The 144,179-nt window shown below is 39.2% G+C and overlaps 1 protein-coding gene across 9 annotated transcripts; it reads right to left on the bottom strand.

Moving 5' to 3' along the window:
* Positions 1 to 46,641: 46,641 nt before the first annotated feature.
* On the bottom strand, positions 46,642 to 94,785 carry LOC124555448 (coiled-coil domain-containing protein 28B). 9 transcript variants are annotated; one of them, XM_047129363.1, is made up of 7 exons: positions 94,196 to 94,415; positions 94,067 to 94,160; positions 88,180 to 88,339; positions 82,022 to 82,118; positions 78,970 to 79,134; positions 68,100 to 68,225; positions 46,642 to 47,040 (listed from the first exon to the last, which is right to left on the bottom strand). In XM_047129363.1, exons 3-7 carry the CDS (start codon positions 88,333 to 88,335, stop codon positions 46,799 to 46,801), a joined length of 786 nt encoding a protein of 261 aa, XP_046985319.1. In that variant the 5' UTR covers positions 88,336 to 88,339; positions 94,067 to 94,160; positions 94,196 to 94,415; the 3' UTR covers positions 46,642 to 46,798. The 9 variants fall into 9 exon arrangements, with proteins under 9 accessions (XP_046985319.1, XP_046985321.1, XP_046985316.1 ...); XM_047129367.1 differs by lacking the exons at positions 94,067 to 94,160; positions 94,196 to 94,415 and adding exons at positions 64,819 to 64,910; positions 93,516 to 94,059 and having other exon boundaries at positions 46,872 to 47,040; XM_047129365.1 differs by lacking the exons at positions 94,067 to 94,160; positions 94,196 to 94,415 and adding an exon at positions 94,682 to 94,785.
* Between the last annotated feature and the right edge of the window lie 49,394 nt (positions 94,786 to 144,179).

Genomic DNA, 144,179 nt, shown 5'->3' with positions numbered 1-144,179 from the left:
TGTGTAGAGGAGTCAAAATAGTTTTTTTTTTTTTTTTTAAATCCAGTTTCACTTTTAAGTAAAACTCATCATTTATTTCTTTTAAAACTATGAAAAGGCAGGTGGTCAACGTGGAAAAAAAAAAAAAGAAATTGTTTTGATCTTTGTACCCGAGGACAAGAAAAATTTGGTGATCTTAAAGGGCTTGATGACACAGGTACAACCATGGAATGTATATGGCTCTCGAGGTAGGAAGAACTTTGTGAGAGTTCCAGATCTAGTTCTTTTGAATGATTATGATGTCAATCTCCACTTGAGAAACAATATAATCAAACCCCAGTCACTAGTACATAAACTGTTCTCTTTACTAATGTTTAACAGTGTACTGAAATATGTTTGGTAAAAATCAGAATATTCAGAGGGTGACCCATGAAAATTGGAAATCCTGCAGAATTTTGTTTTATATCATGGTCTCTGCCATAATATTACGTGAAGAAATTTCATTCATTTTATATGCGTGGTGTACGAAAACATTATTTTTTTAAAGTGTGTATTTACAGATTATCATTATTGTAATGATTTTGTACCATAAAAATGAGTTACTTACCTTTTTGGGCACAAACAAAAAAGTATGCTTTGATTATTTTGTCCCCTCTACACACCCAACAAGATCATTACTGAGATTTGGGAAAGTTCCCTTGTGAGATAGTTCTGTTTGCTGTTGATTCGAATATTGTAATCAAGTATAAAGGAAAACTTCAACATCTGAAAAGGTAAATAAAATGTTCTTCAAAATTGTTAACTGGTTCTCTGCATATGGATTATCACTGAACTTAGGTAAAACACAATGTATATGCAATACAGTACTGCACAAAGATTGACTACAGAATTTATACATAAGTACCCTTTTGTAATTTATTTCCTTGCTTCAAGAGAAGGCTTGCGTTGTAAATCCTTAAGTGTCAAAGAGATTAATTATTATTACCATATAAACTCTGCAACTTGGGCATCAACAATAATAGCTGACAAAAATGTCAAGAAGCTTGGTTACTTTCCTGATCTTCACTTACTACTGTCTTATGGCATGATACTCTGGGATAAGCCTCCATTGACTAAGAAAACATGTGTTGCACGAAAGTGTGTAATGAGGACAATGTGTGATGTCCACTTTAGAATCTCTTGTAGATGGCTCTTTAAGTTGTGCAAACTGATAACAAGCTCACAGCACATTTACTGTTTTACAAAGTTTGTTGTCAACAGTCAGTACCAACTGGAACAGTAACAGTCACAAATATTATACTAGAAGGAAAAGTGAGTTACACTACTACTCGTTCATCCTTAATGAAGCACTAAAAGGGATGAAGTATTCAGTCACAAAAATCTTTGATAATCTACCCAGTAATGTGAAGAATTTTTATAGGTAAAAAAAATTAACTTCAAATACAAACTGAAAGCATATTTTTGTGTCAACTCCTCCTACTCCATAGAAGAATATCTGATTATGTAATACTATAAGGTGTATGAGACTTCCATCTCTTATGGGCTTAATGATTCTGTTGCCATTCACTTAAAAACACACTGAAACAGCTGATCAAAACATACCAATACCTTTCACTAAGCATTGAGAACTAAACACACTAGTTAAGGTTAGTCAACACCTACACCAAAACCCTGGGTAGAAGAGAGCTCTGATAAACATTTTCTAGTGCACTCAGTACTAAAGTATCTTACATAACAACCATCCTTTTCTTTTCTTTACTTTTTTTTCAAAAATATGGTTGCAGAAGAAGCTGAATACCACCGTCAACATGGTGTAGTGGTTATGATACTAGACTGTTGCATGGAGGGTCATGAGTTCAAAACTCACCTGGGCTGTAAAATATTCGGTTCGAGTACATTCTAGAAGTATCCACAAATGTGAAAAATCATTTTACTGGAATGTTCTGTAACTGTATGTGTTCTGGCTGGAGGCAGTTTGCCCCGTGCTCTTGTATGTTCAAGTGCTGAATAAAGCTTCGTTAAGTGAAGTTAATGGTGGAAGCACCAGGTATTGGAACTTGTGATAGCGCACGTTATCGACGACACAGTGGCCCCCAACAGGCCATGACAGAGCCGCTGTTTATGTGGTGAGAAACCCGAGTTTGAGCCACAGTCAACAGATCGCAATCTATCAGAGACAGAAGAAGAAGAGGACATTATGATGACACCAACTGTGTGACACCACATGTGACATCCTTATGGGTTCTCTGGTGATGATGGCCAAGATCCAAACAAGTGGCTCAAGGTATATGACTGTATAAAAAAATTTAACAAATGGGATGACACCGTGTGTTTGGCTAACATATTTTTCTACTTGCAGGACACTGCCAAGCGATGTATGAGAACAATGAAGAGAAGTTCACAAGCTGGGAAGTATTCCAGGCGGAACTGTGCAAGTATTTCGGCGACACACAATGACAGAAGTGCAAGGCTGAAGATAAAGTAAAGAGCAGGGCACAGCGACCAGGAGAAACTACAGCATCCTACATTCAAGATGTCTTGGAGCTGTGTAAAATAGTGGTTCTGGAATCTGGTTTCACAGGATAGAGTGGATCAGGTTATGGTTGTGGAAGGGGCCATAATCAGTTACTGTTAGTTGCACAAAACACACTAACTTTTATTTTCCTAGAAACCACTTATTGCACATTGCCTTAAAAGGATTAAATTAAAACAATACAGCTGAAGGCCTAGTTAAGAAAACTTGCGATACCTCCTGGGCTGAAGGCCCAAAACCACATCAAAAATAAGAACGGCTGAAGGCCTGAATACAAGTTATAAAAAAATTGCTTTAAAGAATACACACGGCTGGAGGCCTTATTTTCAAAAAAATATTTCATGTAAATACTCGGCTGAAGGCCACACTCAAGACATTGAACAACTCGGGGTATAGGGCCTCGATAACAAGGATTTCAGCTAGAGCAAATTTAAAAAAAAATTAGTTTTAAAGAAATCAATTTTCAAAATTTTAATTTAAGTCAGCTGAAGGCCTTATCTTAAAAGCATTTCACGTAATGGCTTGGTTGAAGGCCACACACGGGACATTGAACAACTCAGTACTTAGGGCCTGGATAACAGGAATTTCAGATAGAACAAAATTTCGAAATTTTAGTTATTAAACAAATCAATCTTCAAATTTTTAATTTAAGTCAGCTGAAGGCCTTATTTAAAATGAAAACAAACTAAATTAATTGATGTCTGAAGGCCTCACACAGTACATCAGACTAAAATGAAAATCACAATCTAAAATCAACAGAACAGTGGTGCTCAGAAATGTTTCGAGGGTCGGCCTGAGGAGGTGGCTGTAACGTAAGGTGGGGTGAGACAGGCAGCCAAGAGTAAGGTTAAATAATCAGATGGCAACCCGACCCAGGGACGGCTGAAGGACCGACCAACAACCTAATCAATTCCCTTCCGCCCGACCAATGGTACGACAACAGAAAATATGAGACGAGGACAAAGATACCAGCAGCTCCACATCTTCCAATTGGCGTCTAAGAACAGCCAAGGCACAATAACCACTCTTAAGAAAAAAATTTGAACAAACAACTAAAAGGCTGTCGAACTACACGCCATGGCGGACAGCATCAACACAGCGAGGAAAACACACTGCCAGAAAACTACTGTAACAACCAGGGCAGGGAACTGGGGCGTTAATGGCCACATGGCAGAAAATACTGCTGTTGCACTTCACTGATAAGTAACAACCAATTTAATAGTTAAAGACCATACAGGAAGACGGCCGCAAAATTTCGCCAACTCCAACACACCATACATTGGTGCTAGCCGGAACAGCCCAGGAAGCAACAACCGGCAACAAACAGAGAGATGTCACAGAAGTTGAGGTTTCATAACAGGTTAACTGATCACTCAACTTCAGTGTCCAGGTTCGGTGGGCAACAAATCTTGTAGCCCTCGCAGCTAGCGCCTCACAATCCGAACGCGTGTGCATGCGGCCAGCGGTCCCGGCCTGACCTCACGCCACAGAGACTTCCTCGCTGCTCTGTCCCAACCAACCGACTGCCTGCAGCATGCAGACAGCATTAAAATAGCTGCTCAGTCAAAACCACACAAGCTACACATGGTTCCACAAAAACACTTCTACAAACAACTCAAATAATACTAAAACCAGTGACTGTGGAACAACAAGGACGAACCACAAGTCAACAACACACACGGAGATCCCAGAAGCGGTCGGCGACCAAATACACATCGTCTGATGAGATGAACGACCGAAAGACCAACCAAGGTCATCCCCCACTCAAGTCGTGTGTCGGCAACACTCGGGGGAGTCATGGCTGTCCAGACCTCATGGCTGCTCTGTCCCGACTGAACTCCCGACACACGACAACCTGTAAATACTAGCGATCGCTCAAAAAATAGTACGACAGTGCTCTGATCGATAAGCAATGCTGCTGCCACTCACGGGCAGGCAAGCCAGCAACTTAGCGACACCAGTAAATCGAATAAGAAATGGGATGGCAGTACTGCAAATACAAGATGTCAAGTAATAAATAGCATGAACACGAGCCGCACATGTCACAGGATCCTAGAATGGAAGAGAAAGATAAGGTTGCACATCTCATTAAGGGTGTTGCTGAGGACATGCACCAAGTCGTACTCCTGAAGGAGGTTTCGACAGCAGACGACTTCATAAAATGGTGCCAGTACATCGAGATACTGCATCAAAAATTACATGCAAGAAGTTTTAATGGCTTCCAAACGTCATATTGATGTCTGTGATGGAGGAAGGAACTGATTTCACAAGAGTTTTACATCAGATAGTGAGAGAGGAAGTTCATAAGGCACTTGGATTGCACGGCAAGCAAAAAACCAAGATGCTTCAAGAGGTCATAAGGGTGGAAGTGGAACAGACATTGAATGCAATCTCTTGTCCTTCATTTCCCTTTCAAACGGTGAAAAAGTTGAGACCCAGGAAAAGTTACATTCCTACAATGCCGCAGGAGGGACCTGTTTGGGCACCAAGTAAGACTGACGTCTGGACAACCCAGGATAACCAACCAGTATGTTTCCACTGCAAGCAACCGGAACATGTGGTGCACTACTGTCAAGAAAGGTAGTGGATATTTGATGACGCCCGTGCCAGAACACAGCAGACCAATCTTAGCCAACGCCAACTCTGGGACGACAAAGATGAACAAGAAGATGTGGGTGCAGGACGAAGTCACCCACCATCGCCGCAAGCTAGCCGCTGGAGAGGACGCTCCCCAACACACCGATCAAAGTCTCCATCACTGTTTAGAAGCTCCAGCCGATCACCTAGCCGTCGCAACCTGGAAAACTAAAGGGTGCGACCTTCCTTGGAGGTGAGGTCGCCGAAGAGAAAAATCCTCTGCCGTCAATCACTACAAAAATGATATCCTCATGGAAGGCCGACCAGCCCAAGCTCTTGTGGAGTCTGGAGCATCATATTCAGTCATTTCAAAGAAGCACCATCACCAGTTGCAGAAAATCATATTCGTCGACAACAAAATATCTCTGTTGAAGGTGGCTAATCGGAAATATGTAAAACCCACAGGAAGACATGTCATTCGTGTAGGTATAAGTGGCCATACACAGCCCTTAGAATTCATCGTCTTACAAGAGTGTAGTCATGACGTTATTCTCAGATGGGACTTTTTGAAAGCTTCTCAGGCAATTATAGATTGTGGTCACTCGAAGATTATGCTAGACGAGATGAGATACTGTGGACAGGGAGATGCGCATCCGAGTGTGTGGATGAATTGATCATTCCTGCAGTCATTGCTAGAAAGGTAACTGTCATGTGTCATGCCATGCATTAACCCATGGATCTTGTAGTGGAATGTAAGAGAAGCATACCACTGAAGAATAACTTGGTCATCCCACCCTCTGTTGTCTCATTTAAGAACAGATTCTGTGAATTGTAGATAGTTAACTGTCGCCGATAATCACAGTTCCTTTCAAGACGCACGTACATAACAGATGCTGAGCCGTTAATTGCCAAACAGCTGAGTGTCATAGAAACCTCCCATGCCGAGTCTGTGGGCGAAATTGGCGCTACCACTACGAGACAAGATCTTCTAGCTTGACAATCACCAGATCTCACTAACAGAAAAAGCTACTTGCCATTCTTCAAGAGTTCTCTGAATGCTTCAAGCCACAGGTGAAGACCAAATTAGACAAATCGACAGTGAAGCACCTGATTAGCACTGGAGACTATCAACCAATAAGCCAGAGAGCATACCGTGTGTCAGCAATAGAACGTCGAATAATTTGTGATGAGGTAGAGAAAATGATGATGAATGACATCATTCAGCCTGCGCAGAGCCCATGGTCGTCACCAGTGGTTCTCGTCAGGAAGACAGATGGCAGTTGGTGCTTTTGTGTTGATTACAGGAAGCTTAATAAGATAACTAAAAAGGACGTTTACCCTCTTCCACGAATTGACGATACACTAGATTGTCTGAAGGGGGCTAAGTTTTTCTCAACAATGGACATGTACTCGGGATATTGGCAAATTGAAGTAGATGAGGCTGATCGTGAGAAAACTGCATTCATCACCCCTGAGGGCCTATACGAGTTTAAGGTAATGCTGTTTGTATTGTGTAATGCACCAGCAATTTTTGAATGGGTGATGGATAATCTTCTAAGTCACTTGAAGTGGACGATGTGTCTTTGTTATTTAGATGACATTATAGTGTTCTCAGAGACATTTAATGAATACGTAAAAAGACAGAGGGCCATTCTTAAGTGTCTTTCTGGAGCAAAAGAAATCAAAATACATGGACACCTTGTGTCAAATGAAGGGGTGTGGCCAGACCCAGAAAAGGTGAGACCTGTAACGGAATTTCCTATTCCTAAAAGTTTTAGAGATGTCAGAAGCTTCCTTGGATCATGTTGTTATTACTGTCATTTTACCAACGACTTTTGTACCTGGGGTGGTGCTCAACAAGATTCTTTCAATGTTCTGCGAAAAGCTCTGATGACTGACCCTGTACTTGGTCTGTATGATGACAGAGCACCTACAGAACTACACACAGATGCCAGTGGGTATGGGATCGGTGCTGTTCTGGTGCAAATATCAGATGGAAAAGAGAAGGTTATAGCTTTTTTTTTTGTTTTAGAGTGCAAAACATCTAAAGTCATAAGTACCCAGTATAGAACCGTAGAATGCGAGCGTAAAAAACCATTTCGAGGTCCAATACAGAAAGGAAGAAGAAACAAATCTAAGAAGTCAATACGTTAGGGAAGAGTACCTAAAAGACATTGACAAGACACCAGAGTCACCAGGTAGAAATCAAATCTCTTTTTTCATATTGCTGCTTTTTAAAAAACTTAAAACGCGACCACAGCTCGTATGTCATCTGCTAAAATGTCTGGCAAAGTGGGTGACAGCCTGACCCTGATACGTAAGTGGCTAAAATAGGGGCAGATGATCAGGAAAGAAGGTTATTATAGCCTAAGCTTCTAGGACACTTACAAAAGCCGAGAGAAGTTACTCAACTACAGAAAGAGAATGTCTTGCTGTGACCTGGGCCATGTGCAAATTTCTACAGTATCTCTACGGAAGGCCATTCACAGTTGTTACAGACCATCATTCACTTTGTTGGTTGACAGGTCTTCAGGACCCAACAGCACAACTCGCCAGATGGGCACTATGTCTTCAAGAGTATGGCATTACCATAGTGTACAAAAGTGGAAGAAAACACCAAGATGCTGACTGTCTCTCAAGAAACCCTCTGCGAGACCATCAAGACTTCGATGAAGATAGTGACTGTCTTGCTGCACCCCAGGATCTCTCTGTTGAGCAGAAGAAGGATGTCAAGATATCTCAAATCATGCTTGCCTTAGTCGTTTAGAGGATGTGAAAGGACAATTTAAGGTAGTTAATGGATTACTTTGCAAGAAAAACTTTGATCCCTTTAGGAAGAGGTGGCTACCAGTGATCCCTAACCACACGTGCTTAGATTTTCTACAGTAATACTGTGACACACCTGAGGCCGGACATTTAGGATTTATGAAGACATACGATAGGATCTGCAAGAGATTTTTCTGCCGAGGTTTATTTAGGAGTGTCGGCCACTATGTGTCACACTGTCGAGAGTGCGGAGGAGAAAGGCAGTTCCTGAGAAACCACCTGGCCAACTCATACCAATTCCACCAGCTGAAATGCTTTTTTAGCGTGCTGGGATTGACCTCCTCAGACAATTTCCAATGTATGCTAGTGGCAATAGGTGGATTATTGTTTGCACTGATTATCTATGCCATTACAAAATCCGTGAAAACAGCCAAAGCATTTGAGGTAGGCAAATTCATCGTGGGAGACATTGTATTAAAACACGGTGCCACAAGGTCATTAATTACGGATAAAGGAAAAGTTTTTCAATCGAATCTTGTGACAGAGATAAACTGTCAGTGCAACATTACTCATCACACGACGACTACCTACCATCCGCAAACTAATGGGCTTACTGATCACCTTAATAAGATCTTGGCTGACATGTTATCAATGCTCATCAGTGTTGAGCAGAGCAATGGGGATGAGGTGTTACCTTTTGTGATGCTTGTCTACAACACCGCCAAACAAGACACCACAGGATTTACACCATTTTTACTGGTGCATGGGCGTGAGGTGACTATGACGATGGACACTGTGTTTCCGTTACACCCTGATGACGTGGACGATGATTACATTGGCCAGATGTTAACCAGAGCTGAGGAAGCTTGGCAGTTAGCTTGACTCCGCACATTGCAGGCTCAAGAAAACGATTGCCAAAGGTATGACGCGACCCACTGCCCTGTTGTCTACCAGCCTGGTGACCTCATCTGGATCTTCACTCCTGTTCGGAAGGTTAGTCTCTCTGAGAAGCTCCTCAGGCGCTACTTCGGATCTTATAAGGTTGTAAAACAGTTGTCTGATGTTACTTATGACATTGAAGATTTCAACCCCAACACAAGACAACGAAAGATCAGAGATATGGTCCACATCCTTCGAATGAAGCTCTGTAAGGATCCTGCAACCCAGGGTAAATTCGAAGCTCCAGCGACAGGTAACAAGCGGAAAGGTGACGAAGAGCATAACGATTCTAAGAAGATCACTGCCAGGGCAAACATTAGCCATCGGGAGTCGGAGTATGCAGGACTGATGACTCGTTCCTGGACTAGGAGGACGTAACACCAAGATGCTGTTTTCTTAAGGAGGGAGCAATGTTGCAGAAGAAGCTAAGTAGAACAGTCACCGTGGTGTAGTGGTTATGATACTAGACTTGCATGGAGGATCGTGAGTTCAAAACTAAACTCAACTGTAAAATTTTAATTTCTATATTCAGTTCGAGCACATTCTAGAAGTATTCACAAATGTAAAAAATCATTGTACTGGAATGATCTGTAACTGTATACAAACTTTATGTGTTCTGGCCGGAGGCAGTTTGCTCCTTGCTCTTGTATGTGTAAGTGCTGAATAAACCCTCGTTAAGTGAAGTTAGTGTTCGTCATTCATCTAATTACACCTTCTTCTACGTGACAATATACAACACAGAATTATTATATTGTGATTAAAAGCTTCACGGGCTTGATATTAGCACAAAAAGGAATCTAGAACATGGACACACATGTATTCAACTTTCTGTTGTATCATTGTGGAAGTCTTAATAAATACATAGTTTCAAAGTGAATGAATAGGTGTTCAGTTGCTTTATTCTTTTTACTCCATTCAAGAGTACCTTCGATATATGGTTGAAATCAATATTTTGTTGTAATTCACATGAGAACTGTATTATTTTATGAATAATTAATTCCAGCATCTTGCAATTCAATAAAATGCAAATTTTTTGACTTTTTCCACGGCCCATGCAGTCCTTTCACTGGGATCTATGGTATTTCATGTAACATATTTAATTTAACAATGTAAAAACTAGATGCAAAACTACATATTGATGCAGAATAGAAGAAGAATGACAAAGGTCACTTACCAAATCTGAAGACTTACTTCCAGTAATTTAATGAAGAACAATTAGGTCACCTATCAAGTCAAAGACTTACTTTCAATTATTTAATTAACAACATTTTGCAACTTTATATTTTCAAGTTACAGATTTATACTGATGAATAATCTTATGGTGGTGTAAACGGATCTCAACTGCTATGGCCCCATGCAAAACAATGTGTGATATGTTGCCAACAACAGATCAGGTTGAAACTTCCTGGCAGATTAAAACTGTGTGCCCGACCGAGACTTAGGTCCCGAGTTTGAGTCTCGGTCGGGCACACAGTTTTAATCTGCCAGGAAGTTTCATATCAGCGCACACTCCGCTGCAGAGTGAAAATCTCATTCTTCAACAGATCAGGTTATCTTGGCATCTTCCAGAATGTGCTGTTGAAAGGGGGGGGGGGGGGGGGGTTCTGTGGGAGGGGGGGGACACAAACAGACAAGACAAAAATCTTTAATCACTGGAGTCAGAAAGACTCATTTTTTAGGTTAGAATCAGGTCACAGACAGATGGACTTGACACAAGGTAGAACAAAACAGGACCATACTATATCTAACAGTTTCCAGAAAAGTAAAATTAGTATGTTTCACTGGAATGTTAGGGGGCTGAAAAACATGGTAGATGAGCATTATGCCTAGATGATGTAAAAAAATTCGGAAGTGATACAAGTTCTTTGTCTTTCTGAACACTGTATGACCACAGGAATAGAAAAGTTAAATACAAGGGATTATAAACTAGCATCATTTTTGTGTAGAGTGAATATGGGAAAAGGAGGAATTGCAACATATGTAAAAGTTGCACACAGAGTCAAAAATAAAAATCAAGCATTTTTTCTGTAGATCAGAACCTAGGGGCATGTACTTTTGAGTTGTTACTGTAGAATACTTCTCTTGTAATTGTAGGAGTCAACAGATCCCCTCCAAGAACCTTTGAGGTATTTAAGAGAAATTTAGATGTGTTATTGAGCTACCTGTCAGAGAAGAAAACTGTCTGTAGTTTCTGAAGATTCCTATGTAGATTTCTTAAATGATATTTGTTGTAGGAAAGTTCTTGTGGAATGTAAACACTTCAGGATTAAAGGAGACCACTCATTGAAAAGCAGATGTGTCAAGTCGTCGATAGGTACACACAAAAGAAGAAAGCTTTCAAAGTTATCCTCTGGTAAGCTGGAGTAAAATAAAATACACAAACACATGGCTGCTTTTACAGGTGGCCCTGCCCATCAGAGGCACCGACATCACATACTAACTCTGCTGCAGATACTGCACAGCCTTTATGATGGTATGACTGCCAACCAGCTGTCCAAGAGGATGAATGGCCACTGCCAAACTGTTGTCAAGAACAAAGTTGACAATACAGTGGCACAACAGGCAGCTGAGCACAAGATGCTCAATTTCCATAGCTGCTTCACAACCCATGCCATCCAGATACTTATGTCCACCAGCTTCTCTGAATTTGGCACTGTTATTAGAGCCGGCACCATGTAGGGGTACAGTGTGTGTGTGTGTGTGTGTGTGTGTGTGTGTGAATTTTATTCTTCTTTAGCTCATCAAATGACAACTGCGAAAGCTAGAAAGTTTTCTTTCTTTTGTGCACATCTACCGGTGAGTTATCTCCTTTAGTAATAAAGTATTAATTATTATTTGGGTATTTCAATCTAATTTCAGTGGACAATTTTCCAACTTGTGTGCATCATGATAATAGGACCCAGATTGATAACATTTTTATAGACAACTCGCAGGTTGAAACAATGTGTACCCAGTAGTTAATGGACTATCTGATAATATATACAACTAATCAAAATAAACAATACACTTTTCACCCCTGAGGGAGGTTTATACAAAGCCATGAAACTTATTAATGAGAACAGAATAAAATGTTTTCAGAGTAGGTTAAAAAGGGTGGTACAGGATGAAATACACATAGGGAGAGATGCTAATGTCAAATTCAGTTTATTCCATAGTAAATTTGTATTGTCATTTGACTGTAACTTTCCTAAAAAGTTACCCAGAAAATCAGTTAAAAAACAAGTAAGCGATGTACAGTAAAACTTGCTCGAAACTGAATCACCTAGGACTACAATAATTTTCCAGATTGGACAAGGTTCCAGATTACACAAAACTCACTGGGCTACGTAAAATTTGTCAGGTACCATGCACTAAAGTACAGTAAAAATATTTAATTATGCATATACTGTATTTACATACCTTCAATCCAGCACAGTAGATGTTCATTTACTGTAAACTGGACAAAAGAACACTGGACTATTACACTAATTTATAAATAACGTGGCATTTCTATATTTTTACTCGAGCTTTAAATTCGTTTATTATGGTATGTACATAAATATTATTCCCACGTTTATTTGCTTTACTTTTTTGCCACATAGCAAGGAGGGAAACTTGTTTAAATTTCCTATTCCAAATTGTTTTTTCTAGGCTTTTTTTGTGCCATACAATAGTTCCAACACGTTGGGAGAATTTGTATGTACTGAAAATTGCATAACATCATTTATGCATGCAATGGCTTCTTCGGGTGTATTACTTCTTCTAGGGACATCATTTTGCTCCTCTTCTTCTTCCTTTGTTTTTTCTTCATCATCCTGTGTGTTGCGGATTTCTATTAAATATGTTGTTGAAGTGAAAGTGGAGTGAGCTGATAAAGTCATCTGCACTACATGAAATGTTACGCATTTTCATTAATTCAGCAATTGCAGCTGAATTTTCTTGAACTTTGATGGCCACAGAAACGTCTTGTTCTTGACCCCCAAAACCCCACTTTGTTGAAGCACTTTGTGACTGTTTCAGGTTTTAATTCCTTTACTGCCAAGCGAATCCAATTTACTGCATCCAGGACAGAAACTGACCACGCAAGAGCAAACACACTTTTGGCTTCTTCAACACTAAGAATAAGAGATTGCATCAGTAATCGCCTATAATGACACTTGAATGTGTAAATAAGCCCCTGGTCCATGGCTTGTGTGAGGCTGGTTGAACCTAGAGGGAACCAAGCCGATTTCACGTTTGATAACATTCCTTTCGGGTGGCAGGTTGCATCGTCCAGGAGAAGGAGAACTTGGAGATTTCCTTTTTTCATTTTAGCTTTGAAAGAGCCCACCCATTCTTCCACAAGACCACTCACCATCCACACTTTTTTATTGATTCACCATGTGACTGGAAGCTTACTGATGTCTAAGCCTTCCAAGCAATGTGGTCTGGCCACCTTTCCAGTCACCAGTGGCTTCTCCATTTCACCCAACATGTTTCCACAAAGTAGTACAGTGAGTCTTTTCTTGGACATTTTTCCACCAGTGCACTTTTCACCTCAAATTGCTAGAAGGCAGCGCATGATAAAACAGTCCCATTTCATCAGCACTGAACATGTCTTTCGGGTCATAATTCACAATTAAGTTGGACAGTGTTGTCTTCCATTCTGTTGCTACACTTTCCTGCACAACGATAGCTTCCCCACACACTTCATTCCACACTATGTGTGCCTAGCTATGAAACTGTCCAGCCATCCTGTGGATGCTTTAAATTCCATAATTCCAAGCCCTTTAGCAACTTTCAGAGCATCACTCTGCAACACGGGTCTAGATAAAGGTAAGTTTTTTCCCGTGCACTTACTCCACTGGGGGCCAAACCGCACAACAACCCTGGGTTCAGTGTGGGGTGGCGGTGGAATGAGTGGACTGCTGTAGCTTGTCGTGGGGTTGTGTACCACTGAGGGCTATGGTGGGGGACGAAGCCTCTCCACCGTTTTTAGGTCTCCAGTTCCATACAATACAACACAATAGAAATTTTAGATCCTGTATGCTAGGTGCTCGAGGGCCGATTAAATGAAAAATTCATTTGCCTAAAGGTTAAACAGAGGCTGAAAACTGCAACAGAAGGAGGCTTTGATAAAGAAGTTAAACTTTTTATGGAGGAATCTACGTTGCTATATCGGTCACACCATGAATATTTAAACGATGGCTCTGTGTTTGACGACTTTTTCCGTTTCAAATGGATCTCTCTTGAAAAAGATGTTAACTACAGTGATATTGAAAAAAACCTTTTGTATTTGCAATTTAAATGTAAAGCTTTTGTAGCCGAAGATGTAAAATGTTTTGACTAATTTTGTAATTTTAGGCAATTTCTGAAACAGAATAGTAATGACCATGAATTTAGTGGGTCATCTTGTAGCAAAATAGCACCAAGTATTTTTGTGAAAGTAAGTCTGTTGATTGCCATTCATAATTGTTAAAACTTGTCAAATACTTCTTCAGTATATCAGAGCACATTTCACTCATTACAACACAGTAGACTGATGACAGAAATGGGTTGAACCTCCAGTCTGTTAAAGTTATGTTGATGGTGCAGTACAATTTAAAAGAATTTTCCTGTGTATCTTTTTCATAACTATCTGCTAAGCAAGCTTACACTTCTACAGAAAATTTGATCTTCAGAGAAGTACCTATAAAAGTTAAGGAATGTATGTTAAGTCTACTAATTAATCAATTTATTAAATTTGAACATGTTTCCATGTGCCCTGTTTTTTCTAACACTGTCCTATTTTTTATACATTTGCATCTGGTCACCCCTTCATGTAAGAGAAAGAGTGAAATTTATATAAAGGCCAAGTACTACACATTATTCTAAGGAAAGACATTAAAATACCACGTAGTATGCCCATCCGGACAGAAAATAATGCAGATAATGAGATTAAAACTGTATGGGATATTGTCAAACAGAAGACAGGACCAGTCAGTGAATAAAATGCCATAACAATTTAGCTAAATAACATTGTTGAGACTAATAATTAATTCAAAAGTTGCCAGAGCTTTTAACAATCACTTTCTAAATGTTCCAGCAAAAGTAGGATTATTGGTTCACTTGGAGTTACTGGTGAATATACTAAAAAGTCATTCCACAAAACTTTGTTTTCCATGAATCATTTGCAGGATTAATTTTAATGATATGGAACAGGACTTTTACATTTATTTTAAATATATTGCGAATATGCTTACAAGCTGATCATTTACATACAGATGTGAGTTATTAATTCCCACCCACCACCTTCTACACATTACAGTAATATGAATTATTCTACAATGGAACAGAAGGAGCAACTAGAAGTAACACCAGCATCCTTCACTGAAATTAACAGAATTCTAAAAAAACAAAGTCTCATATGGGGTTGATGTCATTTCAAACAGAATTCTGAAAAGTTGTTCTAACTCGGTAAGTAATGTCAGTAATATTTGTAATGCATCACTGGCACAAGGAATTTTTCCAGACAAGTTAAAATATGCAATTGTTAATCCTATTTATAAGAAAAGTGACAAGCCAGACTTAAATAATAATTGTTCCAGTTCCTTACTGGTATTTTTTACAAAATATTCAAAAAAGTTATGTACTCAAGAGTAGTCACACATTTTAGTGGAAACAGTTTATTTAGTACATCACAGTTTGGATTTCAGAAGGGTTGCGTAAGTAAGAATGGTATTTACACATTCATCCAACAAATATTACAAGCCTTAAATAATAAAAGATCACCAGCTGGTATTTTTTGCTGTCTTTGCAAGGTGTCTGTGTACACCATTTTACACTCTTACAAAAACTCTACTTTTATAGAACTGATGGCTTTACAAACAGATTGCACAAAGTTGTACTGAATAGCCCTATGCATCCCCCCACAACCACCTACTCCAGCCCCACTACTGGTAAAACACACACAATTCATAGCAGGGCCACATATGAAACAACAGACATCATTTATCAGCTGACATGCCTGCACTGCACAGCCTTTTACATTGGTACGACGCTAACTAAACTGGCTGAGCGCATGAACGGGCACAGACAAACTGTCCACCTAGGAGATGTTCAATACCCAGTAGCAGAGCATGCCCTCCGGGAACTTGCACTCCAACACATCCTTTCATCCCGCCATCCCCCTGAACTGAACCTACGTTAACCAACCTCACTCCCATTTACTCTTCAGTCTTCTCCTCTTTCCCTTTCCTCTCTAGCCATTCACGCATCTTTTCATCCTACATAGTTGTGTTTATCTTTATACTATATACCCCTTTACTTCTGTATGCATCCTCTTTGATTTGAAGCTGGCACAGTACCTACAGTAGAATATATTTGGCTTCCCTCTGACACCCGTGCCTCCATCTTTGCTGCCCTCCCTGTTTACCTTTCCCCTATTGGTTCATAACCTGGGTTGTGAGTAACTGAATCCACTTTCCCTTCTCCCCCTTTCCTCCCCCCCCCCTCTCCTCCCTGATGAAGGAACAAAGTTCCGAAAGCTAGGATACGTAAATTTTCTGTTCTGTTTTGTGTATCTATCGTCTATACTAAGCTGAGGTAAGTACTGGCCAGCCCCTCTGTCTCTTTGTTAGTATTTGTTTCACAACTGAATACTCTAGTTCAGACAATACTGGAAAAGTAGAAAACGTTACTGACTAGGGAGATATCACAAATCCCTTAACATCCAAAAAGCAGATTGGTACTTTTTGCAGAGAATACTAGTGTTATAATAAATCCCATCCCATTAGAAAGCATGCAATAAAAGGGATTGTTAATGATATTTTATAAAGAATTATTAACTGGTTCTCTGAAAATGAAAACTCCCTAAATTTTGAGTGAAGAGGACTGTACTTTTCTTCGGTCCACAACCTTTGGCTGTCAGTCCTTGTCTTGAGAGGGGTGACACCTTGACAGGTGATGTCATCCCTCATGCCAGAGGATGACTAACCTTGACAGGTGATGTCATCCCTGAAGCCAGAGGATGACTAGGCATCTCTGGAAACACCAATGGTGTGGTAATAACCAATGCTGTAGTTGTAGGGGATTAGGGAGCTGACATTCCCTTGCCAAACAGTAGGGCAGGCCCTAGAATACAACCAGGGCCTGGAGGTGTCACGCGAGACATTGTCATCACGTGAGGTGTAGACTGTGACATGACAGTCACAAAATTGGAAATCACATTAGTCGGATAAAGTCTCTCAAACTATTTCTTGGGTGTTGGTAATCCAGACAGTCAAGCATTTTATACTCTTGAATTGTCTTCTCCCTCTTGAACACTGAACACTGAGCATTGTGGTGAATGATAAGGGTGCAGTTCCAGACAGTTGACACATTGAGGGGGTTGGTCACAAGAGCTGCCCTCATGGGATGTCCATCCACATGCCCTACAGAGAGCCTCATTAGAACAGCATGGCATGTGTCTGAACCTTTGGCACCTAAAACATCTCATCGGAGGAGGAAAGTAACGCCCGACATCACACCTATAAAACATGACCTTAATCCTTCTCACGCCAAAATGTTGCCATCGAAGGCTAGGATAAAAGCCCCAGTATCTACTCTATTATCCCTGTATCCCTTTGGGTGAGGCGAACAAAATGGACTCCGTGCCACGCCAGATTATTACACAGCTCTCCATCAGTTTGTAGCATCAGGTCCCAATGGAAGATAACACCCTGAATTCCATTCAGGTTGTGAGGAGAAATGGTAACCGGTATACCTCCTAACTTGACACACAGCTGAAATACCTGTGATCAGACGGCGTGCGAAGTCTTAACTAGCAAAGATCCATTTCTCATCTTCTCTATGGCCGTAATCTCCCAAACCGATCTTCAATATTTTCAAAGATAAAACATTGGGCACCATCAAGTCTGATCCATTTCATTACGAATAATCTGCCCCGATACCACTCACTCCGATAGGAGGCTGCTCCTGTGGGCATCACCCTGCCAAGGCAAAGGCCACCTGGCACAGTAGCCATTGCCTGGAGTCTAGGTAGCCCGAAGTGGACAGGCACCTACTGCTTGGCCAACATGGGGAGCTTACACATCAGGCATCAGCAATGTGATCCCTGTGTTGTCAGGGGGCTACCACCAAGAGTATACACGACAACCATACCATGACATACTGGTTACTGAGCTGAATATCAGATGAAGAGGTAGATCCACTTCATTGGTAGGTGCAAAAGGTAACAGAGCACAGCAGAGAGTTAATGCACCACAGTAAGGCATGTAAAATTTGAGAAGTGAAAGTCAAACCCAAAATGGCGACCAGAATTAAAAAAAAACCTGAAAAGGGGAGGGAAAAAGCATTAAAAAGACGAAAAGGGAAAACCCTTCAGATGTCCAAACAATGGTCAAAATATCAAGGTAATAACGTGATAAAATAAAAATGAATCCTGTTAGTCGCCTCTTACAACAGGCACGGAAGGACCGTGGGTCTGTTCTAGCCCCCGACACCACAGAGGAAAATTGTGATATCCATACATATAACACTACAGGAACAAATTACTTTTATTACCAACAATTAAAGCTGTCAGAAAGGAATTCAATATGAAGTAACAAAAATTTTTGATTATTTGCCCAACACCATAAAATATCTGACAGATGGCAAAGTGTGTTTTAAATATAGCCTAAAATAATTTTTCCTGTACAATTCCTATCCCAGGGACAAATTTATATTTAAACATTGCCCTGTAAAAAAAAAATGGTTTTGATGATGATGATTGGTTTGTGTGGGCTCAACTGCGCAGTCGTCAGCGCATATACGAAATCACAATTTTTACACAGACCAATCTAGCCACTGTCATGAATGATGATGATGATGATGATGATGATGATATCACCACACACACACACCTAGTCCCCGCGCAGAGCAAAATACCCAACCTGGCCAGGAATTGAGGCGGGACCCTGTGATCCAAAAAAAAGTTCACAAACATTAACATTAATCATGTATACCTGTAAACTGACTCATTCCACATCATTTCAATAAAAGAATGATTCACATCATCTGGTGAAACATGTAACTAACTAAGTAAATAATATTTTTTTTAAGTCGCACTAGGATGTTGAACTATGAATATAATCTCTCTCTTGGTTAGCCTTGTCTTTGCATGTGGCACCTACTTCCAACAGCAATATTCTAGTCACTTAATTTTTGCAAAGTTCATCTTTGTTCATTTTCACACATTTATCAGCATATTATAACTACTATGGTTCTCAAATAGCTCATTAACATATTTCCACACGAGTGGCCAAAAGTATTTTTTCACTCATCATCTGCCATGAATAGTTTGTTGATTCTGTTTTTGTAGTTTGCCATACATTGTTTCCTGGACAATTAAGTGACCTTCAGAATCTCAAATTCTAGCAAGTAGTATTTATGAAAATGGTCAGTGTATTAGTTCTTATTCAGACTGACCCAGTATAAACATAAGTCTGTGAAACATAGTTTTATGACAGACAGTTAAACCCCTTCCCTGTTCTCTGTTTATGTATCCATTCTGAATCTGCACAAATCCTGTGTTAATTATTTATGTATCCAGGGTACTGCAGACGCTATGAATTCTGAAAATAATTGCACCATGTCTCCACCACAGCTGCATAGCTTTATTTACACTCCATGACTATTCACAAGCCAGGGAAAAATAAATGAAGAGCCGGTGTAGCTAAAGTTGAACCATGTGTTTTCATTTCTACAACATATACATGGTGAGGCATGTAAGAGAGGCTACTGAAATCTATCCAGTATGAATGAACATACTGGAGTGGAGTTTCACTAGTTATAACAGACAATGTGATAAATTTTGTGACAAAGAGAATCAATTTTAACATTTATAGCTGCTGAATTATGGTCTATACCTTTTTAATGGAACTTATACATCTTTTCCATGGCAAAGGGAAGAACCTTTGAAGAGGAGTTCAACAACGTGTGACACGTAATCAAATCAGACAGTTAGTTTGTGAAGGTATCCACTAACTGTGTATACAACAATAAAAAAGTGTATACAGTTTTCATTTATGACGAATGGTACCAAACTGTTAGAAAAGCAGTGTGGTCGTATGCTGGAATATATCCTGAACATGCCAAGCCCTCACAATTTGACACTACAAAAATTGCAAAAGATTAAGAAATTCTAAGTGCAAAGATTTTTAAAGAGATGAGCAACTGATGAGATAAATGAAACTAACATTTTAACATCATAAATCCAGATGTTACTATGGCACAGCTTGACAGTGTGAATGGGATCAGGCAAAGGATTGTTCTGTTAACATTAGAATCTCATATATTTCATCTTTTCCACTTTTCACTCCGTCAACAGCACCAGAGCAGTCCCTTCCGAAATCAGTTACGGTCTACAAAAAATATACGGAGATGCAGTGTTTCTATGCAAGGCTTGGTTTACAGATGAAGTATCATTTACAAAGCAATCTTCACAATATGCAATACCAGTCAGTTGCAAATCCGTGCTGGCTGAGGGAAGTCGATAAACATTCTTCGTGTGTCAACATGTGGTGAGGGTTTTTAGGGTATCGCATCACTGGTCCCTGATGAGACTTAGCTGCAAGTATCTGCAGTTCCTAATACACTGCCCTACAAGAAAGTGAAGCACCTGCAAGGGGAGGGAGAAACAAATTGAAACTTCACAGGTTGAAAAGGTATGTGATTTACTTAAGTGCTTAAAAAATACAGTCAAAATTACAATAAACTTGACAGTATAAGCGCAGTTATAGTATGATCTTGCAAACCCTCTAGCTTGGATGCAAGCACCGATTCCATACGGAAGGTTATCATAAAGCCATTGTATCCTCTCCTGAGACAAACTAACTCACAAATGGTGTAAATGATCGTTGATATCCTAAATACTGGCACTGGGACGGACTTTACATGTGAGCTGGTCCCACATGTTACATCAAGCACAGATCTAGGTACTTTGCTGGCTGTGGGAATACCTCAACACTATGCAAATAGTTTGTAGCAACATGTGCTCTGTGTGGATGAGCATTGATTGTTGAAAAATGGCACCTCAATATTGTCACACGATAGGTAACACAAAAATATGCAGGATGTCCATGGTGTACCATTGTGCCATCAGAATTCCCTCAATCCCTACCCGCTCTGACCTGAAGTCATGCTCAATAGCTTCCCACACCATGGTGCTAGAAGTAACACTGCTGTTCTTCTCCAAAATATGGAAAGAACTGGACCTCTACCAAGGTGGCCATCATACTCACCAATTACAGTAATCCAGAATTGTGCAGAACTGCAATTCACTACTAACACAACACGACACCATTCTTCAGTAGTGCATGCTTTCCTGCCATGACACCACTCCGAATACATTCATTGATGTTTTGGTGTTAATGGCAGTCTACACATGGGATGGTAATTCCATATTCTGGCTGCGGGTAGTCTACGGCCAATGGTGCAGGATGACGCAGAATACTGTAAGGAGTCCATTACTTGTTCTCAGAGGACAGACACATGTGAAGGGGTTACAATGAGCTTGATGAATGATGCAGTTATTCTCCCTTGAGGCAGTCAGACGTGGTTGACCAGAATAATGAGTGTCTCTGTCCTCACATCCCCAAGCAATCCAATACTCCAAAAATCTGAATACTGCATGATTCGACCAGCTGGTCAAATGGTGACCAACACTGAAACCTCTTTGCAACTCTTATCAGGTGCTGGTAATGCTGTCTCATACATGTACACAGCACCTCTGTGTCCTTAACAGTGATCATTCAACATCTGATGTTCATGCCTTCCTATATCCTGCCACACCTAGCAACAATACTAAACATCAACAACACAAATGAACTCTGGTGGGCATTCTACTAGTCACAGACAACTGAAATTCTAATCCTTTATATAATCACCAGTGATGTGCACATGTACAAAATTACATTGACATCTGACTGTGTCTTCTTGGTACTTCACTACTTTTATCCGGCAGTGTATATATGCCAACACAGTTATTAGAAGACATCCCACTGGACATAAGGCAGTCCATGTGGTACTAACATGATACTTACTACATCTGGAGATTCTTGGATTAGTCATTTGGAAACACAAAATGGTCAGAATGCTCACTAGATTTAACAACTTACGACTTCTTGAATGGCAAACTTTAAAATAAGAGGACTGTAAGAAAACCCTGACCACTCTGTAACACATGAAATGCCATATAACATCAGCTTATGCTGCATTAAGTCCAGATGAAATTTGTTTATGACAAATAGTGCATCACATGCCTGCTGTAACTTAGCAAAAGCTACAACTAGATATTTCTTCTGAACTGTTTCACCATGTACATGTTGCAAGAGTGAACTTCACTGGACTGTCACTATGAATGTAACATAAATATTTTTTTTATGTAAATGCATGTGACATGAATACACAATGTGGCAATCTATGCAGTTGGCAGTGGATTAATAGCTGCATTGATACAATTCGTAAGACAACAGAAGCAACTTTTGAAACAAGGCAAAAAAATCACTGACTGCTGAATTCCTTTGTAAAATGTGTGACAATGAAATGAGAATACTAAATATTTGGAGAGGAAAACCCCTTATTACTCTGAGAACAACATTTTGGGGCATTGTTCTGTACTGTAGTGCAGAATAAGATTTATTGTTAGCACCACAAGAAAAGAAACAAAAGATTATGAATTACTGGTGTCTAACTGTGTGTGGTACTAACTTTTCAATTGTATCACACATAAAAGAATTTCTAAATGAGTCTCTTTTTGTTTTATTGTACAGTTCTATATTAATACACAGGTATAGAAGTGAAGATCCTGAGCATTACTTAAGTGCTAAGGGGCAGCATATGTAATCAGCACTGCTGACAATCTCATGAAATGTGTTCAAGAACAACAAGTTGTCAATGAGAATTCAGCAATGATATGATTAACTGTAAACCAAGAGAACACACAAGGAATATGGTATTAGTCTATAGTTTCAACTGGCATGCAACACCTGCCATGGAAGCATAAAAGACTGTAAGAGAATGATACAACATCAAAATCCTAACAGTACTAGTGAAAAGTGTGACGGTGTCACAGGAGGCAGATTCAGTACAAAAAAGTAAAGCTAACAAAATAATTGAGAATGCAATGTAAACAACAGTAAGATTAGAGAATGAATTTTTAACACCCCACCCCCCCTTTTTTTTTTGTTACTTGAAACGTGTAAGCTGAATAAACACACTGCGTAAAATTCTTAATACTACAAACACTGAGGTTAAATTATTTTGATCTTTGAAAAGGAATTAGTATTCCTAAGGTAACTTAATCTTTTGATCATAAATTATGGATCATGTTAAACATAAATGAATGGTTTTATAATGAATAGTTTAGTTGTTCTTTATTTCATCCACACAAAACATCTATAAAGAAGCTACATAAACCTTGGGTGCCTAATAATTGACCTATATTTTACCTCTGATGCTTTTTGGCAATAGACAATGTGACTAGCAAGGGAACATTCCCAAATGTCAACAAACAATCTTTGTGGAACTTGGCGCATGTGTAGAGGGGTCATACATATTCTCTCATTTGTGTAAAATTTCACTTTTAAGGGATAAAACATGCCCCAAAAGGTAATTTGGCAAATTAGGTTTGGAGGGAATATCTTCAACATGATCATATATAAAAAATGTTTCTCATATAGAAGTTGATAAGTAATTAACATTCTTAACAGTGTATTGTCCAATTTCATATTAATATGACATTCTGCACAAATTAATTTTGAAACATGAAAACTTTTGTGACGATATAAATTAAAGAAGTTCTAAAGCTGAGTACATCCGTGTGTAATGTAATAAAGGTGGTCTCTGGAATACCATTTTTGGAAAATAAGCTGTACACAATGTGCTGTCTGAGTATTTTTAACACAAGAAATTAAAATATCAAAATATTCATTATTAGTCAAGCTATTTATTTTACTTATATTTGTTTTATGTTTTAACTGTTATTTTACATTCTCCTTTTTTGTTTTTTAAAATACTGGTTCACATATGTGTACTTTGTTAATTGAAAATAATACACCACTCATTATTATGATTGAAAGTAAATACAAGAAAATGCTGAGAACAAAATTTCTTCACATAATATATAAAACGGAGAAGACAATACAAAACAAAATTCAGCAGGATTTCAAATTATCACGGGTGACCCTCTAAATATCCTGATTTGTAACAAGCATATTTCAGTACATCTGTAATTCTTGGCGAAGAGAATTGATTATGCATTAATGACTGCAGCTTGATTATATTGTCTCTCAAGTGGCAATTGACATCATAATCAACCAACAGAACTAGATCTGGAAACCTTCAAACAAAGTTCTTCCTACCCCAAAAGCCATATACGTTCCACGGCTGTGCTTGTTCCATAGAGTCCTTTGACATCACCAGATGTTTCTTGTCCTGGAGTACAACGCTCAAAACATTAAAAAAAAAAATTTTCCACACTGACCACCGCATTTTCATAGTTTTAAAATAAACAAAGGGTGAGCTTGCACCAAAAATTCAAGAATCTCTTTTTAAAGTACCAAATATCCTTGTGACAGCATCGAAATCTGGTAAACAAATGTCTGACCAGATCAAAAGATATCTGAAAGATGTTTTCTTTCCCAGTGAGGGGAAATTATCTCTATTATTGTTAGATTCACAAGCTGCGACATGGTCGCGAATAAAACAGTGACCCGAATATAAAACAAATTTCCTTTGCTTCACGTCTATGGTCACAAATTTTTTGTCATCAGACTACTGGTTCCTGTCTCTAATGACAGTCTTCAAATCTTTTTTATACAAACATGTCATAATATACTGGAGCCATAATGGCATTGTCAAATGTGCTGCTGACCAGATGACTCTTGCATATGCTGTTGTTTACATATATTTGATGATGCTGGTGCCGATTTTGATGATGCCGCTATCGCTCCAGTATACCGTATTTACTTGAATCTAACCCGCACTTTTTTTCCGTTTTTTGTAATCCAAAAAACCGCCTGCGGCTTAGAATCGAGTGCAAAGTAAGCGGAAGTGCTGAAAAACGTTCGTAGGTGCCGCCACAACTAACTTCTGTCGTCGAATATAAGTAGCGCTACGCAGGCATGCTTCACAGGCACAAAGACAAATACTGGCACCAAAACCTCTGCGTCAGTAAATAAATAAAAAAAAAAGGTGGAAGACGAGTTTTTTTTTTTTTCTCCGCCCCCAGTTTCGACCACTGCATTTTCATACATTGTCCAATGAAGTAGATACAAATTCCGTATTGTTCCTCTTCGAACGTAGCAGCATTTCAATGTACTACGAAAATCCGACTGGCAAGACTGTTTGGGATATTTGTCAATATGGCCAACTCTACTTTCTGAATTTTTTCCTAACTGTGAGAAGAAATGGTTGCTAATACGAACTTTTATGAATTGTGAATCACATGCAGTATTCTCTTCACCATAAGAATAATACGAATATAAACATTTTGCCATGTATTCTTTCGTATTTGCTGCTATCTCATTTAAATCCTGTCTGCCTAATAAACTACGAAACTAGAGTGAGACAACAGCAGATGCGAAAGAATATACATACCATGTCATGTTTATATTCGTATTATTCTTATGCCTAATAGTGATACAGTCAGAAATGAAGCACGGCAATTGACTAGATTTTTAAATCTAAGATGACTCTAATTTCTGTGCATAATGTAATGTACTAAAGATGAGTCAGCAAAAATTTTCAAACGGAAAAAATTTTCGCTAAATTCTCGTTCAGAACATCTTCTATCATACGCAGTCTATTATTTGGATCTTGTTGATCATTATCAAAGAAAGCAGCAGTGTAAGTAGAACGAATAGCAGTCTCTTTCCATTGTTTCGCTAATGAGATGATTTCTCTCTTTGTTTTTTTTTTAAATTGTAAGCGGCGGTAGCGTGCACAAAAGCAAGCCATGCCGTAAGCGGCGACAAGCCGTAAACCCTCATTTTCAGAATGCGACCAACAATGCATGACACAGTACAGTAATGCATTTTCAGCTTTGAGTGACGGAAACACCTATAACAAAGAGAACTGCACTTGTCAGATCAAAGAAAAATAAGCAATCAATTCAAACCAGACGAAGCATGTGAAAAAGGAAGGGTACCTGTATAAATACGGACGGAGCGCCTGACGCATAACAACGGCTACTTGGTAAAGCTTAACTGCTAAGACTGCTACGACCCGAACCAAACTACTACAGCTGTATCGTCGTTCATTCAACCTAAATTGTGTCTCATATTACAATGGACCAACTTTGTTTCAATTTGGAAGTGCGGCCTAAAACTTTTCTCTCCGCTTGAATTTCGAGTCTCAGATTTCAGGTGCGGCTTAGATTCAGGAAAATTTTTTTTCCTCGATTTCGAATCTAATTTTTCAGGTGCGGCTTAGATTCGAGTGCGGCTTAAATTCGAGTAAATACGGTAGTTAGGATATGTTTTTATAAAACAGATCTGAAGACGGTCATTATAGACCAAAACTGGTAGTCTGATGACAAAGAATTTGTGACCATAGACGTGAAGTAAAGGAAATTTATTTGTTAGATTCTTGCAGTGGTCAGAGTGAAAGAATCGTTTAGATCACCATACCTGATGACAAGGAACTGTTCATCTGCTGATCTCAAAGGGCTTGACAGCACAGGTACAGCCATGGGGTGTAAACAACTTTCGATGTTGGTAGAACTTTGTGAGAAGATTTTCAGATGTAGTTGTGTTGAATGATTATGATGTCAGTCTCCATGTGAGAAACTGTATAATCAAGCTACAGTCACTAGTATGTAATCAGTTCTCTTTGTCAAGAATTACCAATGTACTGAAATACCCTGATACAAATCAAGATATTTAGAGGGTCACTCATGATAATTTGAAATCCTGCTGAATTTTGTTTTATATTGTGTGTATATTAGACGAAGAAATTTTGTTCATTTTATGTGCAGGGTGTAAGAAAAGTTAAGTTCTTTCCTAACAGATTCATTATTGTAATTACTTTATGTCATAAATAGTTACTTATTATTATCCATTAACAAAATAAGCATATGTGAATCAGCAATCTAAAAAATATTCAAATGTGTGTGAAATCTTACGGGACTTAACTTCTAAGGTCATCAGTCCCTAAGCTTACACACTACTTAACCTAAATTATCCTAAGGACAAACACACACACCCATGCCCGAGGGAGGACTCGAACCCCCGCCGGGATCAGCCGCACAGTCCACGACTGCAGTGCCTTAGACTGCTCGGCTAATCCCACGCGGCCAGCAATTTAAAAAACAAAAACCCCATGAATGTAAAATAATAATTTAAAACATACAACAAATATAAATAAAATAAATAACTATAAGAATAATGAATGTTTAGATATTTTAATTAGTTATTTGGAAAATAGTCAAGCTGTATGTTGTGTACAGCTTATTTTCCAAAAATGGTATTCCAGAAACCAGCTTTGTTACCCATGGATGTATGTAGCTTTAGAGCTTCTTTGATTTGTTGTAACAAAAGTTTTCATTTTTCAAAATTAATTAATGGTGGTAGAGTATTTTGCAAAATTTCTGATCATAACAAAATTCAACTTTACACTTTTCAAGAATGTTAATTACATATCAACTTTTATATGAGAAATATTTTTTATATCTCATAGTATTGAAGATATTCCCTCCAAACCTAACCTGTCAAATTACACTTTGAGTGTGTTTTCAAGGTGTATACGTAAACGAGGAAAAAAAATTCCTGGATTTTTCCCGGAATTCCTGGTTAAAAGTACACTTCCTCCCGGGTGAAAATACACTTTTTCCATGTTAAGTGAGAGTATACTTTTCCTCGGAACTGTAAAAGTTATGAATGATTATGGTTTTATACACCGGCGTAGAATTTCCCAGCACTTTAGCAAAAGAAACTCAGGTAACACAACACATTTTGGGAAGATGTCCGACGTGCAGCAACATGCCCACTGTATTTTTGTATTACGAAAGTATAAATTCGATTTCGACCAAAAACCGCATGTTACTTTCCGGAGCATTGAAATCGAGATTGCGATGCGCTTTCGTAAGCTAGTCATAGCTCACGTCACGTGATCTCGCCAGCCAATAACAGCGGATATTCAGAACATAGGACATCATTTCAAATAAATTGGCTGGCTCAGTGGAAAAAATTAATTAAAGCCAAATTTCTTTAGCAAATTGACAAAAATAACTTCATTGCTCTGCCAGGCGATTAATGCTTGACCGTCAGAAAGGGGACATAAAATAAAATCTGAAACTAATAATGTATTTTAGCCTTCTGTAATCATGTAAATGTATTTTAATTGACTTGATAGCTTCCGGCCACAGAAATCCGTTTTGTTTTCATTTTATGTGAGAGCAATAAACGAAAAGGAAACAGCAAACTCATTAGACGTAAACACAGGTCACATGAGACTACCTACCTCCCCATTACAACACTGCTCTGCGGATCAGCCCCGGATCTACAGTATTTCCGAACCAGGGCAATACTAGTACCACTGTTTTGGCACAAATGGTCATTTTTATAACACGACAGAGTATAATCACTAAGTACCAATATCAAATGCCTAAGAGGCCTACTAAGAGCAAAAAGTTTAATGTTAGAAAATAGTTTCACATTTCATTCATACGCTCTAGCTTCTGAAGCATGAGATCGAGAAGTAGTAGTACAAATTTTTTATATAAATTTGGAATCGTCGTATTCTTCCATAATTTGTGTGATGTCCCCATTTCTTCTCCTTCCTCATGCTAACAAACTATCTTGTCATCACTAATTCTCTAGCTATTCCTGCCAGGGTTAAAACTTATTCTCCGGTTAACTTGACTAACCCTGCCACAATCACCGGTTTAGTTATCCAGCGTTTATTCTCTGGTTAGGAGTTATTACGTGTTCGTACAACGTGTTTTCCGTGCTACTCCCAGAATAGAACTTTAGCGGCTGCTAGCCGGAAACTGTACAACTGGCCCTTACCAGTGTAGCGTTCTGGCAAAAAAATTTCTGACAAAATTTCATTTTCTTGGTTACACAGAGAACATAATATGTAATCTTTCTTACCTGTTATTCAACAGGGATGAGTTTCAAAATCATAAGAATAATCGATAGACCGCCGTGCACTGGACACTAGGCGCTTTGTGAAACAAGGTCTTTCCTCCCACCCCACCACCGTCACCCTGCCCTGCCCCCAACAGAAATTGCCGCCCGGGGCAGATATCCCAGTTTGTCCCCTGACCCCTATATCCAGGCCTGTTGCATATGCGTGAATCTGACAGCTTAGGCGCACCAGTAAAATTTATTTTCCAGGTAGCACCTGGCTGCTTGCCGCTGTTGCTTATACAGCTACCTGCCACACTTCTGTAGCTAGAAGCGGGAGAAGGTACAACTCATACGCAACTCAACTGCGCATGCGCTCGCTCGCAACTGCTCAAACGAATCTAATGTAAACAGTTGTGACGTCACGCTCATCGGAGGCAATTTGTTGTTATGAAGCATTGTGTAGTCTTCCTAAAGCTGTTGACACATTTTGCTGTTGGCAGACGCTTGTGTGAGCACTTTGTTTTGTTGCTGTAGGTATATGGCGCATTTCCTTGGCAACTTAGTTTTATTTTCTTTTTTTTCTCATTCATTTTTTATTACTGCAGTATTATTCTGCACAAGCAAGATAAAGTAATATTCTTTGTTAGAGTATTGGTTCTTACCAGTCAATGTTACAAAAATTTAACTGAAAACTAAAACAATGAAAAATTCCCTGAATTCTAAAAACTTCCCGGGCTTTTCCCGGTTTTCTCCAGGATGAAAACATTCCCAGTTTTTTCCCGGATCTCTCGGTTGTCCCGGGTCATATGAGGCACTGAGAGCACAAGCGGACTAACCCACACGTTTTGTGAATTTGAGGTATTGACATGTTGTGATAACAGTATACGAGTATTATGCAATGCATGTTGATCTGTTTGTTTATCTGAAGGTTTGTCTAATGTAGCAACGTAAACATTGCTGTTGCACTCAACCGCCGATAGATACCGTTGAGAGCAGGAGTGGACTATGCGTCATAGTCCATTTGTGCTCTATGCTCTCCGTCCACTGCCATTGCGCGTGACGCCGGCGAACGAAAGACTTGTGTATTTAGTGTGGAACAACGTATTGGACCAGTGACCACGTGGACGTGTATTTCAGTTGATCAGCATGGCAGCCCCTGCGAAAAGCGTGGAGGAGCAATTGGAAGGTTAGTTTGTATTGTGTTCCATTCCTTTTTTGCGGATAACATTGTCGATTGTACACTAACGCGTTCATATGCAAACACGTCTAGATGTACCGTATCTCGAATGGTGACTTTGTTCAGAAAATGCAGGTTGTTTTCCATACGAAAACAGAATGACATACAAACAATACTTTATGTATTGCTATTTTGTGTAATCAAGTAACGATCACTTGTAATGTTATGTGTACAACAATGTTTTACCGCCCGCCGAGTTGTGTTGAGCAATTGCTTCCCCTGTGGATACCAATGCACACGTTGACCATTACTGTAGTGTAGTTAATATTACATTGAGGGATGGATATTGTTATTACAGAGATGTTTGCGTCCGATGGGGAAGTGCCGGGAGACGCGAGAGCGAGCACGGCTGCAGCAACAACTGTTCCAGAGGACGTGCCAGAGACGAACGACGATGCCGTGGTACGGAGCCGAGGAAAGAAGCGCCTTAGAAACGAAGATAAATGGCTTCGTAACGTTAGGAAAGAACGGAGAGCTCTAGGTCAAGAGTATGTAAACCGTAAGGGTAACCTTGTACCTCGAAAGGAATTGCGGAAAATCAGTGAGTGTACGTGCCGGTATGAGTGCCACAAACACATCAACGAAGAACAGCAGGAACAAGTGTTCAATGAGTTTTATAATTTAGGCAGCCACGATCTGCAGTCGGCTTTCCTGTTTACCATGATTAAAGTCGTTGATAAAGCACGGTCTTACGTAGGTCAGCAACATTCACGTAGGGAGAAGACGAGATTGTATTACTTGCTCAATTCAAATGGGTCTGAAACGAGGGTGTGCAAAAGATTCTTTCAGAATACTTTAGCCGTATCTGCTGGAAGAATCGATAGGGTACTCAAGAATAAAGGGGAAAAAGCCACCCCTCCTCGTGATGGTAGAGGTAAAGGTGAACCTGGTAATAAAACACCTCGCCACAAAGTTGATGTAGTAAAACGTTTCATAGAAAAATTCCCGGCGTATGAAAGCCATTATGCGTATCATAAAAATAACGGTAGAAAGTATTTAGGACCAGATTTAAATTTATCAGTCATGTATTCACTGTACTGTGCAGAGGAGCAAATGCCCGTTTCTCATTTTATTTTCCGCAAAATTTTTTACGAAAACTTCAATTTGTCATTTCATCCACCAGTGTCCGACTCTTGTCGAACATGTGATGCTTTGCAGGTAAAAATAACAGCTGCCGATAATGATAAGGAGAGGACGGAGTTAATTGCAGAACGTGAATTCCATCAGCAAAAAGCTGAGTATGCACGGGCAGGTTTACATAGTGATACATTGCTTAGCAAATCAGATGGTAACGTTACAGTGATAACATTTGATTTGATGAAAACTTTGCCTACACCGATCATCTCAACTGGAGTTTGCTATTACAAACGTCAGTTGTGGACATATTGCTTTGGCATCCACAATATGCACAATGATGATGTATACATGTTTCTGTGGCATGAATCCATTGCGTCGAGAGGGCCACAAGAAATTGGTTCTTGTTTGCTGTACTTCATACGCAATTTTGTCAGGACTGAAAAACTAATTATGTACTCTGATCAGTGCGGAGGCCAGAATAGAAACATAAAGGTTGCTGTACTGTGCCAATACATTGTCAACAGCTCAGAGTTCTCTGTGAAGGAAATAGACCATAAATTTTTAGTTAGCGGACACTCGTACCTGCCCTGTGATCAGGATTTTGGCTTAGTTCAGAAACGAAAAAAGTATTTTCCTAATATTTACCGTCCTAAACACTGGAATGATGTGGTAGTGAGTGCCAGAAAAAGGAATCCATTCAAGGTAATTAATATGAATGCGGAATGTTTCTTTTCAACAAAACAACTCGAAAGAAACATCACGAATCGAAAAATGTCTTCTGGCAATTGTAAAGTACAATGGTTGAACATACAGTGGCTGCAGTATGAAGCAACCAACAGATTCAAAATATTGTATAAATACTCGAACCAAAACCAAGAGCCATTTCAGGAAATTGATGTGGCCAAACGAACATCCACATGCATCAGCAATCTCGAACTGCTTTATCCTAATGGAAATGTAATTACAGAGGCAAAAAAGAAGGATCTGCTAAGTTTGCTTCCGTATGTACCTCCACTTCATCATGATTTCTACAAAACTTTACAAACGTCATCAAATGCTGTAGAAACATTGCCTGTGGATGATTTTGAAATGTAACACAATGCGTAACATTACAGAAACCAATGTAAAATGGTACATGTAATGTGTACAATGTATACTAGTAATGAATACTATTGTCACATGCATCAGCGTACTAACGGACCTGTCATTGAGAATGTTCAACTACTTGGAGCGAAAATGGACTAAGCCACAACAAAACTGCTAATATTCTACTATATAGTACTTTTGTAATTTATCTATGTCAAAATATTGTTCAATAAAACCACAGTTACATCATATGCATGTTACAAGGCTGCAATGTATCACAAACATACATTATTTGTGGGCCCGTATTATGAGACCTGTTTCCTCCATATTGACTTCTCCGGGGTTAGTCCGCTTGTGCTCTCAGTGCCTCATATACACCATGGTTTTACACCTTAAAAATGAAACAGGGCACAAAAAAAATGTATTGCATTATTTTGCCCCCTGTATACACCCACCAAGTTTCATCAGGATCGTCTGTTGACGCAGGAATGTTCGCCTTGTCAGGAGTGGGTAGTTCAGATAAAGTACAGCTACGTAATTTTCTTCCTCTCTTTTGGGAACGACAAAATTTCTTGCACTATGATAGTGTTGCAAGGACATTTTAATTTCCGCTGTCCTGAATATAGTTTGATGGCATCCAGTATACACGTTTCAATTCCACAGATCGAAATACAGTGACGTGCGATAGAAGAAGGCTGTGTGAAGAGGTGTTGTAACGACAACTGTACATACAATAATTTTTTTTCTTTATGAATTTAGATAAATTAATGTAAGCAATGTTTTGAACTTTTTTTTCGGTTCGTATCGTTATGTCAAAGAGACTGTGAGCAACTTTTGAAATGAATATTATTATTTATGTTAGATTTCAAATAATGTGGTAATCAAAGGAAAGTGTATTTAATGTTAAAACTATTGTAAGATGTGAAAATTGTAATTTATACACTTGGTCCATACGTAGGTAATGCATTAGGATATGTGTAGTAGAAAACCTGTGGTGAATACCCTACCTGTAGGAGAGCGGGAAAAGGTGGAGACAGGCGAGGCGGGAAAACGTACACTGGCGCGGTTCGGCACAACGGGCACAGTATTACAGTCGGAGGCGAGCAACAGTCGGAAGTACACGTACTGTACCGAGGAGGCAACCCAGGAAAAGTGGATTCCATTGAGCCTCGGATGAACCGATTCCGACGACTACTTGGCATGGCTATATTCTGAGGCACAAAATTGGAAAGATTACGACGCTAAGAAGATGGAAAGTGCCGATGTTGTGTGAGCCTTAGCCGGGCTTGTATGTGTGCCGTGCTGCCCGCTATCTCGCTGCCCGCCAACCGTCGCACCGACTTGCACAGGTCAAACATTTATTTCATCTTTAGAAGTGTATCTGTGTGGACCAGTGTCGAAAATGTTTCTGACTGTTCAATAATAACGTGACTTTTACCAGAATTGCCTTAGCCATTACTGATCCTGATCACTGACCTAGACAGGATCCTTACCTCGTATTGTGCAACCCGAGTATCCTAAACTGAAAGTTTAAAATTAGTATTAACGAGAATTATCAGCAGACAAACCTATGCTATAAAGAAGTTTAAAGTTCTGTGTGTTATTGCAAATGTTGGTAAAGAACAAAAGTATGACTAAGTTGAAAGAGAGTTTTTTTTTAATTGAGTTAGCGATGTTATTTAATTAATTTGAGACAGAAATAATGACAGTTAAATTATTCAGAAGTAAGACAAAAGAGTAGTTATCCATAGATTGATAATTGTGAGTGTTAATTTGCCTTCAGTACTTAATAGTTTCAGTATAACGACCATAACAGTTTCAGGGTCCCCCCTTTTTTCTTGTCCATTCTTTCAAACCTTGATGTGTACTGACCAGATTTGACCTGTAAAGCTAAGTTCTATATTAAACCCAAGTGTATTAGTGTTTTTCCATCCTTAATAGTGACATAGTGTGTGTATTTTCGAGATTGCTAATGCTAGGGCAATCTATGCCCGATTTCAGTCTGATCAATATACAAAATGTAGTTCGTAGTAATCATTGCTGTGTGGTGTTGTGTAAATGTAGTTCATCCAAATTAGTACAAAGGGAGAAAACTTTAGTTCAGTGGATTTTTCCGGTTTCAAACTTTGCCATATAACGCAACGTTACTACGTGTTACTACGCTTGTACATGCACCCACTTGTACAAGGAAAAACTCACTCATTGCCTAAGTAGGCTGGCGACCGAATTATTAATTATAGGTAGCATCTACTGTGTGTACTTCTTGTCCATGCGAAAGAGTGATTATACTTTGCTTTTGCTTGATACGTCACTGTAGTTATTGACTGAGTACAAGTCCGATCTTGCTTCTATTAGGTACACACGGTCAACTTATGTACTAAAATCTTTGTTTGTAAGGTGAAGCCCGTGAACTTATTGCAGTACAGGCTTTATAGAGCTGACGTCCGTCCGTTTTAGAGCGGAAGCGTTACAAGTGGCTTCCCGGTGACAGAACATCCAGTTGTTGTCAGTTACAAATTAATGTAAAGATCGAACAGTGGATGTTCAATGGCACGAATAGCAATAAAGTTCAGTAAAATAAACTGCAGTGTGAGTCAAGTATAATAGTGTGGTATAGTTGGCATTCAATATGGACAGGAACGTAGGCAGGGTAGATGCGCCAAGTGAAATGGAGAATGCGGCTGGCAGTAGCCGGAGTTTACGCGGCCAGATAACAGATGGCGTTAGCGAAAGACAGTTGGCGTACATACAATACCACGAACATGTCAATGAACAGATTGAAAGGTTGAGATCGCCTCGAAGACAGCAAGGAATAAAACAGGAAGTAGAGGGTGACTTTGTAGATGATAGTGGGTGTGTGAATGAATCCACTGACATGTTTGATTCTCCACAGATAAAGAAAGAACCGAAAGAAACTTTTGAAGTAGGGTCGGAACACACCGATTCCGTAGAACAAAACAGTGTGAAAATTTTAAACATGAACGATTTATTTGAACAATTAACCAAACAAATTGCAGGACAGAGTGAGCAGCTTAAAACGCACGTTGGTGAGCAGCTCAAAATACAGAATGAGCAACTTCAAAAACAAGTCGGCAATCAGGTTAATCAGCTCAAAACACACGTTGACGAGCAACTCAAAACACAGATGGATCAAATTAAAGCACAGATCGAAGGACAGGGAATTAAAATTAGTAAACAAATAGAACAGGTAGAACAAAAAGTGGGTAATATAAGTTCTGTGGTAAATACACTGAAACTTGAAATTGATACCATTAACAAAAATATGGATACTATGCAGGAGGAAACTGGAAACATTAATAGTAGATTCGATGTTGAAATTTTCAACATCCAAGAGAAAGTAGAACCTCTGGTTGAAACTAAGGCAGGCGAAAAAGTTTTCGGTCTTAAAACTGAGATCGTAAACGAATGTCAACACGGGATATCACAATTGAAAAAGGTAGTTTTAGACACTGAAAGGGATTTAAGTAAAAAAGTAACCAGATGTGTTCAAAATTGTGAACAAAATACTACGAAAATTCAAGGCAGAATTTTCGATCTGGAGAGCAAAATTAAAGATAGGCCTGGTGTCGTCTGTAATGGCACACCAATTACGAAGCTGTTAGAAGGCGAGGAACGCTTCGATCCAGCCAAGAAACATAACGGGTGGCATCCGTTAGATTTTATTAAAAATTGCGAGAGAGTATTTCCTGAGCACTTGTCTGATCAGGAAAAGATAAACATTGTAATTAGCGTCTTAGCGGGTGATGCTAAGCGCTGGGGAATAAATTTAAATACCGAACGAATGGCGTTCGAAGAATTTAGGCAAAGATTTACGGAAGAATATTGGTCTGAACAAAAGCAGGACCATTTATGGCGGGAGTTCATCATGGCCAAACAGCATGATAACAGGGGCAGGAATTCTTTGAAAGATTTCTGCGAGCATTGGTACCGGAAATTGACGCATTTAAAAGGCCGAAGATCAGATTCAGAAATTATCTGGGAGTTATATAAAAAGCTTCCAGAAGATTCAAAGAGGTATGTAGGAAGCAATCATCGCAGCTTCCAAGCATTTCTCGAAAGAGTCGAAGACGAAGATCATTGGCGCGAAAGTCGTGCCAATTATCAAAATTTTGGTAACCGTAATAACCGACACAATGACGAACGAAATGACGGCGATAGATTTCGCGTCAATGTAATACAGAGAGGAAGAGGCAGAGGAAGAGGCAGAGGAAATTATCCAGGTCGCGGTCGAGAGTATACCGCGCAAAATAATGACGACGCGGGAAACTATTTACCGCGAACGTTGCGGGCCAAACGGAAGCGGACAACACATACAGGCCCCGATTTAAGAAAAGATACCGGACCGACTGTAATGTAATGAGACAGGCTAGGGTCGGACATGGAACGCCGCAAAGTGTTGTGGCGAAACAAGCATCAGGTGCGAGCCAGAATGAGTCATCTCTGCCGCACAGAGCGCTACATGTTAACAGGCGAGTGGAGCATCAGAGGGCAACGGCCCAGCCTAGCAGAACATCTGTTCGGAAAGAAGCCGCTAGCAATACGTCAGCAGTAGGTACGAACGTAGCCGTAAGAGCTGAGGAAAATTTTACGAGTGATAATTCCATGGCAAAGGAAACAATAAATGAAACTGTGAATACAGAGAGAGGTGCGGTTAGCAGTGTTTGCAATGAGATAAAAGGCGAGGATGAATTAGCAGAAGTAACTGATTGGCGTGTGCAGATCGATGATCTGTACAAAGGCCTAAAGCAATGTGAGTGGGAGGATTTTAAAAGGGAGTACGAGGCGAAGAAATTAGTTGGTGGAAAGAGAGATAGTAGGGACGTCCATAAAGTGACATGGCCCAAATTTGAAGAGGGGAGAATAAATAGCGCCGCGCAAAGTACGCGTGCTGCCGATAGGAGGAAGGTTAATGATAGGAAGGATTTGGAGGATGAAATCTGCCGCATTGACGAAGAAATAACTTCTGCTAACAGTCCGCCAATAGTACAAGCTGCTACCGAGAGGCACTGTGGAGAAGGGGTAGATGATTACCTGAAAGTAATTAAAGTCCACGAGGATTACACTAAATATGAAGTCACAGTAGATGTAAATAAAGCTGATGATGAGGCCGTGTTGCCAAAAGAGGAGATTGAGTTAAAATCCAAGCCTGACGACAATACAGAGGAAGAACTTAGTGCCTGTCTCAGAAAAGCTTTTATGTTAGAACCTGAAAGCGATCCGGAATGGTTGGATTCCGACGATAGTTCAGATGATGAAAGGTACGCAAATACAAACAAAATTGAATATTCTAACTTCACCTATTGTGCAAAAGTAGCGTACTTAAGTGAATCTGATGTTGAGGAAGAGAGTAGTGGTGATTCTAGTGAAGATGAATTTTCAGGTGTAAAGGAAACTGAATATAATTTTACTGAAAGAGGGTATGAGAAAATCAGTGAAAATAAAGGGGATGCAGTTAATTGCGATATTGTACCTAACGATGACGACGTATCAAAACAAAATCCAGATGTTGAGACTGAACAAAGAAAGAAAGAGCCGCCGGACGACTCAATGTTTATTTTGCAACGAGTTCAAGTAAGCAAAGACTTTGAACTCCAGAAACCGAAAAAGCCGCCAGATATAATTGGTTCACAGGGCAGGAACGTATCTTGTGGAAAAGACAGGAAGGGGCATGATTTAGAGTCTGGGGCAGATTTATATCGGATTTTGAGAATGTCATGAACACATTACATCATGAAACTACAGGATTTCCACCAGAAGAAATTTTGTTAGGCAGCAGTAGTAAAAGTTTAATTGAAGAAAAACTAGAGTTTCCACCTTGTACAAGTTTGGGATTGGATTAAAAGAAAGAATTGGTGATAAAAAGGGCAAAGCAAAAAGCTGAATCTAGATCTAAAAGACACAATAAAATTTTAAAAGTTTCAAAATTTAAAATTGGAGATTATGTTCTTTTAAAAACCCATGAAAAGTCTAGTGAACTAAACCATGAAATTTCAAAATTTAAATATATTTATAATGGACCATATATAATACAGAATATTCCACACGACAATGCTTACTACCAGATCTACCCAAAATCCAAAAGACCTTTAGGTGTAAGAAATATTGTGGACCTGAAACTGTATGTTCCTAGGAACGAGTAAATGTGCTGTATCTTATGCTGGACCCAAGTTATTCTAAATGTATCTAATCTTTGTAAATGTCTGTATACCCTTGAAAGTGTGCTAATGTAGTTATGCGAGTTTCAGATTACCAATTGTACTGTAACTGTAAAAATGTATGGAGAAAAGGACTGAAAAGAAAGGATAAATGCTATCAGCCAGATAAAAGATGGGACTGTCAAAAATGAAAATGGGCAGTGTATGAACCATAATATGAAGGACTGCCAAATACCAATGAGGGCAGATAAATAATCGATGGAAAATTGTAAATGTGATCCAGGAGATGTGACAATATGAAGTGAAAAGGACTGCCCAAATCCGCATAATAGGCAGCAAATATGTGTAGTTAATTTTCTGAATATATGTGTGTGTTTTGTTTAGTAAGTAAGAAAATGGACTGCTATTCAAAGCAAGCAGCGACAAATTATCTTATAGTGTATACAAAATATGCAATTGTTTTTGTAGTTAAGTGTTTGTATTCCAGAATTTTAAATTATTTCTTTGAGAAATTTAGAAAAAATGATCAAATTGCTATTTTAGTGATGTTATGATGGAAAGTTGGACTGTACAAAAGGCACTTGAGTAAATGACAAGTAATTATTCTTGATGTGTTAAAAAAGTGTAAACCTATATACAGTGAGTAAAAGGAAATATGTAGTGTAAATCTTTTTGGACAATTAAGTAAAGATTCGGAACCACTGTATAATTGTAAGATTTAGTGTTCCCATAAAATTTGAACTTAAGAAAATTTTCTGGAAACAGGGGCATGTGTAACGACAACTGTACATATAATAATTTTTTTTCTTTATGAATTTAGATAAATTAATGTAAGTAATGTTTTGAACTTTTTTTTTTCGGTTCGTATCGTTATGTTAAAGAGACTGTGAGCAACTTTTGAAATGAATATTATTATTTATGTTAGATTTCAAATAATGTGGTAATCAAAGGAAAGTGTATTTAATGTTAAAACTATTGTAAGATGTGAAAATTGTAATTTATACACTTGGTCCATACGCAGGTAATGCATTAGGATATGTGTAGTAGAAAACCTGTGGTGAATACCCTACCTGTAGGGGAGCGGGAAAAGGTGGAGGCAGGCGAGGCGGGAAAACGTACACTGGCGCGGTTCGGCACAATGGGCACAGTATTACAGTCGGAGGCGAGCAACAGTCGGAAGTACACGTACTGTACCGAGGAGGCTACCCAGGAAAAGTGATTTCCATTGAGCCTCGGATGAACCGATTCCGACGACTACTTGGCATGGCTATATTCTGAGGCACAAAATTGGAAAGATTACGACGCTAAGAAGATGGAAAGTGCCGATGTTGTGTGAGCCTTAGCCGGGCTTGTATGTGTGCCGTGCTGCCCGCTATCTCGCTGCCCGCCAACCGTCGCACCGACTTGCACAGGTCAAACATTTATTTCATCTTTAGAAGTGTATCTGTGTGGACCAGTGTCGAAAATGTTTCTGACTGTTCAATAATAACGTGACTTTTACCAGAATTGCCTTAGCCATTACTGATCCTGATCACTGACCTAGACAGGATCCTTACCTCGTATTGTGCAACCCGAGTATCCTAAACTGAAAGTTTAAAATTAGTATTAACGAGAATTATCAGCAGACAAACCTATGCTATAAAGAAGTTTAAAGTTCTGTGTGTTATTGCAAATGTTGGTAAAGAACAAAAGTATGACTAAGTTGAAAGAGAGTTTTTTTTTAATTGAGTTAGCGATGTTATTTAATTAATTTGAGACAGAAATAATGACAGTTAAATTATTCAGAAGTAAGACAAAAGAGTAGTTATCCATAGATTGATAATTGTGAGTGTTAATTTGCCTTCAGTACTTAATAGTTTCAGTATAACGACCATAACAGTTTCAGGGTCCCCCCTTTTTTCTTGTCCATTCTTTCAAACCTTGATGTGTACTGACCAGATTTGACCTGTAAAGCTAAGTTCTATATTAAACCCAAGTGTATTAGTGTTTTTCCATCCTTAATAGTGACATAGTGTGTGTATTTTCGAGATTGCTAATGCTAGGGCAATCTATGCCCGATTTCAGTCTGATCAATATACAAAATGTAGTTCGTAGTAATCATTGCTGTGTGGTGTTGTGTAAATGTAGTTCATCCAAATTAGTACAAAGGGAGAAAACTTTAGTTCAGTGGATTTTTCCGGTTTCAAACTTTGCCATATAACGCAACGTTACTACGTGTTACTACGCTTGTACATGCACCCACTTGTACAAGGAAAAACTCACTCATTGCCTAAGTAGGCTGGCGACCGAATTATTAATTATAGGTAGCATCTACTGTGTGTACTTCTTGTCCATGCGAAAGAGTGATTATACTTTGCTTTTGCTTGATACATCACTGTAGTTATTGACTGAGTACAAGTCCGATCTTGCTTCTAAGGTACACGCGGTCAACTTATGTACTAAAATCCTTGTTTGTAAGGTGAAGCCCGTGAACTTATTGCAGTACAGGCTTTATAGAGCTGACGTACGTCCGTTTTAGAGCGGAAGCGTTACAGTGTGGCGCTGCACTTTGGCACACTTAAGATCAGATAATATGTCTTACAATTCCTCGGACATGTATGTTGATTGTATCAGAGTCTTCAGAAAGATGTGCGCTACAAAATGAACGTATTTTTGAAAATTCGATTTTTAAAATTTTTGACGTCCTATCTCAAACGCTTGAGGGACGCCACTATCTACTATTGCCCCAGTTCGGAAATATCGTAGATACAGGTTTGATGCGCAGAGCAGTCCGAGTTATAATAGGGAAGCGAGTAGTCTCCATGTGACCCGTGTTTACATTTAGTGATTTTGCTGTTTCCTCTTTGTCTACTGCACTCATGTCAAATGAAAACAAAATTGATTTCTTTGGCCGGGAGCTGTCATGTGAATTAAAATACAGTCACATAATTACGGAAGGCTAAAACACATTATTAGTTTCAGATTTTATTTTATTTCCACCTTTCTGACAGTCCAGCATTAATTGCCATGCAGAACAATGAAGTTATTTTTATTGGTTTGCTGAAGAAATTTTCTTTTATTAATCTTTTCTGCTGAGGCAGTCAATATATTTCAAACAAAGGGTATAATTTCAAACTACTGGCTAGTTTCAACTGTTTGGTGCATTTCAAGTGTACGTTTTCATCTTCTAGCATGTATGGCATTATGCCATAACAAAGAACCAGACATGAGATAACAAAGTACTGGTACCCAAGGAAATTTACATCGCGAAACAACATTGAAAAGCTTAATATCAGGTCGATGCGTACTTCACTGGGAATCTGGGACTCATTTAAAAATCAGCTCTTTGATGACGAGCCACTAAGAAGAATTTATAGCCCAGAAGATCACACTTTTATGTCGTTATTAAAAAAATTTCCTGGCACATTTGTGTGATACATCTCAAAATGTAATACGTGCATAAAAGACCAACATTATATGTGAAAGCTTAGCTTCTCTTGCAGCGTATTGGCCTTAGAGACCAATATTATATGTGAAAGCTTTGTTTTCCTTGTAGTAACATTATATATATATATATAATTAATTTTATCAATATAATGGAAGGAAACATTCCACGTGGGAAAAATTATATATAAAAAACAAAGATGAGGTGACTTACCGAACAAAAGCGCTGGCAGGTCGATAGACACACAAACAAACACAAACATACACACAAAATTCAAGCTTTCGCAACAAACTGTTGCCTCATCAGGAAAGAGGGAAGGAGAGGGGAAGACGAAAGGAAGTGGGTTTTAAGGGAGAGGGTAAGGAGTCATTCCAATCCCGGGAGCGGAAAGACTTACCTTAGGGGGAAAAAAGGACAGGTATACACTCGCACACACGCACATATCCATCCACACATACAGACACAAGCAGACATATTTTCAATGTCTGCTTGTGTCTGTATGTGTGGATGGATATGTGCGTGTGTGTGAGTGTATACCTGTCCTTTTTTCCCCCTAAGGTAAGTCTTTCCGCTCCCGGGATTGGAATGACTCCTTACCCTCTCCCTTAAAACCCACTTCCTTTCGTCTTCCCCTCTCCTTCCCTCTTTCCTGATGAGGCAACAGTTTGTTGCGAAAGCTTGAATTTTGTGTGTATGTTTGTGTTTGTTTGTGTGTCTATCGACCTGCCAGCGCTTTTTTTCGGTAAGTCACCTCATCTTTGTTTTTTATATATATAATTAATTTAAACCATTAACTTTTCCTGTTCATGTGTTTGTGCAACTGAACAGTGATGTTGCTATTGGCTGACTACACCACGTGTCCGAAGCTCTGAATATCCACTGTCATTGGCTGGCGAGATCACGTGACATGAGCTATGACTGGCTTACAAATACACATCGCAATCTCGATTTCAATGCTTCGGAAAGTAACATGCGGTGTTTGGTGGAATTCGAATTTATACTTTCATAATACGAAAATATGCAGCATACATGTTACTGTACATCTTTCTAAAAGGTGTTTCGTTTTCTAAATCGCCGGGAAATTCTATGCCCATGTATAAAACCATAACCATTCAAAGGATTGATAAGTTATACAGTTCCAAGAGACAATATACTGTCAATTAACAGGGAAAAACTATGTTTCCACCCGGGAGAAAGTGTATTTTTAACCGGGAAATCCAGGAATTTTTTTTCCTTGTTCACGTATACACCCTGCACTGACTGCACAGCTTGGAAAGAGAGTCAGAGTACACACAACATTCACATAAGTGTTTTACGCCTCCAGTTTCGTTCCCTGATGCTGATGTGTGAAAAAGACAAGTAATTTATTTTACTACAACAAAAATATTTAAAAATGTAGCTCAAATATCACTGAAATCATCATCATGCTATAAAGTTTTCAGGAAATAGTAGGCAAGGGAGGTAGAGGCGGCCATTCTAAATATCTGTAACAATTTTTGTGAGTTTAACTTCAGTCATTTAGGAGAAAAATGTACCTGAATGATGAAAATTCAAGTGTTTGCTAAATCGCAGCAGAAGATTTATAGATGTATTAACTTATCACTATGCTTGTTTAGAACATTCCAGCGCATACTCCGGCTGTCCTCCTGTGTCCTTATCCTCCATACTCTCTCCCTTCATTCGCTTCTTTATCCTTGACTACTTGGTAGCAGCTTCTGCAGCTCTGGCTGCTTCAGTTAACCGCCACTTATCAATAGCAGTTAAAGCTGAAGCCCTATTCCTTCCCGTCCGGATGTTCAGTTTCTTCATAACATTGATCCTTGAAATTGCACCATCATTGAATGTTGTTATTGCAATCGTTACACCAATCTTCAGCACTGTCAGCCCAAGAAATACAGTTTTGGGTATTCTCTCCTATATACAGCTGTTGAAGCTTTCAGTTGTGTTCTGACCATGCATACATTTCCTAAGTAGATTTTTATTTGCCAGATGCCTATATATAGGACTAATTGCTTCCATTACAACAAGTGGTAAGGAATGCTTGTGGGTATACTGTACACCTGTAGCATTGCTCAACCAGTACTTGCACCACCAATCTTCCTATTTTGGACACAAACCATGCTGTGGGGTTTCATCTGTTGACACTCTGTGAAACCATGTTGCCCAAACAGCTCATGTCATGTTCTCCAAATCTCATACATTTCTCCTTATTGTTAGTCAATAATAATGAGCCAAAGAATCAGTTTCACTTTTTGTAAGACGACCTGGATCACCTATGTGTTTTCCGTCTGACAGTTTTTTTCCACTGCAGTGTTTACATAATTTTCTCAGCTGAGCTCCCATTCTTTTTTGTACATACCCAACACATTCAAGCTTTTCTATCAGTGTGTCCCCATATGGCCTGTCATTAACAACACCAGTGTGTCAGTTACAGCCTCCATCCCCAAGGTAGCCTACACACTCACACCACAACTGAGCTCTGACCATCTAGAAATATTTAGAACTCTTTTCATTTCCATGTTTCCATTTGGGCCATCAAAGTTCTTTACACATACATGGCTGCACATAAATTTACTTGAACAACCCCGGCACTGCTTTGTTAGACATTCATAATCTAGTATCTTACCAGTTTCAATAAATGTGGCAGTTACAATCCCATTCAGGAAAATGTGACTTCTCTTCTGCCAAGATCCATCAAATGCTGCTACAATGTCTGCATTCTCAGACAAGGCTACTGCTTCTTCTGCTGCTCTTTTCATTGAATGTTCACTTACACCACACAAAGCATTGCGTATTAATTTATTGTATCTGTCAAACCTCAGTGGAGGTGGAGGCAAATCCATCACTGCACAAAAAGTCTGGGCAGCTCTCGTCCCCCTTCCAATAAATCATACTGCATAAGCAAGTTGAATATTTACACTGTAATGTCAACTATCAGTTACTGGCAAGGTCATAATATCACTGTGCATCTTACACGAGTTACAGGCAAACACTAACGGACTTTAAAGACCTCTCCTTGCAGAAATGTTCTCAGAAACGTCAATACTATCTTCACAATTGCAGTCCTTACATTTCACAGCACTTTTCAAAAGTTTTGATAACATATTTAGGTTCACACTAACATTTCCGTCATTATTGCTGCTCACAATACGACTAGGCTTCTTGTTCTTACACTCAGAATGCGAAAGTTTACATCTAGAAGCACTGCCTGTAGAAGAAGTTTCTGCGGGCGACTTTTTGAAGCAACTGATGTGTATTATTTGGCCGTGTTTGGAACTGGTTGCTGCGAAACTTAAGTTTAGGGCTAAATTTCTTTACCCTTGGCATTTGAAGCATAGGAAACATACACACAGAAACAAAACAACACACAATAACTACAAAACTATATGCATATGAAATTCCAAAATCATATATTCTCAGATCTTTGTTTACATTCGAACCATAGCCTTCTAGATATGCCTGTACTTTGGTTCCGGGAGTCAGTGCCCTCTAGAATACACCTGTGTTAATGATCCGTAACTAATGACAGAAAAAACGAAAGAACAAAATAATGCATCACGTATTCTGACGCACTTCAAACTGCCAGATGGGCGTGGACCCTGTGCAACGTTACATTCAACCTCAATTTCAGAACAAACGGAAAATTATACTGCCCATAAACTACACATTTTTAAAATCAGCATTAAATGCTCTTTTCTATAGGCCAAGAAATTTTTTTTCTTCAAATTTTTGGTCATTTTCACGAGCATGTTCCCTTAACAGAGGTTCAATTTAAGACAACAAAACTGGACAACTACACCCAAAAGCAGAGAAATAAATTATGCAGTACGCGGAAAAAAAAAACCCCAATGCCACCCACAAAACAAAAAAGGTAAAAAAAAGTATAAGGAAGAACACATACACGAAGTCCAATAAAAAGGAAACATTACAGGAAATAGTAGTAATTAAATAATATACAAATAATTGAATTAAATACTGTCCTGTACCAGTTAAATAGGAAAGTATGACCACAACACAAATTTACAGGATTAGAGTAAGACAGTAATGGCATAAATAGCAAAACGAATTCTGACCAAAACGAAAAGATCAGACATGCTACTCAGTAACAAATGTAGGTGGAAACAAACATAGAGACTAGCACACTTAGAGTAAATTACAAGTAAGAGTATTCATTCGACAGCTGCTGAGATGTGACCTACAGATACATCCATACTCACACTAATTTCAAAGTAACAAAGCAAAGTCTGTTGAAATACTGACCAACATATTTTGATCACATTTCCTGCCAAATATGTAAAATAATTATAATGACCTTTGGATTAAAGGAGACTGAAAAGCATAAGTGTTGAGTCATCAATACACTTTGGTTAAAGTTTTAAAATAGATTTGAAATATTTTTAATGATCTTGAAATGTGTAAAAACAGTTCTCTGCTGTTACCCTGTCTGTGCAGAGTGAATGCAAAGTACATCAACCACGCTAAAATTGGAACAGGAATAACAGGGCTGAAAATAATTACCAAACAGAGGATGGTGGTGGTGGTGGTGGTGGTTAGTGTTTAACGTTCCGTCGACAACGAGGTCATTAGAGACGGAGCGCAAGCTCGGGTTAGGGAAGGATTGGGAAGGAAATCGGCCGTGCCCTTTCAAAGAAACCATCTCGGCATTCGCCTGAAACGATTTAGGGAAATCACGGAAAACCTAAATCAGGATGGCCGGAGACGGGATTGAACCGTCGTCCTCCCGAATGCGAGTCCAGTGTGCTAACCACTGCGCCACCTCGCTCGGTCCAAACAGAGGATTTATACATCTCACTGTCAGTTTCTTTCATACACAAACAATAACAAAGTAAACAGAATTATTTACAAAATACTTTTCCATCAAATTATGCATGGAAATCAAAATGATCAGCCAAAGATAATGGTGCACACAATTGCATAGACAGTTCTTACTGTATGTTAATCCTGTAACAAACAGCTATCATGGCTGTCACTAGAAAACGAATGTAGCCTCTCAATTGAAATGCTAAGCTGCTCTAGTCTGTCCATAAGACGTTGCATATTTTCCTGTCCAGCGCGTAGTCCCTCATCACTTAGTGGTTGGAAAAGTTCTTGCTGTGCACCTAAATCAAAATGTAAACGGGCAAGATGTTCCTGTTGTTCCCTGATGCCTGTCATCTGCTCCATGCTACAGTCCTTTCCTATAACAAAAAATAACAACAATAAGACTATAAGCTCATTCAGATCAATACAGTTACTGAATTTATACTATGAATCTGCTTATTCTAAACACAGATTATTTTAATGAGGCTGAAAACTGCTGAATAAATTTCAAACAAACCTTTAGTGAGGAAAAGAAAATCATTTTCTATGAACAGTAAGAACACAAACCATCATTTATGTTCATTAAAGGCAGATCTATCTATGCTTTATTTTATTTGATTCAAAGCAATTATTCTGTCGCCATTCACACTGAAAAACAGTGTATACATTACTACATCTTAATTTTGTCAAGAAGACTGTTTTTCCACTATAAGTTTATATTTGTATTTCATGAACTACGCTGGAAACGAATTTCACTACTTCAGATTGCCAACTTTGCAGATAGTAATCAACATTTCAAATCAATCATGAAAACCTCAAAAGGACTAAAAACAACAAACCCTCTTTATCACTCTGAAAACACAAAGAGAAAAAAATTCCACACATGAACCTACGATCATGTTTGTGCTATTTCTTCCAGTTTCTCTGTAAATCACACCTTTAAGTAATTTAATTCCAGTACAGAAGATTAATTTCATTTAGACAGTAAGATCAATATAACTACTATGAAATAAGAGGCAGAAGGGAAGTTTCATAATCTTTCCTCTCCCTTCCACTGACAAGAGCTTTCATCACAATCAGTTTGCAAATTGCGACTCAATACAGACACCCACCATTACAATTGATGTGAAATAATTATATTCAGTAAAAAGACTGCTGTCTATTAAACAAGAAACATTATTACAGGATATGAATCAAGACATCGTCAGACTGCATACATATCAGCAAACAACACACACTATGCAATTCACAATGAGGAGATGCTACCAGTAGCAAAACTAGTTCGTATATAGCCTGGTAGGAATTGTGAATAGATGTTTCACATTGTTTGCCAATAGCACAGTTGCAAACATGCACACTTAATTAGAAAATTGATTTTCAACATAACCAAATGTAATTTACTGTAATGATCACAAATAAATTAAACTTTGTTTTATTGCAGCATCTGTAATCAAACAACTTAAATTGGAAAGAACACACAGAAAATGTTGTGGGGAAGGCTAACCAAAGGCTGTGTTTTATTGGCAGGACAGACCTACTAAGGAGAATGCCTACACTACGCTTGTCCATCCTCTTTTAGAATACTGCTGCGCGGTGTGAGATCCTTACCAGGTAGCACTGATGGAGTACATCGAAAAAGTTCAAAGAAAGGTAGCACATTTTGTATTATTGCGAAATATGGGAGAGAGTGTCACCGAAATGATGCAGGATTTGGGCTGGAAATCATTAAAAGAATGGTGCTTTTCATTGTGACGGAATCTTCTCACGAAATTCCAATCACCAACTTTCTCCTCTGAATGCGAAAATATTTTGTTGACACCGACCTACATAGTGCGGAACAATCACCATGATAAAATAAGGGAAATCAGAGTTCGTATGGATAGATATAGGTGTTCATTCTTTCCGCGCACTATAAGAGATTGGAATAATAGAGAATTGTGAAGGTGGTTCGATGAACCCTCTGCCAGGCACTTAAATGTGATTTGCAGAGTATCCATGTAGATGTAGATGTAATCAATTCATAAAGGAAAGCACTCACAAAGCTCATCTGGTTGATTCTCTAATAGCGTTTACCAGTGACAGACCCTACAAAGTTGCCTCAATATAAGAAATAAATGTGTGACATCTTCCAGCACATCTATATCATTATGTATAATTACTATTCATCATCATTAATTTTATTTAGATTTAGTGTCCTGATTTGCCTTATTCCAATTACAGCTTCAACTTCACCATATTATGTCCTCTTTAACCTCTTCACTGCCACCTTCATCTCACATGCTGCAGCTTTAACAATGTTAGAGTCTTTAGATTGAGAAATGAAGGCTTCTAAAAACTGAACAATGTTTCCTACACTTTTAGTTCAGGTGAACTAAAAATTATTCACGGCATTTAACAACTTCTATTACAAGTTTATAGGAGTTGTAGAGTGAACTTAGTAGATAAGGTTTTGATGAAGAATCTATGTGCAGAAATTTACTGTTTCCATGGGAAATAATTTTGAAGTTCGAATTACTTTCACATCTCTTGGTTCACGGTGCACACACAGCAGAGACAGTGAGCTCCGACATGAGGGCTTTACAGGAGCTGCACCATGTGGCAACCCTCCTATTCATAGCACAATGTGTTTCTGCAAGCATGATTTCATACACACGGTCCACAAACCTTCACGTGCATTTGTGGAGCACCACAGTCAACCCTCCTATTTGCGAACGTACCAGTTTCTTGCAGCCACTGTTGTAGTCAGATGAAAACGGTATATGGCGGACTCAGGCAATCAACAAAATGTTCTCGATACATGCATTGTGCAGCTTCACCATTACTTACTGTACCACGAAATAGAAAAATTTGAAAGTGATACGAACTTCCAACTTATTTTCGTACTTATCAAAACTTTAATACAAGTCTGATCTACAACCCCTAGAAGGCTGTAAAAGAAATTTTGGAACACACTGTATGTATCACCAAAATCTTTCTAGTTATAACCACTAATCCGTGGCTTATGACTGGAACAATGGAGGTGGAGCAGAAAACATACTCCTTACACTATATGAAATGTAGTTTCCAACAATTCTAAAGAATGCAGAGTATAAAACATCGTTCTGATAACCACTTAGCTGAATAAAGAGAACCGACAGCATCTCACCGGTTTTCGAACTAAAGCACAGCTGGGGAAAAAAAAGGAGAAAGGATAAAAAAAGCTCACACAACTCTCTCAGGTCTAGTGGGAGTCATTGCTAGTGCTACTTCCACAGTTCGTGGAAGATGCAAGTGCTGCATCTCCAAGTAGTATTACAAGCCTCCTTATGAAACAAGCAACTGAGATGCCATTCACACTGGGAAGTCTTGTCTCAGATAATTCCAATGTGATTAGGTTATATACATTGGATATTTGTAATGCCTGTAGCGGAAAAGGTCACCGATTTTTCCTATCTGTTCAGTGCCAGTAAACGAATATATCAGTCAAGAATTTTTTCCTCTGTAGTAACACTGAAACATGTAAATGGCACATTCCTTTACTGGTTCCAAAAGGAGAGCCGTATTATCTCACTCTACATGCAACGATAATGTTCCATCATATTAAGTTTTATTTTGCCTTTGAGAAGTAGGTCTCTTACTTGAGAAGAGAATAAGTACCAAGACACCGCATTTAATTCTCTCTCTCTCTCTCTCTCTCTCTCTCTCTCTCTCACACACACACACACACACACACACACACAAACACGTTCATTTGAACTGAAAATTGGCCAGAAACATTTGATTATATTGACTGAGATGATAATACCAACAAACAAAACATGTTCAACAACATGCTTAGGATTTCTCAGTATTTACCACACTGACCACTTTAACCCTTGTCCACTATGTGTAATTACTTGTCTTAATGAAGTGTATTTAACAGATGCTCTATTGGTGTTCATGGTCTGAAGTATCTTCTTGTCTGCTTTGCAGCATTGTTTCCATTCATTGCTCTGCTACCACCATAAATTTGGAACAGAAACTGGTCAGTGAAATGTAAACCTTTTGTTGAGCAAATGCTTGTAACAAAAGTTACATAGTGGGGGGACTGATGTACCTTCACTCACGACGTGTGTGATTTCAGACTTCATCCATACAGTTCACAGGGCAATTATAGAGGCAACCTTGATCAGTCCCTTTGCATGCTCTGGTGAGCCACCAAAGAAACAGTACTCTTTTAGCAATCACAAATAAGTGCTTGGTCTATTCTGTAACCTGTGTTACTGTTGTCCACTCAAGGTGTTCAGTGCTGCCCACAAACTGTACTTGACTGCATCTTACATGTTTCTTTATAAAGTACTACATTCCGTAAATCATGTTTGTTCCTGCTGTAGCAAACTTGGTGACAAGTGAGGGTTATGTTTTCTATGCATTTTAGTCTCAGTGCTAAGTCACCTGACAAACATCTCGATGGAAGAAATACTTCAATGTATCAATGCCCAGCAGCAAGCTTTCGAGGAACAGCAGCAGGCCCTCGCCACCACTCTAAATCAAGTGGCATCTGTGTGTTCGTGGCAAGTTACTCTCCTGTCAGTGCAACCGCTGCGCTTTTCAGCATTCTATGAATAGGCTGAAGATTGGAAATCCTACGAAACACGGTTACGCCAACATTTCCAGGTTTTTCGTGTGGATGATGCAAATCCGTGAAGGGCTTTCTTTCTTTCCTGGCTTTTGCTGTGCATTTATCGTTTGTGCCAACTTGTGCCTTTGAAGAACCAGCCAGCTTATCATTTGATGAAATCTGCAAGCATCTGTCAACCTATTACTGTGACAGAACACATCATTGTGACACATGTAGAATTTTACTGTTTCATATTTCATATTTATTTACCTGTAGACAACTGTTGTGTTGTATAGGCATCGTCAGATGGTTATACAAATGATTATACATAAGGTCAGTAGTTACATAGTTATACAGAATGTGGTACAAATGATTACACAAAAGTTAACATATGGTATATGATTATACAAAAGGTCAGTATGGTTGTATGACATAAATTACAGTTTCTTTGATCACAATCACATTTATAATAATAGAGAATCATATTTTTTCATTATGTAGGAATTCATTTATGCTATAAAATGCTCTATCTTTCAACCATGTCTCTACCAACATCTTAAATCTATTCTCATGCAACTCCCTCGTTCCATGTGATGTATTGTTGTAAAATGTTTTGCCAGCATGTAAAAAATTATTTTGGATTTTACTCAAACGTGTCAAAAGAATGTCTAATAAGTTCCTATTTCTGGTTTCATACGATTGCACATCTGACCTGCTTTCATACATGTGGGCATTCTCTTTGGCATGCATAAGTGCTTTAAGTATGTATAGACTGGGAACTGTAAGAATTTTGTGCTCAATGAAGTACTGTCTGCAAGAAGTTAAATTGCTCACACCAAAACTACATCTAATGGCTTTCTTCTGCCAGAGGAAAACATCTTTTGCCCCAGCAGAGTTTCCCCAAAGTAGTATTCCCTAATGCAGATGAGTATGAAAAAAGGCACGGTATGTCATAAGTATGCACTCCTTGTTGTCAGAAATGCCCAAACCAATCTTACAACATCTGGGCTGCAGACTTACACAGGTTGAAGCATCATCATAAATTTGTCACTAGTACCCACCACGAATCCTACACTGATCACATGGTGCATGATGATATTATTTGTCTGGTCCTGGATAGGGAAGTCCATGAAAAAGCACTTCAATGTGAGAATCTGACACTTATGTATGTGCTTAATATAGCACCGTCATTTCAAGTGTCACGGGCCACAGGCAATCAGATTGCTGCATGGGAGGAGGTATCAGTAGGCACACTGCAAGTGTTCAGATGAAAGGGAAGTCATTGCAGCAGTACAACCTTTGACTCAGTGTCACATGAGGGAGTGTCTGTTACATTCACAGCAGCAACAGGACACGTCACAGCAGTGGCCTTGTGCTCCCCTCTTGCCTTGCCCATACTGCTTTGTCCAACACGAGCATGCTGCATGCCCTGAGTGTTGAGCGGTTTGCAATAAATGTTGAAAGAAAGGCCACATTGCATTGGTGTGTAACTCCTCTTCAAATGTGGCCAACACAGTACAACCATTGTACATAAACTGTATCTCTACAATGACTGTCTTCCCAAACAAACTGTTTATTGGCTTGCATGTGTTCAATAAACCACTGAAAATGCAAGTGGACATGGGAGCAGCAGTGACTTTAGTAAATGCACAAACAAACGTGGACTTCGGCTCCCCTATCCTCACACAGATTTCACGGAAGTTGGTTAGCTACAGTAAACAGCAAATTCAAATCCTAGGTCAGTTCTCTGCTCCTGTCTCTTACATATTTGTTGTTCACCCTCTCTCGTTCCTTGTCAAGGATCATTCCCATACCACAGACCTGTTTGGGTTAGATGCGTTGAATGCTTTCAGTTTCTCCATAGCCAGTGAGATAAATTTAGTGTCAGATCAAGTTCCATATCAGCAACTGGAGTCCCCCTGCTCTGAGTTTTCATGTCCATTTTCCCCTGGGCTCCATTGTGCTACCGGTATTCAGGCTCACATTACCACAAAAGAGTCCACCCGCCCTCGGTTTTTCAGTGCTACAGATGCCTGTTGCGCTGCATGATTCTGTCAGAGTGAATTAGACCATTTGAATGTCAATCAATATCATTCAATGTATTTCTTCCAGTGAATGGGCTACACCAATGGTCATCATTAAGAAGCTGATGGGTAAGCTTCACCTCTGCAGTGACACCAGTGTCACGATTAATGTACAATTCATGATACATACACTTTGCTCTGCCCTGACAAGTTGCTTGCAGAACCGTCAGGCGGCCACCACTTTTCCAATATTAATTTGTTAGATTTGTACCTCCAGCTTACTGTGGATGAGGCTACTAGGCACCTTCTCATTGTCAATACACCTTTTGGCCTATACCAATATCAACACTTGCCTTTTGGTGTTTCTAGTGCATCCACTACTGTTTCAGTGTTTTTTTACAACAGCTGACAGCCTCTGTAGCAGGCTGCATCAATTATCTCGACAATATCGTTGTTTCGGGTTCTTCCACTGAAGATAACTAAGCAATCTCTGATCATTGTTTTCTGTTTTGCAGGTCTCAAGTGCAATTTTGCCAAATCTCAATTTTTTCAACCATCAATTGAGTAACTAGGTTTTGAGGTTTCTCACACAGGGGTAAAGCCGTTTCGTCATCATGCCGACGCGATTGTGGCTTTGCCATGGCCGACCTCTGGTAAGGAATTGCAGGCGTTTCCAGGTAAAGTTGCACACTACCATAAGTTTTTACTAGAAGCATCCACCGTTGCTCAGCCCCTGCATGCACTTTTGCATAAAAATATGCCTTTTTTCTGATCACCAGCCTGTAACTGAGCATTTGCTTTCCTTAAATCTAAGCTTCAGTCTGACCCATGTCTGGTCACTTTTCAGCCGGGTCACCATCTCGTGTTGGCTACAGATGCCTCTCAGCATGGTCTTCACGTGGTGTTGGTGCACAAATACACAGACGTATCTGAAGGACAAATTGCTTACACCTCTAAGGCTTTAGCTCCCACTCAACAGCAGTATTCTGAGACTGAGAAGGAGCCTTTAGTGACTGTTTGCCCTCAAGAAATTTCACGTCTTCTTGTACGGTTCTAAGTTCCATTTAATCGTACGGACAATCCAGCACATTATTTGCAGAAACAGGCTCTCTTCCTCTCCCGTTATCATTATCAGATCCATTACCAGTCAATGGCACAACACGCCAACAGTGATGCCTTATCTCGCCTTCCAATCGGGCTGGACTCGGCGTTCACTCAGGATGAGTTGCTTTGTTTCTATTTATATATTGAGAACCAGAATGCAGTCAATGGTTTTTCCATCACTAGTGCCACGATAGCATCATGCTATACTTAGTCAGTCCTCTTGTGCAGCACGGTTGGCCACAGAAACCCATGGGCCATGCATCAGATCCCTTGTGTAATTCCTTCTCCCTTCAGCACCACCTCTCTGTGTTTGACAAAGTTCTTTAGTTTGCTAAAGAGGACGCTGCTCCTTGGGTTGTGATTCCTGCTTCCTTATGCCGTAATGTACTGTGGCCTCTGTACGTTGTCACTGGGGGACCTCTCACACCAAAGCTTTGGCCTGCAGGCATGTGTATTGGCCAGGCATAGATGAGGACATTACATGGCTTAGCACTGCTTGAACTCATTACATTAAGTTCAGCAACAGGCAGCCCTGAAGGCATCTTTTTCCCCTCTGGTCAATGCCGCAGTGCCTATGGGAGCATCTACATTCTGTGTCAGTATTGGCTCATTGTAGTGGACGCCTATTCCAAGTTTCCCTATGTGGCACACTGTCAGTCCATGTCTACGGCGATCACTATTTCAGTCCTAGGATTTTTTCAAATTTTGTTTCTCTGTCAGACATTTTGTATCATTGGGCAAGTGATCCAAAATTTTTCTTGCAGCACTGTGCAAAACTTTTTGTGCTAAAGACAACCTTAATGTGGAGCAATGAATGTCATTTTTCCTTCTCGTATTGTAATTATGTACATCATTGTTCCTTTTGGACAGTAGCATATTATTCACAACAAACTTCAGGGAATAAATATACTGTGAAGCAATAGTCAGAAAGCTCGACTTAAACAGATGTTTACAAGATGATCGTGGGTGAACACCACATATTCTTACAACACATTTTTCCACAATGAAGATTTCCTTTCTTGAAGATGAGGTGCCCCAGAACAATATTCCATGTGACATTATTGAATGAAAAGATGCAAAATATGTCAACTTACTGATTTGTCTCTAACCAAGGTTTTTAATGATCCTAAGTGAAAATGTGGCTGATCTAAGTTGTTTTAGAAGTTCCAAAACTTGCTTTGTCCAATTTAAATTTTCACCAATACTGACACCTAAGAATTTTGAAGTTTCCACCTTATTTATTACTTCCTTATCATTGGTGTAGTAACCCTAGATATGCAGAACTGAATATGTTGTATCTTTTTTAAAATTGAGGGTGAAACCAATAGCAAAACACTTGAGCAGGCACACCTTTGTATAAAATGCACCAGCCACAAGTAACTTGTCTTATACTGTCCCATTGTTGCTTTAACTCTGCAAACCCATACCTATTCCTTCATTATTGCTTCTGCTAATCCATTGCTAAGTTGTGCTGTCATATGTCCACATGAGCAGCAGTAATATAAAATAAACTGCATGCTAGGTGAGGAAAAATGTAGGATTTACGCAAGAAAATGACCCAGATTCTGAGCTAGTTGCACAATCCGACAATGAGGCTGTTGTATATGAGATAATTAGCAATCTAATAAGCAGCTGGGTGTGACCTGATGCAACTGTGCTGTTTAATGCTTCAAGTGTGCCATTACCGTGGGGTAAGACTTTTACAAGGCATCAGAGTGACATAATGAAAGCTTATGTTGTTATTTTTTAATTAAACAGTGATTTAGCTCATATAATGTAAGTTTATTTTACCACTGATTAGTTACACTATGATTAAACTGCAATTTTGCTCATTCATGTTTATCTCAATAACATGAAGACAGCTATTCTTTGAACGCATACGAAGTGTGTCGCACACCCACTCATGTTACAAAAAGCGGCATCAGGTTAAGAACATTGTTTATCATTTCTTCTGTTTCTGTATGTAAGTTTAGATTAATTGCAATAATAGTGTCATCTGCAAAAGGAACCAGTTCTACTTCATGATTTCTCCCCAGTCATAATTATGTCCCCGAACTATATTGATTTAACTACTAAGTACAATTTTCTGCATTTTTCTGGTTGGATATGGTTGTCCACTGATTGGATATACCATCAATCCCACAAAACTTCAATTTGCCTACGAGAATGCTGTGATTCACACTGTCAAATGTCTTAGATAGGTCGCAGAAAATACCAAATAGCACTGTTTTCTTATTTAATGCTTGTAAAATTTGGCGAGTGGACAGGTAAATGACATTCTCAGTAGAGCAGCTCTTCTTAAATGCACACTGTGATTTGCTGAGAATATTACTATACTATCTGCAACACACAACCTCCTCAAAGGTTGTGGAAAATGATGTCAACAGTGAAGCAGGTCAGCAGTTTTGACATCTTTGCTATGGAAAACTGTCTCGAGTTTGTGATGCATCACATATTTCAGCTAAACCTGGCTTATTATTTGGGAACAAATCTCTATTACTCTACTGGAAACACACCCAAACCAGATGAGCTTTCATTTTTGAAAAATGTAAAAGTTTCTTAATTTCAGAAAGAGAAGTTGGTGATACATTCATACGACTTAATTTTATGAGCGTTACTTTTTCCACACACTGCTGTGATTTCTCTCTTGAGCTGTTTGTCCCTATGCTTTGTACTATATTTAAGAAATAACTACTAAATATATTTGCTACCTGCAACTCATTATTTGTAGCCCTTCCATTCCATTCTGTAGTGATGTTATCTTGTTCTGTGGCTGGTTGTCCTGTCTCTCATTTCACTACATTCCATATAGCCTTAAAACTGTTGTTGGGATTACTGGTTTCTGACATTATGTGCATGTTCCTTGATTTTTAGTACCTTTTCTTAGTAATTTTTGTAGTGAGCAACTCCTGCAGGATCTTTTCTTGTTCTTGCCGGCAGATACATTTTCCTTTTACTTTCACTAGATACTTTAATCCCTCTAGTGCTTCATAGTTTTCTTACACGGTTGTTTAATAAATTTTCTGATTAGCTTATGCGAAAAGCTATTTTCAAATAATGACATGAATTTATCATGGAATAGATTAAATTTTATGTTAGCATTTGGTTCTTCATAAATTTTATTCCAACCATCACCTGTAAACTATTCTTAAAAACATTTTTCCTGGAATCATACATTATTCTAGCTGATTTCCAATGAGAATTATCGATCCTGTAAGGCACTGTCTTATTTATCCCAATTGTGCACCATGATCAGAGAGAGCATTTGTTACTGGGTAAACAGTTATTTTTCTGCTTTGAACTCCACTCAAGAAAATATCATACGGTAGGATCCTATTGTCTACGTTGGAAAGTTAATTACTGAGATTAAATTGCAGTATCCAAATAATGTTTCCTGAGCATTTTTCCTATCAGAATCATATAGAAAATCTAAAACAGAGTTACTAAAGACTAGTAACTGCTTGCTGCTGTCCAACAGATGGCTCAGTAAGGAATCTATATTCCTCGTAAATGTGACGGACATTCAACATGTAATGCAAGACTTTTTCTTCTGAAAGCAGGTTGGTTATATTCAGGATTCCAATACATCATATGATTCCCTACTCTTTTGAATACAAAATCCTGTTTTTCAATATAATCTCTGTTCAATGTGACAAACCTATGCAACCTAACTGGGAGGGCATGTATACCCGTGCGATACCAGTCTACTGGTCGACATCAGAGCCAATGTCTTGCCGCAGCAATAACCACCACCATCACCACCACCACAATACTGATTTGTAATGCCTTGTAATGTGCAAACAATTCTGCACTGATTGTCCTTCGCTGATCTTTATGAACTTCTGTTAGCTGGAGAGGAATCCCGTGGGCACACAACTTTTGAGTACAACTGGTGGACGAGTGTGTCAGCACTACAAAAAGAGATGTCCAGCTGAGCAGTGAGGTGTTTATTTTTGATCTGTTGGTCACTTGGAATGACAGTATATGCACATTCCAGCATTGCAGGAGTCACAGGTGTGGTTACATGGTGCTTAGATAGACATCCTGTGCTCATCTCTAAACTTTCTGAACAGCACGAAGCTGTTAAATCCTCTAACATTTTCATGTGATAAGCTAACCTTACTTTTTTGCGCACACTTGAGTATTTTGTAAGGCTCATCTGTTATTTTTAGTTCTATCAAAATAGAGATCTTTCACATCTAGGGGTACTTCACCAACAATTAAGTAAAACATATGGTGAGGAAATAATAAATAGGCTGGAAACTTCAAATTCTTAGGTTCCCATATTGATGAGAATTTAAACTGGAAAAAGCACATTCTGAAACTTATAAAACAACTGAATTCAGCCACATTTGCTCTTACAGGGTGACAATTACTGAATTATATGGAGAAAAAAAAAAGACCATAACACCTTAAAAACTATGGCAAGCATGCACTTTATTCAACATTTAAACGTCACTACAGATACTCAGATTTAGGTTATGACATGTTAAATATGCCTACCATCACTGGCAATGGTGTAGTGCAGACGAATAGAAAATTCTGTAAGACCTGCTGCAGTGTTGGGACATCAATGCTATTGATGACCTCCTGAAAGGCTGTTTTCAGCTCAGTAATGGTTTTGGGGTTATTGCTGTACACCTTATCTTTAATATAGTCCCACAAAAAAGGAGTCACATGTGTTCAGATCTGGAGAATATGGCGGCCAATCGAGGCCCATGCCATGTGGTCCCAAAGTGCTATTCCAGTACATCAAACACTCTCCTGCTCCAATGTGGTAGAGCTCCGTCTTCCATGAACCACATCCTGTCGAAATCAGAGTCACTTTGGGTAATGGGGATGAAATCATCTTCCAAAACCTTCACGTACCATTCAGTAGTCACCGTACCATCAAGGAATATCGCACCAATTATTCCTTGACTGGACATTGCACACCACAGAGTCACCCGTTGAGAGTGAAGAAACTTCTCAATCGTGAAATGAGGATTCTCAGGCCTCCAAATGCGTCAATTTTGCTTTTTGATAATCCCATCCAAATAAACGTGGGCTTCGTCACTAAACCGAACGACACATGCACATACTAATTCCCATCATGCCGTGTGAAAAGCAAACCATTCACAAGTCCTGACGATTTTATTTCATATAGCTCAATAACTGTCACCCTGTACAATCATTGCAAATTGGGGGGAGAGACGAATCAATAAGTTGACATATTTTGAATACTTGCATTCAATAATGTGATATGGAATAGTGTTCTGATGTAACTCATCTTTAAGAAAGAAAGTCTTCATTGCACAAAAGCGTGCTATAAGAATAATGTGTGGTGTTCACCCACAATCACCTTGTAGACATCTGTTTAAGAAGCTGGGCACTCTGACTACTGCTTCACAGTATACTTATTGCCCCACGAAGTTTGTTGTAAATAATATACTGCACTTCAAAAGGAACAATGATATATATAATTACAATACCAGAAGGAAAACTGACATTCATTGCTCCATGTTAAGGTTATCTTGAACACAAAAGGTGTGCAAAATGTTCCGGTGTAAAGTTAAGCGCCGGCATGCCAGTTGGGAATGTTATACCAGAGAGGACAGAGACGACATCAGCCAATTGCACACTGACTAACCCCTCTCCAGGACAACAACACAATGGCAGCACCATCTACACAAAGAGGACATACACACTGCGCTGCCTGGCCACAGCCCCAGTTCTGCGAGTTCTAGATCAGCGTCAAGACATGTAACTCCAATAGAAGCATTCACTGTATTACTTCTCTTGTATTACAAATTGTATATACTGAAGAGATTTCTTGTTTGTCTGTCACTCTTTGTTCATGACACATCTGTATTTCTCAAAGTTACATTGCCATTTATTTTCTGTAAATAAAATTAATACAATTTGCTTGAATTGTTGTCTTGCGATTCAAGAAAGCAGATTTCCTAGGCACCCCACATTTGACGAGTAGGCAGGATACAGCACACAATGATGCAACAATTTTTTTTCTCTCTCTTACCCAATGATATAAAATGTCTGAAAGACAGCAAAATAAAATTTGGAAACTAACTGAAAAAGTTTCTCCTGGACAACACCTCCCATTCCATAAAAGAATTTCTATTACTGCAACATTAAAAGATGGGGTTGGAATTACTAACGCATATCTGTATTTTTTAAAAATTAAAGAACTTATAAATGTTCAGCATGTAGCCATACTTACAAATTTTTTGTGATGTGAGTGTAAAATGACTGGTCCCACATCTCTACGATTTATCGTGGAACATGAAGCTAACTAACCAATCAACCAAAATCTTCCTACAAATTCCTTATGTCTTCTGTCAGTTGGCTAAGGATGGCACTTGGCTTCACAACACTTGTGACCTGGTACCCTGTTCCTAATTATTCCTGTACCATGTGGCCTACACCCCTTCCATGGCTACTACCTGGCAGTACCTTTTCTTCCTACTCTCCTTTGGAACTGACCTTTACTTAGTTTCTTTGCTAGAAGTCTGCTGCACCTTACAGTAATCTACTGCTGGATGAGGCTATTCACCACCTACTCCAGATACCATGTCAAATTTATTCTATAGCTCCAAAACAGATGAAGTTGAAGAGCTTTTCTCTTTTCATCCATTACTTGTTATCTTTACCCAGTTTCTCTGATCTCTTACTCCCCCCTCAACCCATATAATTCAAATTTCACACACTCTAATTCAGCCTGAACGCCACAAAGCTTTGTCTCTTGTTCAGTGGTTCTCTTGTCTTTCTTGTAGAGTCTACTGGAAAGACATGAGAATCACTGAACAGGAGGTGAGTGCCATACACAGTATAGTTTGATGAAGATATAATTATGAATTTAAAAAATTACCCAAAAATTGCTTACTGGTTATAGTACCAGATTTACAGACCTGGAATAATTCACATCGTAAAACCAATTCTGCAATTCACCCATGTATAAGATGACTTGCCCGCAAAAGGCAAAGGTCCCGAGTTCGAGTCTCGGTCAGGCACACAGTTTTAATCTGCCAGGAAGTTTCATATCAGCGCACACTCTGCTGCAGAGTGAAAATCTCATTCTGGAAACACCCCCAGGCTGTGGCTAAGCCATGTCTCCGCAATATCCTTTCTTTCAGGAGTGCTAGTTCTGCAAGGTTCGCAGGAGAGCTTCTGTAAAGTTTGGAAGGTAGGAGACGAGGTACTGGCAGAAGTAAAGCTGTGAGTACCGGGCGTGAGTCGTGCTTCGGTAGCTCAGTTGGTAGAGCACTTGCCCGCGAAAGGCAAAGGTCCCGAGTTCGAGTCTCGGTCGGGCACACAGTTTTAATCTGCCAGGAAGTTTCATATCAGCGCACACTCCGCTGCAGAGTGAAAATCTCATTCTGGAAACATCCCCCAGGCTGTGGCTACGCCATGTCTCCGCAATATCCTTTCTTTCAGGAGTGCTAGTTCTGCAAGGTTCGCAGGAGAGCTTCTGTATAGTTTGGAAGGTAGGAGACGAGGTACTGGCAGAAGTAAAGCTGTGAGTACCGGGCGTGAGTCGTGCTTCGGTAGCTCAGTTGGTAGAGCACTTGCCCGCGAAAGGCAAAGGTCCTGAGTTCGAGTCTCGGTCGGGCACACAGTTTTAATCTGCCAGGAAGTTTCAACAATGTTGTTGCATGAAACACTTAAGTACATCATTGGGTCATCTAGATTTTTAGCATCTCCTGCAGAAATGTATGCCATTGCCATTGTTGAGCGTTTGTCCAATTTTAAAGTCGATTCAATTACAATTGCAACGTAGTAGATGTTCATAAAAAGCCGAAGTATGCAGTGTACACTCCCATAGCTGGTAACACAGCATAGTTTCTGGCCACTTTCTACTCCCCTCCCTGCTTTCATCCTAGCTCACAGCCAAGCTGGTGTCAACTGTGCCCACTCCAACATTCCATAGTGCTTGGGTTGAGCAACAGTGAACATGGTTGGCAATATCTTCTGGGGAGCAGGTCATACGTAACAACAGCAATTAATACATAAATAAAAGATCCCAATCATGATTCACTCCAATTCTCGAACTTTTGCTCATTCCGCAATAGTGACTTCTGTTGGTACTACTGCACAATGGATCTTTCCACTGTAATTTATTCTTGCGATAATGTTGCAATGAGTTCAGTGTGATTTATTTTGTTTTTGTCACTTAACTCTGGATTAATTTTCTCTCTGTGTTTTTTTTTTTTTTTTTTTTAAAGGGAGGCAAAATTTTTCCCACGTTACTCTAATATGTGAACACCAAGTGAATTTCTCGTTTGCAACACTGGTAAATCATTACAACTTCTCATAATAAGATAAAATACTGACTTGGGTTCAAAATCAAGTACTGGTTTTTGAAGGACAAGATGTTTGCCTTTGAATGTTACTTTCAGTTAAACAGCAGTATTAATGTATGTATGCATGCAATATCCATACACATATGAGAACTTTTATCGCAAACCTGTGTAAATACAACAGAAGTTTGTAAGTTGATAGAATTTTATTTTATTTCCTCTGGTGTTTTACAAAACTGTCAATTTTAAAGCAGAGCTTTAGACTGTTGTAGTCATTAGTGTAAATAAATATGAGAAATTATGAACTAACACCCTGAGTCAAATGTCACAATTGTTCAATCAAGGTCAATACTGTATCGAGCGTTTCGGTATATTGGGAAGTCTCGAGCCTATTCCAATGCAAACATTGTTTGCTAAGCCCCACCCTTCACGATCGTTCAAAATAAATTCATACGAAATCTCAACAGGCAAAGCTTCACCTGTAAATGTAAGATGACATCCACACTCATCTATTAAACAATGTAAATCATTGAATTCAGCAGGAATAGTTTAATCTGCGAATATAAGACAACACTGAATTTTTCCACGAATGACTTTGAGGAAAAAAATCTCATCTTGCAATTGCGTAAATAAGGCAAACATTCTGAAAACCTGTGTATGTTACATAAATAAAAAATGTCCATGGCTAGCTACACAAAGATACTACACCACTGAATACTTTACTACAGTTAGGAAGATAGTTCCTGCTGATTTCAGAGGTAGCTTGTGGACATTATACGGTCTTTTAAGAACAAAAATTTAATAATTTTCCTTCATTTGTGCCACCCCTCCCATCACTTACAAAAGATATCTAAATCCGGGTGACCATCTGCCAGCTGCCCCCCCCCTCCCCCTCCCCACCCCCACCACCACCACCACCACCACCACCACCACCACCAACCACCACCACCACCACCACCACCACCACCTCCTCCTCCTTCTCCCCTCTGCTCACACTTTTCAATATTCCTCCATGAAGAATGAAACTATAGTTCCAGTACCTAGAGTTGGTTGGTTACATCCATCCATCCATCCATCCATCCATCCATCCTGGAATCGTCTCACAATGATGTAGGATTTTTCATTATAATACAGTGAAATGATAGTGCAAATTATACATATCTATATCTATCTACATACTCCGCAATCCACCATACGGTGTGTGGCAGAGGGTACCCTGTACCACAACTAGCATATTCTCTCCCTGTTCCACTCCCAAACAGAACGAGGGAAAAATGACTGCCTATATGCCTCTCTACAAGCCCCCTCTCTCTCTTACACACAGAATATATGGTTTTACAAGGTTAGGACAGGTGGTCAGCCATGGTCTTGCTGAAAGAACCATCACAGCATTTGCCTGAACTGGTTTAGTAAAACTAATGGAAACCTAAGTTAGCATGGCCAGACAGAGCAAACTCCATCCTCCCTAATATGAGGACAGTGTATTAACTACACTATCTCATTCAGTTGATCCCTACTGCACAATGTTCTTTTGAAAATATCAGTTTGTACCAGAAACTCACAACATAAACCATAGTTCATCACTGCACACAAACTGGTGATTTTCTACTTAAAGAGTTTTTCCATTAGCAGTACAGCAAAGACTTCAAGAATTAAAGGCCAATACATCATAAAAATTACATTTTCCTGACAATTAACAAAATTATTTGGATAGAATCCAGAAAAACTGTTCCACGATGTAATTTGTCATTTCTTGTATTTCAGTAACAACACAAATATACTGTCATTTCCACACCATCTGACTTTCAAACTATCTCTCTCTTAAGTCTTACAATTGCAGTGGAGATCTATTTGTTGTAAGAAGAAATTTCATTTCTGCAGATATGCTGTTTTCAGCTATTACAGTGCAACTTCATTCAGCCAAAAGTAGTTATAATTAATACCATACAGGGTGTCTCTCTTAAGAGTCATCAGGTGCATTTCCTCTGGTGTTTCAGCAGTTATCTGCAATTTCGTGTTTGCAATGTGTAACTGGAGTCAGCCCTAATGAACATCACTTATCACATCTTTCATGTGATGCCCAGCATCGAAGGAAAGTATCGGTTTGTTTCATATTAAAAAACAAAACGATTTTTAAATCAGAATTATACATACCCATTTGACAGAGCCCCATGTTAGTCTAGTGCAGCAGTCAGCAACTGGTGGGCCACGGTCCAAGCCTGGACCACAAAAGGTCAAAAACTGGCCTGCCAGAAATATTTTGAAAATATAAATTATATACTCAAATTATTTAAAAAGTATTTTTCTGTAGATAACTATTCGTTTGAGTATCATCCTTATAATTTTTTCTGGTAGTGTACAATTAACTGCTGAATAATTAGAACTCTTAATGATTGGTTATAGGCAGATTAAATACATAGCTGCTATGCCGTGCAGCTCATTAGAGTGTGCTGAAGAGCGGAGGTGGAAAGGAGCTAGCTGGCCGACTGGCGCAGCATGTTATGACGATCCACATAAAAGCTCTGTACACACAAATGCAACACAAGAATTTTATTTAATGAACAAGGGAATTTTATAAATCATTTCATTTCAGACTCTAGTAACCTCCCAAAACCTGTTGAATTAGAGATGACATATTCATTTAAACACTTTTTTTTGTGCTTGTAACTCAAACGATAGCTTAAAGTTACTTTATGGAGCTTCGGGTGAGTTCAGTTGTTGGCTGCGATCTTTGACAACAAGGTGCCTCCTTTGCGGTATGTTGACATGGCTGTGTTGGGCACCAGTATTTTTACAAAGAACAAATCTAAATAAAGTACATAACTTTTGTCACCACTTCGTCAGTAGTTGTTGCGATCTTGTACGGAGCATTTTGTTATTAACGAGGCTTATAATGTGTCTTTTACATGGATATGTATCCTAAAAAGCACGAAGTTGATAGTGAAAATAGAAAGTTTTTGACTGAGTGGACTGAACAACATTGTTTTAAGCTGCCTGACAGGCCTGGGACTATTCCAGTTTGCCTCAAATGCAACAGAACTGTTGCTCTTGTTAAAGGTGCTAATTTAAAGTGAAACTACAAAACAACTCAACAGCAGATCCATAAAAGGTTTCCTCTGGATAGTGAAGCTCATCAAGAAAAACTCTCGGCATATCTAGCTTCTGCCGAAAAGCATAACCTACCTAGTTCACTCTATGAGTGAGCAAGAAAAATCTGTATAAGCAGCAATGCATGTGTATTGGGTGCTTAACAAAAACCAGAACCAATTTTCAGACTCTGAGAAGAGAGAAAGGATGTTGTTGCTGCAATTCAAGGACCAAAATTTTGGTTGCTGACAATATAAGTAGTTTGCTTGAATTTCTGCAGAAGGCGCTTTGCTATGCCATAGCACTAGATGAATCATGCAAGGTTATTGATGAAGAACAAACGTCATTTTTGTTCGATCTTCGGATATTGAAAGTAACGAATTTAGGGAAGAATAACTAACAATATTGTCGTTGAGAGGCAAGACTCACTTATTCAAGTTCATGGTATAGTCTAACATTAATTATGACAGAATGGTGTTTCAATTGATGGGGCCCCAGCAATGATTGGCAAAGAAAGAGGACTAGTAAAAAGAGTCAAAGATAAGAATGCTGGGCAACTATCTTATAAGGGGCATAATTCACCAGGCAGTCCTTTGTGAAAAACTCAGTGTGACTCTGAAAGAAGTAATGGACAGGTTGATCAAATAAATTAATTTTATGAGGTCTCATTCTGCACTTCAGCACAGACAGTTCAAAGAGCTTGTTATTGAGTGTGATTCAGTGCATTCTGACTTACTGAAATACGACAATGTTTGTTGGCCAAGTAAAGGTCAAGTGATTGAATGTTTTTGGGAAATAAAAAGTAACATCCTTCTTAGAAAACTTGGATTCACAAGAAGCAAAAAAACCATTTGGAGTTCATAACAAACAAAAGCAGTATGCTAGCTGTGGCTTTCTTGAAACACATTGCAAAACATTTAAATGTGCCCAGTACCGAGCAACATGGAAATAAGAAACTAATATGTGAGGTAATACAAAGTGTCTCTTCTTTTCACAATAAGCTGGATAATTGTAACACACATTTAAAGTCAAGATTTTTTTCATTTTCCAACAATTTCTGAATAAAAATGATTCTCAAATAGACATTTGAGTATTTTCAAATTTTACGTCTGATCTTAATAAGGAATTTACAGCAAGATTCCAAGACTTTTCAGAGACAGAGAAGCTGTCTCGATTCTTAAAATCGCCTTTTGTAGTTTCTCCAGTGGCAGAATGCGCGGATCTGGCTGTGAAGTTGTTCTGCCTTTCAAAGCCTTTACTCCAAAAGAAGATAACAGACTTGCAGGAACACACTTCCTTGCAAATGTATAAAACTACATCTGCTGAAGAATTTTGGAGTAAACATGTCCCAGAAAAATGGAAAATTGCAAAAAATTAGCCATATACCTGGCAACTATGTTTGGCTCTACATACATTTCTGAAATTTCATATTCAGAAATGAATTTTCTGAAGAACAAGTATCGCTCAAGATTAACGGCTGGCCACCTTCAAAACATTATTAACAAAAGCTCCTCCCCATGTGAACATAGCTTCAAGAAACTGGCTGAAAACCACAAATGTAATTTCTCCCATTGGGTTTTTTTTAATACAAATATGCCTACATATTTTACTTCATATTTTGTGAGTGAAAATTAAAATTAAAAATGACACTGGATGTTTTTTCTGAATTTTCAATACAAGTATGCCTATCTATTGTATTTAATATTTTTTGTGAGTGAAAATAAAAATCTCGATAAAAATTTTCAAAAGTATCCGGACCCAATCTATAATCTCCTGGCCTGTGGCATATTCATTTCATCGATATATATTAACACGGACAGTAAAACATGAAGAATAAGCAGTACTCCAACAGTGACTGAGCAGTGGTACTTCATGGCAGAAGCACAATGGTGTTGTCGCTGCTGGAGTACCAGTTATTCTTCATGTTTTACAGTCCCTGTTAATAAATACTGACGAAATTAATATCACACTGAACTAATTTGGGACCTCTCTATTGAATGGGCAAGTAAAATTCTGCTTTAAAAATAATTTTGTTTGCAATGAGAAACAAACTGACACTTTATGCTGACATTGGGCATCATAGGAAAGACATGACGAGCAATATATTTTTTGGGCTGACTTTGGCGACACAGTGCAAAGTCAAAATTGCAGATATCTTCTGAAACACCAGAGAAAAGAGAAAAAGTGCCCGATGACTCTTAGGAGAGACACCCAGCTCATGTACAAACTAACACAAAAAGAGTAAGAATGATGCAACACTCCTCATCACTGTGCCAAGTCATTTTAAAAGACAAGAGATCTCTAGCAAACTCTTCTACAATACTCTCAAAACTATTCACATAACTTACCAAATGCTCGAAGCTTCCCTGAGTGGAAATCTTCAAGGAGGTGAAGCAGAGCAGTTTCCATACACCTCACATCTGTGACATCTGAGAGAAAAGAGTGGTGTTGACACGAGCGACGCAAATTCACCACTTAAGCCCGTGCAGAATGAAGAAACAAAAAAAACAAAAGAAAAAGCTACTAATAAAAAAAGAAAAAGTGCTACATGCATTTAAGTAACAAACAAACGAAAAATAAAAATGAAACTATGTACATAATGCAGTAACTATTACACCATGACAACTACTGTTACTACTGCTAATACTACAAATATTATCATAATAATGTAGGGTCAACTCCTGAAATTTTAAGTTTTATGGTGTATTACGTCATCAACCAAACTAGTTACAATTTTAAAGGCACTATCAGAGGGATTACAGTATCATATAGTTGCAGTAACCTTAAATTTGCTAATGTCATTCCTTTGAATTAGTCAAAAGCAATACTTAAGACTTAACTTATAAAAATTTGAAATTATTTAGGTCTTTTACCAAATACACCAGAAACACCTTGGCATATAAGACACTAAAGTTCATTATTGTTTGTTTACACATCAAAAAAGTACCCCACTGGCCCAAAAAGGTTCAAGATAGGATTAATAAGAAAAAAAGACAAAATTTACAATGGTGTTTTTAATGCTTCAGGTGTTCTACAGACACCACAGAAAGGGCTCATATTTGAGTAAGATATTGCAATGTACAGTGTTCCTTCAGACTTTCTACTAAGGGACTTCTTTCCCTGGTACACATTAACGACTTCAGTCGTAGCAGGTAATGCTAATGCTAATGCTTTTGTGTGTGTGTGTGTGTGTGTGTGTGTGTGTGTGTAAGAGAGACGGAGGGAGGGAGGGATTACAAAGCCATAAGATCATGTTTCAATCCATTACGATTCTGTCACTTACTACTTATTTTGCCTATGGCAGTTATTTCTCAGTTTGAAAAATGATCAACTGCACAGTGGTTTGGGTTCCATTTATGTTCCGGCATAATGATAAGTGAGGATCAAGAATGATACAGCAGAGAGGGCTGCAAGACGATGACAGCCAATAGCACACTGACTAGGACGTCACCATGACAGGAGCGGCCTCTACATGAATAGAATAATAGTAACACACTGCCTAGCCTCGGCCGCACTAGGAGAGCCGTGACTTGTGATCCATACAAATTACTTGCATGGAAATTCTATATTTCAAAGGACACTGATTATTCGCATGTCTCCAATTGCTTGCGACACCAACCACCTCGTACATATGCAAGTTAACTATTGTTATTTCAATTACTGCAATAAACTCCATTAACATGAATGGCTTGAATGCTGTCTAGCTATCAAAGAAAGCAGCTTCCTAGGCACCCTAGAAGAGAGGGCGGGCAGGGTCCCACATTGATGAAGAGGATTCACAAAACAACCCCGCACCTCGCGGCCATGAAATTTTATTTTGTTCTGCTGGCACCTTAACTCTCTCTTGTCTTTTATTTGCAGGGGATTTTACATGCTTTAAGAGTCTCTTGTTAATCAGTGTTTTCAGGTGGGCATTGCAGAAATTTTCTTTGCTTTTGTACTTATTTTTCTTGCTTGCCTTGTCCGTTTCTTGTATTTGTCTCTTCCAAAATGCCCACCCCACCTATCCCACCCCCTGCTCAGGCACCATAGCTGCAAGCGTTAGATGCAACACAGATAATGCAAATGTTTGAGTTCCAGACACAGCAAATCTCACGATGCAGCAGCTACTGGGCAACACTGCGTGCCTGATGGAACGAGCAACACCTACAGCAATACCACCTTTTTGCCAGTTTTGTGAAGAAGAGGAAGGGCTCGAGTGGTTGCAAAATTTTGAAGCCCACATACTCATCCACAATGTACCAGGTACTGTGAAACTCCCCACTTCTTACCCATGGTAGGAAGTGCAGTGTTCCGTCTAACTCAGAAACTTTTTCCTAATGCCATTCCAAGTGAACCTTCGGATGAACAGGTTGTGGATTCGCTAACTATTATGACCAATAAGTGAATGTGGTAGCAGCTAGGTATCAATTCTGCAATTGCAAAAAACGGTCAGAAAAAACATATCGTGAGTGAGTAACAGGTTTGTAGGGTATGACGAGGAAATGCAAATTCAAATGTGCTTGTGATGCTTTATATTCAGATGTCATGCTGAGTAATGCAACCGTGTACAATGTACTCGATGTCAAACTCAGAGAACAGATTATGAAACACTCGGATCCATCATTTCAGCAGGTAGTGCAAATACTAGATCAGTACGATTCAGGTGCCCTGTCGGCTGATAAATTTGAGCAGCCAGCTATTTGTCTGGTTGAGTTCCTTGTTTCCAATTGGCCCACTCAGTGGCAGCTTGTGTTCACCACACCGAGTAAACAACGCTTAAAGCCGCATAAGCAGTTCGCTAAACAGGTGGTGACACAGGCGAACAGAATTAAATCTTGCCCTCGGTGTAATTCACAGCACAAACGCCATGACTGCCCCTCCCGACAGGCTCAGTGTTACACTTGTGGCAGGAAAGGACATGTACAATCTGTATGTCTGCAACGGAACAGATACAAGAATTCGGGCCACTCACAAAAATCTAGTCACAAGCCCCATGTCATTAATGCAGTATATTCAAAGTCTGCAAAAGGCATTCGCAAAACCAGCAAGCGTGCAGTTTCTTCAACGATACACTAGTCCAAAAAGCTTTTTGTTCATTTACTTCTACGTGGCAAATGTGTGAAATTTCAGTTGGACATGGGTGCCTCTGTCACATTGTTAAATCTTCACACATATGAAATGTTAGGCTCCCCACAATTGTCTAAAACTAGCACGCAACTGACAGCTTATAATGGACAAGACATTCCCGTTCTTGGAAAATGTACTTTGCCAGCCATGTATCACTCAAGTACGTGAACAGTGACTTTTACGGTGCTAAAATCACACAACTGTGAGAACATGTTTGGTCCTGATTCCTTTGATTTGTTTGGCTTTAACATTCAGGACAATGTGTTGGCAGTGTCTGCATTCTAGGCAAAATACAGTGAACCTTCGTATGAACAGGTTGTGGATTCACTAACTATTATGACCAATAAGTGAATGTGGTAGCAGCTAGGTATCAAGAATTCCCAGAACTCATTCCTGAAAGTTTAGGCAAGGCTAACAATTTTGTTGCACATATTACTCTGAAAGACAATGCTCAGACGAAATTCTGCCAGACCAGAACTGTTCCCATTGCATTACCAGATATACTGGCCGCTGAACTTAAAGAATTGCAAGGTAATGGAGCTGTTGCACCCATACAAGCTAATCAATGGGCAAGTCCACTGGTTTAGCTGCCCAAACCCTCAGGTCACACTTGTTTCTGTGATGACTTTACGTCTACAGTCAAATCACTAACTGCAATTGATACTTATCCACTGCCACGCCCAGACGATCTCATGGACAGATTGGGCACTGGTCACTACTTTCCAAAAATTGATTTGCGTAACGCATATCTTCAAATACCGCTCGATGAAGAATCTCAAAAAGTGTGTGTAGTGAATACTCATTTGGGCTTGTTTAAATATTTGCATTTGCCTTTTGACAGCGCTTCCACACCCACCATTTTCCAACAGCATTTGGAACAGCTGACTGCACAAGTGCCAAACTGTTCAAACTATTTGGACGATATTGTAGTAGGAGGTCATAAACCTGAAGAAAATACTGCAAATTTGCATGTTTTGTTCCGTGTGTTGTTTGATGCAGGACTAAAGTGTAGACTGGACAAGTGTGATTTTTTAAAACCTGAGTTGCCGTTATCTTGGTCATGTCAACAACAGTCAAGGTGTACATCCTCTTCAGTCACATTTGTTAGCCATACGAGACTTGCCAGTTCCTCACAATGTCACAGAATTGCAGCCAGTCTTAGGGAAAACGAGCTATTATATTCAGTTCATACTGTATGCTGCACAAATCGCGGCTCCATCGCATCGCATGCGCCGCAAGAATGTCCCCCTTGTTTTGACAGATGAGCGCCAAGCAGCTTTTCAAAAACTAAAAGATGCATTGCTCAGTGATCAATGCTTAGTTCATTCTGAAGCAAAGCAAGTGCTGTATGTATTGTGTGTGAGATACAGAGGCAAGCAAGTGTGCCGGGACTTACCCCAGTTCACTGCTAGTAACGCCACATCACCTTAAAGCGTCTGCGCATAGCGCAGAAGTATTGCACCATAGTTAAGTACGAAATTAAAAATCAAAATTTAAGTTTAAAACCCTGTTAAAATATAGTTTAGTGTTATAATGTTCCAAATACCAAGTCTTTATGTTCTAGACTGAACAATTTACGTAAAAATGCCATTTTAAGAGAAAAATAAGTGCCGCTAAATAATGAAGCTAGAAAGCCAGAATTTGGTCAGAAGGTGCAGTTAGAGCTCGTAATTAAGTGGCGCAGGTTTCCAAAACCATAAAACAAAAATTAATGGTTGAATCCTCGTTTTTAGGAAAAATCAGTAGCGTTGAAAAAATGGGCTTCGAAACATGAAAATTTGTTTTATGCTGGGAGTTCACCCCAAAAATAACAACTGAGAGATTACGTTAAGCTGCCTCTTATAGTTTTTGAATAATTAAGTAAAAACCGATTTTGTAACTAAAATGTACCCAATTGTTGTAGATTAAGTACCTGTAACTTTAATGATAGGGAATTTTGGTTAAAGTGGATGATAAAACATATCAAGTGATAGAGCTGTACCAAATTTGAGAGTTGTAGTATTAATAACTGCCGACAAAAGTTCTAGTAAAGATGTGGTTCAGAGGTAACGATCTACCGTTAGATCCACTATAAAAATTCTGGAAGGCAAAGTTTTCATTCTAGCGAGCTGAAACTTTTCTATGCTTTCAAACAACTTAACTGAATACAAATAAAAATTAAGAGGTTTCTGAAGTAATCTGTAACTATATTATTAAAGTTTACGTGCTCGAGAAAGCGGTTATTTGGAGGCTGCTGCAGTATGCAGATAGCAGTAGACAACAGATGTTCCCTCAGCCGTCTGCTCCAGCACCTATATAAATACAGCCCGAGAGGCAGTAGTAAGGTTCACTTCGCACTCGGCTATGGCAAGATCAATGCCTATCAAATGTCGGATTGCGCTCTGCCTCAGATGATGTCAGAGCCGAACTGTGTCAAAGCGCCTATTTTGCGGTAAAAACGGATAGTGAACTCAAGAAGACTGTACACCATCCTGGATCGCTTAGAACTCACCAAAGTAACGGTTAGTGTGCCGTCTGTGTGAATTACAATTCCGCGTGGCAAGTGGTGACTTTATTTCCACATTTATGGCGAGCATTTATTTTGAACATTTATTGCAAACTTTCATTTTAGTAATTTCAGTCAGGGCGAAACACAATCTGGTAAGAACATACCACAGAAGTCGTCCCTGAACTGCTAAATGTGCTGCTAGAATAGAAAGACTTGCTTTCAATTGGCTGGACCAGAACGGGCCATGCAGACTGGAAACTAAGGTCAGTATCTTTCCCTTCGCTTTCTGGCTGACCACTAAATTATTTGCCAGGCCCACATGAATAAAAAAGACAGCATTTAAATAATTTTTACTCGCCGCCCCACAACTTCGATCCTGACAAACCAGTTGTATTCCAAGTTGATGCTTCCTCTTATGGAACTGGTGGAGTCCTTTCGCACAGAATTGGTGATAAAGACAGGCCTACTGCTTTCGCATCAAAAGTGTTGTCCAAATCTCAGTGTAAGTATTCATAAGTTGAGAAAGAGACTTTGGCTATTCTGTATGGTGTCACCAAATTCCACCACTATTTGTATGGCAGAAAATTCTACATAGTAACAGATCACAAGCCTTTGCAGTCCTTGCTTCTTCTGATGAAACTGGTTCCTGTATGAACTGCCCAAAAATTGCAGAGATGGGCTTTGTTGTTGCCTCAATTCCCAGTACGAGATCGTGTATCATCCAATGGTTCAACATGGTAAAGCGGATGCACTTTCACACCTTCCAATTAGCCCTGATACAGATTTTGACACTTCTGCTGCATCTTATTGTCACATCGATTTTCAGGATTCCGAATTTCTTGAATCTTTTACGCTGAACTATAAGGAACTTGCACAGGACACAGAAGTTGATTCAGATTTGAACATTTTGCTAAAATATATTCGCATATGTCGGTCTCACTCATTGAATAGTATAACGAACTCTGTAGTGCGCCAATACTTTGCCGGTCGGCATAGCCTCGCAGTACAGAAAGGTGCGATTCTTGTTCAAAATGACAGTAGACAGTCACGATTGTTGATCCCTGAAGCCTTGCAAAAAGAAGTGTTGTTGTTACTTCACCTAGGACACTGGGGGATTGTTCATATAAAACAGTTAGCGCGTCGACACTGTACATGGCAGGGTATGGACACCCAAATAGAACAGATGACATGACAGTGTCATGTATGTGCAGAAAATCAGTCAGCTCCACCACAAAAATTCTCTGCCTAGCCTCAGCCGCAGGCACCATGGCAACTTGTGCACATAGACTTTGTAGAGGGGAGGCGGGGGGAGGAATGTTCCAGCGTAACAAGTGCCGGCATGAAGGTCAAGAACAATACAGCAAAGAGGGCTGTAAGATGACATTAGCCAATAGCACACTGACTAGGACACCACCATGACAGGAGCAGCCACTACATAAAGAGAATAAAAACGATGTGCTGACTAGCCTTGGGCACACTACAAGAGCAGTGACTTGTGATCCATATCAATTACTTGCATGGAGATTGCATATTACAAAGGAAACTGATTATTTGCATGTCGCCACTTGCTTGCGGCACCACCTTGTACATATGCAAGTTAAGTATTGTCAATTACTATAATAAACTGCATTCATATCGTTTGCTTGTATGCTGTCTAGCTATCTGAGAAAGCAGCTTCCTAGGTGTCCTATAAGAGACGAGTGGGCAGGATCCCACATGTTAAACTGTGGTTTTCTTTGCAACACGCTTGGTGAGTCAGTTTAAAGGTTAGAGGAGACCATAAAACCTGCCACAGGATAATGCCTACTTAAGTACTGTAGTCTTCAAACGACCTTTGCTGTTGTAGACGGTGATAATTTTTTTCTACCAATAGGTGCAGGTTGAGATGAGAAACTGAACAACATACCAAATAATTTCATTAAGATAAGTAACTCTTTGTTGATGATTAGCAGGCTGAACCTCAGCTACAAGGAACCACACCCTCGTGTGAAAGAACAGACAATGATGACAATCCACAGCTGTTCAAAACAATTCACAATTTGCTGAATGTGAATTCCTGGACATCAGCTGTAGTAAGTACAGATTTACTACTCAGTAGTGACATAAAAAAATTTGTGCCAGACCGGAACTTGAACCCAGACATCACCTTAACCATTTCGGCTATCCATGCACGCTTCCAGGGCAAACATACAGAATTACTAGTAATGCAAGTAAGAGGATTATTCATAAAAACTTCCAGAAGTTTAAGAACAGTAAGAAATTCAACATGCAGCTTATTTAAACAACAAAAACCATAGTAAAATGTGGTAAAAACAAGCACTGTTACAGGAATACACAAAATCTTCAGAAACCATTTCTTACAACACAACTTCGAACTGTCAACACAACTGGCACTGTTTGGAGTATCCTACGACTCCCACATCACTGGCAACGCGTTATACACAATGCTGGTGACTACTTTGAAGGTCAGTAAAACTTTGAAACATGTGTCTATTTTGTACAAGCTGTAAATAAATAGTTGCCACTATTGAAGTTCCAACCCTCATAACAGAAAAGGACATCTCATAAGAGTGTAAGACATCTGTACCATCATGGCTACAAAAGTGGCTATGGAAGAGCAGTTGCATATTACACGGTGAATTATCTTTCCAAACAAGTAGTGGTTCTATTTGACAAAATGAAACCACAATTAGATGTGTCAAGACAGTTGACGCACAAAGTGACAAACTGCATTCAATTACACCACAAAATGAAAGCAAATACAGTACACACAAGAGGTACTCTTAAAGTTTTGGTGAGCACCTTTTTTAAAAAAAAAAAAACAAAGTTATATAATCAATTGTTTTTGCTTGTTTCCAAGTAAACTTGTGCAGTCCTGGAATATGTTGGAAGTCTGATGCCACAGCACTGTAAGACGCTGCAACAGGAGCCAAAACAAATGGCACAGCCAATTTATAAAGTGGAGTGCTGGAAAGTAATTCATTTACAGCAACAGCCGAAGTGTTGCACTGGTGTCAAGCTAATCCAGATGGCTAAAGAATATTACACTTCTCCTCTTACAATGAATAAAATGTTTGTCAATAGAAATCTTGTTATCTCGTGCATTTGGCAATAATGCTGTGCTGGCTGGTAATTTCCAAACCTTGCACCCTCATGTTAGTATGATGTTTGATATACTATGGGATACAACTGTTTGTTATTCACCAATAGCACAATCCATAACTGAATTTAACACAATAGTTCACCAGTTATTGAATGACTGTTTTCCTACTTCACCCTTGGTCGGCAGAACAGCTGTATCATATACTTCATTTTTAAATCTGTGCCCACTTAACCTACCGCTTACCTCAGTTTACTGTCAATGGTAACAAATGAGCTTTTCATAGTGAAACAACATGACATGTCATACTTCAAAAATGGACACATTCTCTCTCACTTTCTATTGCATTATGTAGCATCAGTTATTGGCATCTTTTTGGTGCCAAATACAGGGCGAGTCAAAAAGGACTTTGCATGATATAGAAATTTATTGAAATAACTTACAGAATCTGTAAATGTGTCATTAGGAAACAACCTCAAGTTTCACATAAAAGTGTCAAGTGTCATTTTGCTTCGATGTGACCACCATCTATGATGTGGCAAACATCCCACTGGTAATCAATTTCTTCCCACAATTGTTGCAGAAAATTGGGCATAACTTGTGCAACAGCAGTGAAGATTCAATTTTTCACGTCAGCTAACTTGTTTTGTAGGTGAGGAATGTACACAAGGTCTTTAATGAAACCCTAGAGGAAGAAATCAGTGGTGTCAAGTCTGGGGAGCTCGGTGGCCATGTGATTGGCCCTTCACAGCCAATCCACCCACATGGGAAGTGATTATCGAAGAAACCTCGAACTTCCGCGAGGAAATAAAGTGGTGCACCATCTTGCTGGTAGTAAACCATCCCATCTCTGTTACCTTCATCAATATGTGGAATTAAAAGTTTTCAAGCATATCCAGAAACACAATACCAGTGACAGTTTTCTCCCTGAAGAGGAAAGGGCCATACACTTTCAGTGTGCTAACGGCACAAAAGACATTAACTTTGGGCTGTCACATACGTGTTCCAGGGTTGCTTGTGGATTTTTGCTGCCCATATTCTGCAGCTGTGGGTGTTCACGATGCCACTGATATGAAATGTTGACTCATCACTGAAGACTGTTCATGAATGTCCCATCATCCTCTATCCAATGCAACATTTCTGCACAGAATTCCCCTAGAGCAACCTTACCTACATGAGTAATATGCTGTGCCTTTGTGAATCTGTATGGTTTCAAGTGTTAATGTCTATGCAGTGCTCGTCAAACAGTCTTTTAAAGAATGTCTGTCTTGCAAGACTCACATCATGTTGATTTTTTATAACTGTGGGCAAAGCTCTTCCTAACCTGTTCGGCATAAGCATCAACATGCAAGCGACCTGCTGATTTATCATGTCACAGTGAACAACCCACCTCACCAAAGTTCTTGTGTCAAGAGTAAATTGTAAGCCTGCTTGAAGTTTTTTTTTAGCATATCCAGGGCAAAATTTACACTGAACGGTTGTTGCAGAGTTCATTTCATTAAACCAAAACACACTGCGAGCATGATCGCCACCAGTGAAAGTAAGTGGGTACTACGCTCCTGGTGTCAGAATGCGGTACTGATGCACTACGTCACTATGTGAATCAAACTTTATACTGTTTGCTACAAAATGACACATCTACCAATTCTGTAAATTATCCCAATAATTTTCTATATTATCCAAAGTTGTGAAGTCCTTTTCTACTCACCCTGTATAGTACATGGCGTGTACAGCTCGGCAACTCGGTGTTAAATCAATAATTCACAGGTTCAAAGTTCAATCCTTTGTACATTCTACAACATTTTCTAGTAGGTATCATGGTTTTCACCTGTACTACTCCATCATGTATTTTTTAACGTAAGTTGCACAATTATTTTACATTAAACTTAAAATCAACCTACAATTAATTGGAAACATATGTTTTCAAGTCAAAAGAAGGTACGTGTCACCATTTATCATCAACCTCACACATTTTAAGTGACTTTGATATTCAAAACTATCTTCACAAAGCCACCCACTTTATTCAATTTTTGATTTAGTTGAGCACTACTATACTGCAATGCACCGTAAATATAACTCCAATATTCTTTCTTTTGTAACTGACTGTGCTCGAAATTTTGACAAGCAATATGCTACAGTCATATCCAAACGGTCCACATAACTCTCCTAGTAACCACTTGAATAATACGAGATGGTTCACAGTATGGCAATGTGTAGATATAAACTGGTTATTTAATCATATTTGATTCACATGAAGTTACGCAGTTCTTCGAACTACTGAACAGAAGTAAAAATATTATTACAAAAGGATGTCTCCAAACATTACAACTTTATTCCATTACACAGAAGGTTAAAAAACAAAAGCAAATGTGCAGCTAAATAAATGACATTAATCTAGTTAAATAAAACTGCAGGAAATAGAAATGATACCACCTGATAAAAAAAGCAAATGATATAGAAAAGCACCAATCAAATGATGATAATATTAACAGTCCAAAGTCACCTCAGAAAGAAGAGATACCTCTTTTTGTGTTGTGAAGACGTGCTGCAGCAGGATTTAGGCGTGTATCTCTCGACTGACGAGCACTGCCTGCATCTGACAATGATGGACCACGGCTCAGCTTCTCATGGCTAAGCTTCTCATTGATAAACAGCAACCGCAAAGGCTGGCTGCCAGCAACAGTTCCTTGAATACAGATGATGCATGATAAATTCTGAAAGTTGACAAAACCTGTCAGTATTCTATAAAAATAGCAGGAATGTAAAATCTACAAGCAGTTGCACTTTAGTTTTCTTCTTGTAATTTTACAGAAATCTTCAATAACCAAACAAAAAGATTTAGTTATTAAATTAAGAGGAACTATAGTCTATGTTACGTAGGATGGCACTTCTGCGCAAATAGGTGGAACGGAAAGGAAGCGTGGGGGGATGAGAACTGTGCATGCGCGTCAGCATAGAGCAGGCAAACAAAGTCCTCTTAGCCGAACTACGTTGCTGCGGACAGCAGTCAGACTCGTTTGCCTATGGTACATATTTTCAGATCTATGAGGGGAATAATAAATATTAAAACCAATTTTGGTCAATCATCATCAGAGAAACATTAACCCACATCTTGATGACATTGCGTCCTCTGCTCCACAGATTTACTTTGCATGACGGGAGACGAGAACAGCTGACACAGTTTTGTGAAAACTTTAAGTACAATTTTTCTCACAATGACAATTGTCTAATGACAAGGTCATCAAAACTGTTTGCAATAATTATCATTTATTGCAATTTGAACTGCACTATAAGTAAAAATTTAATACACAAAAAATTAGCTTCAAGCACAAACTGAAATCATTATATTTACTTGACAACTGCTTCTACACAATATAATTTTTGAAAATGTGTGTGTGTGTGTGTGTGTGTGTGTGTGTGTGTGTGTGTGTGTGTAGTTAAGTGCAATCACTGTGCGTAAAAAAGAATTTGTGGCAGAAAGGCTAATGTAAAAGATTATCGTAAAAACAGTCAGTAAGTTGTCATTATTAACGGGCATTATGAGTGTAAACTAAGGCGTTCGACATTACAATGAGGGGACCACATTTATAAACCACTGCACAAGCAAACAATTAACCCGCATCTGTGAATAGCTCCAAAGAATGCTGACCAATAACAGCCAAAACCACCGATATCTTGACGAGTAACAGTTATTGTCATTTTAGGGCCTTATCCAATTTGTGCCTTGAACATGACAGCAGTTTACATGTGGAAATATCGGACTTCTGACGAATTTATACAGCTGCATTCTCGCGTGTTATTAGAGGGTACAACATGGTGAGGGAAGCTTCACTTCTCCTTGAGCAATACGTTGAACATTATAGTCTGCACAATGCAAAGGATATAAAATCCTAATCAAAAAGGCTAGGAAGTTCTCATTATTATGTATACAACTGATATGTTGACAAACACATTTTTTAAACCATGAGTCTTTAAAACTGAGAAATATTTTTGTTTTCTTATAAAGTCTACACCGTAATATCATCATCATTTCTATTTGAGTTTGTTTCCAAACAATCTGATGGTAAATTTACAATGATAGGTTCAAGGCTTATATCCATCATCACCTCCCTGTCAAATTCTTCCTTCTGAAGCTTTTCAGCATGCCGCACAGACTGTGCGCACGCTACAGGTGGGATGTTGTCTATTGCCTCATGCACAAGCAATTCACTGTATATTACCATGAATTTTTTTTCTTTCTTTCCCCCTCCCACATACCCTTAACCCTTTGTCAAAATGAATTCCATTGAGCTACACTGACAGTGACACATGGGTAAATGCAAAACTGTGTGCCCCATTCACATGCAAGGAAGTCAAGTTTGTAAGTTCTGTCACATGACTTGTATAAATTAAAGAGCTGCAGGTCAGCATGAGTCTGGTTTATACTGTGCTCAATATTTTTATTTTCGAGCCAGGGAAAAATATCCGCTTTTCTGGTGTTTTTACTTACTGCTTTCTCTATAACAGTTGAATTATAACTGGCAATGACCAATTTCGAAGCAGGGTATGGCAAGAATTGTGAATCATGTCATGAAACTGACAGCATTCATTTCCAAGTAGTAGTCACTGCCATTTTTCTTCCATGTAAATACAACTTTATTCTTAGAAACAAAACCAGAAGAAGAGTCAGCATGTAGAATTATTATCCAAGAACCTATTCCTATGAGAATTTTAAAACCGCCAGTACTGTCACTCATTTTCCAGCAGATCTTCCTGGAATGATTCTAGTTGACCCACATTTCATCAGGGTAATACACTGTTCAACTATCGCCTTGTCTTGTACCTTGAATCTTTATGTGGGATGTAGTTCGTGCTGCAGCTATGTCACTTCTTTGAACTAAAAGCTTTCTTCGTAACATATCTGGAACAGTCTTTTAAAATTCTTCACATCGATGAAGCGCTTACCATTGAAGCCGATTTTCTCCTGCATAACTTAACAAGTTTTTGTGATGTGAGGCATTCATCATTCACATGGAGCTCTTTAAAATACCATTGTTAGAACCATCCACTTGTGTTACAGGTTCATTGCAATTTCTATGATTTTCCAGGTGACACAAAACCAACTTTTCTATGGTTCCTACAGCTCTGACAGCTTTGTTTACAGTTCTCTTTCAGTTCTTTCACCGATACCACATGGTTCTGGAGTCCGTGTTTATGTTTTCAAATGTCAACAGTAGAAGACCTGCTTTCAAATTCACGTTTGGAAAAGTTATAAATGCGGTAAATAATCCACCTCGCCTGCTTGTGAAGCACTTCACATTTACTGCCACCACACGACTTTTTTTAAATCACACTTAAACATTTACAGACACAGACTGACAGCTGAACAAATACTTTGGTTGTCGTGAAGTACGGTAATAGTGCAGCATATAGATGCGAGATTCTCACACTCTAACTGTAACTCTCTGCTAATCACTCTGAAAGAAAATGAATATTATTGGCTGCTAGTGGAGGGGGATGTGCAGAATGGCTGAAAATGGGCCACCTTCCTACACGACATGAACTTTAGCATCAAAAATGCATCTTCAGATTACCTGTTAAAGGGGTATTTCCTATCGAAGGAGCAGTTGCTGTCCTATTTAGTGTACGTGACGTCGCTGAGCCGTGGATGCTGCCTCCCCCTGATGAAACCTGCAAATACGGTTTGTTACATACAAAGGTGTGCTGTAAATTTTCAATTGATATACACAAATGAAAATGAACAAGCTGTGGCACAAAAAGCATATAACATTTAACTAAGTAATATTTTACATGGAAGAATAGCCTTTATTTATCAAATCACTGAATGAGAAATAACGAAAGAAAGCTTGAGACAACATGTTGGAAGCACACATATTTGAATCTCTAACTTTGACAACTTTTTTAAAGTCCCTTCAACAGGAGGAAGAGAGAGGTAGAAAACAGGAGAAGAGACAAATAGACAAATGAATTCTAGAAGAAAGAAAACAATGTTTCAAATTTTTTGCACGATTCCATGCCAATTCCAACTTAATTTTTAGAGTATTTTCTGCATTACTACACAATGTGATATCACTGCCCCCAAACTTCTCCATAATTTACAGCAACAAAGGTATGAATTGTTACAGCAGGACCACTCCAGGCATACCAAACTGTGCGCATGCCATGTGTGCAGACCATGGGCGGGTGGACATAGACTCCGCCTGTCTCTGCTTTGCTAGGTCCTCTTCAGAATTACCAGGTACAGCACGAAATTTCATTTAGTATGGTAGTGTGGCATTTTTTTTCTGTCATCACAACTCTCTTCAGTACAGTGCCATTTTCCCTTCGCTATTTGTTCGCGATATGGATGTTCACAGGCCCAGTGGCTATTTGCATAAAAAAGAGGCAGTCTAATGATTATCACAAATCTTTAAAATTGAATGAGAATGACAGAAGGGAGGAATGAGAATTCTCAATATCTATTACGCAGTCCATAAGCAAAGGGTCCTGCAAATTTGCTATGAAATGACATTACAGTATCATACAGAAAGAATTTAAAGATTTGGTTGGCAATGATAGAGCTAAAAAATTAAGCTAAGGTCTCGATCAGGGCCAGCAGCAGTCACAACAGTGCTTATATAGTGCTCATAGGCAATGTGTCAGTTTCACGTAGCCAATGGGATGATTCTTTGACATAGCCAATGAGAGGCGAGAACAGAGGCAATGTATATCTAGGGGCAAAATTGAAACAATTGTCTTGCTTGCCATTTTTTGGCGTATTAGTAAGTTGAGAGAGACATATTTAGTGATTACAGCAGTAAGTTGTAGAAAGTGGACTGATTCAAGTGATTTAGTTCTGCATGGCGACATTATCTGCTGGTGCATGTCTTATGAAGTCACTGCAGAGACACGAAAATCTATCGAATGTGGCAGCAAAATGCCTCTTCCAGTGGCGAAGGTTTGTGTGGGTGGTATCACCTGAAAGTGTAGCAAAAGCTGCTGCTTTGAGACTGCATTGCCATTTACATGTGACGTGTTCACAGCTTCCCCTTCTTCCCCCTCCTCACATTCAGACAGCATGACGTGGCAACAGAGGAACTGCGCTGACATAATTAGTGCTATGACACTCTCACCACGCCATGGCTCACAAGCCAAATTCTTGGCTGCCCCTGTACTAAACCTTCTAGTAAATTCAGCGCAACCAGCCTACATAGTACACTAAAGTACATTACAGACATGACATATTTATTGTTCTTTGTACTTCAGTACTGGATCATGATGTGGGGGTGAATTCCTTTTACAATACCTATCCAACAGTAATGTCTAATCATTCCAGTGGTAAAATGGGATTTGTACAACTGGAATACTGCTCACGAACTCTGTAAAGCAGTTTCATTCATAACAAAGTTGTATGTCATATTGACACCGTACTAATATAACAATAATACAGCAGTAGACCTTATGTCTTAATCAGATTCACACAGCAACCGTAAAAAAAAAAATTATTATTCCAACCACAGATGGAAGATAATTCTGATTAACATTACTTCTTTTGTCCTCTAAGGGCTGTCTTAAGATCTTTATGGGTGGGTTACAATGTATGAAGACACACATGAAATCCTCATCTTGCACAGTATAGTATCTAAAGCTAGCGTCCACTAGCAAGTAAACTTTCACAAGTCACTTGTAAAAGCTACTTCTGTGAATTCTTTGAAGTGAAAACAACCCCAGCAAGCATACTTCTGCAAGTTTCTTCAACTTCCAGAGTGGCTTCCGCAAGCTAGTGGAAGTAGTTTCTTGAAAGCTGCAAGTACTTGCCAAACAAGTTAGTTGCTGGACATTTTTCTCAATCTTGCAGAATTTTTGTGTGTGGAAACCCAGTACAAAAACATCAGTGCTGTAAAACAGAATGGAACATAGACAGATGGGCTGAAATGAATGTATCACTGGAATCCCTATACCAACACACACATTTGGCCACTGTCAGCCAAAGAAGTACAAAATGAATTTACTTATTACTTTCTTTCACCAGAGGGGTAAGCAGAATGGCAATACAGATGTCTTTAAATTTTAACTGATTATTTAATGTTAGCATAAACATAACTGCACCACACTTGTAAAAAAATGTAATAAATACTGTTTGCAGAAATCACAGAGTAATTAAAAAGCGACCTCTTGGCGATATAGTTTGCTGCATTTTTGTATCCCATCTCCAAATACTTCATTCTGTAAAAGACAGATGTTCAAAACCGTGTGACATTCTCAGAAAGTTTTAAATTTTTTAAGATTTTTCTTTAACCCTCGAGCAGATGCACTGTTGTAAAAATCGCAACAGCAGCTGATTTTATGCTCAATCAATGCCTTAACCTTTAGCTATTGCACCACTGCTGCCATGTATTCCATTTTTTATGTTTTCTCAACAATCTTAAATTGGTTTCAGTTCCTTTGCTAAGCTTTCTCAGTTTCTTTTCTTAACAGTAATCAACGAGGTGTCAAATGCTGTAAAAAGTACAATGTGGGCCTGTTAGTGTGACAGTTGCAATTGCAAGCTTTGTTCCGGTAGTCAATATGCAGAGAGAAGTGTACTTATTCATAGTTTTTTAGTTTGTAAGCATTAACTTTGTTAAACTAGCATCTGAATTTATTTATTCATTTCATTTCTTTTGATGTCTTGTTTCAGTTCAAAGGGTGTATCAGATGAGGAAATATGCTAACTACTCAAAGAAAACATTGAACATAAGGACCATGGCAGTGAACCTGAACTTGACGGTGAGGATTGTGATGATCTCTACAAGATAGCAGATGGGCAGGAGATCTTTACTGGAAAAGACAAAGTTATGCGTTGGTGTAAATGCAAGTGTGCTAAAATGTCAAAAATCAAGAGAAAATATTGTGCAAATTTACCAGGTCCAAAGAGAAATGTGATGGATATAACTGATGAAGTTAGAGGTTTTCTGAAAATAATTTTCCTTGATATTATTGATGAAATTGTAAACTATACAAAAGATACATATATAAATAGACAGTGAGACACAAATCAATAGTCAGTGAGACACAAATCAATTCTCGCGCAAAAGTGGTAATAAAGTAACACCAAGACACAAAATAATGGCTGTGTTTGGCATTATTCTTTTGACTGGAACAAGAAAAAGACCATCATGCTAAAGTATTGGAACTCTAGGTGGCAAAGGGAACAGGAATGCAACTGCTTAGGGCTGCTATGAGTTACAAAATGTTTCTATTTCTTTTTTTTTATGCAGCTTGATGACATGGAAATGAGAAACGATAGGAGAGAAACTGATAAGCTGCTGCAATTTATACATTATTGGACCTTTTTGTTGATAACTGTCAAAGTTTTACAGCCTCAGTGAATTCAACACAATAGATGAAATATTTCACCCTTTCAGAGGCCACTGTGGATGGATTTACTACATACACAGGAAACAAGCTAAATATGGGATAAAAATGTTAGCACTATGTAATGCAAAAACATTTCATTGCAGTAATCTGGAGGTTTACTGTAGCATGCAATCAGAATGGCAGTATCGGGTATCTAATGCTCCTGAGGACATAGTGAAGAGAGTTGTGGCGCCTGCAGGAAATTCTAAAAGAAACCTTACAACTGACAACTGGTACACAAGCTACACCCTTCCTGAATATTTGCTGCATAATAAAATCACACACATTGGTACAATGAAGAAGAACATACACAATCTTCCTCCAGAATTTCTCCCAAACAAAACAAAAGAAACTGGAAGTGCAATGTTTGGGTTTCAGCAGGTTTCAGACATTCCTCATAAAAATCATGCTGTCATACTTTTGCCTACTATGAATGATACAAAGACAGTAGATGAATAAACATGCAAACATGAAATTATAATTGATTACAGTGTGACAAAAGGTGGAGTTTAGATCAAATGTGTACCTGTTAAACAATTTCAAGAATTACACGGAGATGGCCATTGGCATGTTTTTTTTTCTTTTTTCTTAACACTGCTGAAATTAATTCACAAGTACTGCTTTTTTTTCCCACAAAGCCAGAGACAACCTCACAACAACATATTTATCTCAACAAGCTAGCGGAAGGTCTTATGAAAGAATCACTCAAATCACTGCCAGTAGATCTCACTGTATTTCTTGCACAGTTTCATGCTGAAACGTTGACTTCCAAAGATCAGCACCCTCAACCTATAGTTAAAAAACACTGGATGTGTATCCTTTGTGGGTGTCAAAAGAATTCATCCACATCAACTAAATATGATAGATGTAATAACTTTGCTTGTAAACAGCACGCTAAGTAACAAACTATCTGTGAAAGCTGTTATGAAAGTGAATGTATGTCAGAATAACTGGCTAATTTGTTATTAAAAGAACTAAAAAGCAAAAGCTTTTGTTATAAATGTTGAAGACAGAGAATGTGATCTGCATTCTTCAATAAATATAGCAGTTTGTTCAGCACAGGCTTTGTTTTACTGACGAATGTAAATGTAAATTTTGCAACATGTGCCTTTTTGTGCGACAATAGGTATGCCTGCTGGAGGGTTCATAATAATAGTAATTCAACAACGATGGCTGCTGCTTTGGTTTTTAAACATGATGCTGTAAACAACCACTTGTCTATCTCACAATGAAATTTTCTGAAATTAACCTGCCCAAGTAACTTGCAGAAGTAAACTTGCACAAATCTTTGTTCTAATGTAAACATCTTGGCGAGTACTTGCAGAAATTATTTGTGGTAATTACTTGCAAGTGGAAACACACCTTACTATTTGATTTGTTATACTGTAACCCACTCTTACAGATCTGAAGGTTGAAACTGGTAATGATCATAAAATTAACAAATTAGACAACTGCCAATCAATGTAAATAATACTTCGCACGTGAGACCACACTTCAATATAGAAAGAAAGAGTGATTTTACATTACTAAGTTCATTCTAAATGAAGCACAACCTCAAATTGTATGAAGATAAATCAGGAAATTTGTGTAATATTTTTTGATGGACTTGTCCATTGGAATAGCCTGAAATGATTTAGGGAAACTATATATAAACTAAATCAGTATTACCAGACAGGTATATCAGTCTTGCTACTGAATACTAGTTTTGGGTCTCGACTACTGGGTCACTATGCTCAGCGCCATAACTTCCATATTTATTGGACTCATAAAAAATACACAGATTAACAGGTGAACACATTATCGTATCTGATCTAACCATCCTGTGCATAAACTGAATGACATGCACTGAGAAATATGTGCCTCTAGAACATATTTCATATCGGCTAAGATAAAAGGACCAATTAACCTGTCAAAGCCCAAATTGCAAGTCGCATCTGGTATCAGATACACTTGACAAATGCAGATTGCCTGTACTAATCCCAATAGTTGCTGAAGTGCACAACACACCTTGCTATTCTAACATGCCTTTCCACGACACTTACATAACTCAAAAGTTCCAATATTGAATCTGTTCCATATATTTATTAAACTACACAACACAAAGAACACAAATTATTATTATTAATTATATTAGTCTAATGTAAGAATCATTTACCAGTGCCCCTGTAACAGTAGTCATGATATAAACAATATGTCACACTACCAATTAAATATTAATGATAATCTAACACATAGTACATACAGGCCCCGACTCAACTATAAATTAACTAATGCTCAAACAAGTAACTCACTGACAGTCTTATGTATGAAACAACTTATACTAAGGAGAAGTTTAATAGATAGCAAAAGACACCTTATTGCTCACTGGCGATGTGGGAGATGTCTGAGTGACTTTGCTGATTCCAGGGGTAACAGGCGGAGTAACTTCTCCTGATTTAGTTTGTAAACGGCTGTCATCGTCAGGAGGCACAAGTTGTTGTAATTCACACTCCTCCCCACCTTCAGCCATGACTCTGTGAGACAGTAATAAAACTTATGTTTGTTGCTATCATACCACACTGTGAAATTGGGAATGTCAGCAATAAATTTCCGCTGGGATATGTTTCATTTAAAACTGCTCTAAAATACTTCCTTTGGAACAGCCGAAATTGTAACTGACTTTTCAGCTACAGCTGTGATGTCATGTCACTGCTGTGCAAAATTAAATATATACAGCAAGGCTGCAAAGTACAGATGATGAATGAAAAAGGATATAACAATATGAACACTATATCGTATGTGACAAGTACTTTCTAGTTAACACACGGAAAATTAACTATTTTATTGACAGAAAATTCAGGCTGGAATACAATATGCATACAAGGATAAATTTCTACTCACAAATGATGTTATCTAAAAACTAAGCAATTTTCTGTTTTTTCTACATGCCTGTGCACTGCTCAGTATTTTTTCCATTTGATGAATAGTGATCCTGCCTAATAAATACGTAACACACATTTCAAACACACAGCACGAATCAATTAACAAACACCAGCAACTGAGAAAGAGATGTATTATAATGAACAGCTCATGCCAAGACGCTAACAGATCATCTTCTCCTCCTTAAGGCTATCCAGGACTTTTGTCTTCTCGCCTGTTCTGGCCTCACTATCAGGCATAGGATGCTATTCATAATTCATCAAAAGGTTACAACATTATTTGATCTTCAGTTCAGTCAACCTCACCAGCTGATCTGCATTTCTGTGTGTTGTTATAAACTGAGCAGACTCATTTCATGCCACAACAGCTCATATCCGGCATACAAAGATTTACAAATACTTCTTAAAAAACCAAATGTAGCTGATTATGATTCAAGTCACTGCAGATATCACTTCTAATATAGTTAAGGCTTTGTGGTGAACGAGCTTAGATCTATGATAATCTGCTAAATTCTTTTTGGATAAGAAAGAATCACATTGTATTGTGACTAACATACAACACTTGGACGTACTAGTAATCTTAATAGGAACAAACCATTCAGTTAGCGTGATTATCAGCAACAATGTCCAATGTGACACTGTTGACAAATTAAGTACTCCACAAATATCATCACAGGCTTTCTATTTGTAATCTCTCTTCTCCATTAAGATATTATTCTCCTCTCAAAAACAAATTCCAGGAGAAACAGATGCCCTTGTTCACAGACAAAGCTGTCAAATAACAATTAATTGGTAGCACTTCCCTTGATATTAATTGATTTTTAACTCTTGGGGAAAGGAAGGTTTGCCTGTGGCCCTTGGTCTTCAGACCTGCTTTTCATCAGAATGTGTCCCAGGAATTTGGTATTAATCCCAATAATATACTTTTTAGAGCATATGTACAGTGTTTGTCTTTTACTGCAAGAAGACTATAGTCTGGCACTAAAAGTAGCCTTGGCTTTCAATTTTACTTCCTTGTGGTAAAATTGCACTTAAAGGTTTGGCAGATTTTCTGTTGCATGTTGCTGTTGGTAACAGTTTGTCCAATCAATCTAAGGTATTTACATAAAGTTAGCTAATATTATGTTTTAGAGCATTGGTATTTAACCAAATCATAGTAATTTTCAACAAAACTGGAAATAAAAGTAGGTTATTGCAATGATAGACATATACTTGTAGCTATGCTACACATCGATCTATCATAGCAATCTTAGTTTCATGTTGGCTCATTGGCTTGATCAGTTCACAAGCAAGTTATCACACTGTGACTTAATCTTGACCTCAGGCTAAGCCATAGAGTAGTCTGTCATCACAACCAGGTTTTCTGCTTTCACATCCATTGACTTCACCAACTCTCAACCAAATTGTCACAGTCCCGCCTAACATAGGCCTTGGGCTGTGCTACAAGTCAGTCTATCAACCAGTATGCAACCACACGACTCATGATAACCAGATCAGTAAAAGTATTCTGGCACTCTACTTAAAAAAAAAAGTAATCAATTTGTACTCTTTGCTGCAAAAACTCATTAGTTTCAGCGAATCTCACTGGCTACCATATGCGCGCGCGCGCGCACACACACACACACACACACACACACACACACACACACACACACACACACACCCCTAAACTAGCATGAAAATCAATGCTAAATGTTCTACACACACCTTGATGCATGTATCACCACCACCACCACCACCACCACTACCACTACTAGCAGACACAGCAGAATGACGCTATTGGCTGGAGCATCACAAGGTACACTGCTCCTCACACTGTCACTCTGTGAATTGCCCCACCACCTGCCCTCTGATGTGCACTATATCACTCAGCTGGCTACAACCAACATCAACAAACTGCCAACATCCACAGACAATGCAAGAAGGACGAGACCATAAGGGTATTTTAGCCTTTATATACACATCTATTATCACTAGAAAGCCAACCTCTATTCATTGAACTTTATCTTTGGTGGGGAACAGTAATGTGGTTTCCTGCAAAACTACCAAAGTTTGAGCTACTGAACACGGAATCATCCATTATTTCTACAAAAAATATACTGGAATACTCAAAGAAAGCACATTATTTCAGAGAATGGCAAATGCAAGTTCAAGAGCAGCTTACAGGAACACAGAAAGTGGGTGAATCTTACCGATTTAAATAGCACATGTAGTTCCCATCCACAAGCAAGAAAAGTCCCAGTTACACGTCAGGAGAAAGAAATTGACGCGCAAGTTTTTAGATATCAGTAACAGGAGTAATTTTTAAGGACTCAAAAATTTTGAGAATATTTTCAGAGCTAATACCACAAGAAGAAAATTTAATCTTTCAAAAACTGTTAACCTATTTTTAATTTCTAATTTTCACTGAAGAAAAGTAACAGACAATTAGCAAAGGGGCAGCTCCATGGCTTTTGAAATCACCTTTGAAACTGAGAAGCAAATCTCTTTTTCTGCAAGCTCTTTGCTTTCCATATTCTGGGAGGAGGTGGTACAGACCAAAACAAGAAAAAAATGTCTAGTAAACAAGTGTTCTGAAATGTATACCTTATGAGATATGAGAACTTTTACATCTTCACTACTGAAAAACAGCCCTTCCACTGAAGATGTGCCCTTAGTTTGAAAGGGATGCACTTATGCACTTTAGAGCCCACATTTATCCCCCCCCCCCCCCCCCCCAAGTGATCGTTCCTGTCATATCCCTGAATATTGACCACTACCCTTGTGACAACCTGTAGGTGTGAATAGCTGCAAGCTGCACCTTCCCCTCCGCCTGCTTCCTTTTTTTTTCACAGAAACAGCTTTTCTGATAAATAAATTTTCCTATATCACGGCAGAAAAATGCTACAATGGTTCCTGCAGTATGGCTACAGCACACCACTTGTTACGTACTCTTCCTGTTAATATATGACTCATGTTTGTCCTTATATTAAGCAAACAAATCATATGTCACTGAAATGATCACTGGGTAAATACATTACGATATTACACATATTGAGTAAGACTGAAAACTGTTTTAGGTAAGAATCAAGTAAATAAACACTACTGGCTGTTGTTCAATAAAGTAACAATAATCAAAATGATGTAAAATTTAAAATCTGACAGATTGACAAGGATCTTTCACAATTATCTTGCCTACAATGTTTTTAAGCACATCTTTAGGTTCTGCTTTTGATCACTGCAAACACTATTACACTAAGCTTGTACTACATTAAGATATTCATGCAGTGCAAATAGCACAGTTTTCTCATCAGAAGATGTACTTATTGAAACAGGACCATAAGAATTGGCAAACAACTTAGTGTACACCATACAGCTCAATTCTTTGACTACTCCTGATTTCAACTGACATTACTGGTACTTTATTGCAGTAAAGTATATAAATAATACAAGCACTCATGTCTGATAGTTATGGTAACTAAAACATTTTCAGAATTCAACAAGACAGCACTATGCAGCCACAAACCATTTTGCTTTACAACTGTTCTAAGAGGTGTGTCTGTACAATAACACAAAGCACTCTTAATTTTGTTACGATACATGTCTTAAATATTAAAACAACATCTTTACTTAGCTACATTCATAAACAAGCAGTGACTTTAGGTTGTTGCCTCAGACTAATTCAACACATCTGTCTGTCAGGCACACCTCAGTAACACTGCTACATCTCTAAAAAATTCTGAGAATTAATTATTATAAATTGCCTCCTGACAGCAACGAGACAGCCAAATAACTTTGTACTAACGAACATGGTAGCCTGGAGGCTGTGGACTAAAATTTACCTTTGTTGTAAAAAAAAAAAAAAAAAAACCTGGAAGTCTGCAGAGAGGAGTTAAGTTTCGTCTCTTTCAGGTCCTTGACTATGATAATTTTATCCAGGACCCCAAGAGTGATATCCTGCTTTATTATTTGTTAAATATTTAAGTATAGTAGTTTCACACTAGAGTGCTGTGCACTAGCACTACAAGACCATAAGGCATGCTGCATACCAAACACGCTATTACATTGTATGCAGCAAATACATCATAAGTCTGTAATATTACATATAACAGCATAAAACAAATGCTAAGGACTTTAAGTTCTGTATTGTTCTCAGCCTCATCTCTCCATGCAATACATAAGAACACATCACTTGTACATCATAATCAACTGCACATGAAATACTACACACACCAATGGACATTTGTACCCTAAGGTCTCTTCAAACACAAATTTGTGCAGTCTGCTAAAAATTTTTTTCTTTAAAGCACAGTAATTATAATTCTTTGGTACAAATTATATAACAACCAAGACAATAGCTTGCTTAATACCATACTTTTTGACAAAATCATTAATGTTTGCTTTGTAGCTGTTAAAAAAAAATTAAATGAATTCACTAGGAGAAATCTTTTTCCTGGTGACAATGAACACACATGGAATATTCGTATGAAGGACCATTAATCGTGACTCCATCACAGAACTTCGTGTGGACATAGCAAGCTAAAGAGAACAAATAACGGTCTGCTTTAAAACAAAGGGTAACTATCACTGGGCTGATATTGCAGATCAAATAAAATGTCAAAAGAACAGACATCTGTATTTCCAAATATTTGAAATTTAATGATCACACTAGGACGTACATAAAAACAACAAAATATACAGTTCAGCTTCTAGAATTAGATCACGTAGGGAAAATATTCAACACAATTAGCATTCAGATCAGTACTAGATACAGTTTTTTTCTACAACTTACGTATTTTTGTCAGCACTTACAAGCATTAGACATGTTCCTTTCCATGACTATTCACAAAACCGTAACTTGCGGATGCAAGAAAATATTAATACGGCTCCTTTTCACCTACTCAAGGTCCGTAAAAAAATATCAGCTACTAAGTTTTTGCGTTATTTTCAGACATTTTGATGTATGCTCTGCTGACGTAAAGCTATTTTACTTCAGCAACCCTTGTTTACCACAACGACAGCAAGAACTATTTTATCTTATCCCTCAAAGCGCTAGGCTTGTGTGCTATTCGAGCGTTTTGTAATAATAGAAAATGGATTTTGGTGCTCAGAGATGAACACGAACTGTTTACATTAAGAAAGAAAAGGAGAACTTTCACGATTATCTTCCAAGCGCGGTGTCTGTTGCTCCCTTATCATCTAGAAACTTGTAACCATTATAAATCATATGACTGAGTATTTGTGCTGCTATGTTCCACAGTCCACATAATTTGTACAGCAAAAATAAAAATCCAACGCCATTTCCAAACTACCATGCTTCCTCATAATGTACGGCCATCTTACCGATGTTGATGTTTTATTCTTCGATTGGTCTTTCGCTTCACTAAGCATTCTCTCACGAAAGGTCCATTTACTGCTAGATAACGTAACTCACTGGTCACTGACCCTTTCTTCTATGCCACCGCATTCCCACTCTCTAGCTATGGTTGCCTTTCACATGCCTCTCGATCATCGCAAATAGTACAAAAAAACACAGCAACGTAATGCAACAAAACAAGAAATTCTCCACGAAACTGAGAATTTTCGAATCGGCGTGTGCTAAACGCATTTAACGGTTTATAAGTTCAACGTACTATACATATAACCGAAGTTAGCGCATCGCGTAAATTCTATGCCTGCTACTTATTCTTTCTTTCTCTCTCTCTCTCTCTCTCTCTCTCTCTCTTTCTCTTGGATTCTGGAAATTCATTTCCAATTGTCGGTTTTCCACACAAAAACTTCACAATAGATTTTCGCTCCTGTGTAAAAGTAGAACCGTTTTAGAAAGTAGCTTCGATTTTGAAGTTAGGGCTCTTTTTTTAAAAAAAAAAAAAAAAAATTTCAGCTAATATGGACAGAGTGACTCACTATGCAGTGAAGGAGACGCAGAAATATTAGACTGAGGATGAAGCTGTCTACCTCTAACATTAATGTGAAATAGCGATTGTGCTGACTAAATCACAAACGGGAACAGCTGTATTACAGACGCCATATTGAACTGAGCTTCTAGCCGCAGCGCTTATAGTGGCATGGACAAGGAAAAAACGAACACAAAAATTTAGGGTATGGAAATGCGCATATTTTATCTGCCAAGGACGACGTTTCGTTTGAAAATCATTTTCGAATGGGTAAAATCAATTTCGGAATATTTTTGGGCCATATTTCTTTCTCTGTACAGGAGTTCTATACATGAATATGAGATGCTGTGCAATCTTGTATTTGACCCGTTTCCACGTCACGATCTGTCTGAGGCTGAGCTAATATCTGCGCACTGCGCACACTCAGAAGGGCCGCCTTCACGAGAAACGCATCAAGTAATTCCAGTTTGCAACACTATGTAGCGCTGGAACACAGTAGGCAATCAGATTTTAGATAAAAGCATTGTTTTAAGTAACTGATGACGAAAATTTATATATCCGAGAGTAAAAGAGTATATAATTTTTTGTATTGTAGAACGGTGCCATGTGGTCTTTAATTAATGACAGTTACATGATGAAATACCGTATGAACTCGGTGACTGCGCGTTGTTGGAAGTTGATATAAACCACAACGATCAGACTACGTGTCGTGGTAGGATACATAAATTCTTCTTCTTCTTCTTCTTCATAATTTTTGGAAGAGCTCGAGGAAACTCGAGCCCTCATGCTACATGTCAAAAATAGTTACAAGCGGGCGAATCTGGTCTGCAAGTTCACGAACATACTATAGGGGAGGGAGGAATATTGCTGTTATCTGCAGCGGGTCGTTAACCGGAATCATCGGCGACGAGCGAAAATGTGTACCGTTCGAGCACGGGATTTCCTGTTTGCTAGACAGTTGCGGCAACCACTGCACCGTCCCAGTAAGCAGGAGATCCCTGGTTCGAATCCCGGTTCGGTACACATTTTCGCTCATTGCTGCTGGTACCGCTTAATGTGCCGCACCAGCTGACAGTAATAATCCCCTTTCAATTTATATATAGTGTTTCGTAGCTGCTGACGCGGTTGATGTCCGTTCTTTCGAAGGAAGAATTCAAAAAACCTCATAAATGTACTACTCTTGACGCAGTAAGCCGAGAATGGTTTGTAACTCCCCCACATCGTGAAGATTTATTAGGGCTCCACAGTACTTTTCCTCGGAACATCCCTGTAGGAGACAGCATGCTCAAGCTTTTCTCTGACCTTCAAAGTGGCTTATCTATACTGTTATATGTACGTAGAAAAGTGGAATATGGATTCAGGATCATTGTTTATTTTCATGCATCAATTTCTGCTGCTTTCTTTTCAGTATGTCTAACTGGTATAATAGCACCAGCCTTTACACTTCTGAATTGGACAAATTAACTGTCTCATCGGTCTCCATACTCAATCTCCACCGTTTAGGCACTCTCTCATGCGTCTGCATAGACAGATTGTTTGGTGTGAACAGTAGATTTGCGGAAGGTTTCAGTGGAATTGCTCAAATATGTCGGTTCAAACCGCGTTTGCGCAGATTAGCTGTAGGGCGTGGACAGGAAATCGCCGCGAGTCTGGCACATCACATTGCAAAATATTAAACAGAGTACTAATGCGGTATGCATAAAAATCCACTTCATAACTGTAGCAGAGGGCAAGTAATTTGGTATGCTAATGTTGTAAAATTCAGATTGTTATCTCACAGCTTCAATTACTCATTTTTTCATTCGTCATAAAATTATAACTTTTAACAATAGAATAATGAAACGAAACAGTTTATAACAATTAAAAAACAATGAATAACAAAGACTTAGAATAACAACCGGTATCGACATACAACAGAACAAAGTATGGCTATGTATCAGATGGAAATAAACTTGGGGGTCATGTGATCAACAACAGATCATGACATCAACCATCACAACTTTCTTCCTGAGAAACCTTGATGGCGCTGTGATGTGATATGATGCCCAGTGTGGATGCTGCCATTTGAAATGTACTGCAGAATATCTTGACAGGGCATGACATGATGTGAAGTGACAGCCAGTGTGAAATGGCCTCATGAAGGTCAGAGGTCCAAGGACTGGGCCTTGGGGTTCACCATACTTAATAGTTTCCAGTACGATTTTATTGTTTCACCTGCACCAGTTTGGGAACTGTTTGTTTACTGTTATGTAAGTAGTCGAATCCGCAGTCTCCTGGCTTATCACAGACTAGTAGAAGTATTAGTTTGCTGAGGGAAAACTATTCTACAGTGACTGTTGTGGTCTACTGGGTAGAGCACTGGACTCTAGTGCTGGAAGCCTGGGTACAGTACTAGGTAGTGGTGTAGATTTGTACACATTTTAGTCCCTCCAGATTGGTCCTAAACCCACTCAAGACCGATTCACATTACATGTAAGTGGAAGATGAAGGTTTAATGACTGGAGCAATAATCAAAAACTTATGTCACTTACTCAAGAGAATGCTATATCTGGTGCTCCAATTATTAATATTACAAGTCAGTTACCAAATTCACCAATTATAATATGTATTACTATAAAGAAAATTACAATGAATGCATGACCTCCAATAACAACATCATAGACTTGGTCATTTCCTATTAAGGATCCAAGTTGCCCTAATTTGACATGAATAAGTATTGTTATTGATGTTCATCCTATTACTACTTATGCACCAAATAGAAAGTATAAAGCCATAATGGCGTCATGGTTTTGCCAAAAATAATAATTTTTGTTGTAAGATATCTGAAGTTATAGATAGTAGACTGTAAATTTACTTCTGAGAATTTTCTCTCTTACCATAATTCTGTGTTACATTCAGTTACGATTCTAGAGTGTAATTTTAGAGATGTAAAAGTTTATTAAGGGCTAAAAGATTATTCCTTTATTAATAACTTTGAAGTTTAGTTTGTTTCACTTAAGTCCTTGGTATAATGAAATTAAAGATGGTTTCTGAAACTAATCCTACTGTGGGAATTATGACAATTATAGGAAGAATAAATTCTGATTTTTGAGACTGATCACGAATTTCCAGTGTAAGATATAATTACTGCTAAAATCTGATTCACATGTAATGTTAAAGTATGACAGTAGTTAATACTACTATAATTGTTATTGGGATTGCTATGTTGGTTCCATTAGTGACTGGCTCATTTTGGTAAAAATCAAAGGAAAGATAGTAATCCACCAAGGGATAACAGCGATAAGAATATTATAAAAATAATATAGGATTTGTTTTATTAAAATAAGCAATAGCAGTATAATTAATCTTAGTAATGAACAGACAATAAAATAAAGTTCTCACATATTTTCTTAAATGGTTAATGATCTAATCATACTTCCTAGGTTCTAACAGACAATACGCCAGAAGTTGTCATAATGATGTTTGATTTAAATCTCCTACTGCTCCAATAATAATTCTTATAATAAAGTTATGTAAATACATGTTCTTAATTGGATACAGTATAAAAGGGCTATTATTGGGGCAATTTATAGTCATGTTGTTAATGTTAACAACATTTTCAATTTGATATAACCATGATTTGCGGAAATCAAAAGTGCAATGGAGCATCCACACTCTTTTAACAGCAATCTAGATCTGATTATTACTGATAGGATAAATTCTCTTTCTTATCCTATGGGGTATATTGCTTGAATAAATCAAATTTAAAATAATAACACTGCTGATGGCATCATATGAACAATAAAATATTTAACTAATGATTCATTTATTATTATGTTTTCATTTCTTGTTCACAGAGGTCTGAATGATAGTAAGTTGATTTCTGGAATTATGCAAACTCCAAGTCAGGAGTTTGATGAAATCGAAAGGCTCATTCCTATAATTAATGTTGATTGGACGAAAAGTTTTGATCATCAAAAAGGGAGGACTAACACCTCTAAAATAGGGTATGAACCCACTAGCATATTTAGCTTACTGCCTTATACTACAAAAGGTATATGATGCACAGTACATTTTGATACTAAAGGGGATAGTTTGATTCCCATCTTATGCAATTATACTGGAAGTAAAATTTATGTACTTGATTTATGCTGTCAAGGAACTATTTAATCAGGCACTCTATTATTCGTTACTTAAAATACTAATTAATATACAAATTAATGCACATATTAATTTAAATACATCTCTAAAAGGTTGGGGAATAACTGCAAAACCTACCTTATTTGGAAACTTTCGAATCTGAATATAAGCTAGACCCTTACATTCTAATGAAGTTAAAAAGTTACACTAATTAAAACACAAATAACTAAAAGAAGGCAATTAAACATAAATGTAAATAAATAATACTGTATCACTACTATATGTAGAAAAAATCTTTACTAATCAAATGATTCGTAAATTCATCACATTAATCTATCAAAACAGTATAACCAATTAACATTAATCTATAACACAAAAATTATCCACATGGTCATTTCATACTAATATGAAGAAATAAACTTAGGATAGAAACTAACCTGGCTCACGCCAGTCTGATGTCAAAATATATAAAAATGTAAATATTGCAGACACCTAATTACTGACTCCCATGCACAAAATTTTTCTTAAGCCAGCATCAAGGTCACAATCGGCTTTATTGACATAAGCTCTTGAAAACAATTATGCTGCTATTTATTAAGAGACAGTTGATTTCTCATCAAGCCATTTATTCCAGCCACTAATTAAGAGACTAATGATTATGCTATCTCAGTTGAGTCAAAATACAATGGCTCTAGAAACTATTCCTTAATGAACCAGTCATATCTCAAAATTTTATCAAAAGTAAATGTTTTTGATAAACAGTTAAAAATCAAGTTTACCTTGATGCTTATAATAAATTAACAACAATAAGTATACAAAACAAGACAAAGATACTAATTTCGTCATTACTGCAAGATTACAAAATTAAATCCAATATGTTAATAAATACCCTACAATAATTATAAAATGAAATTTTAAAATTATAAACGATATGTGATCTTAAAGATACTTCAAACAAAGTGTACGTTAATAGCATTACAACGTAGCCCTTAAAGAATAAAGAAGTTAATATTTATATCTCAAAAATTAAGTGAAGACGTATTATCTTTAAATATTTGTATCATTCCTTAAGAAACTAGATAAGTTAGGAAACAATAATTATGATACATTAACAATAAAACCGAGAGAAGTCAATAAATAAGAAAATTTTGATCAACCTGATACAAAAGGTTCAACACATCACATTTACTTTAACAAGTTTAAATTGGTATTTCATAAGTCTCTTTTATTACCAGTAAACTATAATGTAAAAAATCAGTTCTACAAAATGTTCTAAGAAAGTAAAATTATTTCTGTTAAATAAGTAAATAAAAAACTAATATAATAGAATTGGTAATCAAGATATCCTGATCTACACAGAGACATTACCAGCATAAATGTAACACATCACTAACAAGTGATATTTTGAATACCTTCCTACTTACACTTTCCCGTACATCTAAAATGTTTTGACTTATCTAAATGGAAGTTAACTTACCTAATATTTTCGATAGAATAATCAATAATGATAATGATGGATGATGTGTAAAAACCTCAGAAACAATATCAGTTAAATTAACTAAATTAAATTACATCATGGTGCCCATTCATTAATAATGTTTCACCATAAACTACATTACAAACACAAATATATTGTAACCCACCTCCTCTTAATTATACGTGGCACATATTCAAATATTTTATAAGTCGCGAGAATTACAATTATAAAAAGATTCTCTGATAACTGTGGTACACAAACACATAAATTAAGTACAGTCCACCATGTATTATCCATCATGGGGTAGGATCCTCTGCATGAAATTAGACACCACCAAATCTTTGGATTCTACAGACCTTAAATAAGAGTATCTCAATAAGAATAATTAATAATTAAAGTAATAGGGTATCCAGATTCACAAAGTCAGCCATAAATAATTCTACATTTAACCTTAAAAATCATAATTTAACCCTCAGATTATAAATAACAGCTTTAACCAATAATATTCATTTGCATCGATCATATAACCTAGGCACCTGCATGTATTATTACAATGTAACATCAATTGTTAACTTTAAGATCTTTAATAATTAAATCGAAGTACTGCAAAACGATCATTTATTTTAACGAAGCTTGCATTTAATTCAAGGAAATAGTCAAGAAATAAGCAAGAATAAAACTTTTGAGTAAACCAAATTACATCCATTTCAACAAATTTAATCAAATAGTTTACAAAAACACAAAAAATTCAAAAAACAAAGAGAAAATAATTAAAGGAAAACAAAAAAATTACAAAACAGATCCACCATGTCACAACAACTTCTCTGTTATATATAAATGAAGATAAGAGTAACCCTTGTATCCCAAGAAATATGTTATATTATTGTCTTTATAACTTACTATTTCCTTTCTACTATTAATAAACATAGATTTGGTAATATAGATTATTTCAATAGCACGGACAATAATTTGCTTCAATATGTGATTAATACAAATTTTGTCACTGCTGTAATATTAATAATAAATATACAGGGTGATTATAATTAAACTTAAACTTTCAAACTACTGTAGAAATAACTTAACTGTTCAGAATGATATCGAATTGCAACAGAATATTATCAGAGGGGGGAAAAGGTGTGGCAGAAGAAAAATAAATAGTTACAAAATGTAGCAATAGATTCCACTGTAAGCATCATAATTAATAGTGGTTGACAACAGATGACAAATGAATCACTCAAGAACGCCTAAGTTATACATCTGATGTTAAACAAACTGTACCACTTAGTGTGCATAGGTGTACGGGTGTGATACTGTTAATTACGTAAGCCCATCCATTATGGTATGGTCATATCATACTAGATGGGAAAAATCTGTTTTTAATTGTCCTGAGGCCAAAAACCGTATAAAAACATCAATAAAATCGGTTTTTAATTGTCCTGAGGCCGAAAACCGCAAAAATCGCCAATGACGTTGGTTTTTAATTGTCCTGATGCCAAAAACCGTATAAAAAGCATCAATGAAAATCAAATTCGATTATTAATTTCCGCGTGACTGACACGAAACATGTTGTGCAACAAGCTGAAATCGAGAAACAGCATGTTCCACAACTTTCCCGGGTCATGTTCAGAATGTGTGGGCAATGCATGCCTTCAATGCAGATAAGCTTGTATTCGGAACACTGAACACAACATCTTTCAGATAGCCCCACAGCCAGAAGTCACACAGATTAAGCTCAGGTGATTGGGATGGCCAGACTGTAGGGAAAGGTGATTGGGATGGCCAGGCTGTAGGGAAATGGTGGTTGATAATTCTAGCATTTCAGAAATGGCGTTTCAGCAGTTGCTTAACTGGATTTGCAATGTATGGAAGTGCGCCATCTTGCATAAAAATGATACCATCCACACATCCATGCTATTGGAGAGCTGGAATGACATGGTTGCGCAGAAGACACTCATATCACTTACCAGCGACAGTACAGGTAACAGGACCGGAAGCTCCCATCTCTCCGAAAAAATATGACCCTATGATAAATGATGCCATAAGCCCGCACCACACAGTGACCTTTTCAGGATCAAGTGGTACTGGTTGATTTGCGTGTGGATTTTCTGTTGCCAATATTCGACAATTTTATGTATTGACATATCCTGTCAGATGTAAGTGGACTTTGTCTGTCCACAAAATCTTCTATGGCCAATCATTGTCCACTTCCACGTGAACAAGAAATTCTAAAGGAAAGGTCTCACTTGCTGGCAGGATAACAGGAAGCAACTCATGCAAATGGGTAATTTTGAATGGATGTTTTACACACCGTGCTCATGGGTATGTCCAATGTTCGGCTAACTCTCCGTGCACTACACATTTGCACACCACCACTCTTCTCCTCCTGCATTGCTGTGGACACTGCTTCCACTGATGTCAAATTAATCTGTTTCCTCCTTCTGCCAGGTTGCACACCAAAAGAACCCGTCTTTTCGAATGTCCGAATCATTTTCTCCAGACACACAGCAGTCATCAGAGCAACGCCTTTTTTTAAACCCTTTGGTGTATGGAACTTCTGCAGAGCAACATGTGTACAGTCATCATTCTTGTAATACAGCTTTACAAGCAGAGCATTATCCTGCATTGAGACAGTCATGGCGAACATCACAGACATAAAAGGGAGAAAAACCGTATACCCGGCATGTTTATACTACCTTCAATGGGTCATGCGCATGTCAGGTGTTTTCATTTACGTATTCTCACACATACAACGCAATCTATTGATCAATTTTCAAACTATTTTGTTCTTCTGCCACATATTTTATCTCTTTTCAAAAATATTCCATTGCAATCTGACGTCCTTCATACCAGTGATGTTATTTCTTCAGCGTTTTGAAAGTTTAATTTTAATTATAATCACCCTGTATATGTTACTATATGTAATGGATATAATAAGATAATTATATCATTGGAATTAGTATAATTAATTATATGAAGTAAATATTAAATTAAATAAACGATGGTATTTTATATATCAAATTAAAATTATTTATAATACTTAATTAGATTAATAAAAATATCTTATTATACAATATTTTCTTTTTGTCTAAAAAGTAGGTAGGTACAGCTTTTTATGAATATATAAATAAAATGATCAATTAATAGTAATCAAATTTATAATAATATAGTAAATCTAATGTTAAAAATTAATTTTAATTATTTATATTAAAATAATACAGGAATATTGATATGCTAAGAAACGTAAAATTAAATCAAATTAAAGCAAACCATTCATATAAAAGTAAAAAAGAAACTTTCAATTTAAATATTAAATAAGCAAGAGCAGAGTGCCTGATTAAACTGTTACCCTGATAAGTTAAATCAAGTAAATACATATTACCTCCATTACTGTTACATAAGACAGAATTATCTACCTCCTTTCATATAAAAAATTATTGAGCATCATATAGTGTACTGTAATAGAAAATGGTAAACTGACCAAGTTAAGGGGTACCAGTTGTCTCCTTTTTGATGACCAACAACTCCATGAAACTTCTCTATCTATCAGCATTAATAATACGAATGAGCTTGTGCATCTCATCCAACTCCTGACTTGGAGTTTCAATAGGATTAGAGACCAACTTACTCTTATTTATACCCTTATTAACAAGAAATAAAAATATATTAATAAGTGAATCATTATTTCAATATTTTATTGTTCAAGTGATGGCATCAACAATATTATTATTTTCAGTTATATTTCTTCAAATAAAGAACAGAGTACGATGAGGAAGAGAGCTCATTCCATCAATAATAATCGGATCTAGATTATTGTCAAAGATTAGGGATGCCCAATTTCACTTTCGATTTTCAGAGATAATGGATGCAGGTGAAAATCATTGGTTAAGATTAATAACATGACTAAAAGTTGGTCCAATAATAAGCTTTTTATTAAAAACATGTATTTGAATTATTATTATCAGAAGAATTACTATTGAAGCAAAAGCGATTTAAATCAAACAACATTACAACAGAATGAAATTTTCACACTGCAGCAGAGTGTATGAAGGTATGAAACTTCCTAGCAAATTAAAACTGTGTGCCAGTCCGAGACCCGAACTCAGGTCACTTGCTTTTCATGTCCAAGTGATCTACCAAGGTCCCAAGTTCGAGTCTTCTTCTGACAGACAGTTTTATATGCCAAGATGTTTCATCATTAAAGCAAGTTCTAGCATCTCCATCAATTAGACATCTAGGATAAATAATTAGATCGTTAGCTGTTGCACAAAATTTCTGAGAATTTTTTGATTATCTGTTCATTACTAAGATTATTTTTGAACTGTTGTTTATACTTCATAAAACAAATCTACTCAGCAAGAAATACAAAAGCAGAAATTAAATTTGTAATATTCTAATCACTTTCATACCTTGGTGGATTACCAACTATGCTTGGATTTTTACCAGAATGTATTGTTATACAATTACTTATAGAGATCTACATAAGACTCCTAATAACCATTACAGTAGTACTAAGTACTATCAAAATTTATTACTACATCGGAATCAGATTTTCAGTACCAATTATATCTTACACTACAAACTGATGATCAATGAAAATGAAGTCACAAAAATTTAGATTTATTTTGCTCATAAGAGTCTCAATTCCACAATAAAATTAATTTCTATATCAATCTTAATTTGACTATACGATGGATGTAAGTTAAATAAACTAATACTCTTTGTAGTTTTAATTAAACAGTCTTTAAGGCTGTAGGGAATTTTTACACCTCTAGAATTGCAGCCTAGAATCATAACTGAATATGAGAAATGTCTCGTAAGGAGATTTACAATCTACCACTTATAACTTCAGCCATATTACCACAAAAATGATTATTTTGAGCATACCATATGGACATTGGTACTTTATACCTTATATTTAGAGTATGAGCAGGAATAGGAGGAACATGAATAAAATATTTATTCATGCCAGATTAGGGCAACCTGAATCCTTAATTGGAGATGACAAAATCTATGATGCTGCTATTACAGGTCATGCATTCACAGTAATTTTCATTATAGTAATACACATTACAATTGGTGGATTTGGTAATTGACTTTTAGCATTAATAATTGGACCACCACATATAGCATTCCCTCAAATAAGGTTTTGATTACTGCCTCCATTATTAACCATTCTTCTTACATCTTCTACAATAGATGATGGTGCTGGTATGGGATGAACAGTTAACTCCACTAGCAGAAGCTATTGCTCACGGCGAAGTCTCAGTAGATCTAGTCATTTTCTCATTACACTTATCAGGTTTTTCATCTGTTCTATAAGCAGTAAATTTTATTGTAACAGCAGTTAATATATGAAAAGAAAGGATAATTTTATATTAAGCACCATTATTTCTATAATTAGTTGCTATCATAACCCTCCTTCTCGTTCTTTCACTTCCAGTCCTATCAGATGCTATTACTGTATTATTAACTGATCGAAATTTGAGTACATAATTCATTGATTAGGTAGGTAGGGGTGATCCTATTTTATATCAACATTTATTCAGATTCTTTGATCACAAAGAGGCCTACATTTTAATTTTACTGGGAATTTGTAATATATCACACAATTTATGTCAAGAAAGTAAAAAACTTGAATCACTGAGGACACAGTGCATTTTACACTATACTATCAATTGGATTAATAGGATTTATCATATGCACACACCATATGTTTACAGTAAAATGAATGTTGATACATGAGCATATTTGATATGAGAAACAATAATTACTGCTGTACCAAAGGGAATTCAGATGATTAGCAACACCGTGCAGAACAAAATTCAGATTATTATGAATTCTAGGATTCATTTTCTTATTTACAATTACAATTAGGAGGTTAAGAGAATTAGTATTAGCAAGCTCATCCCTTGATATTTTACTACATAACACTTTTTATTATATATCATACTTTCATTATGTATTATCTATATGAGTAGTGTTTGGAATTATAGGAGGTGTTACCCAATGATATCCTTTATTCACAGAACTAACTATGAATAATACATTATGAAAAATCCAATTAACGATTACATTTAATGGAGCAAACCACACATTTTTCCTTCAACACATTTTAGGATTAGCAGGAATACCACTATGACATTCTGATTACCCAGAATCATATTGTTATATCCATGAAAGAAGCCAAGCCTGAAATACATTCCTAAAACAAAATGGACAACTGTTAATAACAAAAGAGGCAACAGTAAGGTCTTTAGGCATGGTGAGGGGGGTTATATACCTGGTAGGAGGCTGGCCAATACCAGACTGATAGGCAATTGATTTTGGTAACAAGCTAAAAGATAAGTTATGCACACACACAGACAGGGCTGTGTGCACTTCTGACAGCAGAGTCCTTGATAAGGATTGAAATTAAAGTAACAGGCATAGAGTACTTCTGGCTGGAAAGAGTGCATCGAATGAGAGGGTAAAAGAGTGAGGTCTTTCTAGTGAGAAAAGCACTACATCATGAAAAGACAATGCTAGGCTTAGGACACACTGTGTGACCATATTAAGGTAATTTACCCTCCGTTTCAGTCTCCATAGTGAATTTGATGTTGGGGTGTATGGAGTTTAGATGAGTAAGGAAGTCAAGGAGTTTATCCATACCATGTGTCCAGATGACGAACGTGTCGTCCACGTAACGGAAAAAGCAAGTAGGTTTCCATTCGGATGACGACAGGGCTTCCTCCTCGAAGTTCTCCATGTACAAATTCGCTACCACTGGTGAGAGTGGGCTACCCATGGAGGGTAAATTACCTTTCTTTGACGTCTTGGTCAAGAGAATGGCTGACAGCACCCCAAATCATGGGGTGTATCGGAAGACAACGCACACTGATCTGTATTTGCACGCAGACAGCTGCCACCACCCTTCACAGAGGAATGGGGTACTTAAAACTCTAGTACATATGGCGCGCACTATCTCTGACACAGAGAGTCTACCCCAGGAATTGGAACATCTGAGAACTGTATTTCGAAAAAACGGGTACTCAGAGAGGCAGATTCAACGTGCTCTCCGCCCAACCACTACAGCACAACCTGTGGAGATGGATGAAATCACGAGGGAGGAGGTAGGCACTGCGTTTATTCCGTATACAGGCGCACTCTCGGGGAAAATCGCCCGCATTTTGAAGAAACACCGGCTCGGAACGGCGTTTTGTCCTCCGAATAAAACTCGTGCACTGGTGGGGAGCGCCAAAGATGACCTCGGTTTGAGGAAGGCCGGCGTGTACCAGATTCCGAGTCAATGTGGCAAGTCGTATATTGGTCAGAAGATGCGTACCGTCGAGGAACGATGCCGTGAACACCAGAGGCACACTCGACTGATGTATCCGAGCAAGTCGGCGGTCGCTGAACATTGTTTGTCGGAAAATCACGCTATGGAGTACGAACGCAGGAGGATTCTGGTACAGACGTCGAGATACTAGGACAGCGTTGTTAGAGAGGCCATCGAAATTCGCACCAATGATTACCTCATAAACCGTGACTGTGGCTATAATCTTAGCAAGACTTGGGAACCAGCGATTGGGTTAATCAAGAGTAAATCGAGCAAACGTATAGTTGTGACGACCACGGCGGACAGAGCCATCACTCCGACGTCATCTCAGACGCCGTCGCAATCTGTTCCACCGTGCGACCGTAGCGAGGGGCGCGGACAGCGGAGGAAGCGCGCCGCGGACGGAGGGTATTTAAATCGGCCGCCGCCGGGACAGAACCCAGTTCCCTCTGAACAGCCATAGCGTACGGATCTCCGTGCCGGCACGTTCACAGGAGCTCAGTCCGTCAGTTCACCTGATGATGGCGACATGTATGATCGCCGAAATATTGTGCACGTTGGACACTAGACCGGCAGTACAACCGTGGATATTTTGATTATCAAATACGCTGGGAGAAACTCAAGAATCACACCTTAACTTATGTTAGAAAGTCATTTGATAAATAAATTTCCTAAAGTTCTTTCAATTAAAATTAGTATAAATCTATGGTTTGCTCCATAAATTTAGTAAAATAATTACAGAACTATAGTATGTTCATGGAAGAAAGTCATTGTTCTTAATAGCGAAGCTGCGGCCTGAAGTGATAAGTTTGCTCATGTTGCCATTTAGTATTTCTTTTAAAATTTCAAATGTTTATTTGTAGAGCTTAAATCTACATCTACATCTACATTGATACTCCGCAAGCCACCCAACGGTGTGTGGCGGAGGGCACTTTACGTGCCACTGTCATTACCTCCCTTTCCTGTTCCAGTCGCGTATGGTTCGCGGGAAGAACGACTGTCTGAAAGCCTCCGTGCGCGCTCTAATCTCTCTAATTTTACATTCGTGATCTCCTCGGGAGGTATAAGTAGGGGGAAGCAATATATTCGATACCTCATCCAGAAACGCACCCTCTCGAAACCTGGCGAGCAAGCTACACCGCGATGCAGAGCGCCTCTCTTGCAGAGTCTGCCACTTGAGTTTATTAAACATCTCCGTAACGCTATCACGGTTACCAAATAACCCTGTGACGAAACGCGCCGCTCTTCTTTGGATCTTCTCTATCTCCTCCGTCAGACCGATCTGGTACGGATCCCACACTGATGAGCAATACTCAAGTATAGGTCGAACGAGTGTTTTGTAAGCCACCTCCTTTGTTGATGGACTACATTTTCTAAGCACTCTCCCAATGAATCTCAACCTGGTACCCGCCTCACCAACAATTAATTTTATATGATCATTCCACTTCAAATCGTTCCGCACGCATACTCCCAGATATTTTACAGAAGTAACTGCTACCAGTGTTTGTTCCGCTATCATATAATCATACAATAAAGGATCCTTCTTTCTATGTATTCGCAATACATAACATTTGTCTATGTTAAGGGTCAGTTGCCACTCCCTGCACCAAGTGCCTATCCGCTGCAGATCTTCCTGCATTTCACTACAATTTTCTAATGCTGCAACTTCTCTGTATACTACAGCATCATCCGCGAAAAGCCGCATGGAACTTCCGACACTATCTACTAGGTCATTTATATATATTGTAAAAAGCAATGGTCCCATAACACTCCCCTGTGGCACGCCAGAGGTTACTTTAACGTCTGTAGACGTCTCTCCATTGATAACAACACGCTGTGTTCTGTTTGCTAAAAACTCTTCAATCCAGCCACACAGCTGGTCTGATATTCCGTAGGCTCTTACTTTGTTTATCAGGCGACAGTGCGGAACTGTATCGAACGCCTTCCGGAAGTCAAGAAAAATAGCATCTACCTGGGAGCCTGTATCTAATATTTTCTGGGTCTCATGAACAAATAAAGCGAGTTGGGTCTCACACGATCGCTGTTTCCGGAATCCATGTTGATTCCTACAGAGTAGATTCTGGGTTTCCAGAAATGACATGATACGCGAGCAAAAAACATGTTCTAAAATTCTATAACAGATCGACGTCAGAGATATAGGTCTATAGTTTTGCGCATCTGCTCGACGACCCTTCTTGAAGACTGGGACTACCTGTGCTCTTTTCCAATCATTTGGAACCCTCCGTTCCTCTAGAGACTTGCGGTACACGGCTGTTAGAAGGGGGGCACGTTCTTTCGCGTACTCTGTGTAGAATCGAATTGGTATCCCATCAGGTCCAGTGGACTTTCCTCTATTGAGTGATTCTAGTTGCTTTTCTATTCCTTGGACACTTATTTCGATGTCAGCCATTTTTTCGTTTGTGCGAGGATTTAGAGAAGGAACTGCAGTGTGGTCTTCCTCTGTGAAACAGCTTTGGAAAAAGGTGTTTAGTATTTCAGCTTTACGCGTGTCATCCTCTGTTTCAATGCCATCATCACCCCGTAGTATCTGGATATGCTGTTTCGAGCCACTTACTGATTTAACGTAAGACCAGAACTTCCTAGGATTTTCTGTCAAGTCGGTACATAGAATTTTACTTTCGAATTCAATGAACGCTTCACGCATAGCCCTCCTTACGCTAACTTTGACATCGTTTAGCTTCTGTTTGTCTGAGAGGTTTTGGCTGCGTTTAAACTTGGAGTGGAGCTCTCTTTGCTTTCGCAGTAGTTTCCTAACTTTGTTGTTGTACCACGGTGGGTTTTTCCCGTCCCTCACAGTTTTACTCGGCACGTACCTGTCTAAAACGCATTTTACGATTGCCTTGAACTTTTTCCATAAACACTCAACATTGTCAGTGTCGGAACAGAAATTTTCGTTTTGATCTGTTAGGTAGTCTGAAATCTGCCTTCTATTACTCTTGCTAAACAGATAAACCTTCCTCCCTTTTTTTATATTCCTATTAACTTCCATATTCAGGGATGCTGCAACGGCCTTATGATCACTGATTCCCTGTTCTGTACATACAGAGTCGAAAAGTTCGGGTCTGTTTGTTATCAGTAGGTCCAAGATGTTATCTCCACGAGTCGGTTCTCTGTTTAATTGCTCGAGGTAATTTTCGGATAGTGCACTCAGTATAATGTCACTCGATGCTCTGTCCCTACCACCCGTCCTAAACATCTGAGTGTCCCAGTCTATCGGGTCTGTTTGTTATCAGTAGGTCCAAGATGTTATCTCCACGAGTCGGTTCGCTGTTTAATTGCTCGAGGTAATTTTTGGATAGTGCACTCAGTATAATGTCACTCGATGCTCTGTCCCTACCACCCGTCCTAAACATCTGAGTGTCCCAGTCTATATCTGGTAAATTGAAATCTCCACCTAAGACTATAACATGCTGAGAAAATTTATGTGAAATGTATTCCAAATTTTCTCTCAGTTGTTCTGCCACTAATGCTGGTGAGTCGGGAGGTCGGTAAAAGGAGCCAATTATTAACCTAGTTCGGTTGTTTAGTGTAACCTCCACCCATAATAATTCACAGGAACTATCCACTTCTACTTCACTACATAAACTACTACTAACAGCGACGAACACTCCACCACCGGTTGCATGCACTCTATCCTTTCTAAACACCGTCTGTACCTTTGTAAAAATTTCGGCAGAATTTATCTCTGGCTTAAGCCAGCTTTCTGTACCTATAACGATTTCAGCTTCGGTGCTTTCTATCAGCGCTTGAAGTTCCGGTACTTTACCAACGCAGCTTCGACAGTTGACAATTACAATACCGATTGCTGCTTGGTCCCCGCATGTCCTGACTTTGCCCCGCACCCATTGAGGCTGTTGCCCTTTCTGTACTTGCCCAAGGCAATCTAACCTAAAAAACCGCCCAGCCCACGCCACACAACCCCTGCTACCCGTGTAGCCGCTTGTTGCGTGTAGTGGACTCCTGACCTATCCAGCGGAACCCGAAACCCCACCACCCTATGGCGCAAGTCGAGGAATCTGCAGCCCACACGGTCGCAGAACCGTCTCAGCCTCTGATTCAGACCCTCCACTCGGCTCTGTACCAAAGGTCCGCAGTCAGTCCTGTCAACGATGCTGCAGATGGTGAGCTCTGCTTTCATCCCGCTAGCGAGACTGGCAGTCTTCACCAAATCAGATAGCCGCCGGAAGCCAGAGAGGATTTCCTCCGATCCATAGCGACACACATCATTGGTGCCGACATGAGCGACCACCTGCAGATGGGTGCACCCTGTACCCTTCATGGCATCCGGAAGGACCTTTTCCACATCTGGAATGACTCCCCCCGGTATGCACTAATTTGCCATATTATAATAAAGTAATTTATGGTAGTTATGTTGTGCTGGTGGATTATTTTGTAGTCATTCAGTTGATCAAGTTATGTTAGCTCTAAGAATAGTTTGTAGTTATTCTTTCTTAAATAATTACAATGAAAATAATGATGCAAGCAACTGAGATTGTTGATCTCATGCTTGATAATACATTTCATTATGTATATGTATCTGCCTAATCAGAATACTGTCATGGTATTCCTGCTCACCCTAAAAAGTATTGCCGGAAGAAAGTGAGACTCCAACAAATATAATTAATAATCATGTAGCATTTGTGGTTAGTTATGTGCATAAGGGATGTCATAACACCTCCTATGGTTCCAAATACTGCTCCTGTACATAATGCCTAATGAAAGTCTGCTACAACACAATAAGAGACATGTAGTATAATATCATTCGATTAGTTTGCTAATACTAATCCTGTTAAGTACCGAATTGTGAATAAGGAAATTAGTGCTAGAGCTAATAAATAGTGTGTGTTAAACTTGAACTCTCTTCCTTAATCGTCTTAATACCTTACTTCCAATTGGTACAGCTATACTCATTGTTGCTGATGTGAAATATGCTCTTGCACTAACTTCCATTCCTATTGCAAATACGTGGTGTACTCATGCAATACATCCTATTCATTCAATGATTCAATATTTGCACACTCTTGACGTACAATATGTGATAAAAAAACCAAATCCTGGAAAACTTAAAATGTGGACTTTGATACAGACTAGGTTCACTCCCACCTCCAGGCTCAAATAGCGATGTTTTTCAATTTTGATCAGTCAAAAATCTAGTAATAGCACTTACATGGACTGGAAGTGAAAGAACGGGAATCAAGGATGTAATAGCAACTGATCATGCAAATAATGGTCCCTCATCTGAAATTATTCTTCCTGATTGTATATTAATTGGTGTTGTAATACAATTTACTGCTCCCAGAGTAGATGAATCACCTTCTAAATGTAAAGAGAAAATTGCTACTTCTGCTCATGGTCCACCATGAGCAATAGCTTCCGCTAGTTGGGGGTTAACTGTTAAACATTTACCAACACCATCATCTACTACAGAAGATGTAAAAAGAATGTGTAATGATGTCAGCAATAATCAGAAACCTATCTTTGCGAGGAAATGCTATATATGGTGCTCCTATTATTAATGCTACACGGCAATGTGCAAATCCATCAATTACGATAATGATTACTATAAGGAGTTTTATTATGAGAGTGTGAGCTGAAATTATAACATTTCCTCTCCAATTAAGGCTCTAGGTTGCTATAATTTGGCCTTGCTCTTATTGATGTTCCTACTATTTATGCTCATGCTCCAAACAGAAAGTACAAATTGCAACTGGTCTTATTGTCTGTTTAAAATAATCTTTTCTGCAGTAAGATGGCTTAAATAATAGTTGGTAGACTACAAATCCAATTTTGACCATTTTCTCTCTTACGATAATCAGGTTTTATATTCAATTATGATTGAAGACTAGACTTCTCGAGATGTAAAAATTTACTATGGCCTAAAACATTATTCTTTTATCTACAACTTTCAATATTATTGCTTTATTTAACTTAATTCCTTAGTACAACGAAATTATAGTTGGTGTGAAACTTATTCCTATAGTTGAAATTTTGATTTGTATAGGAAGGATAAATCTTGATTTTTTAGACTTAATTCTTATTTATCATGAACTTTTCATGCTGGATATAAGTGATAATAGTTAATAATTGATATTAGGGTTGTTAGATAGGTTTCAATAACAATTCAATTTGGTAATAATTCTAGGAAAGGATAAATACACCAAGGGATGAGAGTAATAAGAATATTATAAATTTAATTTCTGCTTTTATATATCTTGCAGAGTAGATTTGATTTATGCAGAAGAAATTTATTTGCTTTAACAATAGAACTATAATTAAACTCAGTAATGAATAGATAATAAAAATAACATTATGATAGTTTCTCTAACAGTTAATGACCTAATAATTCTTCCCAGGTGTGTAATTGATGATTATGATACAATTTGTTGTAATGATGTTTGCTTTAAACTTCCTATTGCTCCAATAATATTTTTAGGATCATGATGATTTAAATAAATGTTCTATATGAAATGAATATTATTGGAGCAATTTTTTGTCTTGTTATTAATACTGAACAATTATTTCAACATGATGCATTCATGCCTTCTGGAAATCAAAACTGGGATGGGATAGCCCTGATCCTTCACAGTAACCTAGATCTGATTATTATTGATGGAAAGAATTCTCTGCACCATCCTATTTGATATCTTATTTGAATGAATAAAATTGAAAATAATAACATTGTTCATGCTATTGCTTGAACTGTAAAATATTTATATTTTTCTCTTGTTAATAAGAGAATGTATGAGAGTAAGTTGTTCTCTAGTATTATTCACACTCCAAAACAAGCTCATTCCTATCATTGATATTGGTTGAAACAACTTCTGTATAGTTGTTGACCATTAAAAATGAGAAGATTGATGCTTCTATGGTTGGGGTATAATACCTTTAGGTTAGTTAGCTTAAATTTTTGTATCACATTAATGTGAATAATGCATGTTAGTCTTGATAGTAAAGGAAGTAATTTAATTCAAACTTATGTAGTATTAATTCATGTAGAGCATATTTACCTGGTACATCCTATCAAGGTAACTCTTCAAGATGGCATTCCAGTATGTGTTATTTAAAATATAAATGGAAATTTTTTTACATCTATGATTTCCTTTAAGTATATTTTATGTTTGTAAATATACAATTTTTCTTTTTTGTTTTGTTTCAATATGGATAATGCTTTATATTAGATTTATTACATTATTACATGGTTTATTTTATTCATATTAATCGATTATTTTGATTTGTATATTTATCAAAAGTTGTAGCCACTTACTTTTTAAAATAACAAAATATTATATATATTTCTATCAATGATAATTAAATATTTTAAGTTATATTTATTGATATATTAAATATAATTATTTACTTAATATTAATAAAAATTAAACATAATTAATTATTTACAATTACAAGAATATAATTATCTAATAATGTCAATTATATCTATTAACACATATTTTTTAAATTAATATTAAAATAAAGATAATTTTATGGTAACATCATATTCGATTATGTTACTAATTGTATTATTTAAATTAGTTTTATTTTTTAATCTTTGTTTATTATTAATAGAAAACAAAGATTAAGTAACAAATACAATAATATAACTCATTTATCACGATACAAGTTCCATATGTACCTTCATTTATATATAGTAGACAAGTTGTTGTGGACATGGTGTGTCTGGATTCTCACCTATTTTGATTTCTCTTAAATTTTTCTTCGTCTTGGACAACTGGAACTCGAACATATAATGGAAAAACAGACTAACACTGATGATATATAGCAATTAATTCTTGCAGAAGCCGGAGTAACGCACAATCGCATGAAGGCTATGGAAGACAGGTGCCATGTAACGGTAGCAGGTGGTAGTATGCATGCATCTCACGAATTGCACACAACGCATGTGGTCTGGGTAATAAAGTTACTACACCTGTGATCAGTGCAGGCTCTGTGCCTGGCTCAGAAGTGCTTGTCATCACCTGGCTCAGAAATGCTTGTCATCCTAACTGATGTTATATAGAAAACATACAGCGTACTCCCACTGTTCGGGGTGCGTGTGAGGTACATAAGGAAACACATTAATCTGTACCCCTTCATCGCTGTGGAGCATAGATTAATTAGCACAGTTGTAGTGTTGACAGTGTCAGCAATTGCAATAGCACCAATGTACAGATAGCAGAAAATTTTGGTCATATTGAACGTTGAGAGTGGAATACAGAGAGGAACGTCAGTGCATTTGACTAAAAGTACTTCCTCTCAGTTCAAAATTTCCAAAACTTTAAAGATCCAGTCAATACAATCCACACCAAATGTTTCATAGCGCAATTTGAATGGATGCTGCTATTTCACTGGCCTCTACCATATAAGCTGGAATTTATATAGGGTCACGTAGAAGGTTACACTGTGGAAAGAATGAAAAGTATTGCACCGTTGCGCATATCGTTCAAAGAGTTCTTGACCAGCTACTGATCCAAAGGAATGCAAGACAGAATTCAAAAGGAAATCAGGATGATTCATGACCTGAAAGCATCTAGGTTTAGAAGTCCATTACGTTCTTCTAATAACTGCTACGGAAAAACAAGTTTCTTGATTATCCCTGCAGTGCTTTGGAGACCATAAAATTTTGGTATATGAAGCTACCACTTCACTACCAACAGGTTCTCATTGGACGTTGTGACGACAACATTGAAAGTTTCCAGATGTAATGCACAAGTTGTACTATGCATATGAAGCACATAATACAAAAGCAAAGCGTTCATTTTCTGACAGGACACATCAGACTCAAAACACTAGGGATCAGGACATCCAAGAGAACAATCCCAGACACACTGGAAGTGGTACTTATGGAGGTGACAGACAACAGTTCGAGGGAATACTATGGGATAAGCGTGATTCATGTAATAATAATAGAAATAGGAAGGGGAACAACTGTGATGACCGCCAGTATGATCAATACTAGAGGGAACATAACTTAAGCAACCGGCAGGTGGAAATCGTTGAGGTACTCAGTCCGAACCCCACCGAGGAACAGAGAGGGAGAACTGAAGCATAAAATTTACAGTGCACAAGCGGGTGCTGGCTGAATAAGTGCCTGCACAACATACTGGATCTCGTGGGATAAATCTTCTGGAATATGAATATCTTGATGAAATCTTGCCAGAAGATACAAGTCATTAGGGAAGACCAGCATCCCATTCTAAAAGTTATGGTGGGAAAGCACATGATGACGAGCATTGTCGACAGAGGTAGTCAGGTTACCGCATTATCCAAAGCCGCATGACAACTATGTATGGCAGTCCGAGAATGGCTAGTGTTACACCTAAGTAAGAACTGAGCTACAGGAGCACTCATAGGAAAGTACATAGATGTGCATTCACAGACGTGATTGAAAGTACAATGGGAAAGACATACATTCAAAAGCAACTTCCTCATCGTGTCCCAACTCACCATCATTCCCATCTTTGGTGTAGACTTTTTAAACCAACAGGAGACAATTATAAATACGCAGGGGCGCGGTCACGCTGCAAAAAGATGAAGTACAGGTCATAAAGTTTGATGGACACGCGATCCATGCCATAATCCTCACAAACTGCTTGACGTTCAATAACAGTGAAAAACAAAGATGTTACCCCGCGACGTTATAAGAGTGAGTTATGAAGGTTAGATGAGAAAGAAATAGAGGAGGATGTACTACAAGCTGTCGAAGACAAATGCAACAGCGTAGATGGCATTGCAAAGAGCGAGAGAGCAAAACTATTAAATATATTAATGGCCAACAGAGGAAGTCTTGCCTAAATCGGGTGCCATTAAGAGCTTCATGTATAAGTTTATGGTCAAAGAACACAAAAAATTCTTTGCACCACCATATACAATACCACATGCATACCAATCCCGAGCACTTTTAGAAATCGATCGGATGCTTGACAAAGGAACAATCAAGCCTGCAACGTCTGTTTATAGCAGACCTTTTTGCATTGTGGAAAAACGAGACAAATTGATACAACTGGTGCTTGAATCACGGCAAATTAACACAATTATAGAGCCTGACACCAGTCAGTCAGAAATGTTAGAGAAACTGGTACAAAACTTTCACGAAATATAGGTTTTCTCCATCACTGATCTTAAATCCAGTTTCTGGCAGATCATAATGCACCCCAAATGCAGGAAATACACATCCTTCCTTACATTCAGTAAGTGCTACCAGTCCACTTGTCTTTTCTTCCGACTTGATGTGTCTTCTGCCACTTTCATTAGAGGTTTCGCTAGCATTCTGTGCCCCAGCTCATAGGAGCATGTGATGATGTATGTCGATGATCTGTTAATAGCCAAACCGACCTCGGAGCAGCATCGGGGCGCTGGAGACGAGACCTGCGACATCTTTGGTGCCTTTGGAGTCCTGTGGCGATCCGAATGTCGCTGCATCTTCTGATTCGCAACATCTGATCGGTTCTTCCTCACTTGAGAGTAGGTGGCAGACAGTGGTGGGTCCACGTGACATTGAACGGAAGGTGAAAGAGGGAGCAGGTGGCGCAGCTCGCTCCCTATGCCTTAGCAAAAGCTACGGGCTTCTACCCTACATTGATTATAACTCTGAGCCAGCACGAGATGCCTCTCCTGTTGGTCGAGTAGCCGATTTTACTGCCCAGTCTGACCAAGTGCAGAGAGTGGATATGCTTGTCATTGGGAGCTCCAATGTTAGGCGGGTGAAGCAGCCCCTCAGGGAAATAGCAGGCAAGGCGGGAAAGGATGCCAGCGTGCACTCGGTATGAATGCTGGAGGGTCTTGTCTGTAATGTGGAGGAGGCCCTGCAACCAGCTATCGAGGGCAGTGGGTGCCACTGGCTGCATATAGTGGCACATGTCGGAATGAATGGCGCCTGCCGCTTGGGTTCTTCGAAAGATGACAGAGAGAAGGCCGAAATACAGAATTCGATCTTCAAAAATCGCTTCACCACAGAATATCGTAACACCGTTCCTCCTTTCAGTCATTGTATAAACGTAAAAATGGCAGATATTGAAATAACCGATCGTGGAACAGAAAAACAATTACAGTGGCTTGGTAGTGGAAGGAGTCAGGACCAGATGAAATACTTATAGGATCCTACAAAGATTATGCAAAAGAACGTCCTCCCCTTCTACCAGTAATTTATCGTAGATTGCTTGAGTGAGGAAGGGTACCTAGCGACTGTCAGAAAGCATAGATCATTCCCGTTTTCAAGAAGAGCCATAGGACACATGCACACAATTATAGATCTTGTATATGGGTAGGTGTTATGTTGAAATAGTTGTGCAATGGATTAATCTGACAAGTACCCTTTGGCTCCTGCAAGAAGCAATTTCCACCCCACACTACTACAGAAGTCAGACAGTAGCTCCTAACGTACCAAAAAAAAAATGCCTGAATAACTTTCAGCAATAAATATCTTCTGGAGTTGTCCGCTGTAAGGAAAAGACACAAAAATATTCTATTTTCTTACATAACTAGTGGGATACTTGGGTACTGGAGTATTGCTACTTAGTGCAAGAAAAACACTGAACGAACGGAAAATATTATTTATTGCAAAATCTGAAAAAATCAAGTAAAACTTTTATTTATAAACTGATACACAAATTTCCAGGTTCTTTTCGGAATAGGAAGTTACCTCTTATGGATAGGAATTCTGTTAATGAAATATATATATACAAAGTGTGGGAAAGCTCTTTTATCCCTTTTCTTTAAGAATGTTATTTGCTTGGCAGAATGGCTGAGAGCCGTGCCTACTCAACTTGAATAATTATCCGATTGAATTTTTCTAAGTATGGTTGACGCTGTCACGTGAGAAATGTAATGGAGTGACGTGAATTAAGTATGTTATTTCTAATGGAGGAAAGATGGGGCTCGCCTACGCTGTAGCGCACAATACCGTGCGCTGCGACAACTGCTGCCTACATTGTTCATCGCTGAAAAATAACGAAACTATCTCTTTCTATCTGGATTGACCTTCGCCAATCGAACTCTCACTACGCCTTGATGAAGTCAAGGACTCCTATCTGCCCCTAGTCTATCTACTGGTGTGGTACACCGGTCAGATAACCAGTCCACCGTGATGCCACTCAAAGTCCGCTCGCAGGCGCTAACTAATACTTTGTCTGTGTTCACACCGCACATTAAGTGTCGTGGCCAATGCAGTGAACAAATGCTTAATTGCGAGTGACTCAATATAGATATCACTCCGATTTGCTAGTGACAGAGGTGTTCTCACACTGCAATACTGAGTAGAGACTTTGTTCTTCGCTCTTTGTGTACACGCACGAGTGCACTCGCGCCCGCTACATGTTCCCGCTTCAAGAGCATCACTGGAACGACCCCTCTCCACACAAAAATCAAAAGGGTATACCTCACTCCTCTGGCTCATTGTGTCAAAAATAGTCCGCCAATCAGCGTTACTCTTACAAACGGTAGAATGGCGCTCCATTTAAGCCGACCAATCCGGAAATGTACAGCATCTGCATTAGGCGTTTTCTGTCCACCTGTGAAAACTCTGAAACTGCGAACTAGGTCCGTCAAAAATGCATATGCGGGGGCTCTCCCAAACAATACAGCAGGTTTTGCTTTTAAGGTGAACACGCAGTCCATTACCCTTTTCTCTGGCAAAAACTGTTTTGGTCCCTGGACAGTCGGCCGGCCGGCCGGTGCAGCTGCGTGCTAACTCACCCTCCTACGGACTTTCCAGTGAGCTGCTTGCCCCTACCGAACAAAATAAACTCCAGTGGCCGTCATGTCTTGAATGTCTGTGTACGTCAGATTCAACTTTTTAATCTCGATTTTTTTTAAGTTTTCACCTGCCACTAGCCATCCAAGTCAGATTATGTACAGGGTGGTATATGTTAATACGATTTGTTTGAATGTTGTCTAGCAATCAGAGAAAGCAGGTTTCCTAGACATCCCATGTTTGACGACGAGCAGGGAGACGTAATAATTGACGGCTAGGCTGGATTTAACATTTGACTACAAGAAGTTGAATGAACACCAACACCCAAGCCAAAGCCAACAACAACCACAGATTCTCTGTTTTATTTTGTCGTGAGCTTTTGTGTTAAGCTGGCGCCTTAATTCTACCTTGTCTTTTCTTTGCAGGGGTGTTTTCAAGTGGGCATCGCTGAAATTTTCTTTGCTTGTGTGCCTATTTTTAATGCTTGCCTTGTCTGTTTACTGCATTTCTCTCTTCCACAATGAACAACTCAGCTTTCCCACCCCTTGTCATGCACCACGACTACAAGCGATAGATGCAAAGCAGCTAACACATGTTTCAGTTTCAGACCCAGCAGATCGCCACACTGCTAAACACAGCACAGCACCTTCTAGCCAATCACACCACCAATGCAATGCAACAGGCAACATACCGCCTTTTCGCCAATTTAATGAAAAACAAGAGGAATGGCTCGAGTGGTGGCAACAGTAAGAAGACCAAGTAATTGCTCACAATGTACCAGGTACTGTGAAACTATATTGCTTTTTGTGAATGGTAGGAAGTGTAGTCTCTCGCCTTATTAAGAAATTGTTCCCTAACGCCACTCTGACTGAACTTTCCCATAATCAGGTTGTAAATTCGCTAACTATTATGACCAATAAGCAAATGTGGTGGCAGCTAGGGGGTAACAGGTTTGCAGGTATGACTAGGAAATGTAAATTCAAATGTGCTTGTGGTGCTCTAAATTCAGATGAAATATTGCTTGATGCGATCGTATACAATGGACCTGGTATCAGACTTAGAGAACAGATTTTGGAACTGTCAGATCCATCATTTTAACACAAAGTGCAAATTCTCGATCAGTATGATTCAGGTGCCGTGTCGGCCAATAAATTTGAGCACCCGCCAATTTGTTGGGTTGAGTCGTCCGTCGCTCATGACCGGCCCATTAGGCAGCAACAGCCCATGTGCCCCACGTACACAGTTCTTAAAACAGGTGAACAGAATTAAGTCCTTGCCCTTGGTGCAATTCATGGCACAATGCCAAGACTTCCCCACCAGACAAGCACAGTGTTACACTTGTAGCAAGAAAGGTCATGTGCAATCAGTATGTTTGCAACATAAGAATTCTGCACACACGTAGTTCTCATCACAAGGTCCATGTAATCAATGCAGTGTATTCATAGCCTGTTGCAAGCGTTAGCAAAAATAGCAAGCAAACGGTTTCTTCAGTGCTACACCAGTCCAACAAGTTTTTTGTTCATTTGGATATTAGTGGTAAACATGATTTTTCAGTTGGAAATGGGTGCTTCTGTTACATTGCAAAATCATAACACATATGAACCGTTAGGCTCCCCACAACTGTCTAAAACTATCGCACACCTGACAGCTTATAATGGACAAGACATTCCTGTTCTCAGAAAATGTACTCTTCCCTCAGATTAACGGATCCCAAGGACAGTGTGGCCACAGTAGCTGCCAAAGGGTGTCATCATGACACCGTAGGATGACCCAATGGAGACGGAGCCTTCGCCTCTTCCTACTGATGGAGCTGCACCCACCCACACTGCAGCAGCTGATGCCTTCTACATCTTCGCATAGGCCCAGAAGGTGGATGTGTCCCCTTCTGGGTATTTCCCGGGGATATCTGCATCAGAGTGCAGGGCAGATGGCAGGGTACGACTAGAAGTCTGACGTTCCCTGCTGCTACAGCTTCCAGTCCATCTGAGCATCCATGCTCCTGCCTCCCCACCATTGTTGAGCTCCCTATATGATGACAGTCTGTCGCTTCGGGGGGAGGGGGTGGGGCGAATGTCATGGCATACAGTCAAGTGCCAGCATGTCAATCGATCGGGAATGAGAGAGATGGCCGTGAGAAGACGTCAGCCAATCACACACTGACTGACCCCTCTCCAGGACGACAATGTGACAGCAGTGGCCACTATGTGAAGAGGACATAAGTGCTGCGCCCAACTGGTCGCAGTCCAGTTCTACAGCAGCAGCTTCAAGACTAGCAACTTGGAAAGTGTCAACTCTAATCACTTGCTTCTACTGTCTATGTAACATGGACTTGGGAATTGTTATACTAAAGAGATTTCTTATTTTGTCTGTCGCCCTTTGCTTGCGACACATCTGTGTAACACAAGTATTATATTTTTCCACTTTATAATAAAATTCATTAATACGATTTGTTTAAATGTTCTCTAGTGATCTGAGAAAGCAGGTGTCCTAGACACCTCATATTTGACGGTGAGCAGGGAGGCATAATAATTGACGACTAGGCTGGATTTAACAGTGAAAACTTGGGAGATCTTTATTTGCAGTGTTGTGTCAAACGTTTCAGATGTTTTATTCCTGGTCCACAGTAGTTATATCCTAGAATGTGTAATTCCACTGGCAGTTTGTCTAGAATTCCACCACCTCCTTGAAAACGTCTTGTAGCACTCACATTATGCTACTGCGGTGGTTGTGGATTGTGCATCCCATTATATAGCAAATCATTAATATCAATCCAACTGTTTCATGCTGTAGGTAAACCAAGCTATTTGACTGGTGCTCTATTTCCTTGATGTCTTATAACTCTCTCCACAAGAAACACATCTGGTTCTGAGCTTTTCTTCAACTCCTCAGTGTAGAAGCAACCTGCAATTTCTTCACCTTCACTATCCTTCAAGATATGTTCTAGGATTTATTCTTTTCACCTTTGAAACAGTAAATATATCTGTTGACCAGTTCGGTGCGTATGATTTCTCAAATGCTGTCTAGTGTTTTGAGATATGTACCAAATCACCTATATTAAATTCCTGTTCGCATAGATCCAGAATTTTAATGCGATAGTACGCCATATCTATGAGCCCATTATCACAAACATTGATTGGTCTCATTTTTCTTGCGCTATGACTGGTTCAATTATACTGAGAATTATTTCTAGGAGGATATCTGTCCATTTTTATGAACCACAAAGATTAAAACACATCCACATTTGACCTTTTATTGTTCTGTTCAGATGGTCCTTGATACTCACCTTCAGGTGGATGAATGTTGAATAATGATATATTCTATATCGCTGCACAACAGTCTTCAAATACATATTGTAAAACTCTCCACAATGAACAATGATTGGTTTGGAGGCTGTCCGGGCATTGGTTTGTCCCTGTCTGCAGCAAACGCTCAAACACATCTGCAACATTTCTACCCATTTTTGTTTAAACTTGTAATGCTCAGGCGAATTTGGAGTATGTATCAATAATAAACATTAAAATATATTTGAATCCATTATTCTCATGTGAATATTCCCCCACATCTGCAAGATCAGCTTGCCATAAGTCATCCAAACCTTTAATCATTTCATTCCCACAAGGGTATGTTTTGAATGCTGGTTTGTGGAGTTCTCTAACTACTGTCTCCATTCTTATTCGATGATACCTTTCTCTCTATGCTTGGGATCATCATAATATATATACTGCAGGATTCGATTGTTCACTGCTTTATGCTCAATGTCAATACCATCACCGCTGCTGCTGTTGTTGATGGTGTTTTCACCATCAAGTATTGGTTTTATATTTGTTGTTGCTCAGGCCTTTTTTGTTCTTATCTACATCAGTCAAATGCAGTATTTCACAATACATTTCCCTATCATTAACTTAATAATTTATGTTTTTTTTCCCTTGGGTGTTAGGAAAATAAGATTCATTAAGCCAGGTGTTCTCTCAAACTGCCTATCACCAATCTGTTTTGTGTCATCAGTTGCATTTAAGGGGCTGCATGCCAAACATCTAGTCTTCCCCTAATAACGCTGAATGTCCTACCTACCTAGCCAGGGGTGTGATGGGCCATGAATTCGTCATTAATGGCAACACCATTGTTCTCGTGTGCTTTGGTTTACGCTAAGTGCCTGAGAGATTCAATAACTGGCTTGAAGGTCTCTCTTAGTGTTTATTGTCAATCCAAATGCCCTACCATTAGCAACCATAATTTCTCTTGAACGGCTTTCGGCACCTGATTGAATGTCTGCTTCATCGACATCTCGGTGTATACTAATCAGACGTCTCTATAGTGTGAGGCTTTATATACCCACTCTTCTTCCTCTTATTATGTTGTGGTCCTGCTCCTCCTTCTGAACAACAATGGCCTCTACATCTATTTTCCCCCAATAGCCTCGACCTTTTCAGTTAAATCCATTTCTTTGTTACTGATTTCATTAACTAACTCATTTATTATGTTGATCATTCTCAGAGGAGCCTAATAATACACTCCTGGAAATGGAAAAAAGAACACATTGACACCGGTGTGTCAGACCCACCATACTTGCTCCGGACACTGCGAGAGGGCTGTACAAGCAATGATCACATGCACGGCACAGCGGACACACCAGGAACCGCGGTGTTGGCCGTCGAATGGCGCTAGCTGCGCAGCATTTGTGCACCGCCGCCGTCAGTGTCAGCCAGTTTGCCGTGGCATACGGAGCTCCATCGCAGTCTTTAACACTGGTAGCATGCCGCGACAGCGTGGACGTGAACCGTATGTGCAGTTGACGGACTTTGAGCGAGGGCGTATAGTGGGCATGCGGGAGGCCGGGTGGACGTACCGCCGAATTGCTCAACACGTGGGGCGTGAGGTCTCCACAGTACATCGATGTTGTCGCCAGTGGTCGGCGGAAGGTGCACGTGCCCGTCGACCTGGGACCGGACCGCAGCGACGCACGGATGCACGCCAAGACCGTAGGATCCTACGCAGTGCCGTAGGGGACCGCACCGCCACTTCCCAGCAAATTAGGGACACTGTTTCTCCTGGGGTATCGGCGAGGACCATTCGCAACCGTCTCCATGAAGCTGGGCTACGGTCCCGCACACCGTTAGGCCGTCTTCCGCTCACGCCCCAACATCGTGCAGCCCGCCTCCAGTGGTGTCGCGACAGGCGTGAATGGAGGGACGAATGGAGACGTGTCGTCTTCAGCGATGAGAGTCGCTTCTGCCTTGGTGCCAATGATGGTCGTATGCGTGTTTGGCGCCGTGCAGGTGAGCGCCACAATCAAGACTGCATACGACCGAGGCACAAAGGGCCAACACCCGGCATCATGGTGTGGGGAGCGATCTCCTACACTGGCCGTACACCACTGGTGATCGTCGAGGGGACACTGAATAGTGCACGGTACATCCAAACCGTCATCGAACCCATCGTTCTACCATTCCTAGACCGGCAAGAGAACTTGCTGTTCCAACAGGACAATGCACTCCGCATGTATCCCGTGCCACCCAACGTGCTCTAGAAGGTGTAAGTCAACTACCCTGGCCAGCAAGATCTCCGGATCTGTCCCCCATTGAGCATGTTTGGGACTGGATGAAGCGTCGTCTCACGCGGTCTGCACGTCCCGAACGAACGCTGGTCCAACTGAGGCGCCAGGTGGAAATGGCATGGCAAGCCGTTCCACAGGACTACATCCAGCATCTCTACGATCGTCTCCATGGGAGAATAGCAGCCTGCATCGCTGCGAAAGGTGGATATACACTGTACTAGTGCCTACATTGTGCATGCTCTGTTGCCTGTGTCTATGTGCCTGTGGTTCTGTCAGTGTGATCATGTGATGTATCTGACCCCAGGAATGTGTCAATAAAGTTTCCCCTTCCTGGAACAATGAATTCACGGTGTTCTTATTTCAATTTCCAGGAGTGTACATCTCTAACTCCCTGTGCATACCTCCAAGTTTATGCATGATAGCCTGAATTTTCGCATCCATGTACAAGTGAATGTTCTGTCTATATACACCTGTTCTTTCAGGTTGAGAGCTAGACATGCGCACCATTTTGTCAACAGTGCAGCATATACTGATGTACTCACCTTTCTTACCAGACTACACACACACACACACACACACACACACACACAGAAACTCCTGGAAGTTTCACCTGTACCTACCATCAGTCAGTTTTCTTATTTTATCAATAATGAGAAATCAATATCGTGAATGATTCCAGCAATCAGTACATATCTTAACAACATCACTCAACGTCATGTCAAATCCCACATGTATGTGGTAAATATGTCCTGAATTGAGACTGTTTTGTTTGAAGGCCATAGTGAGGTTTTCATTATCCCTAACCAACTCTTTTGGGATGCTAGGATATGTTTGGCTTAGATAAAATACATCAGCACCCATATGACGACTGAAACAGAAATATTTTTGAATCTTGTTTTGGTTTTCCATAGCAACATTGCCAAATATGACACCAGTGTTTGGTTTTACTGTTTCAGGTGTGGAGATATCACTGCTTTCACTGAATGTTATGTATGTAACACCCTTTACACCGTGAACTATCTCCTGTAACAGCTGATACTTGGGCTGAAAGTGTATTTTTCAGAATACACAAACATGTTCAAATCGGACTCCATCTACATGTGTTAACAGCGTCATGAGGACATTAGTCTTGCCACAGTTGGATGGACTTACAATAATTGCTTGTATATTATCAGGAAGGAATATTCCATTCTTCCTCTTCTTCTTCTTCAGGTCTTCTTTTGAATCTTCAGAGGACTGGTCACCGAAATCGAAGTCCTCTTGGTGAGAATGTTTCACTCACTCTGCCATGATACCAACTGTATCAGGTACTAACAAGTAGTTGGCATATTTAGAAAGATACACTTGTAAGGATGGTAATAATATGCATAACCACTATAGCTCCATCACTTAACCAACTGAGCTATACTGGCTACACAGAGAATCCAGCTATATATTTTACCCATGAAGAGTAACTTCATCATTCATTTTGTCAATGACAGGTGAAGGTGTGTTTGAAGCAATTGCCTGCTGTTGCATGATTATAGTTGCAGCATTGAAAATGATGATATTAATAAGTGTTATACTTGGACTATTATTTACTTAAGTATCAAACACTGGATGGAGTATTTCAAGAAAATCATAAGACTCTTTCTTCATCTTCTTCTTTGGACCTCTACAGTATTCCTCAAACAAAGCATTTTGATATGCAATGAATTCTGTGCATATCTCCTTCAAACCAATGGGTGCTTCACAATACTTGGGTTTTTCAGAGACACATTTACCCTGCTCCTCTTTTGGCTCTGCATTCATGTGTTAAAAAAAAAAAAAAAAAAAAAAAAGTACTGCTCCAAATCATCAACATGTACACTATGCACGTGTAGAGTTTACAACATCATTGCATGCAGAGTCTATGCTCGGCAACCGACTCATTCCCTCCATTGCAAGGTGTAGTGCAGCATCCACAGTGTATAAGTTCATAACTGTTGTAACAGATAGTGTCACATCAGTAAAACAAATGTCCAGGGGAAGGGGGAGCTGGGGAGGTTACGAGTTACATAATACTCTGTAGTTATCTGCTGATTGATGTAGCACTCTGCATGACATATTTTGTCCCAGTCAACACAGAAATAGGCACTTCAACACTCTTTGATGCATTTTTAGTTTCTATTCTCACATGCAATCCCGTCATGATGTGCTTCTATACCCACATTTACACGTTTCATTCCACTAGCAGTTAAATTTTATGTAGAACTGAAAAGCATGGGCACACTTGATACCTTCTTACACACAGCATCTGCACTCTGTGCCTGCACTAGCACAGGGATGTTCTGCTGTGATGGGTCGTATGTTGGTGATGAGTACAGTCCCGCATTTTGCTGTTGTTTAGGACCACCAGTAGTATTCGATGTGCTGGGAGCAGACTGCACGTCCTCATGACACAAATCAATGAATGGGACAGACAATAACAACTTCATGTCCTACTCCAGCAAGTTCAGACATGCTGGAGGATATTGCTGCCACAGGTCCAGAGATCAGTGCATGTCTCAACAAGTTGGTGGCTGAGGTTGGTGCAGATCCAGCCATGGCAAAGGTTGACATGTTAGTGCTCGCCTCTGCAGGCTTGGACGTGTCGAAGGCTACTGCTGAACAAGAGAAGGAAGTGCTACACATGGACCAAGACACAAAAACAACTAATAATAATAATAGTAATAATAAGTCTAATAACAGGCAAAGATGTGACATGGGCTACTTACTTTTCCATTACTTCCTGTTCTGCAGGGCTGTGCTGGATCACAATTGCTGTTGATGCTTCATGGTTCTCCTTCTACTTCTTCTTCTTCTTCTTCTTCTTCTGCTGCTGCTGCTGCTACTGGCTGATTGAGTGAGTGAGACTGAGGCCACAGAGCTGCTGAGTCTGCCCTATATCCCCTCCAATGACGTCACTAAATACTGTCATCCTTTTGGCTGAAGCCTAACACATGACTGGATTCAAGGTTTTTGTTGGTTCCAGCCCTTTTTCTCCTGGACCGCCATCTTGGACCATGTGGTGGAGGGCCAACAGTGCACTCTGTTGGAGGTGTTATGAACTAGACCAGTTGGTCTCCAAACCTCAAGGTAAGAACCTATGGTTCATTGTGTGAAAAGGGCAAAGTTGGTGTGGGTTGTTAGGCAGTTTCAAAAATGGTGGGCAGTTCCACAACAAGCATCTATCTGTGTGAGTACTGAAATGCATGTCCACACCATCCCATTACATTTCCATTATTTGTAGAAAAGTATTCACCACACACTCCTCCATTATCTTTTCTTTCATTTCATTTCCACTCATTGTGTAGGAGGCTATGGATACAGTCCTCAGCTGTGTGCTTCCACGTAGTACACATATTAAATTCATTCCTGCTTATTACCAGCATTTCCTCATTTGTACACATGGATGCTTGTACCAGAGTGGGTGAACATCTTGCCTCTTGTGCTTTGGAAGACTGAATGCACTTTTCTTGAATGATCTACAGTTACAGCACACACATTTTGCAATTTGTAACTTAGCCTCATCCAGTTGCATCTTCATTATTACATGAAGCGTGTTTGTCTAAATGAAATATCCTTGCTATTGCCACGGTCCTCTGATGCATGATTACTCCCCCTTCTCCAGCACAGACATCTCATTCATTGAACACAGTAAACAATTACGTCCATCATCCCAATCCAGCAGCTAGACACAGAATGAGTCCTTTTCCTGCCATTTTTACCCAAACTGCCATCTTGGATAATGTCACGGGAGGGGAGAGGGCCGACAGTGCCCTCTGGTGGTGATGTTGTGAACTAGGTCCATTGAACTCCGGATCTCATGGTGAATACACCAGATGGAGCAACTGTCTGGGACAACTCAAACTGATTAAATAACACATACTTACATCCATCCTATCCAGCAGCCCAGCACAGACAGTCCTTTTCCCACCAGTTTCCTGATGGGGGAGGGGAGGGGAGAGCAGTAATGCATACAAAATGACTTACATCCATCCTATCCAGTAGCCCAGCACAGAAAGACCTTTTCGTGCCAGTTTCCAGATGAGGGAGGGGAGGGCAGGTGGAGAGGGAAGGGAAGGGGGCAGGGGAGAGGTTAGTGGAAGTAGCCCAACTGACTATTTTCCCACCAAAATTTGAACTTCCCTTCATGTCACTGCAATGTTGCCACATCTATGGCCATCATCTTGGATCCGCCATACTGAATAAATTTTGCAACAATGCAGAGTGGGGTCATAGTGGCTTTGCCCTACTACTCACACTATCCTAACGCAGAGTGAGCCAATCGCTAAATAAACAAAATCTTTTGTGAATGACGGGCCATGAAAAACGCCAAGTTCTAGTGGCTTGACCCCATCATTTTTCTTGGCTTGATTCAACTTTGTCTTGTTAAGTTCTCGAGTGGTGAGAGCCAATTAAGGTCATTGGAGTAATGAAAACTGGAATGAGAGTTTCGATTCTCTTTACATAGTAACTGCATGATGGGGCTGGCACACTTTATTAGGCACGGGATGGTGAGTGGCACCACAGACACCTGAGCAACAAGAGCCAAGTACGGCCTGCTCATCGCACCACTGGAGGTGTGCAGCTTTTTTGTCTCTTGTAGTGAGGCAAGCCGGGTGTCTGGCATGTGGGCAGCACAGGGGCCACTGCCTTGCAAATTGTTTTAGTGCACTGGGGCCCACTGCTCGCCTACCAACGATGCCATGTCTGCAACAGTTTGGATAATTTTAATGTCTATGTTCATAGGGGCTTGACAGTACAGCATCTACCTACTGCTGTCCAATGGCCATAGGCAGTTTCAGGCCTATGTTTTGGTGTGAATTGACCAAAAAAAAACAACAATTGATTGTCGGACTGGTATGTAGTGAGCTGATGCAAAACAGTGCACTCTGAATCTGGTGGGATGACCCGCGATAGGAAGAAAATTTGTTGTAATGGTTTGGAGGAGAAAGGAGCGGCAGAATCTAAGAGAATGATTGGCAGTTGTTTCTGTGTCCTCCAATGACTGTAGACTTTCCTGCGTGGTGGGGACAAGGCTCTAATCTTTTCGAGTGAAGACGAAGTGAGGAGTTCAGGGATTCGCTTCTGGATGGCCACAGAGATTGGTCGTGTTTTGGTTCTGGACCACCAGCACAAATATTCATGTTCTTCACTTCTGGTCAGCCAGAGTGAAGACGATCGCAAGAGACAGAAGTATTACTGTTGCAGTAGTTCATGCAGAGCCTGCCTGCTAGCACTCGGTGACAACAGTCAGAATTGTTTGTCATTTCGTGCTTGCACTATTTTGGTTGGGCCTTTATCCATGGGCATAGGCCGCCACTGTGAGCAGCTGTAATATCATCCCTGTGCTGTGAACTGTTGGCTTGCAGCCAGTCTTGTAGGTAGTAATGTATTCGCAGCACCAGCACAGTAGTCTAATTAATTTGACCCCTCCGAGCTTATGCTGTCACCTTGTTGCCATACACAGCCACAGCTTGCATAAGTGATCTGTATCAAGGGCTCTCATTCCCAACTGATATTGTTTGTAATAGAGGTAACATGTTAAGGCATACTCTCACTCACAAAATTTGTAGGTGTCTGTAACATGATAGTTGATCCCACTTCTGTATGCGAATTCAGCCAAAATCTCATTACCCAAGTTGCATTGTTCTTATTTATATTCAGTTAAGTATTTGTGTCATGTAATACTTTTGGAATTCTCACAATAAATCACTTTGTGATACCAAATTTTTTTTTATTATTTAGTGGTTCAATTTCACCTTTATTATCAGGACCCTTTGACAGATAAGTGTGCTCAGCTATTAAATTATCATAAACAGAATTATATAGAAGGTGGAACTCTTAAACTGTGGACAAACAGGGCCATATCATAATTTCCTCCATAAATTGTCTGTTGCATGATAGGAACTGTGGTAGTTAAAGGGGGGGGGGGAGGGAGGGAGGGGTTGAGTGTATTAGCCAAATTAATAGAGATGTCTTTAATGAACCTCAGCACTTCACATAATACGCTGACCCAGGCAGGATCTTTCCAGATTGGCTCTGAGGGGCAGTCAGCATTGAATAAATTTCAGTTTTTTTCTCTTTCTTCACTTATTTCAACTCCACAGAAGTACGAGGTGCATTCAAGTTCTAAGGTCTCCGATTTTTTTTCTAATTAACTACTCACCCGAAATCGATGAAACTGGCGTTACTTCTCAACGTAATCGCCCTGCAGACGTACACATTTTTCACAATGCTGACGCCATGATTCCATGGCAGCGGCGAAGGCTTCTTTAGGAGTCTGTTTTGACCACTGGAAAATCGCTGAGGCAATAGCAGCACGGCTGGTGAATGTGCGGCCACGGAGAGTGTCTTTCATTGTTGGAAAAAGCCAAAAGTCACTAGGAGCCAGGTCAGGTGAGTAGGGAGCATGAGGAATCACTTCAAAGTTGTTATCATGAAGAAACTGTCGCGTAACGTTAGCTCGATGTGCGGGTGCGTTGTCTTGGTGAAACAGCACACGCGCAGCCCTTCCCGGACGTTTTTGTAGGAAGGAATTTGTTCTTCAAAACATTTTCGTAGGATGCACCTGTTACCGTAGTGCCCTTTGGAATGCAATGGGTAAGGATTATGCCCTCGCTGTCCCAGAACATGGACACCATCATTTTTTCAGCACTGGCGGTTACCCGAAATTTTTTTGGTGGCGGTGAATCTGTGTGCTTCCATTGAGCTGACTGGCACTTTGTTTCTGGATTGAAAAATGGCATCCACGTCTCATCCATTGTCACAACGGATGAAAAGAAAGTCCCATTCATGCTGTCATTGCGCGTCAACATTGCTTGGCAACATGCCACATGGGCAGCCATGTGGTCGTCCGTCAACATTCGTGGCACCCACCTGGATGACACTTTTCGCATTTTCAGGTCGTCATGCAGGATTGTGTGCACAGAACCCACAGAAATGCCAACTCTGGCGGCGATCTGTTCAACAGTCATTCGGCGATCCCCCAAAACAATTCTCTCCACTTTCTCGATCATGTCGTCAGACCGGTTTGTGCGAGCCCGAGGTTGTTTCGGTTTGTTGCCACACAATGTTCTGCCTTCATTAAACTGTCGCACCCACGAACGCACTTTCGACACATCCATAACTCCATCACCACATGTCTCCTTCAACTGTCGATGAATTTCAATTGGTTTCACACCATGCAAATTCAGAAAACGAATGATTGCGCGCTGTTCAAGTAAGGAAAACGCCGCCATTTTAAGTATTTAAAACAGCTCTCATTCTCGCTGCTGGCGGTAAAATTCCATCTGCCGTACGGTGCTGCCATCTCTGGGACGTATTGACAATGAACGCGGCCTCATTTTAAAACAATGCGCATGTTTCTATCTCTTTCCAGTCTGGAGAAAAAAAATCGGAGGCCTTAGAACTTGAATGCACCTCGCATAAGACACTGACACAAATTTAGCAATCATTGTGTTGTTACCATACTTAAATTTTTTTTTTTTTTGGTATGGATGTGGGTTCATCTACAGCTACTTGATTACTCTGCAATTCACATTTAAGTGCTTGGCAGAGGGTTCATCGAACCACAATTATACTATCTCTCTACCATTCCACTCCCGAACAGCGCGCGGGAAAAACGAACACCTAAACCTTTCCGTTCGAGCTCTGATTTCTCTTATTTTATTTTGATGATCATTCCTACCTATGTAGGTTGGGCTCAACAAAATATTTTCGCATTCGGAAGAGAAAGTTGGTGACTGAAATTTCGTAAATAGATCTCGCCGCGACGAAAAATGTCTTTGCTTTAATGACTTCCATCCCTACTCGCGTATCATATCTGCCACACTCTCTCCCCTATTACGTCATAATACAAAATGAGCTGCCCTTTTTTGCATCCTTTTGATGTCCTCCGTCAATCCCACCTGGTAAGGATCCCACACCGCGCAGCAATATTCTAACAGAGGACGAACGAGTGTAGTGTAAGCTGTCTCTTTAGTGGACTTGTTGCAGCTTCTAAGTGTCCTGCCAATGAAACGCAACCTTTGGCTCGCCTTCCCCACAATATTATCTATGTGGTCTTTCCAACTGAAGTTGTTCGTAATTTTAACACCCAGGTACTTAGTTGAATTGACAGCCTCGAGAATTGTACTATTTATCAAGTAATCGAATTCCTACAGATTTCTTTTGGAACTCATGTGGATCACCTCACACTTTTCATTTAGCATCAACTGCCATGTGCCACACCATACAGCAATCTTTTCTAAATCACTTTGCAATTGATACTGGTCTTTGTATGACCTTACTAGACGGTAAATTACAGCATCATCTGCGAACAACCTAAGAGAACTGCTCAGATTGTCACCCAGGTCATTTATATAGATCAGGAACAGCAGAGGTCCCAGGACACTTCCCTGGGGAACACCTGATATCACTTCAGTTTTACTCGATGATTTGCCATCTATTACTACGAACTGCGACCTTCCTCACAGGAAATCACTAATCCAGTCGCACAACTGAGACGATATGCCATAGGCCCGCAGCTTGATTAGAAGTCGCTTGTGAGGAACGGTGTCAAAAGCTAGAAATACAGAATCAACTTGAGATCCCCTGTCGATAGCGGCCATTACTTCGTGCGAATAAAGAGCTAGCTGCGTTGCACAAGAATGATGTTTTCTGAAACCATGCTGATTACGGATCAATAGATCGTTCCCTTCGAGGCGATTCATAATGTTTGAATACAGTATATGCTCCAAAACCCTACTGCAAACCGACGTCAATGATATAGGTCTGTAGTTCGATGGATTACTCCTACTACCCTTCTTAAACACTGGTGCGACCTGCGCAATTTTCCAATCTGTAGATACAGATCTATCGGTGAGTGAGTGGTTGTATATGATTGCTAAGTAGGGAGCTATTGTATTAGCGTAATCTGAAAGGAACCTAATCGGTATACAATCTGGACCTGAAGACTTGCCTGTATCAAGCGATTTGAGTTGCTTCACAACCCCTAAGGTATCTACTTCTAAGAAACTCATGCTAGCAGCTGTTCGTGTTTCAAATTCTGGAATGTTCCATTCATCTTCCCTGGTGAAGGAATTTCGGAAAACTGCGTTCAATAACTCCGCTTTAGCGGCACAGTCGTCGGTAATAGTACCATCAGCACTGCGCAGCGAAAGTATTGACTGTGTCTTGCCACTTGTGTACTTTACATACGACCAGAATTTCTTCAGATTTTCTACCAAATTTCGAGACAATGTTTCATTGTGGAACCTATTAAAGGCATCTCGCATTGAAGTCCGTGCCAAATTTCGCGCGTCTGTAAATTTTAGCCAATCTTCGGGATTTCATGTTCTTCTGAACTTTGCATGCTTTTTCCGTTGCCTCTGCAACAGCATTCGGACCTGTTTTGTGTACCATCGGGGATCAGTTCCATCTCTTACCAATTTATGAGGTATGAATCTCTCAACTGCTGTTGCTACTATACTATATCTTTGAATTTGAGCCACATCTCGTCTACATTTGCATAGTCAGTTCGGAAGGAATGGAGATTGTCTCTTAGGAAGGCTTCTAGTGACCCTTTATCCGCTTTTTTAAATAAAATTATTTTGTGTTTGCTTCTGGTGGATTTGGAAGAAACGGTATTGAGCCTAGCTACAACGACCTTGTGATCACTAATCCCTGTATCAGTCATGATGCTCTCTATTAGCTCTGGATTGTTTGTGGCTAAGAGATCAAGTGTGTTTTCGCCACCATTTACAATTCGCGTAGGTTCGTGGACTAACTGCTCGAAATAATTTTTGGAGAAAGCATTTAGGACAATCTCGGAAGATGTTTTCTGCCTACCACCGGTTTTGAACAAGTATTTATGCCAACATATCAACGGAAGGTTGAAGTCCCCACCAACTATAACCGTATGAGTGGGGTATTTATTTGTTACGAGACTCAAATTTTCTCTGAACTGTTCAGCAACTATATCATCGGAGTCTGGGGGTCGGTAGAAGGAGCCAATTATTAACTTAGTTCGGCTGTTAAGTATAACCTCCACCCGTACCAATTTGCACGGAGTATCTACTTCGACTTCACTACAAGATAAACCACTACTGACAGACACAAACACTCCACCATCAATTCTGCCTAATCTATCTTTCCTGAACACCGTCTGAAACTTCGTAAAAATTTCTGCAGAACTTATTTCAGGCTTTAGCCAGCTTTCTGTACCTATAACGAATTTCACCTTCTGTGCTTTCTATTAGCGCTTGAAGCTCAGGGACTTTTCCAGCACAACTAGAACAATTTACAACTACAATTCCGACTGTTCCTTGATCCAAGCACGTCCTGTATTTGCCATGGGCCCTTTGAGATTGCAGCCCACACTGTACTTTCCCGAGGCCTTCTAACCTAAAAAAACTACACCACATTCCCTGTTTTCTGTGTATTGATATCCAGCATTGCTAACAGTATTGTGGATGAATTTTGGAGGGAATGATTGTTGATAATGCAAACTGATGTGTCAAGTTTTATCCGGAGTCTAGGAAGTGTAGTATAAATTTTAAAATATTTTGGTTTATTGTCTATTTGTGTGAAGTTAATGCGAAGTAAGGCTAGGTTGAGATGTGTAGGTGATGGACAGAGCATGTAGCATGATGAACACAGCAGAAATCATGAATGAAAATGGGTCAGCGGATGAGAGGGTTCAGGTTCCCATGAAAAAGGATGATAGGCACACTGATGTGAGGTATGATTCAGTAACCAGGCACAAGGGTAGGAGTGAATGTGATAATATGAGAGAAGAAGAAGACAGATGCAGTATGTGTCAGAAGATTTGCCCATGTAAATGCAGTGGAAGTGGAGGCCCTAAGACTAGGGGTATCTCTAGGACTACACCATCAGTGTCACATTAAACTGTATGTGGGATGATAATGCAATCTCCGAGGAATTGTGTATAGTAGAACAGGTAAGTTGTTTTATTTGATTTGTCTGTGAGTACATAATGATTACACATGTTTATTTCTTTATGTTGTGTATTTTTCTTCACAGCATTCTTGTAGTTGATGTTGTTTGATCTGTAGATATATAAACGTCATCAATGTTAAATGTCAACTGTATCTGCTTTAGAATATCATTTTTGTCTAATCCATGTCCCTCTCTTTACAGGCTAATATAATGTTGTCATAATAGTTCACTGCAGTGCACTGGGTGATGATTGTTGTTTTGATTTTGTGTTGACTTATGTACGTCCACAAGAGTATAGGATGTCAATGTTTGTTGTTTAGGACCATTGCTGAGGCAACTGTGTCCCGTGGTTTACTCAAGGAGTTTCTGCTTGCCTCGTTGTGAGATTGTGGCACTTCTTGGTTACTGCACGTGGTGGGAATTGCATTCTCATATGGTATTTGAGTTTCGAGGTTTGAGTAGTGAAAGACAATAACGGTGCAATGTGGTTCATAGGATATCCTTTTTCCAGAAACACTGACAGTATGTGCTAGCTGAAGTAGAGTTATTTGTGTGTCTAACATTCTTTTTCTTTTTTGTATGGAAAAGTGATATATAATTTTGTACCAAATAATGTTGAATATCTTGCTAACTAGCTGTATTGAGTTAGAGAGGCAACTGAACGTAATAACTTGAAGAGAATGGGGAATTAATGCTGAGGTAGGATAGTGGCATTTGGAAATATGATATAATGAGCATGACACATGTGATGATAACTTGATCATTGACTGTGTGACCCAAATGCCATAATTACCTAGCAACAACACACTGAAGTCGACATGGAAAATCACATTAATTTGGTGATATTGTGTAATTAAGATTTGCATGTTGTTATTTATTTTAATTTACATCTTTAATGCATGAAATTTTTTGTAATATTTCTTGAGCTGTTAGTTCAACAGAAATGGAATACTGATTTAGATTGCAGCATGATAACTGGCAATCAAACTTAATGAAAGCATGAATCTAAGCACTAACCCCTAGCTAAACACCACACTGCATCACAACATAAGAATACTATACAACTATACGTTTATGTGTCAATTACATATTATCTGACTTAGAGGAATTCCTAATATTTATCAAGTTTCTTAAGTTTTTTGTGTAAAAATGATACTGTAAAGTGATATTTTATTTTTTCTAATAAATGTAACTGTTTATTTTCCCCTTGTTTTGTGAAGTTAATGAAGAGGAGGACTAATAGAGTTGAATGTCACATTGTAATTCATGTATTGTATTTGAATGTAAGCTTGTAAGGCCTATGTTTAAGCCAATGTTGAGCATTGTACAGACACTGGGAACATGCTCGTGGCTAATGGCAGTGTAGGCCGACTTGCCCAAGTGGAGGGCATCAGGTAGTGGCGGCCCAACGTGTGGGGTGAAGGGGGGCAGAGGCATGGCCCCTCTGGGCAGAGATGCATTCGACGTGTCTTAATACATAGCTGATAATCTTTATGGCATAAAAATGAAAAATAATAAGGTTATTGACTTGGTGAAAGATGAGGTGAATGAACAGCAGACTGTGGAATTTGTAGGTCTCCAATAAAAATTTACACATACCTTACAGAGACAGGTGCCACTACAGAGTGAGGTCAGAGTGTGCTGCAAAGGCTCTCAAGACTGACGATGACATGAAGTGCCTGGATGGTTATGTGTATGACACAATCAATGCCTTCTCTGTGCAATAGCACTGGAAATACTATCGATGACAGTGCTGCTAAAGCAGAGTTACTAAACACAGCCTTCCGAAATGCCTTCACAAAAGAAGACGGAGTAAATACTCCAGAATTCGAATCGAGAACAGCTGCCAACATGAGTAACGTAGAAGTAAATATCCTCGGAGTAGTGAAGTAACTTAAATCACTTAATACCACCAGTTAGGTTCCTTTCAGAGTATGCTGATGTAATGGCTCCGTAATTAACAATCACATACAACCATTCGCTCGATGAAAGATCTGTACCCAAAGACTGGAAAGTTGCACACGTCACACCAATATTCAAGAAAGGCAATAGGAGCAGTCCACTAAATTACAGGCCCATATCATTAATGTTGATATACAGCAGGACTTTGGAACATAAACTGTGTTTAAACATTATGAATTACTTCAAAGAGAATGGTCTATCGACATACAGTCAACACAGATTTATGAAACATCGTTCTTGTGAAACACAACTAGCTCCCTATTCAAACGAACTGCTGAGTGCTATTTAGAAGGGATTTCAAATTAACTCTTTTATGTCATCTCATTGTCTCTATAGGCTTGCACCAAGGGACCCACAAACTGCACGCATATATTAACGGGGTTCTTTGTTCATAAGAATAGAAAGTTACTCATCTCAAGGCAGTCATTGTGGTACAAGCTCTTTGTAATAGTCCCATTTGCCTCACTGATGGTGAAGTACAAAGTCCGCTATGTATACTATTCTGGTTCCTATGTGCTGCCTGTCTCTGAGCTACAAGCGGAGTTAACTGCTACTGCGATTCCCACTGGGCTGCAACCGATTAAATACTGGAACTCACTTGGTGATACAGACTGTGACAGACTGGACCTCCGGTCTGCAGTGGCGATCTAAGTACTGGTGACCAACAGGGCGTTGGCAGCACGTTTCCTGCAAGACTGTTATTGGCCACTATTGATCCTCTCACAACCTCTTTGTGCCTGGTGTGCTGGCGCCAGCTTACACCAGCACATTCCTCCTCCCTGAAATGCCGTACTGTTGTCATGTAGTGAGGCACCGAACAATAATGGGGAGGGAGGCAGAATTTTGGACGTAGAGATGGGCCAGGAGCCGTGACTGTGGAGCATGCCATACTCCTGACTGTACCCTGTCATCTGGCTTGTGAGGCAACAGGAACATCCTCTGGAAAACTGCTGCCAGGACACATGTCCAGAACTGAAGGCGTGTGCAGGGGCAATGACGGCAACGGTGACAGCAATGGCGTGTCCAGGTCCGTCAGGTCGGTTAGTGGGCATGACAGGGGCCAGGATGCATCATCCAGTGGTCAGCTGCCAAGGCTGTGCAGTTCCATGAAGCTAGGGATCTGAGGGAAGAAAAGCAGCAGAATCATACGGCAAAGCACATGTGCAAATTTGGTTCTGGTGGCAGCACTGCAAACCATCAGGATCTGCAAGTAAATACATACACGAGCTAATGCGTTCCTGGATCACGGGTCTTTTCCAGTGCCCACAGTTGCCATAAACCCTGAAAAGAACAATATGGCATGGCACAAAATGATACTTATGGACCACTGGCGGCACCGGATGCTGTGGTGGGTGGAGCAATTGTAGCAACGTCCGATAGCGGTAGCCATACAGAAGTTCCACCGGTGATGGTCTGTCTCGTGGGTGGGAGCAATAGGAGGAGAGAAAGAGTTGCAGCGCCTGTTCCAGCATGTGGGTGGTGCGAAGTTTGGCCATCTGTTGCTTGAAAGTGCATATGAAGCATTCTGCTTCTCTGTTGGACTCCAGGTGAAACAGAGACCCTGTTTGATGATGAATGCCATTTCATTCACAAAGCTGTTCAAAATAATGTGAAGTGAACTGTGGGACACAAGTATTTCTGGCAAACCTTCTAAGCAAAATATTGAGGACGATGCTTGAATGGTTCTATGTGACATTGCAGAGTTCATAGGCACTGCAAATGGGAACTTGCTGAAAGAGTCTACCTCTATGAGCCAACGAATGTTCCAAAATGGTCCTGCAATGTCTATTTGGACTCATTGCCATGGCAAGTGAGTCTTAGGCCAAGCTGCGAATGTGTGTCATGAAGCAGACTGATTCTCCTTGCATCGCAACACTGTGATGTCATCTGTTCAATGTGGGCGCTAGCTGTTTAGTGCGAACAATTTCCCAATGTACTTGGTGAAGCAACCACAACACATCCTTTTGCAACACTTTGGGAATAAGCACATGAGATTGTCCATTATCATTTTAAAGTAGAAACACACCCTGCTGACCTGAAAGGCTATGCCGACATACAAAATATTGGCACACAACTGAGTTCTGGGTACAGTTCCATGAATGAGACCAAGATGTGCAAATGTATTGCAACAAAATCTTGAGATCTGGGTTTGCATCTGTGGTCTGTGCAATTTTTCTGTAGTGCAAGGAGAAAGATTCCAGCAATTCTGAGTTCTGTGCATTGATTTGACAACAAGATGCAGTAGATCTATCAAAGTCAGTCTGGGCCAATCAGAGGATGAGATAGGGCATCTGCATTGCCATGCTTTGCTGTACGTCTGTACACAATTTCATACTGATACTGTGAAAGCAACAAAGTTCAGCATTGCAATTTTTGAGTAGTGCATGAAGGAACCGGCTTTGGCAGATGAATTACCAGCTTCGACGGATGAATTAAGGACTCCAAAGGCTTGTAATCTGTCACTAAATAGAACTTGTGACCATACAAATAGTGATGGAAGTTCGTCACACCATACAAAATAGTGAGAGCTTCTTTTCTGATTTGAGAGCAATTGCACTGAGTCTGAGTGAGCAATTTTGAGGCAAAAGCAATAGGTCTGTCTTGAGCACCAATTCTGTGCAAAAGAACAGTGCCAATTCCATATGACGAAGCACTGACTTGCAAAACTACCAGCTTGGCAGGGTCAAAATGCACTAAACATCTGTCACTGAGCAAGGCATTTTTGAGTTTCTTAAATGAGTCTTGACAATCTTTAGTCCACACAAAAGGCACATTTTTGCCACAGACGTGATGCAATAGAGCCGCAATCTGAGCAGCATTTGGTACGAACCAAATATAGTATGGCATTTTTCCCAGGACTGACTGCAGTTCAGACACATTGAGAGGAACAGGCAGGTCATGGATTCCAAACAAATGAGATTGGAGGGGGTGCACACACTGACTGTTTATCACATGACCTAAGTACTGTACTTCAGTTTGAAAAAAGTCACACTTTTCGAGACAAGACAAGTCCTGCTTCTGACAACACCCAAAAAAGAGGCAATGTGTTCCTGTGGTGTATGACCTGACACGACAATATCATCAAGTTAGCTTGAGCAAAATGGCACTTTTGCAGTCAGTTGTTCCAAGTAATGCTGAAAAATGGCAGGTGTAGAAGCACTGCTGAAGGGCAAACGGAAATACTTGAACAGTCCTATGTACGTATTTACAACAAACACTTTCAGTGATTGTTCATCCAACGGAACTTGCAAATAGGCATCACACAAATCTACCTCAGAAAAGTAATGTCCTGCACCAAGCCTGTCCACGAGTTCCTCAGGGCGAAGCAATGGATAAGTAACAACTACATTCTGTGGGTTGACTGTAGACCTGAAGTCAACACAAATGCGACCAGAAGGCTTAGGCAACAAAATGTGAGGACTTGTCCATTGACTAGCTTGAATGGGAGCAATTACACCATTATCTTCCTATTCCTTCAATTCACCGGTTACTTTGTCCCTTAGAGAAATTGGAACAGGGCACGCCCAAAAAAACTTAGGCTGTGCATTGTCTCTCAATGTAAGATGTGCTACAAAGTTATTAGCTTTTCCCATTCCTTCTGAAAATAGTTCAGGAAGTTCTTTGAGCAAGCTAGCAACACTGTCTTTTGGATCACAAGTCGATATGGAAAGTACTCTGTCTTGGATGCTAAGGCCAAACAAATCAAAGGCATCTAAACCGAAAATGTTCTCACTGTCTCTTGACTTCAACACAGTAAAATTCACTGTCCTAGTGTGAGATTTGTAAGCAGCAGGCAAACTACACTATCCTAGCAATGGAATTCCCTTTCACTTGTAAGTAGTGAGGTGCTTGCTAAATTTAGGAAGGCATGGTGAGCCTAATTATTCATACGTGGCATGATTTAGCAAAGTTACTGAGGCACCTGTGTCTAACTGAAAGTTCACACGATGGCCAGCCAGTAATGTGTAAAGAGACAAATAGTTCGTTAGAAAATCGTTGCACAACGCTAGGGCAAAAATGAGACACAACCTTAATCTTGTCAGAACATGTTGTATGTTTGGAAAACACAACGTTCACTGTACGTACATGGTTTCTGAGGGTGGGAAAAATTGGCATTCTCATGCTACTGCAAACAAACTGCTTGGCCATGGACTTTTCTTCCGCAGATGTAACGCATTGCATTACGTGATGGGCAGTCTTGTCTTTTACGGTGAGCAAAACATCTAGGGCAAGCCTTCACTAAGTCCACAGGCTTGTTTACAAGTCTATGTGGCTGTCCGCATGGCTGTGTACGCACTCGTTGTTGTGGCTGCTTCAGGCGGTCGCGTGCAATGGGCGACTCGACCTGATAAATCGAGACCTGGTCAAACTGTGGCACCCAAATCGTATAGCTGTAAGATTTTCAACACTTGAGGAAGTGATGGATAAGAGTACTATAGGATCTGTTCCTGTATTCTACTATCTAGTACATTGAAGGTTATAGCATCTCTAACCATTAAGTCACTGTAAAAGTTGCTGCAACTAAACTTAAATTTACAATTCCCAGTCATGCCCGTGAATTCTGTGTACCATGACAGTATGTCTGTTCCAGCTTTTTCTGAAAATGAAAGAACTGATATCTGGCTGCAGCTTGCAGCTGGTCATAGTACTGAGTTAATGCAGCAATTACTTCATCATAGCTGTGTTCGTCAGGAGACGCATTTTGGAATAGTTTTTGTGTTAACTTTAACACTCGGGACCTCACAATCAAAAGAATATGTTGTAGTTTGACAGTACCTTGAACTTGTTGAACTGCACAATGAGCTTGGAACTGTGTCAAGTATTCAAGCCATTCCTCTTCTGTGTTGTTAAATTGCCAAAACAGTGGTATGCTGGTCGGCAGCACTTGTTGGGTTTGTTGACCAGTTGGCTGTTGTTGTGCAGCTGATGCTGCTTGTGCAGCCAGAAGTTGTTGTACCATCATCAGCAAGGCAGCAGTTTGTTGGTTCTGAAACTGAAAATCTTGTGTTAGATCCATGAAATTGGCTATCTACGGCTGAGGCACAGGTGTAGGGGGAGGAGGGGGTGGGGTAGCCATGGTTTACACAAATACATTACAGCAAAAAAAGCCTCTGAAAAGAGAAAGTTGATTAATTCTGTGTCTCCTTTCCTGGAATACATGCCAGAACACAACAACAAGAAATTAGCAAACACTTGAATACAATCACCCCTGCAATTTGAAACACAAGAGAAGCAAGCAAATTCTTTCCACTGAATTATTCTCATTGCCATATTTTATGTCATCTTGTTGTCTCTGTAGGCTTGTACCATGGAACTAGGAGAGGATGTTGTTTGGTGGCTGGTATACTCTTTCTATAACACAAATTGCATGCATATATTAACTGGGTATTTTATTCGTGAGAAAAGAAAGTTACTTATCTCAAGGTAGTTGTTGTGCTTCAAGCTCTCTGTAATAATCCACATTAGCCTCACCGCTAGTGAA

This window comes from Schistocerca americana, chromosome X (genome assembly GCF_021461395.2).
Source record: "Schistocerca americana isolate TAMUIC-IGC-003095 chromosome X, iqSchAmer2.1, whole genome shotgun sequence".
Classification (NCBI taxonomy): Eukaryota; Metazoa; Arthropoda; class Insecta; order Orthoptera; family Acrididae; genus Schistocerca; species Schistocerca americana.
Note: the sequence above shows the minus strand (reverse complement) of the source record. Positions and strands in the feature narration are given on the sequence as shown.

Excerpts from the sequence above, each read along its gene's own strand:
- LOC124555448 (XM_047129359.1), bottom strand. The coding sequence starts at position 93,541 with ATGCTTGTAAGTGCTGACAAAAATAC. Across the intron at positions 68,226-78,969 it reads TCTTCACAACACAAAAAGAG|TGGTGAATTTGCGTCGCTCG; the intron begins GTATCTCTTCTT and ends CACGGGCTTAAG. Across the intron at positions 47,041-68,099 it reads AGGGAAGCTTCGAGCATTTG|GAAAGGACTGTAGCATGGAG; the intron begins GTAAGTTATGTG and ends TTTTTGTTATAG.